At 44.6% G+C, this 102053-nt stretch overlaps 1 protein-coding gene across 4 annotated transcripts; it reads right to left on the reverse strand.

Moving 5' to 3' along the window:
* Positions 1-35758: 35758 nt before the first annotated feature.
* On the reverse strand, positions 35759-101480 carry FOXE3 (forkhead box E3). 4 transcript variants are annotated; one of them, XM_056530141.1, is made up of 3 exons: positions 101065-101076; positions 53983-54092; positions 35759-37163 (listed from the first exon to the last, which is right to left on the reverse strand). In XM_056530141.1, the coding sequence occupies exon 3, from the start codon at positions 37159-37161 to the stop codon at positions 35959-35961; it is 1203 nt and encodes a 400-aa protein (XP_056386116.1). In that variant the 5' UTR covers positions 37162-37163; positions 53983-54092; positions 101065-101076; the 3' UTR covers positions 35759-35958. The 4 variants fall into 4 exon arrangements, 3 of the variants coding, with proteins under 3 accessions (XP_056386116.1, XP_056386115.1, XP_056386117.1); XM_056530140.1 differs by lacking the exon at positions 101065-101076 and adding an exon at positions 64819-64844; XM_056530142.1 differs by lacking the exons at positions 53983-54092; positions 101065-101076 and adding an exon at positions 42508-42645.
* Positions 101481-102053: the final 573 nt, after the last annotated feature.

Here is a 102053-nt window from a genome sequence, read left to right on the forward strand (position 1 = left end):
AGCGCTGTCTATTTTCTATTTTAGCAACATGAGAAGGAGAACCCAAACCCAGGGAGATAGGGAACATGATAACCCAATGTCCACCACCAAAAAACCCCTACAATGTGCATCATTGTGGACCGTGAAGCAATGAAAGAAGGTGTTCTGATCTGATGAATCAATCTTCTTTTACATGTGGATGGCCAACTGTGGTGGCATCATTACCTGGAAAAGAGATGGCACCGGGATGGGCTATTGGAGAAGACACTATGGTGGAGGTATTGTGACGCTCCGGCCAATGTCCTACTGGGAAACCTTGGGTCCTGGCATCATGTGGTTGGTTCTTTGACATTTACTACCTATCTACACATTGTACAGATAAAATCCTACCATTCATGCCAGCGGGATTCCCTAATTTCCTACCACAGTACCTAGTTCCCCTTCTATATTGACTTTCCCTAATGACAGTGGACTTCAGCAGGATAATGCCCCACCGGCCACACGGCAAAAGGTGTTGAGAAATGGTTTGAGGAACATGACCAAGAGATCAAGGTGTTGACGTGGTCTCCAAATTCCTAAGCAGGGCCGGTCTTGCCTATAGGCAAAATAGGCAGCTGCCTTGGGCACTCTCTTTATGGGTGCGCTGCTCTTTTTTAGAGTGTGTCACCCCAGTAGTAGGTCATTACATGAGGAGGAGGTTTGTTATAGTGTGCCACCCCAGTACTAAGGTGGGGCGTGTGAAAGGGCAGAGCCAATGGGCGGGGTCAAGGGGAGGCAAAATTAGCTTTCGACTAGGGTGGCAAAAATCCTTGCACCAGCCCGGTTCATAAGATCTCAGTCCAATTGAGCATCTGTGGGATATTCTGGAGAAGTGTTTCCCCAACCAGTGTGGCTGTAGCAAAACTAAAACTCCAACCATGCTGGAAGTTGTAGTTTTGCAACAACAGTAGTCACTGAAACACTATTCTGGAGTCTAATCCATGATGGGCCCATCTCACAATTTACAGGACGTAGAGGGTCTACTGGTAAGATCTTGGTGCCAGATACCTCAGGACACGTTCAGAGGTCTTGCAGAGTCCAGGCCTCCACAGCACACTCCATTCACTACCACTGGGCTACATGGGCTAGGCAATATTAGGAAGCCCCATAGAGAATAAGTGGGGTAGGGCATGGACACTGCTATTTCAATCACTTGGACAATGGATTACCGATATCGTCATTTATCATCAGACCCCTACAGTCCAGACAGTTATTCTCTTATATACTTCACCAAAGATTGACATAATACGATTGTAACACTCACGTTTCAGTAAACCAGAACACTGATGATAGTAGATCCGCTGGACCTGTGTGGTAGATGACTCGGACCGTACCAGGGAGCGGAGTCTAGGGTGCCGCTGGTTTTCACCAGAGCCCGCCGCAAGGCTGGATGGACTTACTGCGGCAGGCATAACGTAACAATGATACTATGGTAATAGAGACAGCCACAATGCCCCCCACACACCTACCCACACATGCACACCTACCATATGCCATTCCAAATACAGACGTCTTCTTATGTGCTTGGGGACTCCTTGGAGACTAGAGCGATCTGCAACTTTTACTCCAGCACCGCCCATTGTAAGTAACGATAATTACTGAACACGTATAAGGCAAGCTGCTCGTTTCTTATTGATCATCGCTCATAATGCAAGAAAATTGTTGTAAAACTATATTGCAGTAATGTTTGCAGAGCACAAAGATCTTATAATAAACATTATATAGGGAAGGTTACATATGTGTGCCTGGCAAAGGGAGTTCCTGTAAGGACCACTCAGTTATAGAGCAGCAAATAGCGCCACCTACAGGTGCAGGTTGGAATTGATGGGAGTAACGGCAAAAAAGTTAGATAGATAGATGATATATTAGATAGTCATGAATTTGATTAATAGACGACAGATATATATGAATTAGATAGGTAGATTTACAGAAATGAGATAGATAGATAGATAGATAGAAAGCCACAAAAAGGTCCGACAGCACTCCAAAATTGTGTAAGCAAACGTGCTTTATTAACCCATGTTCTAGTGGATGAGGTGAATGAATGTTAGGGTCCCATCCGATATGAGGCCACCTCTGCGTGGTGGATGGGGGGACACGTTTTGATCAAAAAAGTGCACTAAGTGTACTTTTGTTGACCATGTGTGCTGCTGCCATTTTCTTTTTTTTTTACATGTTTTGTACTTGCCACAACAGCGTGCACCCGTTTATTGGGTTTAGGGGCTGGCTACATTTTTTTTTTTTTTTCATGTTCTAGTGGATGCTTCCACTAGTGGAGGCATCCACTAGAACAGTGGTATTCAACCTGCGGACCTCCAGATGTTGCAAAACTACAATTACCAGCATGCCCGGACAGCCGTTGGCTGTCCGGGCATACTGGTAATTGTAGTTTTGCAACATCTGGAGGTCCGCAGGTTGGAGACCACTGCACTAGAACATGGGTTAATAAAGCACATTTGCTTACACAATGTTGGAGTGCTGTTGGACCTTTTTGTGGCTTTGGATCTACTTTTCAGTCTGCGACTGGGGCTAAGTTTATGGTCCGTTTGCACCCTGCATTTTGACTATTGCATTGGTTGTGCTGCTTCTACCATTGCTGCTAGATAGATAGATTGATATAGATAAACAGTTAGATAGGAAGATAGATATCCAGTTCAAAGAAGCAGCACTACCAAGGTGCATAGTTGTTGTTGCCCGCAAGCAAAACAGTCTTCGTCCCGGACTTTTTCAAAATATATAAAGGAAAATGTTTGCAGCACTCAGGCAAGATTATGGTGAAAAAAGTGTAGCTGTATTCCATCCAAATAAGCAACGTCTCTGCTGACTCACTCCATTATCTAGCATGCACCCATCAACTGCATTAGATAGATAGATAGACAAATATGAGATAGATAGATACAGTGGGGCTAAAAAGTATTTAGTCAGCCACCAATTGTGTAAGTTCTCCCACTTAAAAAAGATGAGAGAGGCCTGTAATTTTCATCATATGTATATACCTCAACTATGACAGACATAATGAGAAAAAAAATCCATAAAATCACATTGTCTGATTTTTAAAGAATTTATTTGCAAATTATGGTGGAAAATAAGTATTTGGTCCAAGATTTCTGTCTCTCACAGACCTGTAACTTCTTCTTTAAGATTCTCCTCTGTCCTCCACTCGTTACCTGTATTAATGGCTCCTGTTTAAACTTGTTATCAGTATAAAAGACACCTGTCCACAACCTCAAACAGTCACACTCCAAACTCCACTATGGCCAAGACCAAAGAGCTGTCAAAGGACACCAGAAACAAAATTGTAGGCCAGGCTGGGAAGACTGAATCTGCAATAAACAATCAGATTGGTGTGAGAGCAATTATTAGAAAATGGAAGACATACAAGACCACTGATAATCTCCCTTGATCTGGGGCTTCACGGAAGATCTCATCTTGTGGTGCTAAATGTTCACAAGAACGGTGAGCAAAAATCCCAGAACCACACAGGAAGACCTAGTGAATGACCTGCAGAGAGCTGGGACCAAAGTAACAAAGGCTACCATCAGTAACACTACACCGCCAGGGACTCAAATCATCCAGTGCCAGACGTGTCCCTCTGCTTAAGCCAGTACATGTCTGGGCCCGTCTGAAGTTTGCTAGAGAGCATTTGGATGATCCAGAAGACGATTGGGAGAATGTCATATGGTCAGATGAAACCAAAGTAGAATTTTTTGTTAAAAACTTGTCATGTTTGGAGGAGAAAGAATGCTGAGTTGAAGCCAAAGAACACCATACGTACTGTGAAGCATGGGGGTGGAAACATCATGCTTTGGGGCTACGGACCAGGACGACTGATCCGTGTAAATGAAAGAATGAATGGGGCCATTTATTGTGAGATTTTGAGTGAAAACCTCCTTCCATCAGCAAGGGCATTGAAGATGAAATGTGGCTGGGTCTTTCAGCATGACAGTGATCCAAAACACACTGCCCGGGCCAACGAAGGAGTGGCTTCGTAAGAAGCATTTCAAGGTCCTGGAGTGGCATAGCCATCAACCCCATAGAAAACCTTTGGAGGGAGTTGAAAGTCCGTGTTTCCCAGCGACAGCCCCAAAACATCACTGCTCTAGAGGAAATCTGCATGGAGGAATGGGCCAAAATACTAGCAACAGTGTGTGAAAACCTCGTGAAGACTTACAGAAAACGTTTGACCTCTGTCACTGCCACTGCCACTGGTATATAACAAAGTATTCAGATGAACTTTTGTTATTGACCAAATACTTATTTTCCACCATAATTTGCTTAAAAAAAATCTTAAAAAATCAGGCATGTGATTTTATGGATTTTTTTCTTATTATGTCTCTCATAGTTGAGGTATACCTATGATGAAAATTACAGGCCTCCCTCATCTTTTCAAGTGGGAGAACTTGTACAATTGGTGGCTGACTAAATCCTTTTTTGCCCCCTGTATATAGATAGATTGATATTTAGATATGAGATAGGTAAATAGATAGGTAGATAAATTTGATAGAAAGACAGACAGATAGACAGGTATATGACTCAACAAAGAGAAAAAAAAAAACTTGAAAAAATTGTATTCGGGTGCACACAGGTAGGCAAGCCTTGGTCAACACAGTGTCATTAAAGGAGTACTCTGGCAAAACTAACTGGCTGCTCCAAAGGAAGCGCATGCTGCAGCTGGTACATGCTCTATTCCTATGCGAGCGCTGAAAAGACCTGAGTACAGTTCTTGGGCATCATCCGCGCTCCTGTAGGAATGAATGGAGCGTGTGCCGTCTACTGGTATACGAATGTGCTCCTGATTGAGAGCGCCAGGGTCCCATCCCCATGATCACCGGGGGCACCAGCGGTCGGACCTCATGGGATCAGCTACTTATCCCCTATCCTGTGGATAGCGGATCCGTTTTTTCCGTTGGAGATCTCCTTTAATGCGGAGAGCAAGGGCGCCGGACAGGAGATTGCGGGGGGGTCCCAGCAGTCGAACCCCCACTATCTGACACTTATCCCCTATCCTGAAGATAGGTGATAAGTTTGTTTTATACTGGATAAATCCATTAACCTGCAAAGAGATTAGCTACAGAGAATGTAATGTGTATCCAGAAATAGGCTATGTATATAATTAATATGATAGAGGACCTCATATGTGCTATTCTAGGGTATAGTATCTGTATGTAGATAGATAGAAACATTTAGAAGATGAGCAGCATATCCATAATCCAGACAACTCCAGTGATAGCTGTATGCAGATTCTGAAGTTTTTTCTGCTGGACTCCCAATAGCGAATCAAATGGTGTTTATTCCATCAAAAAAGTCTAGGTTGGACTATCAAGTCCCTACTCATGTTCCTCATTTTTTGTTTTGTGTTTTTCCACAATCTGTTTAGCATAGTATATTACACAAAAATATTCGCTACTAAAAAGTGATTTGTCTACTTGTTCCTCACTACTCCTACTACGTGTTTCACTTATAAAAATCGGCCATACGGTAGTGATCTCACCATATTTCTGGAATGACAGCTATTGTACTGTAGTAACGTATTCATCTCTACTCAGTCGTCCGTCACTGATTTACCCCTTTGTGTCCAAAAATCGGTTCTTGTTATTAGAATGCACAAAATGGATGTTAGTATCAAGAGAGTTAAAGGGGAACTCAACTGCTCAGCGTTTGGAACAAACTGTTCCGAACGCTGGAACCGGCAACGAGGAGCTTGTGACGTCATAGCCCCGCCCCCTCAATGCAAGTCTATGGGAGGGGGTGTGACGGCTGTCAAGCCCCCTCCCATAGACTTGCATTGAGGGGGTGGGGCGTGAAATCATGAGGGAGCGGGGCTATGATGGCACAAGGTCCCGGCACCATTTCCAGCATTCGAAACAGTTTGTTCCAAATGCAGAGCAGTGGAGTACCCCTTTAAGAAACATATGAAATTCACCAATTGTTTTTTGGTACTGGTCGAAACTAGGAAAATGTAGTCTATGTATCGTCACCACCCCAGCACATGGCTAAACTGGTGGAATGCAAAGATCTTTTATGTCCGCATTAACCATGATTACATATGTGGGTGCAACGCTCACTCCCATTGTAGTACTACGAGACTGCAATGTAAAATGTGTTGTCAAACATGAAAAAGGTAAGGCTAATCTCCAATACAGATAGGACAAAATGTGACTTTTCTTTAGCACAACCAGAATGATACAAAGTTTATCTCACTACTTCCAAGGAAAGCTTTAGATTATTCTGCTTGTGAAAAGAAAGGTAAAATTTTGTCCTCTCTCTATTGGAGACTAACTTTACCTGTAATTATTTCATGTTTGATGACACATTTCCATGCAGACTTGTGGTACAGCAATGGGTACGAACGTTGTGCCCACATACACAAACATGGTGATCGGAGACATGAAGGAGTCTGTCTACACATCCCACCAATTCAGCCTTGTACTGGGGTGGTGGCGATACATAAACAACATCTTCCTGGTCTGGACCAGAACTGAAAAACAACTGATGGATTTTCACATTTCTTTACGCTCTTGATACTAAGGCATTGTTCACACTACGATTTGTGCCTCCGAGATACAAATATGTCAAGAAAATATTAAAATGAAATGCCGATATGTCTGTGCTTAGACAGGCACGGGCCCTATTTAGTCATATTCATGTTTTGGCTCAAACTGAAAAACGTGGCTTGCAGCAATTTTCAGTCCGAGACAAACCTCGGATCCTTTGGGAAAAAGGTCCAAACGTTACTCGCCAGTTATGCTGGGCCAAAGAATTGAACAAGGCCTGTGCCCAGACACATTGGATTTTCATTTTGACACTTTCCCAACACATCCATGCCACAAATTGTAGTGTGAACTTAGGCCTTCAACCAATTCCCTCTTGCACATTCTAGAGACAGGGAACAATTTTTGGACACCAAGGTGAAAATCAGTGAAGGACAAATGAGTACAGATCAATACCATAAAGAAATGGACAGTAACACTTTACTACACTACAATAGCTTTCACTCCAAAAATACGGTGAGATCACTGCTATACAGCCAATTTTTGAGAGAGAAACCCATAGTAGGTAGTGAGGAACAAATAGATAAATTACTCGTGGTGACTATCCTACACAGAGTGTGGAAAAACACAAAGCAAAACATGAGTAGGAACCTGTTAGAATGGTGCAGACACAAAGCAAAAATGACAGACTGGTATTTTTTTCCACATTTTAATGATCCATCCAATAAGGCGACCATCGTAATTAATAACAACTGACACAATATCTATAAGAGTTTTCCTAATATCTCAGAATATAAACAGCCGCCCTTGATGTTATATAGATGGTTACCAAATTCAAAGGACTAATTGTTTTAAACAGACATTTCTTTAGGACTTTCTGCACAATGGTGTTACTTTGGGACAATAACTAAGTGATCATATCCATGTATGGCATGTAAAAAACGCTCTCTTATACAACAATGGACAATATTTCATGTGCAATTCCCATGTGATAGATGCCCTTCGATGTCCTGACCAGCTCCTTTATGTAGGAGAAACCCGGTGGGACATGAAGACAAGGTTAAATAGCCATAGATAAATCAATAGATATAAGATAGATAAATATGAGATAGATATAAGATAGATAGATAGATAGAAGATATGTAGATATAAGATAGATAGATAGATAAAAGATAGATATGAGATAGATATGAGATAGATAGATAGATATAAGATAGATAGATAGATAAAAGATAGATATGAGATAGATAGATAGATATAAGATAGATAGATAGATATAAGATATATAGATAGATAGATATAAGATAGATAGATAGATAAAATATAGATATGAGATAGATAGATAAAAGATAGAAAGATATGAGATAGATAGATATGAGATAGATAGATAAAATATAGAAAGATATGAGATAGATAGATATGAGATAGATATGAAATAGATAGATAGATATTAGATAGATAGATAAAAGATAGATAGGTAGATATGAGATAGATAGATATGTGATAGATAGATAAAAGATAGATAGATAGATATGAGATAGATAGATAGACCTGAGATAGATAGATAGATAGATAGATATGAGATTGAAGATAGATAGATATATATATACATATGAGATAGATAGAAGATAGATAGATATACATACATATGAGATAGATAGAAGATAGATAGATATAAGATAGATATAATAGTATAAGTATTAGTATATTAATATATATCTATCAGGTTTTTAATTGCAAATAATTATGTATTCTCCCTCCATGATCTGTTTTTGGCTTTGTATTCTAGAATTGCAATTAAAAAGCTGAGGGTGAACTCACCCTTTGTAATATATATTAGATATTCACTAGGAATATGAAAGGTAATTCATGTAAAGCTCAATCTTTGTTTGACTGGCTCTTGAATAAAAAAAAAAAATTAAGTTCATTTTTCTATGCACTATATTGAAAAAATATATCATGTTCTACATGAAGACAATTATTTAGAGTTTTTCAGGTGGACTTGAAGTTTTTTGTCTTATTAATTATATTTTATATAATTATTATATTTTAAATTTTTTTTTTTTTTTTTAGAATACAAACCAATACAATACATTTTTTTTTTTATCTAAAGCCGAGGAACGTGCTCTCGATTCACCCAAAGTGCAAGAAAAAGTGCAAACGTGTTACACTAAAAAAACGTGCACAAAGGATGCGGTCTATCGCAAGCCCTTCTCCGATAGGAGAGAGGCCCCCCAACAAACCTTACCCTTCGCCTCCGGACCAAAAGGTACCTGCGAGGTTCCAGGTTCGATGTCCCTTTTCGCCGAAGCTACTAGGGGACCACAAATGCTCCCGGCATCCCCCTTGGCGTTAGCCAAGGTATCTACCCGCAGAGCCGATTACGGTAGGTACCCTGCCAAAGCAGGAGTACCCGGGGTGTTTGCAGGGAGGTGCGGAACCTAATGGCCACACACACCTCCCCTAGACCGCCAGGAGGGACACCCAGAAGGGCTACCGCATCCTGACAAAAGACCAAAAACCAATACAATACATGTGACTAGTAACATGCTCCCCCTGTGCCCAATAAACTGTCCAATCTTGAATGGAGGACCAACAATCCCAACAGCACTACCTGTCTGCCAGAGACTGGGATTCTTAACTCATTTCTAGAGCACATAGATTATCAGTAATAATGCTCCTTATGGTTATGTTTATACTCCAAAACCAAGACTATAAATCTGTGACATTTTGTTCCTCAATGACATCATCTATAACCAGTAACACTTAATACTGTAGTCACAATTATGCAATTATTTAACAGATATGATTATTGAATAAGGCAAAGTACCACAGTTGACCACTATGTGGCGCTGTTGCCATCAATGACTCTTCAACATCTAAACTGATGCTCTGATGACAGCTGCAATCCTGACACCTACTGGGGATAATGGTGAATTACAGAACAGATATTTGTCAGAATCATTTACTAACAAAGGGAACAGTACAGTGAAAAGAAAGAACTCTGCTTTATTCTTCCACTAGTATTCTCTACTCTGTCAAGCACATATTACCTATTAGTGGTTAATGGCCTTTTGTATGAGGGGAATAGCTGTCAATTACATGAAAACGAGAAAAATGTATAAACATGAACCTTCTATTATTATTTATATATTTATTTATTTATTTTTAAGTTTTTTTTTAATTTTATTTCTTTACTGTGTTAAAACCACTGCCTGGATAGGAATAATTGGTTATTGTAGTGTTATATTATGCTTTATTGTGTCATATTCACATTAAAAGGATAGAAAATAATTTTGAACAAAGATAATAATAATATTTATTTAAAAAGAACAGAATCTGGGTTTCAGGCTGCCAACTCCAGAGTCACCGCTGGCAATGAGCCACGATTGCATTTACCTTATGTCTAATAGAATGCAAATCATCAAAGCAGAGTCTATACAGAGTCAGCAGAGAATGCTGGGAAATTTTACCTTGAAAGCCTGCAGCCTTTTAAATGCAGCTCAAGAGTATAGTACATGATATAATTCAGGATCAGTACAGGATAAGTAATGTAATGTATGTACACAGTGACCCCACCAGCAGAATAGTGAGTACAGCTCTGGAGTATAATACAGGATATAACTCAGGATCAGTACAGGATAAGTAATGTAATGTATGTACACAGTGACCCCACCAGCAGAATAGTGAGTACAGCTCTGGAGTATAATACAGGATATAACTCAGGATCAGTACAGGATAAGTAATGTAATGTATGTACACAGTGACCTCACCAGCAGAATAGTGAGTCCAGCTCTGGAGTAAGGTTGGGTGTGTCTGTGCTCCTGTGACTTCCAGCAAACTTCCAGAGAAGCAGACTTTTCTTCTGCCCCTCCCCAGGTGTGTGGCAGACTCCTGGGTAGGGGTCTCTGCTATGGAGCCCCGGGAATCCAGGACTTCATTTTGCGCTCCCCGTTCTAGGCCGGAGGGGTGTGTGCGCGAACATGCAACGGCCAGTAGCCAGGATGGGGTCAGAAGATCGACCAGGGCCCACAGCAATGTGGGGCCCCCATCCCCAGCTGGGAGCTGCAAAGCTTCTAGCAAAAGTTCATCCAGGCCAAGAAGCTCATCCAGGCAGAGGAATGGAGTAAAGGCGTCTACATCAGTTTCCCCAGAACCCCAGCAATGGGGGGTAAAGGGGCCAAGGGAATCCCTGGCAATATTCACATCCAGAATGCAGGCCAAGATGGCTCAATATGAGGAGCTTGGGAAGCAGCTCAGAGGAATAAGAGCGGATTTAAAATTTGCCCGCTACCAAGTGGATCAGTCATCCAGGGCCAAGAAGGCAGCATTTGCCGCTAAGGTAAAAACATTAAAGAAAAAAGTGGAGGAGATTGTGCGGATGAGGTCTGACATTGTGGAAGGTGCCGGCATTTTCCGTGAGAAATTTGTCCATGGTGCTCGTTTCTCTGGTATGCCGGTCTCTAGAGATGATGATGATGATTGCCAGAGTGAGGAGGAGGAGATGGAGGAAGGTGAAGGAGGTGAGGAGAGCAATGTGAGTGAGGGGGATATGGATACTAATTCTGTGCGTGACACCACTGCTACCCCTGACCCCCCACTTACCCTGAGTGAAGACCGTGTGAACCCGGCTCAGGTGGCCTTACCTACCTCCAGTGAGGATGATGATGATAATGATGATGGCAGTGACTGCAGTCAAGGCAGCGGCTTGGCGGATGGGGGTCTCCTGCGGGCGATTGTAATGCAGGAGTCCCCCACCCGTCTGGAAAACTTCTCTTTTGGAGAGGATTTAGGCCCAGAGGAGGAGAGGAAGAATAAAAAAGCGAAGGGCAGGAAGAGGAAGAAAACGCAAGGACAAGTTAAGTTTGTCTTTTCTTCTTTCCAGCAGTCTGAGTCAGCTGAGAAGCCGATTCAGGATGCTGGGTCCCCCAACCTGCCAGACCCTGTTTCTGTAGTGGAGCGGGGCCAGCATGGGGGATACAGTAGTGCACCCAAAATGGCCGCGGGTGCGATAGAAAAAAAAGGGCACCCTCCTGTGAGGGGGGAGGGTGCCCAGGCACCAGAAAATGGTGGCAGATTCCCTTGTTCGGGGGGCGGTACAGGTCCTGGCACTGCAGGGCACTCCCCTGTGAGGGGGGGGAGTGTTCGGGCACCGGACCTTGTTGGTTCAGGGGGCGGTCCCCTGGGTGATGCAGTCGGTACCGATCCTGGCACTGTGAAGGAGGAGGTTCCCTGCGCGTCAGCCGCAGTAGGCGGGGCGGGAGTGCGTCCGGAGGGACAGCTCCCGTCAAAATCGGCGGCGTGCGATGGGGCGGGGCCACCTATGATGGGGGCGGAGTCTGTGTCTGTGCCCAAAGACACTGGACAGAAGAGCCGTGCAGCTCCAATCATTAAGCCAGCAACCCTTGTACCTGGAGTAATAGACCCAGCCAGCCCGGCCTGTAACACATCAAGGGAGAGTGTACGCAAGAGTGAAAGTGAGAGCAAAAATGTGAATAAAAATGGTAATGTGCAGGATGTGAGTTATGGCAGTGTGCATGGGAGGAGTTGTAGTAGCAGTATGGATGAAGGGAGCGGAGTGCAAGAGAGGGGTGCAAGCGGGATGCAAGAGAGGGGTGCAAGCGGGGTGCAAGAGATGGGTGCAAGTGGGGTGCAAGAGAGGGGTGTTTGTGAAATACAGGTGAGGAGTGGTAGTGGTATGCAAAAGAGAGGTGTTATGGCTGAGGCTTACATTGGGAACAAGGGTCCTGGTTTGGGGTCTGGTTCTGGTTCGACTGCCCCCCCCGGTAGTGGCTGCTTCTCCCAGAAGCTATGCCAGCGTCACTGCCGGGGGATCAGGGGGATCTCCATCTCCATCTGGCTCTGGGGGTCAATTGCAACAGCGCCTCCTGGAGGCTCTACGTAGGGGAGACAGGTCAATCCATGTAGAGGGGAGGGGTGAGGTTGACCTGTCTTTTTGGATAGAAAGACATGGCTTAGGCGCCAGGGGAGGACACAGACAACAGAGGGCCCCTGTGCAAAGAATGTGCCTGGGCCCCCCCCCCCCCAAAAAAAAGTAATATGCCATAAAATTGCACTGCAACTCACATTAATCTGCATTAGATAGGCAGCAGTTCCCCCACATTAGGTAGCATAGATTCCCCACATTAGGTAGCATATATTCCCCACATTAGGTAGCATTGCATAGTTTCCCCACATTAGGTAACATAGCATAATTTCCCCACATTAGGTAGCGTAGCATATATTCCCCACATTAGGTAGCGCAGCATATATTCCCCACATTAGGTAGCGTAGCATAGATTCCCTACATTAGGTAGCGTAGCCCCACATTAGGTAGCGTAGCATAGCATATATTCCCCACATTAGGTAGCATGGCATAGATTCCCCACATTAGGTAGCGTAGCATATATTCCCCACATTAGGTAGTGTAGCAAAGATTCCCCACATTAGGTAGCATAGCATATATTCCCCACATTAGGTAGCATAGATTCCCCACATTAGGTAGCATAGCATATATTCCCCACATTAGGTAGCATAGATTCCCCACATTAGGTAGCATAGCATATATTCCCCACATTAGGTAGCATAGATTCCCCACATAAGGTAGCGTAGCATAACCCCAACAAACAAACACACACACACACACTCTCACTCACCCACACACTCTTACCTGGCCTGCACTACTTACATTTGCCCATGGGGACTTCCTGGCAGAGGTGCGCGCTATAAGTGACATCATCGCACGCTCTGCGCTGGACGTCAGCGTCCAGGTGCTTGCGATGACGTCACTCACTGCACGCACCTCAGCCAGGAAGTCCCCATGGGCAGATGTAAGTAGCAGTTTAGTGACTGGGCAAGACTGGTTTCCCTGTCATATGTGCACTGGCAGGGCTGCCATCAGAAATTTCGGGGCCCCTTACACAACTCAAGGCCTGAGACCCCCACCGATCACCTCGGTTGAAGTGGTTCTCCAGCTGTTGGAAAGCTAAAACTCCCATCATGTCTGGAGAGCATCAGGCAATGGGAGTTGTAGTTTTGTAACAGCTGAAGAGACACAGATTGGACACAGTTTTACCCATCATCACTGCAGAACTTACAAGTGACTACAGCTCTGATGGGACAGTCATAAGAACACACAATGATGTCAGTGACCTGAGTGACGTCTTCTTTTCTTCTTCATCTCGTCCAGAGACCAGGTCTTCCCCCAGCTCCATCTTCTCTGCAGAGTCTGACATGCAGACATCATTGGCTCCTCACTGTCAGCAGATCCTCATCCTCTGCATGAAGACAATAATCATTATAACCTTGCCAGAAAGTGTAACCTAAATAAAATACTGCCCCACACTGTACCCTGAATATAATACTGCTATACACTGTACCCACTAAATATAATCCTGCCACACACTGTACCCTGAATATAATCCTGCCACACACTGTACCATGAATAGCATACTGCCATACACTGTACCCACTAAATATAATACTGCTATTCACTGTACCCACTAAATATAATACTGCCCCACACAGTACCCTAAATAAAATACTGTCACACACTGTACCCTAAATAAAATACTGCCCCACACTGTACCCTAAATATAATATTGCCAGACACTGTAACCTGAATACAATACTGCTGTACACTGTACCCACTAAATATAATACTGCTATACACTGTAACCTGAATATAATACTGCCACACACTGTACTCCGAATATAATACTGCCACACATTGTACCCACTAAATATAATATTGCCACACACTGTACCCTGAATATAATACTGCTATACACTGTACCCTGAATATAATAATACTATACACTGTACCCTGAATATAATACTGCTACACACTGTGCCCACTAAATATAATCCTGCCACACACCGTACCCTGAATATAATAATGCTATACACTGTAACCTGAGTATAATACTGCTATACACTGTACCCACTAAATATAATCCTGCCACACACTGTACCCTGAATATAATACTGCTATACACTGTACCCACTAAATATAATCCTGCCACACACTATACCCACTAAATATAATACCTCTTATCCTCTGTGTCCTCATCATTCCTCATCACCCCCATAACCCCTGCCAAACCTCTCCTCAACACTACTATAACCACCCCCGCACCTCTCCTCATCATTACTATAACCCCCCCACACCTCTCCTCATCACTACTATAACCCCCCCCAGGCACCTCTCATCACTACTATAACCCCCCCCCCACACCTCTCCTCATCACTACTATAACCCCCGCACCTCTCCTCATCACTACTATAACCCCCCCACACACCTCTCCTCATCACTACTATAACCCCCCCACACACACCTCTCCTCATCACTACTATAACCCCCCCCCCCGCACCTCTCCTCATCACTATTATAACCCCCGCACCTCTCCTCATCACTATTATAATGCCCCCTGCATATCTCACCACCCCCATAACAACCCCCTGCACCTCTCTTCACCCCCATAACACCCTCCTGCACCTCTTATCACCCCCATAACCCCCCCTGCACCTCTCATCACCCCATAACACCCCCCCCCCTCATCACCCCCATAACACCCCCTGCATCTCTCATCACTCCCATAACACCCCCTGCATCTCTCATCACCCCCATAACCCCCCCTGCATCTCGCATCACCCCCATAACCCCCCTGCACCTCTCATCACCCCCATAACCTCCCCATGCACCTTTCATCCCCCCATAACACCCCCTGCACCTCTCATCCCCCCCATAACACCCCCCTGCACCTCTCATTACCCCCATAACCCCCCCTGCATCTCTCATCACCCCCATAACCCCCCTGCACCTCTCATCACCCCCATAACCTCCCCATGCACCTTTCATCCCCCCATAACACCCCCTGCACCTCTCATCCCCCCCATAACACCCCCCTGCACCTCTCATTACCCCCATAACCCCCCTGCATCTCTCATCACCCCCATAACCCCCCTGCACCTCTCATCACCCCCATAACCTCCCCATGCACCTTTCATCCCCCCCATAACACCCCCTGCACCTCTCATCCCCCCCCCATAACACCCCCCTGCACCTCTCATTACCCCCATAACACCCCCTGCACCTCTCATTACCCCCATAACCCCCTGCACCTCTCATCACCCCCATAACCTCCCCATGCACCTTTCATCCCCCCATAACACCCCCTGCACCTCTCATCCCCCCATAACACCCCCTGCACCTCTCATTACCCCCATAACCCCCCCCTCTCATCACCCCTATAACACCCCAAGCACCAGTTCCCCTGCACCTCTCATCACCATTGTAGTCTGCAAACAACATAGCCCCCATCCAACCCCCCCCCCCACACACACACACACACCCCGTTCACTTACTCTGCCGGGGTTCGGTGCAGCTGCTGCTCCTGTCAGAGTGTCACTGCACGGGGAGGATCCGTCGGGAGGCTGCTGGACTGGAGATCGCGCCGGGACAGGTCAGGTGACTGGAGTAGACGTGCGTGCCTGCGCGGGGCACGTCGACTCCCATCAGCCCCTGGCCTGTCCGGCCCTGCCGTACTTCTTAAGGGGCCCGCGCCCTAGAAAGAGCGGGCCTCATAGTCCTGCGGGCCCCCCAGACTATGAGGCCCGGTCATAGTTCTGACGGGTACCCAGCCAGGAGTCAGTGAGTGACAGTCGCAGTCACTCACTGACTAGCCGGAAAAAAAAAAGTACAGGGACGTCCGGGCCTCCCTGAAGCTCCGGGCCCCATACAAGTGTATGGGTTTACCCCCTGATGGCGGCCCTGTGCACTGGGTCCGATGGTAGGACCGGCCCAGCGTGTGAGGGCGGGCCGGGCCCCCTCCCACGCTGGGCCCCTGTGCAGCTGAACCGGCTGCACAGGCGATATGTCCGCCCCTGTTAGGCGCCTTCCGAGAACAAAACGGGGAGGTGGTCTGGTCCCTCCCAACATCCGGGCAGGAAAGTGGCCGTAGGAATGTGGTCCGTTTGGTGTGGAGGGGCGAAGATGCGTGTCCGCCTCGGGGTAAGGTGGTTGAGCTCCTCCTCCAGATGGAATTCAGGGCAAGTGACATCTTTGCCCTGATCCACCCCTATGGTACTTCCGAGTTTGACATCAGCTTCGTTCGACCGGAGGGTTTGGAACTTTTCTGGTCGAACTATGAGGTGGTGAAAAGCGAGCCTGGCTGGCGGGATTTCGCCGTAAAGGCGATATCCCGTCAGAATCTGGCCAAGAAAGTGACTGTATTGACACGTAACGACTCACTATCTTGCTATGACATCATGACCTGGCTCAGCAGATATGGTGATGTGACGGACATGCCGAAAAAGAACTATGACGAACATGGGATCTGGTCTGGGGCCTGGACGTTTTCCGTCAAACTTAAGCGTTCGGGGAGCACTGTTGCCCACATCCCATCAGCTGCTTTTCTTGGGAGAGACAGAATCCAAATTTTCTACCAGGGGCAGCCCAAGGTCTGTCACAGGTGTGGCAGCCCCACTCACTTTAGCGCAGCCTGTACCGTGCAGGTCTGTGCTCTGTGTGGTGGGGTAGGTCATCTTGCCGCATCCTGTAGGCAGATCAGGTGTCATCTGTGTGGTGTCTTAGGACACCCTTTCAGCCGTTGTCCTAGCGCCTTTGCCCGTGCGACGGTCACCTTGGCTGGGGAGAGCAGTAATGTTGCCTCAGCTGGGGAGGGCACGAGCGCGGGAGAAGGTGCAACAGGGTCAGTGAAGAGGAAAAGTCCCGCCAAGCTGAGTCGGGAGGCTAATCGGAGAAGGAGCAGGGAACTGGAGAGTTCCCATGTGGCAGGGGTAGCTTCTGGCCCTGCTCCAGAGGTTAGTCCTGAAACTGCTGAGGCCCTGGGGGAGAATGTGCTGGATGAGGAAATGGGGAGAATCTGTAAAGAAGAGGGCAGCAAGGCCGATCTTTCCGATTCCTCCCACTATGAAAGTGTGGATGAGGAAGATGAAGAGAGGCCAAAAAAAAAGGGCAGTAAAGGGAGAAAGAAGAGGTCGGAGCCCTCTAGTCCTCGTCCTATGGACCAGGTCCCAAGCGGAAGCTTACCTGCCCCCCCTCTGATTGATCTGTCTAACCGGTACTCTGTCCTTGATGACATCTCCTCCCCCTCCATGGAGGGGGGGGGTCGAGGATGGGGTGCCTGAAGTGGGGGAGCCTCCGGGGGGAACTGGGCCCTGTCCTGATGGGGCAATTTCCTCAGGGGATGGGGCCAAACCGGAGCCAGGTGGAAATGGGGATTCAAAAATGGACCAATCAGAATCCAAAAAACGGTCCAAAGAGAAAGAAGCCTCCTCATCTGGGGATGAGGGGGTGAAGAAAAAACAGAGATAATGGGGGTTAGGGCCATCTAACTCAATCACCCATGATGGCGGCACTCACCCCATTGACGCTGGCATCTATTAACTGTGCCAGCATAAAGTCTGATACGGCGAGATTCGCAGCCTTTGATTTTCTCGGCCGTGTTGATGCCGACATTTTCTTTTTACAGGAGACCAGGTTGTTAGATCTAGCCTCCCTGGTAAAAGCCAGGAGAGAGTGGAGGCGCGGCCCCTCCCACTGGTCTCTTGCGGCTGAGCCGTATAGTGGGGTGGCGGTCCTTTTTACCGCTCCTGTTGAATGCAGACGGGTTATTGAGTTAGAAATGGGGAGGTGCCTGATCTTAGATGTCCTCATGAAGGGGCAAGAGCTTCGGCTTATTAACATCTACGCCCCACAAACAAAGTGGGGACGAAAAGATCTCTTTATGAGGATTAAGCCCTTTCTTTTTACAAGCCGACAGGTGATCTTTGGAGGAGATTTCAATACTGTCACGAGATCCCAAGATAGGAGAGGCTCCAATGATCGGTTGGCTTATGATAGCATTGCCCTCAATAGTATAGTTAGGGAAGCTCGCCTAGAGGATGCCCACATCCGGAGCCCCTCAGGCCACGCGGGTTTCACCTATCATCGAGGTAGCTGCAGGTCTAGAATAGACAGGTTTTATTTAAAGGAGGAAGCCGTCTCTTCCGCAGTGTCCGTGGTTGAGGTGGAGTTCTCCGATCACTGTATGATTTCTTTTTCCTTGAATGTTTCAGAGACCCCCCGGATGGGTAAAGGTTATTGGAAGCTGAATTCGTCCCTCCTGGAGGAAGCGGAGATAAGACAGTCCTTTGAGGATTTTCTTCAGAGTCAGGTACCTTTACTGGACCTATGTAGTAGTAAGTCAGAGTGGTGGGAGATATTCAAGAAGCGGGTTGCGGGGTTCTTCCGCCAGCTCTCGAGCCTCAGGTCCCTGAACAGGTATCGCCTGTATCAGGGTCTGAGGAGGAAACTCGAGCTTCTCGTCTCGACTGGAGGTAGCCGTGAGGATATCTCCGGAGTGAAGTCCTTGCTGATGAGGTGTCAGTACGATAGGCACGCATCTTTGGTTTTTGAGAGGGATTTCGGGAAGTACCGCTCGCCCGACCCTTACAGAAACTGTAAGATGTCAGTGAGTAGTAAAGTGGTCTCAGGACTGATTGATAGTACGGGATCTCTGAATCGGTCCAGATCAGGGATTTTGGAGGTCGTCAGATCCTTCTACTCACACCTCTTGGGAAGGAAGGATCTAGATCGAGACAGGATGTCGGCTTTCCTGGCTGAAACCATTCCTGAGCCAGGGGTAGACCCCTCTCTTGATGTTTTGGCAGAAGAAATCAGGGAAGAGGAAGTGAGACTGGCGATCGAGGGGCTCGCCCCTAAGAAGTCGCCAGGTCCGGATGGCTTAACATCCGAGTGGTACAGGACCTTTAAGGAGTCTTTAGCTCCCCTCTTGACTGAGGTATCCAATGAGTGTCTCTCCTCGGGCACTCTGCCAAAGTCAATGAGGAGGTCAGCCCTGATTCTTCTCTCAAAGGGTAAAGATCCCAGCCGTATTGAGAATTGGAGACCCATAGCTCTTCTCAATGCGGACAGGAAACTTCTGGCCAAGATACTGTTTAATCGGCTGGTGAAGTTTGCACCCCGGCTCCTTTCGGGGGCCCAGCACTGCTCTGTTCCAGGCCGAAGCACCTTAAGTGCTGTCCTAAGTGTCAGGGAGGCAGTGGAGCGGAGTAGTGCAGGTCTCTGGAAGGGGTACTTGCTGTCCCTGGATCAGGCCAAAGCATTTGATCGGGTGAACCACGAGTACCTCTGGTCCGTCCTCCTGAGATATGGCTTACCGAGTACTTTTGTTAATTGGCTCAAGATCTTGTATGCAGGGGCAGAGAGTTTCCCACTGGTGAACGGTTGGTCTGGCCGCTCTTTTGAGGTGGGGTCCGGAGTCCGTCAGGGTTGTCCCTTGAGCCCGCTTTTATACGTGTTCGCAATCGATCCCTTCATCCGGAAGGTAGATTGTGGGCCGTTGGCGGGAGTCGGGATGAGTCTGGCGGAGCTGGATGTCGCCCAGAGAGTGGTGGCGTACGCTGATGATGTCACCATCTTCGTGTCCTCGAGAGAGGAGGTCGATGTGGTGATGTCGGAAGTGGACCGCTACTCAGAGGCATCCGGGTCTAAGATCAACCAGGATAAGTGTGAAAGTCTCTGGCTGGGAGGGGGAGATCCCACGTTTGATCTCCCGGACACCCTTCCAGGGCCCCAAGAGTCAGCAAAACTTCTGGGCATCACATTCGGCCAGGATGATTATCCCACCAAAAACTTGGATGGTAAGCTCCAGGATGCCACTCAGAAGGTGAATCAGTGGAAGGGTTGGTCTATGACCCTCAGGGAAAGGGTACACCTGATCAAATCGTACCTGCTTCCCTTGTTTATCTATCTGGGCAGTGTATGTATCTTGCCAGAGGCTTACTATACTAGGATCTACAGCCTGTTTTTCCATCTGTTATGGGGGAACAGGATGAACCTAGTCAAGAGGGAGGTTACGTACCGCACGAGGAGACTAGGGGGTTTATCTATGGTAAACCCCGTGGTGTTCTTAACGAACACCTTCTTGAAAGCCAACATCTCAAACCTCTGGTCAGAGAGGGCTCCTCCGTGGGTACTCTCCTGCAGGGAATGGTTTCGGCCTTTCTTCCAGGAATGGGAGACAGGAGGGCAAGTGAAGGACCTCCGTACGCCCCATGGATATCTTCCGGCTTACGCTACCCCGACTCTGAAGGCGATACGTCGGTGGGGTCTGGGAGTGTGGGAGATCAGGACCCAGTCAAGGCAGTTCCTTGACAAACGGGTTCTGTTGACCCACTTCCAGAAGCCTCTGGCGCTCAGGGACTGCCCAGGTCGGGATCTGAGGGTGGGGTTGTATCTTTTAAACATGAAAAGGATCCCCCAGAAGTTTTGGGACTTGGCCTGGCGCTGCTTTCAGGGGAAGCTATATGTGAGGGACAATTTGAAGTGTAGGAGATCTGATGACCGGGGGTGTCCCCGAGAAGAGTGCGGGGACATGCTGGAAAGCATGGACCATTTCCTGCTTCATTGTCCCTTTAATATAGGGGTCTACAACCGGGTGGGCGCTTCCATCGGCTGGAGTCAACTTGCCGGCCTTACCTATCCGGAATGGGCTTATGGGGCATTCAGGACCCTGGGTGGCCGTGATCGGGGCACTTTATTCTTAGTCAGTTTAGTGGTTAGGTACTACACGTGGAATGCACGGTGTTTAGTGTCTACACAGCGGAAAGTCCTCTCCGAGGTGGAGGTCTGTAGGAACATCACCGGTGACCTTGGGAAGATCAGGTCTTTGGAGTATGGCAGTCTTGGTACCAGTAGGGCTTCTCTCCTATGGAGAGGGTTTTGTTTTGATGTGCCCTAGGTACTAGACCTTTTGGGTAGAGTACCCTGGTTTTGGTTAGGGACAGTGATGTAGGGATAGGGTTAAGGTGATAGTAGGGTCAGTTTATTTTTAGGGATAATGGTAGGGTGAGAGGTAGGGTGCAGTTAGGGAAAGAATGTAAATATTTTGTATTTATCAGGATTGCCATCCTTCTTCCTGGTGGTGGGCTAATGCATGTGCACCATAGCTTTTTGTTTTGTTTTCAGATGCTAAAGTTATGTAGGGCTTACAGGCACCGAACTTGGGCCTAAAGTGGGTTGTATTGTTTGTTTTTGTATATTATAAAGCTGGTTATGGTAAAGTTGGTTGGGAGGAGTTCTAGGTTGGGAGGGTGTTTTTGTGGGTGGTGGTGGTTGTTTGTTTTGGTGGACCTGGAATGGGTCAGTTATGGACTGGACATTGAGGACTATGGACTCTATGGACTCTGACCCATGTACAGGAGGGTGGGTGGTGCGGGTGAAGGGACAGTTTAGAGTAGGTTGTTTTCTGTATATTTATAGGTGTATATAGGTTATATGTATATAGTATGTATATAGTATATATAGTAAATATTATAATTTTGTTTGTTTTATATTTTGGTTTGTGTATTATATAGTGTTTATAGTAGTGATAGATGGCAGTCGAACCATTTTTTTATTTTATTTTTTTTATTTTTTTTTTTTTTTTTTTTTTTTTTATCTGTTGTGGACTTTTTTGGGTTGTTTTATGTTTGCAATATATATAATATTTATAAAAAAAAAAAAATTTTTTTTTTTTTTTTTTTTTTTGTTAAAGCTAAATATGCAATTTTATTTTTGGTTTTTGCACATTAGGTATGCATGCATGTGAGTGTGTTTGGTTATGTTTGGTGTAGTATTAGTATTTTTAGGAAAAGCTGGGCTGGCCGTTTAGGCAGGATTTTTGTTCTTGAAAAGTATGGGTTTATGTTATTTCATTTTGTTGTTTTCCATTATGGCAAAGTTGTGCTGGTTCTGTGTTTGTTATGATTTATATTTTTCTAATAAAAGATTTACAGGATATAACTCAGGATCAGTACAGGATAAGTAATGTAATGTATGTACACAGTGACTGCACCAGCAGAATAGTGAGTACATCTCTGGTGTCTGATCACTAGAGTGAGGTCTTCTTATTCTTGTGCAGTTCATTTGATACCATCTGCCTTCCAGGCTGCGCTCTTGTCGCCCAAAGGTAAAGGTGTGTGTCCTGGTATGAGTGAGGAGAGAAGAATCCTAATTCCTGCCTCCTTAATCAGGTCCAGAGAGAGGGGGGGGGGGGGGGGGGGGGGCAGGGGGTGCCAGCGACCAGCTGCAGAATGACTGCCATCAGGAAGCACTTCAGAGTTCTCAGGTTGAGGCGTTCTGTTAGGAGGTGCAGTAATGCAGCTCCAGCACACCCCGAACTGTGGCAACAAAGAGTAGCGGCAAGGCTGCTCCAGCATGCTATGGAACTAGTGCAACAAGTTCTGGAGGTATAGGTACTATGTAAACAAGTCCTAACATGGACAGTGACACTCCTCCTGGACTAAGGCTGAATGCCAATGGAGGCGTGGAGAAGGACTGGGGAATGCTTAGGGCCCGGGAGCCATCAGGAATTTTGGGGTCCTATACAGCTGAGGTTCCTGCAAACCCCCCCCCCCCCCCCACACACACACACACACACACTACACCCTGTTCTAAATGTGGTGACCCAGTACAGAATAAGGTGTTCTTCTGTACTCCTGACCATCCTGTGTGGCAGATGCTGCTTCAATGTCCGTCTTGGGCCCACTCTCCTCCGGACTCTATGTTTCACAGTATAATGCAATGTTATACAATGGTTAAGTTATTGGTATTTTCTATGTACTTGTCACTTTAAACCTGTTTTCATGGACATTGTTGTTAGGGGAGTATGCAGAGGTGAATCATGTGACTTATCTGCCCAATGGGAATGCTTAAAACCTGCTCCATATATAGTGTAACCAGAGTTCAGTTCTGCAGTGTCTAGCTGAGGTATAGTTGAGAGAAGTCTGAGGAGTCTGTGAGGTGATTCTGAAGGAGGCCTGAGGCCTAGTCAAGCAACCATGAATCTAATACCAGTTAAACTCCTGCACCTGGGTGAAAGTCAAAACCTGGCGGTAAGCACTAAAGTCCGAGGATCAATTCAAGTCAAGTTAGTCAAGTCCAAGTAACTACAGTCCAGTGTGGGTTGCATACAGCAAGCCAGTTACAGTATTATACCACTACAAGTCCCAGCAAGCCGATAAGCTTTCCAAAGTTCACCCTGCATCTCCTTCATGCTAATCTGAGCTGTAACGGATTGTACCATCTTTCCGACCTCAGTAAAGCCAGTTATCCGTAACCTTGCATTGGAAGCTTGTCTACCTCGAGTGGTGTATAGGTCAACCATTCCCTGGCATCACGAAAAGGTTAATTCACACATAACCCTCACCCAACACCACACAAATTATGCAAATTAGTTTGAATTTGATTGCAAGATGTCAGAATAGCCTCCCTGAGATGCTGTTTGGATGTAAACTGCCTCCCAGTCTCATACATCTTTTGCTTGAGGATGCTCCAAAGGTTCTCAATAGGATTGAGATCAGGGGAGGATGGAGGCCACTCCATGACTTTCTCTCCTTTTATCCCCATAGCAGCCATTGATGCAGAGGTATTCTGTGCAGCATGAGATGGTGCATTGTCATGCATGAAAATAATTTTAATACAGAAAGCATAGTTTTTTCTTCTGTACCCGGGAAGAAAGTGGTCAGTAAGAAACTCCATATACTTTGCAGAGGTCATCTTTACAGCATCGGTGACCTTAAAGGGGCCGACCAGTTCTCTTACCACGATTCCGGCCCAAAACATGACTCCACCACCGCCTTGCTGACGTTGCAGCCTTGTTGGAACAGGGTGGCCGTCCACCAACCATCCACTACTTCATCCATCGGGATCATCCAGGGTTACACGACACTCATTAATGAACAGGACTGTTTGAAGACTAGTCTTCATGTATTTTTCTGCCCATTGCAGCTGTTTCTGCTTGTGAGCATTGGTTAGTGGTGGCCGAATAGAAGGTTTATGCACAGTTGCAAGACTCTGGAGGACTCCTCACCTTGATGTCCATGGGACTCCAGAGGCACCGGCAGCTTCAAATATCTGTTTTCTGCTATGTAATGGTATTTTAGAAGCTGCTTTCTTGATTCGATGCTTGGATCTGGCAGAAATCTTCCTCAATTTGCCTTTATCTGCACAAACCTGTCTGTGCTCTGAATCAGCCACAAATCTCTTAATAATGCGATGATCACACTTAAGTTTTCGTGAAACATCTAATGTTTTCATGCCTCGTCCAAGGCATTGAACTATTTCACTCTTTTCGGCAGCAGAGAGATCCCTTTTCTTCCCCATATTGCTTGAAATGGTGTCTGCTTAATAATGTGGAACACCCACCTTTAGTAGTTTTTCCTTATATTGGTCTCACCTGGAAATCTAATTATCACAGGTGTCCGAGATTGTTTTCAGTGATCAAAAGAGCCTGAGACACAATGTATCCATGAGTTAAACTGAAAAACAAAATATTTAATCTTTGTGACACTTAAATATCATTTGCATAATATATACTGTATATATAATTTGGAACAGGGTGTATTTAAGAATCTTAATTCTTCCAGTACTTATCAGCTGCTGTATGCTCCAGAGAATGTTGTGTAGTTCTTTCCAGCCTGACCACAGTGCTCTCTGCTGACACCTCTTTGGAGTTGTTTTTCTTTTCTTTACAAAAACGTTGCGTCTGTTTTCGTTCTAAAATTGGAATTTGTGGGAGTGTTGATTGTTCGGGTTTCATTTTGTAAAATGTAGCCAAATTGGAAAAATGTTGGTACGCGAAAACTATGTGCATGACAATTGGGTCGCAAATGTCGACGCTAAACTGTTGGGATGGGAATAGTGAATCTGGGCCAACGTGTCAGTTTGGATATATCAGCGTTTCCCAAGCAGGGTGACGCCAGCTGTTGCAAAACTACAACTCCCAGCATGCCTGGACAGCCAACAGCTGGCTGGGCATGCTGGGAGTTGTAGTTTTGCAGCAGCTGGAGCCACTCTGGTTGGGAAACAATGGGATATGGGATTGTACCCAATTCCTATTTTCATTAAAACCTGTCATTACAGCAAATAGACAAGGTGCAAGAGATGGGAATCCCAGCCTTTAGGGGGCGACATCTTCCCATAAATTATCCCTGGGAGGCTGTGTATTTTAGGGATTAACACTAATGTCACAATTGTCTTCTTGGAGATAAGGGAATTATCTCCGGGCTGTAGGCTTAGATAATAATCTGTATTAGATACAAGAAGTACCGTATTTTTCGCCCTATAGGACGCACCGGCGTATAAGACGCACCCTATTTTTAGGTGCAAAATCTAAAAAATTTAAGATTTTGAACCCAATAGTGGTCTTCAACCTGCGGAACTCCAGATGTTGCAAAACTACAACTCCCAGCATGCCCGGACAGCCGTTGGCTGTCCGGGCATGCTGGGAGTTGTAGTTTTGCAACATCTGGAGGTCCGCAGATTGAAGACCACTGGTATAGGAGATAATACTCACGTGTCCCCGCCGCTTCGGACCAGTCACCGCTGCCCTGGATGTCGCTCCATCGCTGTCGCCGTGTCCCCGTCACTCTGCTGCCGGCCTGCTGCTGAATGTCTCTGCTGCCGGCTGGGTATCCTCGCTCTCCGTCGCCGCCATCACGTCGTTACGCACGCCGACGCACGTACGCGACGACGTGATGACGAGGAAGGAGAGCGCCGGCCATACCGGGGATCCCTGAACAGAGAAGACACCGAGGAGGCAGGTAAGGTCCCTCCCGGTGTCCTGTAAGCACTAACCCGGCTATTCAGTCGGGCTGTTCGGGACCGCCGCGGTGAAATTGCGGCAGTCCCGAACAGCCCGACTGAACAGCCTGGGTTAGTGTCACTTTCCCTTCAGACGCGGCGGTCCGCTTTGATCGCCGTGTCTGAAGGGTTAATACAGGGCATCACCGTGATCGGTGATGTCCTGTATTAGCCGCGGGTCCCGGCCGTTGATGGCTGCAGGGACCGCCGCGATAGGGGTGCATTCGCCGTATAAGACGCACCGACTTTTCCCCCCCAGTTTTGCGGAAGAAAAAGTGCGTCTTATACGGCGAAAAATACGGTAGATATACATAGTATATAGGGGAGATTTATCGAAACCAGTGCAGAGGAAAAGTTGACCAGTTGCCCATAGCAACCAATCAGATTGTTTCTTTCATTTTCAAAAGGGTCTCTCATAAAATGAAAGAAACGATCTGATTGGTTTCTATGGGAAACTGGTCAAGTTTCCCCTCATACAGGTTTTGATAAATCTCCCCCATACGTGTGCAGCCGTGTCCGCACAACATGGCTGACAACTGTCCGTAAAGTCACAGGGGGAATTTATCAAGCATGTTACACGTCTTTTGGTGTGTAAAAAGAAAGGCACAAATTTGGCGCATGGCTGGTTTTGCAACGTTTTGTGAGACTTTTTATCCTGAAGGGATTTTTATTTTTTTTGCCAAACAATTTTGCGCTTTGGCTTTACAGCGGTTGTGAATTGATCATGTGCGACTTTTAAAAATTAGGCGCACGTACATATAACTTGAGCCTGGTAAATTTGTTTTAAAAACGTGTGTATCTGAACACACAGGGGGAGATTTTTTAAACTTTCACAGGGGAAAAGCCGACCATCAGATCGCTGGTTTTATTTTTAACCACTTAAGGACGCAGGACTTACCTGTACGACCTTGTCCCTCTCCCCTACTATGAGGGGGGCTCAGGATCTGAGCTCACGTCATAGGGGGGTGGTGGACCCGTGGCTACTGCTGGACATCACCGATCATGGCGATGTCTGGCATTAACCCCCTTAGATGCTGCAGAGTTGATTTCTGCATTTAAAATGTTGAAAGAAACATCCCGGCAGCTCAGTGGAGCAGATCGGGACCACCACAGTGATGATGCGGTGTCCCGATCAGCTGAGGGGACAGCGGGAGAGCCCTTACTGCCTACCTGCTTTCCAATCGTTGCTCTGATGCTCCAGGAAACCTCAGCAGGCTGGAGCAATCGAGCACTGATAACATTGATCAATGCTATGCCATGGCATAGCATTGTTCAGTTTATGCAATCAGAAGATTGCATGTAATAGTCCCCTATGGGGACTAAAAAATAGTGTAAAAAAAGTTAATAGATTTAACCCCTTCCCTAATAAAAGTTTGAATCACCCCTTTTTACCATTTAAAAAATAAATAAATATGTAAACAAAATAAACATAAACATATGGGGTATCGCTGCCTGTGTAAATGTCCGAACTGTAAAAATGTAATGTTAATTAAACCGCGCGGTCAATGACGTATACGTAAAAAAAATACCAAAGCCCAGAATTGCATATTTTGCATATGGTCACTTTGTGTACCCTAAATTTTTTTTATAAAAAGCAATGAAAAAGTCCCATCCAAACAAAAATGCTACAGATAAAAAGAGCTCTCACTCCTCCTCGTATATGGAAAAATAAAAAGTTATAGGCGTGGGAAGAGGACATTTTTAAACATGCAAATTTTTATACAGAATGCAAAACATTTTTAAAAGAAGTAAAACAAAAAACAAACCTATATAAGTTGGGTATCATTTTATTCACATGGAGCTACAGAATAAAGATAAGGTGTCATTTTTAAGCCCCCCAAAATTACAAAATGGCGTTTTGTTTTGTTTTTGTTTTTCAATTTTGCCCCACAAAAATGTTTTTCTATTTTTATTTCGCCGTAGATTTTGTGTTGAAATTATTTATGTCATTACAAAGTAAAATTAGGTGCAAAAAAAATAAAATAAAACCTCAAATGAGTGTGTAGGTGGAAAATTTAAAGTGTTATGGTTTTAAGAAGGTGAGGTGGAAAAAAATAAAAATGAAAAACCCGATGTCCTAAAGAAAGCTCTGAAAAATTTAAGAAGTGATCTGATTGGTTGCTATGGGCACAGGTTTTGATAAATTTTCCCCTATATTGATGAATCTCCCCCATAGTGTCTTACCTATAGGATGGGGCCAATTATTCTGCCTGTAAGGAAAAGAACATTTTATCACCAGCTTTAAAGTATTTTTATGGTGTAGAAAAGTAGCAAAATGGTCCCTGCTGTGCAACGTTTTCCGAAAGTGATTTTGACTAAAGCGACTTTGGTACAAACTTTTGGCTTTTCACTTTGCAATGGTTGCGGATTTATGACGTTTTCACATAAAGGGAGATTTATCAAAACCTGTCCAGAGGAAAAGTTGCCCAGTTGCCCATAACAACCAATCAGATCACTTCTTCCATTTTTAACAAGTCCTCTGCAAAATGAAAGAAGCGATCTGATTGGTTGCTATGGGCAACTGGGCAACTTTTCCTCTGCACAAATTTTGATAAATCTTCCCCATAGTCCTCACATAAACGACCAACATACACCGGCCCAGACCTGGCTTACAAACTGGCATTTTAAAAAGTCCTAAATTTTTTTGCGCAATGGGTTAAAAAGTCACAGAGGGAGAACCTTACAAAGTGATGTACTGAAGTGTTTTTTTGTTTTTTTTAAACGTGTACCAGCGTCATAGTAATCACATGCCATGCAACCATTTAATTAATTTGGCGCACGAACACATTACTACCACACAAAATAAATGTGAATCATTAATCTACACCAACAATGCGGAATTACACTCCATATTGTGGTTATTGTACTGGGTGGACTGAGGGTGGGCATAATGGTCATGGGTCCCTTATAGGGACAGGTCACCCAAGCGGCTGGTCACATGTAGCCAATGGTCAGACAATTACACTGGCACATTGGCTGCCATGTTTCGGTTGCATGTGTGGCCTCACCCCTAAAGGGTTACTCCGGTGGAAAGCAATTTTTTTCAAATCAACTGGTGCCAGAAAGTTATACAGATTTATACAGATTATTTCTATTAAAAAACCTCAATCCTTCCAGTATTTATCAGCTGAGAGGAAGTTGTGTAGTTCTTTCCAGTCTGACCACAGTGCGCTCTAATTCCGCCCCTGTCCATGTCAGGAACTGTCCAGAGTAGGAGAAAATCCCCATAGAAAACTTCTCCTGCTCTGGACAATTCCTGACACGGACAGAGGTGGCAGCAGAGAGCACTGTGGTCAGACTGGGAAGAAATACACAACTCCCTCTGTAGTATACAGCAGCTGATAAGTACTATTTTTAAATAGAAGTAATTTACAATTCTGTATAACTTTCTGGCATCAGGTGATTTGAAAACACTTCCCCCCCACCCCCCTCTGGAGTACCCCTTTAATGGATCAGTATTTTTCTTGCATTTTTCATGTCACTTGAATGGAGCTGAACTACAAATCTAAATAAACTGGGTACTGAAGTAAAGGAGTTGGGCACTGCTACCTGGTAGTGGAAGGGATGAGGGACTGACAGAGCAGCTGCTGCTTACCTCTTGGAGAATCAATGGGATCATGCAGGTGACCCTCAAAGTGTCCGCCCTAATATTAGAGGAATAGATGTTGAATAGAAAGACATGAAGCTCCTGGGACCTCATCTATCTATACTAAGGCCCCTTCTCTTCCATGCACCATTTATAATACCAGAGTCTTATTATTTGGCAAAAGGGTGAATGGACCCTCCATAGGCACCAGGGTGTAACTGCTACCTACCTAATTAGATAAGATCTCTTCTATAAACAGAGTAAGGGTGGGTTCACACTACGTTTTCTCCCATATGGGAGCGCATACGGCAGGGGAGAGCTAAAACCTCGCGCTCCCGTATGCCTTCGTATGCGCTCCCGTATGTCATTCATTTCAATGAGCCGGCCGGAGTGAAACGTTCGGTCCGGTCGGCTCATTTTTGCGCCGTATGCGCTTTTACAACCGGACCTAAAACTGTGGTCAACCACGGTTTTAGGTCCGGTTGTAAAAGCGCATACGGCGCAAAAATGAGCCGACCGGACCGAACGTTTCACTCCGGTTGGCTCATTGAAATGAATGACATACGGGAGCGCATACGGTGACACACGGGAGCGCGAGCTTTTAGCTCCCCCCTGCCGTATGCGCTCCCGTATGGGAGAAAACGTAGTGTAAACCCAGCCTGAGGGTATGTGGACAGTCCTTAGACCAGTCTTTTCCAACCAGTGTGCCTCCAGCTGTTGCAAAACTACAACTCCCAGCATGCCCGGACAGCCTCTATAACTATTAGATAGATAGATAGATATGAGATAGATTTAAGATATAGTGTTGCTCGCGAATATGCGCAATACGAATTTTATTCGCGCATATCGCATATTCGCGAATATTCGCGAATATTCGCGAATATAGTACTATTTATTCGTAATTACGAATATTATTTGTTATTTTTTCCACAGTACACATCACAGTGATCACCCCTCTCTGCTTCCAGCTTGTGTGGTGTAAAGAAGCCTCTAATACTGCTGTGTGAGACTGGCGTGCGAATTTTGATCTATGTTAATTTTCGCACATACGAATTTCCGGTAATTTTTCGCATGTGCGATTTTTGTTTCAGCTAATTATGTGTTATGCTAATTTTCGCATATTCGAATATTGATGTATGTCGATTTTTTGTATTTGCGAATATTCGTTTATACGAAATTTTCATTATGTTAATTATTGCATGCAAATTTCCACATATGCGAATTTGGGTTTATGTAATATTCGCGATTGGCAAATTTTCGTATATGCGAATATTGGGCTGTGCAGTATTCACGTGTTTATTTGAGCATATGCGCATTTTATACATGGTTTCGTATTCCGCTAATTTTCGCATATGCGAATATTGATGTATGTCGATTTTCCTGATTATGGTATGCTACTTTTCGCATATACGAATTTTGGGTTATGTAATATTCGCGGTTGGCAAATATTCGCATATGCGCATAGTACCTATGTAATATTCGAGTTTGTTTATTTTCGCATTTTTATCCATGAAATTTTCGTATCTTGCTAATTTTCGCATATGCGAGATATTGGTGCATGGCGATTTTCTTGCGGTATGCTGATTTTCGCATATGCGAATTTTAACGTATGCGAAAATAAAACGCGAATATTACGAATGTGCGAATTTAGCGAATATATGACGGATATTCGAATAGGGCCTATGCCGCTCAACACTAATAAGATCGATATGAGATACATAGATAGATAGATAGTAGTGTTGAGCGGCATAGGCATATGCGCAAATTAACATAAACCAAAATTCGCATATGCAAAAATTAGCAATTACGCACGCCAGTCTCACACAACCTTCTTTACACCACACAAGCTGGAAGCAGAGAGGAATGATCACTGTGATGTTTACTGTGAAAAAATAATAATTAAAAAAAAAATTAAAAAAATATTCGTAATTACGAATAAATAGTGCTATATTCGTGAATATTCGCGAATATGCGATATTCGCGAATAAAACTTGTATTGCGAATATTCGCGAGCAACACTAATAGATAGATAGATAAAAAAAAAAGTCCAAAAAGCAGCACAACCACAGCAGATATATACAGTCTATTCGGTGCAAGCCGTCATCTGGTTCCTGGTCAGGGTCACCATGTTACATCCAAATAGCAAATGACCGCAGCACACACAGGTAAACTTCAGAATAGGTGAGTATTTATTGCATCTTCACAGAAAAATCGGTGCAACGTTTCGGCAGTCTTGCTGGAAAAAGGCAGTGAGAGACTGCTGAAACGTTGCACCGGGTTTTGCTGTGAAGATGCAATAAATACTCACCTATTCTGAAGTTTACCTGTGTGTGCTGCGGTCATTAGCTTTTTAGATAGATAGATAGATAGATAAAAAATCCAAATAGAAGCAGCACATCAAGCAATAGTAAATATAGATAGATTCGGGGTGCTCGCATAGTTGGAGCCTGGGTCCACCGGTTCCTTAATCCAAATACCAAAAATAGGATGCAGCACACCACAAATTGCAATCAGGAGTGTTGGTTTATTCCATAATGTGCAGAGGACTCTGCACGTTATGGAATAAACCAACACTCCTGATTGCAATTTGTGGTGTGCTGCATCCTATTTTTGGTATTTGGATAGATAGATATAAAATAGATAGATATGAGATAGATAGACAGATATGAGATAGATAGATAGATAGATAGATATGTGACAGATAGATATGAGATAGATAGATAGATATGAGATAGATAGATAGATAGATAGATATGTGATAGATAGATAGATAGATATGAGAGAGATAGATAGATAGATATGTGATAGATAGATATGAGAGAGATAGATAGATAGATAGATATGAGATAGATAGATATGAGATAGATAGATATATAGATAGATAGGAGATGATAGATAGATATGAGATAGATAGATATGAGATAGATAGATATGAGAGAGATAGATATGAGAGAGATAGATAGATAGATAGATATGAGATAGATAGATATGAGATAGATAGATAGATATGAGATAGATAGATAGATAGATAGATATGAGATAGATAGATAAATAAATAAATAAATAGATGATAGATAGATAAATAAATAAATAAATAGATGATAGATAGATAGATCCTTTCTACATTTCCTCTTTACATCACCTACTCTTAGTCTTGTTTTATGAATCTTTCCTGTGTGAGATGAGTATGAGCTCGGTAGGATTTTTCTCTGGCATTACTCTGATATGTTAGTCTTTATGATATATTGCTTCACCAGGTCTGTGATTGAGAATTCATAAAAACATTTTTTCTATCCAGCAACAGATCAGACAGAATAGCAAAACAGAATAATACCCTCATATCTAATCCTGTTTTACGGAAGTCATTGACTACTACTATGGAAGAAATGGAAGATATACAGACAAAACAAAGAGGCGCAGAAGGTATAAGGCCGAATAACACATCAGAGAAGCCCAAATCTCATAATATTACAACCGGCTTTTAATATAAATCTATCTATATCTCAAATCTATCTATATCTCAAATCTATCTATCTATCTCATATTTATCTATCTATCTCATATCTATCACATATCTATCTCATATTTATCTATCTATCTATCTCATATCTATCACATATCTATCTCATATTTATCTATCTCATATTTATCTGTCTATCTCATATCTATCTATCTAGATGCAAAAATGAATTGCAACACTCATGTCCAGGTGAAAATTTGATTATTTTATTCCATCCAAGGTGCATCGTTTCGGTCGCCACATGCGACCATTTTCAAGCCTTCGGCTGTCTGGGCATGCTGGGAGTTGTAGTTTTGCCAGAGCTGGAGACACATTATTTGGATAAGCTGGAGACACACTATTTGGATAAGCTGGAGACACATTATTTGGATAAGCAGGAGACACTGATCTATCTAAAACCCATCATGATATATAACTCTTAATAATATGACTGTCTCCCTACCAGGAGGAGCTAAAAACATTGATATTTAAATATGACTATTGATTTATTGAACAGGTCAATATTGCCAGGTATTTCCTGATGTAGCCATTTTTACATTTTAAATCTGTATATGAAAAAAATACTGTATAAATATATATATATAGTATTTCTTTATATACAGATTTAAATGTAAAAATGGCTACATCAGGAAATACCTGACAATATCGACCTGTTCAATAAATCAATAGTAATATTTAAATATCAATGTTTTTAGCTCCTCCTGGTAGGGAGACAGTCATATTATTAAGAGTTATATATCATGATGGGTTTTAGATAGATCAGTGTCTCCAGCTCTGGCAAAACTACAACTCCCAGCATGCCCAGACAGCAAAAGGCATGCTGGGAGTTGTAGTTTTGCCACAGCTGGTGGCACCCTGGTTGGGAAACACTGGTCTATCTAAACGAATACATTGGCCTAGATTAACTATTTCCTTCCCAACATTTCAATGTTGACATTTGCAACACAACTTTGGTGCACAAGATTTTAGCAATGGCAACAACACAAAAAAGAAACAGGAACAACCAACCACCCCAGAAGTTGCACTTTTAGACCTAAAACAGCCATATCTATCTAGGTAGGTAGCAGTCGCACCCAGGCCCAGGTCCATTCACCCTTTTGCCAAATAAGAAGACATTGGTATTATAAATGGTGCATGGAAGAGAAGGGGCCTTAGTAAAGATAGATGAGGTCCCAGGAGCTTCATGTCTTTCTATTTAACATCTATTCATCTAATATTAGGGCGGACACTTTGAGGGTCACCTGCATGATCACATTGATTCCCCCCCCCCCCCCCCCAAAAAAAAAACAACAGCACAAAAGATGCCATACTTGCTGCATCCAAGAAAAATTTAGAAACCTTTTTGTGGTGTAGAGTCACATGATGAAAGAACCACATGACTTGTAATAAGAAAAGCGCAGGGGATAAAATATAAAAAAAAATAGATAGATTGATATAAGATGGATAATAGGTAGATATGAGATAGATAGATAGATAGATAGATAGATAGATAGATAGATATGAGATAGATAGATATGAGATAGATAGATAGATAGATATGAGATAGATAGATAGATAGATAAATATATATGAGATAGATAGATAAATAGATAGATATGAGATAGATAGATAAATAGATATGAGATAGATAGATATATAGATAAATAGATAGATATGAGATAGATAGATAAATAGATATGAGATAGATAGATAAATAGATAGATATGACAGATAGATAGATAGATAGATAGATAGATAGATATGAGATAGATAGATAAATAGATATGAGATAGATAGATAGATAGATAAATAGATAGATATGAGATAGATATGAGATAGATAGATAGATAGATAAATAATTATGAGATAGATAGATAGATAGATAAATAGATAGATATGAGATTGATAGATAGATAGATATGAGATAGATAGATAATAGATACATATGAGATAGATAGATATATGATAGATAGATAGATAGATAGATAGATATGAGATAGATAGATAGATATAGATATGAGATAGATAGATAGATATGAGATAGATAGATAGATATGAGATAGATAGATAAATAGATATGAGATAGATAAATAGATAGATATGAGATTGATAGATAGATAGATAATAGATACATATGAGATAGATAGATATATGATAGATAGATAGATATGAGATAGATAGATATAGATATGAGATAGATAGATATGAGATAGATAGATATGAGATAGATAGATAATAGATACATATGAGATAGATAGATATATGATAGATAGATATGAGATAGATAGATAGATATAGATATGAGATAGATAGATAGATATGAGATAGATAGATAGATATGAGATAGATAGATATATGATAGATAGATAGATAGATAGATATGAGATAGATAGATAGATAGATAGATGTGAGATAGATATAGATAGGAGCTATATAGATAAATAGTAACTAGCTAAATACAAATATCCAGTGTATAGACATATAATCCATCATACATATATACTTCACCTGACGACAAGGTTTATTTCTCTGCTACAAAGAAATGTATTGAAAACAAAGTATAAGACTTAATAATAAACAATAAGTAACATATGACATATTCAGTGCATTATATTTCATATCTGACATCACCTGGAATAGAAGGATCAGTCATAAAGTTCTGGAATGTCTGAAGTCAAATAAAAAGGTCATAAAATATCGACGATGAATAATACTACATGTATCTCTCAAGCCCAGAAGAAAAGTTGGGTTGTCTCATGTAGGAATTGTTATTATACTGACAAACTCCATTCATCTGTGGGGCCGGTAATGTCAGCAGTTGTTCTGTGTGTCCTATACAGGCTGCAGGCCTCATAGAAAGTCTATTGGATGCGCCATAGATCTGGGAGTTATTGGGAGAATAGCTGGTCTGGGGCACAGAGATATGAGGAGGTGGAGATGAGGAGTAGGAATAGGTCAGGTTGGAAGACATTGGATTATTAGATCTGTTCATTAGTGACCCTACACCGGTGGGGCTGACAGATTGAGTCTGGAAACAGGAGAGGTCCCCCACAGAGCAGCTGTTGCCCATGTTCTCAAGGTCCCCATTCAGCCCAATGGAGTGATGGTTGAGTTCTGACCCTGGAGATGGTTGCATCATGGACTGTTGGTTGATCAAGCTGTCTATGCTGAACATCCTGTGCTGACCTTGGGCAGGTCCACCAGGGGCTTGGTAGTGATGTACCATGGCTGGGTGGTGGTGATGTGAAGTTGGGTGTATCTGGTGGTTGTAACCAGATCCCACACTGGAGTAGAGGCTGTTGGGAAAGGATGGTCTTCCAGTAGGAGTTGGGGTAAAGGCACTGCTGTTCTGCATGTATCCGGGGTAAGTAGTGATATCTGTCCTCTTGAACCTCTTCCTCCTCCTTAAGAAGCTTCCATTGTCAAACATGTCCTCTGCTGCCGGGTCCAGGGTCCAGTAGTTGCCCTTCCCTGGGTGGCCAGGTTCCCTGGGGATCTTCACAAAGCAGTCATTGAGAGTCAAGTTGTGCCTGATGGAGTTTTGCCATTTCTTTGAGTTTTCTCTGTAGAAGGGGAACCTTTCCATGATGAACTTGTAGATACCCCCCAGGGTGAGCTTCCTCTCTGGAGAGTTGGCTATGGCCATTGCTATCAGAGCTATATAGCTGTAGGGAGGTTTCCCCCTTTGGACTGGACGTTTTCTTCTCCTTCCACCTGAAGTCTGGATATGCTCCTCATGTTGTCCAGGATTGGTCTCCTCTGAGGGGCTACAGCTGCCCTTGGGCTCACACTTGATGGAAACTCCTTCCTTGGCCCTGACTGAGCCTGGTGACTCCATGGACAGGTTGGGGGAGCTCCCCATAGGGCTGGAAGCCTCATTGGGGGATTGCTGAGAGTCCACAGTCATGGTGCACATGCCTGAGTAGTAGGAGAAATTTGCCAAATTCATAAACAAAACCTTCTCAGATTCCCCTCAGTAAATGTCATCTGGGTTCTCTCCAGACAGACCAGGTGCTGCTCTGCCTCCTCCAACCTGTCTTATATATCACACAGCAAAAAGCCTGGCGCCTCCCAATCCCCAACCCCATGTCATAGCCATTCATACAGTGCCCACCCCTAATGGTCCTAGATAGCCTTTAACCCTATGCAGATTAGCCTCAGTCCTGGGACTGCACCCTGCCACTTAGCATTAGCTTCTACTATTAAACTGCTGTCTCTCCCTTTGGAGGAACTACAAATGCCTGCATGCCCTCTGCGCAAGGTATGCCAAATAAATACTAGATACAGCTGGTGTGCCAGGAGTCAGATGCACAGGGGGGCACAAGAACCGGCAGGTGAACTGGCACAACTATAGTAAGTAAGGGCACCACAACTATAGTAAGTAAGGGCACCACAACTATAGTAAGTAAGGGCACCACAACTATAGTAAGTAAGGGCACCGCACATTGTCTGCCATATAGAACTTATAATAGTAATGAAGCTGAGACAGTGATCCCAGGATACAGGTGGGGGATCCCCCGGAGATCGGGTAATCTGCTCATCTGTTCGATTATTACATCGACGGCCGATGAAAAAAACAATAAAAACACTGAAATGGGATAAATAATAAGGAAATAGATATTGTATTGTAGAAAAGCACAATGCCTCCAGAAGATCACATTCTCTACATTAAAGTTTGCTCCATATGTAATCTTATATAATATAATATTGTTAATATTTATATTTGAATTGCTTTATAATATTTAATACATATTAAAATGTATAGCGAATACATAAATAATATATATATATATATATATATATATACTGTATATAACTAGTAGTTTAATAAGTATTATTTATTTATTTATAATGATACTATTTTTATGTTTTTATAGTAAACCCTATAAATAGGAATAGATAGATAGATGGACAGATGGATAGATAGATAAAAATACAATACATAGGTATGAGATAGATACATAATATATAAATAAATAAATAGCAGCTAATTAGATAATAGATATTATATAGATAATAGATAGATAGATAAATAGATATTATATAGATAATAGATAGATATGAGATAGATAGATATTAGATAGATAATAGATAGATAGTTAGATAGATAGATAGATATGGGATAGATAGATAGATAATAGATATATATTAGATAGATAGATAGATATGAGATAGATAGATAGATAGATATTGGATAGATAGATAACAGATAGATAGTTAGATAAATAGATATGACATAGATAGATAATAGATAGATATTAGATAGATAGATAATAGATAGATAGTTAGTTAGATATATAAGAGATAGATAGATAATAGATAGATAGAGATAGATAGATATTATATAGATAATAGATAGATAGAGATAGATAGATATATATATGAGATAGATAGATATATAATATATATATATATATATATATATATATGAGATAGATAATAGATAGATAGATAATAGATAGATAACAGATAGATAGAGATAGATATATATGAGATAGATAGATAGATAATAGATAGATATATATGAGATAGATAGATAGATAATAGATATATATATATATGAGATAGATAGATAATAGATAGATAGAGATAGATAGAGCTATATGAGATAGATAGATAGATAATAGATATATATTAGATAGATAGATAGATGATAGATAATAGATATATATTAGATAGATAGATAGATAATAGATAGATAGATGATAGATAATAGATATAAATTAGATAGATAGATAGATAGATAGAAGCTTGTATCTTGGGAAGAGATCTAGTGGATTAGGCGGATGAGGTCCTGGATTACTGTACTTGTGAATAGCTCCTGTACAGGGAATGTTAATGGGTATCTCTGGTATTTAGGGTATTATTTCTATGGTGGTGAATGGAGACTTAGTCCTAGACCTGAGTAATCGCTTCTCTTATCAGATGGATATTTGTAGCCTCCATTGGTGTCCTGGGAAAATAATTCTATTGTATATTATGTATAGAATACTGTAACCCCTTGGAAGTGAATAGTGATCTGTCCAATAAACACTGTGGACATTTACAGTAATACTGAAGAACTGTCATCCAGGACATTGGGTTGTATGGGAGATCTCCTTTGACATAGGGTTATATCTATATTCCCATGGGCATTTTTCACTGAAAAACAGATGAAAATTTTGGGTAAAAGTTTGTAAAATATATTGCACAATTCATAGGTCCATGTTAGTGACCATTAGTCCTGTATTTGACCATTAGATGTTAATACTGATTGAAAAAAAATGTGTGAAAACAGCAAAATATAAGGTAGAAGATTTGCTGGGGGCTCTAAAAAATGAGAGGAACAATCTGATTGGTTATGGGGGACTATTCCACTTTGGCTTTGTATTAGTTTTGATACATCTTTCCTGTATATTATTGTTATGTACTGTTTACTATGTAACAATAAAGCACATTTGAAAAACTTGTATGCTTTGGTTGATACATTTTTATACTGTAAACTGGAGCAGTATTACAGCAGTGGTCTTCAACCTGCAGACCTCCAGATGTTGCAAAACTACAACTCCCAGCATGCCCGGACAGCCGTTGGCTGTCCGGGCATGCTGGGAGTTGTAGTTTTGCAACATCTGGAGGTCCGCAGGTTGAAGACCACTGTATTACAGGATGGCCTGGGGTTATGTATGTATGTGTATATACTATGTAAATATAGTAGAGTTAAATTGTGTCAACTAAAAATATAGTAGAGTTAAATTAACCCTAACCAATCCCCTTATGAGGATGGGATATGAGGTCAGGATATGAGGTCGGGATATAAGGACAGGACATGAGGACAAGATATGAGGAATGGATACTCCTCTCCCACAAGGTTTAAATGGGGTATTTTTTATTTGACTATACTACAGGGGCTGTAAAGTTAGTGTAGTTCATAATATAGTGTCTCTACCTGTGTGTGATGGTGGTCTCCCAATTCTTCTGTGAATATCGCCCCAATATTTATTTTTAACAGCATACAAAATTACTCAGGTCTCGGGATTTCCCAGGTTGCAGTGCACCGAGACCTATCATCACTAGTCAGGTGATCAGAGGGAGCCTACTATCCTGCTTCAATTTTGCAACAGCTGTAGGCCCCCTGGTTAGAAAACACTGTGTTTCAATGGGTGGGGTGGCTGATGTGTGAAAGGGAGGAAAGTGACCTCATAGTTACAAGCATGGAACTATGGGATGTGTAGTTTAGAGAACAAAATCCAACAGGAAATACCCAGTTCTGGCAGGTATGTACTAAAATCACCTTATGGTGGATAACCCCTTTAAGTAGGAAGACCAGAAAATGCTGTCTACTCTGCTAGTGTATGTATAAATGTATATATATATATATATATATATATATATATGTAAATAAAAGTAAAAATATAAGAAAACATGTGTGACCTATCTAGTGAAATGTGGTTATCTGAGGATAAAATAAAATTTCTGCCTTCTTTAAAGATGTCCGGTGCGGACTATTCTTATTCCGTCCTGCCCGGGCTGCAAAAAAAAAAAGAGAAAACAAACTTTCACTTACCTTCCTACGTTCCCCCGGAGCTCCGCAACAGCTGATCGGTTGGCCGGGCTTTCTACTTCCTACTTCCCTTAGCCTGGGACGTCACGCGGCGCTTCAGCCTATCGCCGTCCGAGGTGGGACATTGCTGCGGCCCGTGATAGGCTGAAGCACCGTGTGACATACCGGGCTAAAGGAAGTAGGAAGCAGACAGCCCGGTCGATCGATCAGCTGTTGCGGAGCTCTGGGGGAATGTAGGAAGGTAAGTGAAAGTTTGTTTTCTCTTTTTTTGCAACCCGGGCCGGATGGAATAGGAATAGTCCGTACCAGACATCTCCTTTAAAGGAAAACTGTCAGCTTTCTCCCCCCCCCCCCCCCCACTAACTAGTGGTACTGGCTAGTAGTGCGGGGGATGCTGATCAGTTTGATCCTTACCGTGGCCGGATCTGCCGCGCCGTTCGCTGGTTATCGTCTATTTTCAGTATATTTAAATGAGGTGTTAACTGGCACTCTGACGTCAGTGCCACCGGCCGCAGCGCTGCCCAGCTCATCAATATTCTCCCTCTTCTCCCCGCTCTGTAATGAAAAGAGAGGGGAGGAATATTGATGAGCTGGGCAGCGCTGCGGCAGGCAGCACTGACGTCAGAGTGCCAGTTAGCACCTCATTTGAATATACAGAAAATAGACGATTAGGGCCGAACGGCACGGCAGATCCAGCCACGGCAAGGATCAAACTGATCAGTACCGCTGGTTAGTGCAGGGGAGAAAGCTGACAGTTTTCCTTTAAAAGCATCATCCCTCCAGGTTGTGTCTGGTATTGTAACTCAGCTCCGTTTAAGGGGTTGTCCCACCATTAGAACATTTTCCCTACCCACAATACAGGGGAAAACTATCTAATCACAGGAGGTTTGACCTATAGGACCCCCACCTGTTGCAGAATAGAGCGGTAGTGTGCACGGTGCTACCAGAGACAGCCAAGCCCTATACTCGGCTATCTCCGGCAGCTGCCATAGAGAATGAATGGAGCGTTGGGTGGGCTTCCATGTCTTCTACTTCATTCTGATAGGAGACTTGAGACCTTGTTCGTGTCGCCCATAGGAATAACTGAATGAATCTGAAGGACAGAACTGACTGAAGAAGCAGAAGGATATAAATGGCGCATCCATATAATAGGAACATTTACGTACAGACAACACTTTCTATCGCCTACTCATCCATTGGGTCCATGAAATAGTTTACCGGAAATGTCTTGTTCTGGGTCACTGAGTTATTGGTTTGTACATGAGCAGACGTGACACATGGACAGACGTGACACATGGACAGACGTGACTTATTCCCCCTATATCCCCCTCCTCAGGAAGTGCGCAGCTCAGGTGATGGGTTAAGGGTCACGGCTACATCTGACCTGACATTGCTTGAAGCTTTCTGCTGTTTCCATAAATGACTTACACAGGATTTACACACACCAGTAAACAAGGACATAACGACAGTGGTCCCTCAACATACGATGGTAATCCGTTCCAAACGGAACATCGTTTGCTGAAACCATCGTATGTTGAGGGATCCGTGCAATGTAAAGTATAGGACTGTGGTCTACAACCTGCGGACCTCCAGATGTTGCAAAACTACAACACCCAGCATGCCCGGACAGCCAACGGCTGTCCGGGCATGCTGGGAGTTGTAGTTTTGCAACATCTGGAGGTCCGCAGGTTGAAGACCACTGGTATTGGAGGTTATACTCACCTGTCCCCGCCGCTCCGGACCGTCACCGCTCGTCACCGCTGCCCTGGATGTCGCCTTCCATCGCTGTCGCCGCGTTCCCGTGATGTCCCTGCCGCCCTGGAACGTCTCTGCTTCCCCGGCATCCTCGCTCTCCGTCGCCGCCATCATGTCGTTAAGCACGCCGCTCCTATTGGATGACGAGATGGTGTGTGCAGCGACGTGTTGACGACGATGGAGAGCACCGACGATGCAGAGGATCCCAAAGAGGACGCGCCGGAGCCCCGAGGACAGGTAAGTGATCGTCAGTGGACCACACGGGGCACCGTAAACGACTATCTGGTGGCAGCTGAAGTAGTCAGTGCTGCCGGATAGCCGTTTATGCGATGGCCCCGACATACAAAAGCATCGTATGTTGAAATGATCGTATGTCGGGGCCATCGTAGGTCGGGGGGGTCACTGTATAGGCATTCCATAAGATGCACTTACAACTGTGCTCTTCCCTTGCTCTAAGGGCAGTGACCTGACACTTTTTGCACTATGATCTAACCCCTGAAAAATCATTACACTTTCACTGTATTGCAGTGTTTCCCAACCAGCGTGCCTCCAGCTGTTGCAAAAGTACAACGCCCAGCATGCCCAGACAGCCAACAGTGAAGGGGATGCAGCAGAACAAGAGCATTGTTTTCCCCCTTCACTCTCATAGTCGGTGGGGATACCAGAAATTGGGAATCCCCCTTAAAGGACATGTCCAGTGCTCACTTTTCTTATTGTATCCATTCCGAGCTGCAAAAGAAAAAAAGAAAATAAGCTTTCTCTTACCTGCCTACGCTCCCCCGGTGCTCCGGTACAGGAGTTCGATCCCCGGGCTGTATTCTTCTTACTTCCTGTTAGGCTGGGTTCACACTACGGTTTGTAACTACGGTTCCCGTATACGGCTGGGAGGAGGGGGGGCGGGGCTTAATCGCGGCGCCCACACTCAGCCGTATAGGGGAACCGTATTTAATGTATGTCTATGAGCCAACCGGAGTGAACCGCAGCCTCCGGTCGGCTGCTTTTTTGGCCGTATGCGGTTTCCCGACCGCAGGCAAAAACGTGGTCGACCGCGTTTTTGCCTGCGGTCGGGAAACCGCACACGGCCGAAAAAGCAGCCGACCGGAGGCTGCGGTTCACTCCGGTCGGCTCCTAGACATACATTAACTACAGTTCCCGAATACGGCTGAGTGCGGGCGCCGCGATTAAGCCCCGCCCCCCCTCCTCCCAGCCGTATGCGGGAACCGTAATTACAAACCATAGTGTGAACCCAGCCTTAGCCCGGCACGTCACACGGAGCTTCAGCCTATCACTGGCCAAGGTGGGACATTTTTGCAGCCTGGAACAGATACAATAAGAAAAGTGAGCACCGGACATGTCCTTTAAAGGGGTATTCCAGGTATTTGTTTTTTTATTTGACTATGCTACAGGGGCTGTAAAGTTAGTGTAGTTCATAATATAGTGTCTGTACCTGTGTGTGACGGTGGTCACGCAATTCTTATGTGATTTTTGCCCCAATATTTATTTTTAACAGCATACAAAATGACTCAGGTCTCTGGATTTCCCAGGTTGCTGTGCGTCGAGACCTGACATCACTAGTCAGTTGGGCAAAGGGAGCCTATCCTGCTTCAATGAGTGGTGTAACAGAGAGTTAATTTTGCAACAGCTGTAGACACCCTGATCAGAAAACACTGATCCTTTGAGCTTATTTGTGCTGCAATGGGTGGGGTGGCTGATGTGTGGGAGGGACGAATGTAACTTCACACTAGCATGGAACTATGGGATGTGTAGTTTAAAGGGGTACTCCGCTGCCTTGCTTCCGGAGCTCCGCTCCCCAGCGTACGGAAGTTTACTGTTCCGAATGCTGTGTGCGAGCTTCCGTGTTCAGAGCCGCCCCTCATGATGTCACGCCCGCCCCCTCGTGACGTCACGCCCGCCCCCTTAACGAAAGTCTATGGGATGGGGGCGGGAAGGACAACTCTTGGATAATGGGGGTCCCTGCAGTCATATCCCATCAATCGGACACTCACCCCCTATACTACATGGGTAAAACCTTTTTAATACTGTCCCATAGTGGCAGACCCTGCAGCTGCTATGGGGCCCTTCTGCTGGTTGGTCCCCTAATCCTTAATCTATTGGTAAGAAACTGTACAGAACTCCTCTCTCCAGAAGGTGCACTTCTGTGCGGTCCTAGCGTCTGGATTGTCCGATGCGAAGCCGTTTTCAGTCAGAAGATTGTACATGTCCATTCTTCTGACGGAATCCACGAGTAAAATCCCATTAAAGTCGACGGGACTTAATTTTTTCCTGTCGAAATGAGTTCGGAGCACAACTGACGCAGAATGGATGCAGAATTTTTGCGCTACATTTTTTTAACGGAGAATTGAGAGGTTGATGGTTGTAGTACTGATCCTCCTCCAGATTTCTTCTTCAAATTCCACACCAATTCCTCATCAAGCAGAAGATGGCAGATTTGCTTAATTTTTGAACCAATATAATTCCACGTCAGTTCCTCAGTGTGAACATACCCTAAGGGCCCATTCACACTACGAATTTTCCTCTCCGGAATTCCGCTTGGAAAATACGGTGCAGCAGCCTCCCATTGTTGTCAATGGGAATCTGCTGCACCATTCACACTAGGGAATTCCCTGGTAGACTTTCCGACATGGAAATTCCGGACCCCAGATGAAAGAATGAACATGTCCATTATAGCTTTCCTGTAGGGCATAGTTTTCCAACCAGGGTGCCTCCAAAGGCTGTCCGGGCATGCTGAGAGTTGTAGTTTTGCAACAGCTGAAGGCACCCGTGTCGGGAAACACTGCTGTAGGACATGAGGCCAGTGTATGATGACCACAGACCTCACCATTGAACCAGGGACGGTTCTGCCTATAGGCAAAGTAGGCAGCAGCCTAGAGCCTTTTTACTTTTAGGGTGCGTTCACACACTCTTTGTTTTTGTGGGTTTTCCGCTGCGTATTTGAAAGGGGGCGGGCTCTTCTCGGCTATCCGCAGCAGATTTTCCACGGAGGAATTTACGCTGCGGAAAATCCGCTGCAAGCCCCATTGAAGTCAGTAGGGACTGCGTCGGATTTTCCGCACCGTAAATTCCACCGCGGATAATCTGCTATGAACAGCCGAGAAGAGCCCGCCCCTTTCAAATACGCAGCGGAAAACTCGCAAAAACAAAGAGCGTGTGAACGCACCCTTAGGCTGGGTTTACACTGTGGAATTTCTGGGCAGAATTTTTCAGCCGGAGATCGAGCCGGCGGCACTACACTACGGATTTTCCTCTCCGGAATTCCGCTTGGAAAATGCGGTGTAGCAGCCTCCCCTTGTTTTCATTGGGGTTCTGTTGCACCATTCACACTAGGGAATTCCCTGGCAGACTTTCCGACATGGAAATTCCGGACTCCAGACATGTCCGTTATTGCTTTCCTGTAGGGCATTATTTTCCAACCAGGGTGCCTCCAGCTGTTCCAAAACTAAAACTCCGGCTGTCCGGGCATGCTGGTAGTTGTAGTTTTGCAACAGCTGGAGGTACCCTGGTTGGGAAACACTGCTCCAGGCAGAAAATCCGCTGCAAGCCCCATTGAAGTCAGTAGGGACTGCGGCGGATTTTCCGCACCGCAAATTCCACCGTGAATAACTGCTATGAACAGCCGAGAAGATCCCGCCCCTTTCCAATACGCAGCGGAAAACCCGCAAAAACAAAGAGCGTGTGAACGCACCCTTAGGCTGGGTTCACAATGTGGAATTTCTGGGCAGAATTTTTCTGCCGGAGATCGAGCCGGCGGCACTACACTATGGATTTTCCTCTCCGGAATTCCGCTTGGAAAATGCGGTGTAGCAGCCTCCCATTGTTTTCATTGGGGTTCTGCTGCACCATTTACACCCATTGGGAAACACTGCTCCAGGGAACCACATCAGCACAATAATTGAGGGAGGGTATTGACCAATGTGTCATGGAAAGCAAAGGGGAAATATACACCAGACCCTTCTGTCCTGGGGGGCAAAATCAGACGCCTTTATAATAGGCCTACGTGATTTTTGCAATGGGGCCCCTTTTACCTATATGGGCCACTGACTGCAGATCTGTCATTCTTATGGATTCGATGCTCTCCCAGGTGACCCTACTCATCTCCATTGCTCAATACTTTCACCCCTGTCCAAAATACTTGCTGTCAAAAGCCGTGAGCCTCATACAGTCAGGCGGGCGAACAGACAACAGGCGGCAGCCGACTCCCCCCGAGCACTTACCATATCATTGTGATAGTTTGTAACAAGTTAGTTCTTTTGTGTCCTGTTTATTTGCACATTTTTTTTCTTTTTGGTAATGTGTGCGCTGCCGGCAAGTTAGTGCTAATAACCTGTAAGGAGGATAAGTGTTTGTTGCCCGGGGCTTTCGCGCGCTGTCTCTGGCCATTTCCATGGTATTCTATCAGATGGACACTAATCTCCCCTATTAGCTGAACAACCCCTGGAAACAATGACTTGTGAATCCGTCATTAAGGAGCATCACGTCTGACACCTTCAGCCAGCCCAGGGAAGACTCCTGAGGTTAACCCTGTGGGTGCTGTAGACCCATGAAGGGTAGGGTCACATGTGTCCTATACTGCTGCATATTCGCCGCTGCAGATTTTCCTACCTATTGAAGTCAATGTGCGCAGCTGATTTTGCTACCCATTGATTTCAATGGGTAGGAAAAATAAGCATCAGCAAAATACGGTACGTGTGACCCTACCCTAAGGCTGGGTTCACACTGTGGAATCTCTGCCGGAGATCGAGCCGGTGGCACTACATTGCCATCCCCAATGCGGACTACATTGCCATCCCCAATGCATTTGTGAGCAGATCTCCCAAAAGATCCACTCGGATATGCATTGCCGTCTATGGGGATGGCAATGCAGTCAGCGCGGGCCTAGTGCCGCCGGCTCGATCTCCAGCAGAAATTCTGCCCAGAGATTCCACAGTGTGAACCCAGCCTAAAAGTACAAAAAATGAATAAATAAATAAGATTAAATTCGGCTTGTGGGGGGTTCAATGCAGCGCTGGTGCAAGGATTTTTGCCACCCTAGGCGAAAGCTAATTTTGCCGCCTCTTGACCCTGTCCATTGGATCCTTTGACACCCCCAACCTTACTACTGGGGTGACACACTGTAACAAACCTCCTCCTCATGTAATCTCCTTACTACTGGGGTGACACACTGTAACAAACCTCTACCTCATGTAATCTCTTTACTACTGGGGTGACACACTGTAACAAACCTCCTCCTCATGTAATCTCCTTACTACTGGGGTGACACACTGTAACAAACCTCCTCCTCATATAATCACCTTACTACTGGGGTGACACACTGTAACAAACCTCTACCTCATGTAATCTCCTTACTACTGGGGTGACACACTGTAACAAACTTCTACCTCATGTAATCTCTTTACTACTGGGGTGACACACTGTAACAAACCTCCTCCTCATGTAATCTCCTTACTACTGGGGTGACACACTGTAAAAAAAACTCCTCCTCATGTAATCTCCTTACTACTGGGGTGACACACTGTAACAAACCTCCTCCTCATGTAATCTCCTTACTACTGGGGTGACACACTGTAACAAACCTCCTCCTCATATAATCACCTTACTATTGGGGTGACACACTGTAACAAACCTCCTCCTCAAGTAATCACCTTACTATAGGGGTGACACACTGTAACAAACCCCCTCCTCATATAATCACCTTACTAGTGGGGTGACACACTGTAACAAACCTCTACCTCATGTAATCTCCTTACTACTGGGGTGACACACTGTAACAAACTTCTACCTCATGTAATCTCTTTACTACTGGGGTGACACACTGTAACAAACCTCCTCCTCATGTAATCTCCTTACTACTGGGGTGACACACTGTAAAAAAAACTCCTCCGCATGTAATCTCCTTACTACTGGGGTGACACACTGTAACAAACTTCTACCTCATGTAATCTCTTTACTACTGGGGTGACACACTGTAAGAAACCTCCTCCTCATGTAATCTCCTTACTACTGGGGTGACACACTGTAAGAAACCTCCTCCTCATGTAATCTCCTTACTACTGGAGTGACACACTGTAACAAACCTCCTCCTCATGTAATCTCCTTACTACTGGGGGGACATACTGTAACAAACCACCTCTTCATGTAATCTCCTTACTACTGAGGTCACACACTGTAACAAGCCCCCTTCTCATGTAATCTCTTTACTACTGGGGTGACACACTGTAACAAACCCCCTTCTCCTGTAATCTCCTTACTACTGGGGTGACACACTGTAACAAACCCCCTTCTCATGTAATCTCCTTACTACTAGGGTGATACACTGTAACAAACCCCCTCCTCATGTAATCTCCTTACTACTGGGGTGACACACTGTAACAAACCTCTATCTCATGTAATCTCTTTACTACTGGGGTGACACACTGTAACAAACCTCCTCCTCATGTAATCTCCTTACTACTGGGGTGACACACTGTAACAAACCTCCTCCTCATATAATCACCTTACTACTGGGGTGAGACACACTGTAACAAACCTCCTCTTCAAGTAATCACCTTACTATAGGGGTGACACACTGTAACAAACCCCCTCCTCATATAATCACCTTACTAGTGGGGTGACACACTGTAACAAACCTCTACCTCATGTAATCTCCTTACTACTGGGGTGACACACTGTAACAAACTTCTACCTCATGTAATCTCTTTACTACTGGGGTGACACACTGTAACAAACCTCCTCCTCATGTAATCTCCTTACTACTGGGGTGACACACTGTAAAAAAACTCCTCCTCATGTAATCTCCTTACTACTGGGGTGACACACTGTAACAAACTTCTACCTCATGTAATCTCTTTACTACTGGGGTGACACACTGTAACAAACCTCCTCCTCATGTAATCTCCTTACTACTGGGGTGACACACTGTAAGAAACCTCCTCCTCATGTAATCTCCTTACTACTGGAGTGACACACTGTAACAAACCTCCTCCTCATGTAATCTCCTTACTACTGGGGGGACATACTGTAACAAACCACCTCTTCATGTAATCTCCTTACTACTGAGGTCACACACTGTAACAAGCCTCCTCCTCATGTAATCTCCTTACTACTGGGGTGACACACTGTAACAAACCCCCTTCTCCTGTAATCTCCTTACTACTGGGGTGACACACTGTAACAAACCCCCTTCTCATGTAATCTCCTTACTACTAGGGTGACACACTGTAACAAACCCCCTCCTCATGTAATCTCCTTAGTACTAGGGTGATACACTAACAAATCTCGTTCTCATATAATCACCTACTACTGGAGTGCTTCAAATGCTGGCACAAGCACCACACTTGATCTCAGGCTGTGTGCAGTATTACAACTCCTCTACTTTCACTTCCATGGTACCAAGCTGCAATTCCGCACACAAACTGAGGTCATGAGTGGCGCTGTTTCCTAGAGAAAGCAGCTATGGTTTTCTAATTCTGCATAACATACCGTATACAAATTGAGACTCCAAAAGATCAAATGATTGAGAAGAAAAGTCCACTTCACTATCCGGCACTCCCGAATGCTGATAAGGAAGGTCTTTATTCGACCTATAGCATGCTGCTATATCGTATACAATAAATACCTAAATAAAGACCTTCCTTATCAGCATTCGTAAATGCCGGGATTCCTTTTAAAGGGGTACTCCGGTGGAAAACTTTTTTTTCTTTTTAAATCAACTGGTGCCAGAAAGTTCAACAGATTTGTATATGACTTCTATTAAAAAATCGTAATCCTTCCAGTACTTATCAGCTGCTGTATGCTCCACAGGAAGTTCTTTTCTCTTTGAATACCCTTTCTGCCTGACCACAGTGCTCTCTGCTGACACCATTGTCCATTTTAGGAACTGTCCAGAGCAGGAAAGGTTTGCTATGGGGATTTGCTCCTACTCTGGACAGTTCCTGAGACAGACAGAGGTGTCAGCAGAGAGCACTGTGATCAGACAGAAAAGAAATTTAAAAAAGAAAAGAACTTCCTGTGAAGCATACAGCAGCTGATGAGTACTGGAAGGATTAAGATTTTTAAATTGAAGTGATTTACAAATCTGGATAACTTTCTGCCACCAGTTGATTTAAAAAAAAAAAGATTTTCACTGGAGTACCCCTAAATTAAATCTCTCGGGTGGTCATTTTTTTTGGGAGGTTTCACTGTTCCTTGAACTCAGTGATAACAATAAACAGTAAGGGGGTTGATGAGGGAAACCAGAATTCTATAATTTAGCTGTAAGAGAAATGGAGCTCTAACCACTATATAAAGAAAAGCATCAGCGCTGAATATTGGGCCTAAAAGTGACAAGGTGACAAAGGATTAGAGGGATTAAAGGGCAATTCCAGTCAGGAATGGTTTTACTATGAATGGCACAGTAGACAATCCTATGGTAAGTGGTAAAGGAATGTGAAAAACTGGTTTAACTAAATTCACGTATTTCACACCTATCATGTTTCAAGATAAGCCCCAGATTTCTTATACTGATATTTCTCATATACTCACCATTGCTCCCATTCCATGGCAAGCACCAAACATGACTCAGTCTTATAGTTTTTGGCTGTCCGGGCACGCTGGGATTTGTAGTGTTGCAACAGCTGGAGGCACCTTGGTCGGTAAACACTGCATTAGACAATTGGCCAGGCCACTATAATCATCAGCTGCGACCAACCTTTTACCAATGTACATGGGGGCCTTTATATGGGCACTATCATTAAACCTAAATTTTGCAATTGCTCTCCTTATGGTACATAAAAAATCTTTCTAATGACCTTTGTTTAAAAAAAAAATGTTTTCTATGCCACTAGGTGTCTCCACTAGGTGTCCCGACCTATACTATACACTGACCTATACTATATACTACTATATAGTCCAACATGCTGTGAGGTGTAGTTTTGCAACAGCTGGAGGCACCCCTGGTTGGAAAACACTGACCTATACTAAATACTACTATATAGTCTAACATGCTGGGAGTTGTAGTTTTGCAACAGCTGGAGGCACCCCGGGTTGGGAAACACTGACCTATACTAAATACTACTATATAGTCCAACATGCTGGGAGTTGTAGTTCTGCAACAGCTGAACAGGCCTCAAGCTGTGTAATGGGCCCCCGAAATTTCTGATGGCAGCCCAGACCACTAGTAACATCAGTAGCCTATACATATCTCTATTGTAGTATAGTATCAGATATAGCTTTATAAGTATGATCAGCAGCCTTAGGGGTGAAACTATTCCAAAATATTTTCCGCTGCCCACAACACAGGTAGTTCTGCCCATGTGGTCTCCTACAGATCAGGTTTCCAGATGCGGCCTCTGTGTACTGTACTGTATGTTCTTATGTAGTGAATGTGCGCGTCTACCGAAGGCCAAGACAAATCTCAGCCAAGTCCAGGAGCCGGCTCCAAAGGTTAGGGGCCAGGAATGGTCCTCTGTAGCTCCAGGTCCGCCCAATGGCCACAGATCTGGAAATCTGGCTTTACTTGGCGACGTAAATATGTGAAAATTTGTTCAGAAAACAAGCGCCGATCAGCCTCACATTGGGCCGTGTAAAGAGGAACTTAGTTATATCCATAGTCTTACAAGCAACTTAAAAATTGTAGGTTAGATGGGGTAGGGGCCAACACTTTCCATACAGCCCAAGGCCCATAATATCCTTAATCCACCCCTGAATAGAAGTGATGACTTTCCGGACCCCCACCCCCCCCCCCACCCTTCTCAGAAAGCGTAACTTGAATCTTTTAGGTAAACATGCTAAATCTGTAACAGCCCTGATATCTTTTTATAGGGTAGAGGGCAGTTTGGGGTCCTGTCAAGAACAAGGGTTGCCACCTTTCCTGTAAAAAAATACAGGCCATGCTAATTTGCATAATTAATGCGTGACATCACAGGATATGCACATGAGGGGGAAATTTGGTCCAATTCTGACCCCTATAACTTTTTTATTTCTTCTTATAGGCCCTGTATGAGGCTCATTTTTTGCGCCCCGATCTGTAGTTTTTAACAGGACCATTTTTGTTTTGATGTGAATTTTTGATCGCTTTTTTTAATTAAATTCGGGAGTTAGTTACTAACTACAACTCCCAGCATGCCCTGATACAGCCTGTGGCTCAGCAGCTGCCCCAAACGAAAACTACAACTCACAGCATGTTGGACCATATAGTAGTATATAGCATAGGTCAGTGTTTCCCAACCAGGGGTGTCTCCAGCTGTTGCAAAACTACAATTCCCAGCATGTTGGACTATATAGTAGTATATAGTGTTGGTCATTGTTTCACAACCAGGGGTGTCTCCAGCTGTTGCAAAACTACAACTCCCAGCATGTTGGACTATATAGTTGTATATAGTATAGGTCAGTGTTTCCCAGCCAGGGGTGTCTCCAGCTGTTGCAAAACTACAACCCCCAGCATGTTGGACTATATAGTAGTATATAGTATAGGTCAGTGTTTCCCAACCAGGGGTGTCTCCAGCTGTTGCAAAACTACAACTCCCAGCATGTTGGACTATATAGTAGTATATAGTATAGGTCAGTGTTTCCCAACCAGGGGTGTCTCCAGCTGTTGCAAAACTACAACTCCCAGCATGTTGGACTGTATATTAGGATATACTATAGGTCAGTGTTTCCCAACCAGGGGTGTCTCCAGCTGTTGCAAAACTACAACTCCCAGCATGTTGGACTATATAGTAGTATATAGTATAGGTCAGTGTTTCCCAACCAGGGGTGTCTCCAGCTGTTGCAAAACTACAACTCCCAGCATGTTGGACTGTATAGTAGTATATACTATAGGTCAGTGTTTCCCAACCAGGTGTGTCTCCAGCTGTTGCAAAACTACAACTCCCAGCATGTTGGACTATATAGTAGTATATAGTATAGGTCAGTGTTTTCCAACCAGGTGTGTCTCCAGCTGTTGCAAAACTACAACTCCCAGCATGTTGGACTATATAGTTGTATATACTATAGGTCAGTGTTTCCCAACCAGGGGTGTCTCCAGCTGTTGCAAAACTACAACTCCCAGCATGCCCGGACAGCCAACGGCTGTCCGGGCATGCTGGGAGTTGTAGTTTTGCAGCAGCTGGAGGCCCTCTGGTTAGGAAACACTGGTATAAGTTATGGTGCAACATTGCAGGAGTTGGAGGATTGGTTGGATGAATAGTGGCCATTGCATTGCCGGTACTTTTAATATAAAAATACCGGCAGGGTGGCCAAAATACCGTCTGTGTTGGTAAAATACTACTGCACAACCTGGTTAGAAGACACTACATGTAGAATTCTGCTCTGACTTTATTCTCACCTTTTCTCTTCTGTACAAAAGCAAAAATAGTTATTGAAGAATTTTAGATCTTTTCTTTTTCCCGATTGTAACAGGTATCTACGTAATAGACTCGTATCTACATGTCAATCTATAGAGGAGACCTGTTCCGTCTGTTCCGTCTGTTCCGTCTGTTCCGTCTGCTCCGTCTCCCGATCCCGCTGGGTGTTGTTGTGTTTGTCAGTCGACTGCAGCACATTTTTTGGGTCAAGATCTAAAGAAGAAAGATAAACACAATTTTTCTGTCTCCTGTTATTTACTGTGCGGTCGAGATGTCAAAATATTATGTAACGCCAGTTGCTTGAGATTTACCTATGATGTCCATGAGGAGATCACACACTCACTGGCCACTTTATTAGGTACACCTTGCTGTCACCAGGTTGGACCCCCTTTTGCCTTTATTCTTCCTGACATACTTTCTACAAGGTGCTGGAAACGTTCCTCAGGCTGCGTCCAGATGTTTGGTGAAAGTCAATAGAGATTTATAAAACACCAAACCTACTTGGTGTTTTTTCCTTTGGTGTTTTTTAATTCAGTGTTTTTCTGCAGTTTTGGGCTCCATGGCAGCTATGTGAGTTGTAGACTGGGGCTACCTACCTACATACCTATCTACCTGGCTACTTAACTACCTATCTGGCTACCTACATAACTGACTATCTACCTGGCTACCTACATACCTGACTACCTGACTACCTAGCTACCTACATACACATCTATCTACCTGGCTATCTAACTACCTAACTTGCTACCTACCTGACTATGTATCACTTCATACCTCTTTACACTCCGTGAGATGGGCGCCCTGCATCTGACCAACAAAGTGGTATCATGAAGGCAGTAAAAGACTGCTATGGGGTTAAAATTGGCCACACACGTGTAAAAAATCAGAAAAAAATGTGAAAATGTTACAAAAAGCAGTGGCAGTTTGTGTGCCATTTTTACTGCTTTTTTTTTTTTTTTGGGGGGGGGGGGGGGGGGGGGGGGGGGTAAAACAACTTGTATGGAAACCTAGCCTCATAGATTTTGGTCATCACACAGTTCCTTATATGGGTATGATGACATCACACAGTTTCTCCATATAGACATGATGACATCACACAGTTTCTCCATATGGACATGATGACATCACACAGTTCTTCCATATGGACATGATGACATCACACAGTTCCTCTATATGGACATGATGACATCACACAGTTCCTCCATATGGACATGATGACATCACACAGTTCCTCCATATGAACATGATGACATCACACAGTTCCTCCATATGAACATGATGACATCACACAATCCCTCCATATGAACATGATGACATCACACAGTTCCTCCATATGGACATGATGACATCACACACTGTTTTTTGGAAGAAATCAGCCCTGTTTTTTTAATCCTTGACAAAAACACCCCCATGTGGGTAATCTTGGGGATAAATGAATGAATATCCAAAACAATAGGATAGTGGTCTCCAACTGTGGCCCTTCAGATGTTGCAAAACTACAACTCCCAGCATGACCGGACAGCCGTTAGCTGTCCGGGCATGCTGGGAGTTGTAGTTTTGCATCATCTGGAGGGCCTCAGTTTGGGGACTACTGCAATAAAATGTTGGATAATTGTGTATTCTACACAAATATTTGTTCATAGCCATAGCTCTCCCCCTCAATGTCCATCCATGCCAGTGGTGGAATATGTTAGTGCTATTTAGGCAATGGTCATGTGATCACCAGTCTGACTCTCCAAATCTTCCAGTGCTTAATGGTCAAAGCAGGATGTCAGTTCTGGGTCAGCTGACTACCTGTGAACTGCAGGATGACATCATCACCTACCAGATCCCTCCCAGCAGCTCATAGTTCCCTTCCCTCTCAGCTACATCTGCTATCTCTATGGGATGAGGATATATAGTAGTTATCAACCTCCCTTCGAGCTCTATGTGTATACTGCTGTTATCTCTATAGAATCAGGATATAGAGCAGTTATACATCTCCCCTCTAGCTCTAACTGTATACTGCTGCTGCTAACTCTATGGGATTAGGATATATAGTAGTTATACACTTCCCCCAGCTCTATTTGTATACTGTTGCTGGTATCTCAATGGCATCAGGATATATAGTAGTTATATCCCTCCCCCATCTCTATCTGTATACTGCTACTTCTTTCTCTTTTGGATTATTTTATATAGTAGTTATACACCTCCTGTCCAGCTCTATCTGTATACTTCTGCTGCTATCTCTATGATATCAGGATATATAGTAGTTATACACCTCACCTCCAGCTCTATCTGTATACTGCTACTGCTATATATATATATGTATATATGTGTGTGTGTGTAATCAAGATATATAGTAAATATACACCTCTCCTGAGGCTGTTTTCACACTTTGCGTTTCTTGCTGCTTTGTCATTTTTTCTACAATTTGGGGAAATTGCTGTAAAAACTGTTAAAATGAAGTAGACGTGTGAAAAATCCAGCGAATATTGAACATGTGAACCCAACCTAAATACTTTTAAATCTTCATCAAACACCTCAATTTATCCCCATGGCAATATTTCTATTAAAAAAAACACAAACTTTGAGTAACAAAATGCATCAAAACTGCACAGTGTGAACAGACAGCAACCCACTAAGGCTAGAGTTACATATATCTGGCGTCCGGCTCTGGCAAAACTGGGTAAAAATTGCCACAACTGATGCCATAAGTGCATCAGTTGGCATCAGTTGTGCATCATCCAGGATTCATTGTTTGTGATCGCCGGACAGGGAAACGCAGCAAGATGTGTTCACCTGTCTGTGCCGGTTCGGCAAGTCCAATCATTCGGCATCTAAACTGAGGCACCAGATGATTGTGAACTGTCCCATTCAAATGAATGGGATCAGTTCTGGTTTCATTTTCCGTCTGGTGCACTTTCTTCAGCGCTGGAGGGAAGAAAAGAAAACCTGAAGATGCATATATGTAAAGGAGGCCTTAAAATGGTACTCCGGCCCCAAGATATCTTATCCCCTATACAAAGGATAGGGGATAAGATGTCTGAGATGTCTGATCGCGGGGGTCCCGCCGCTGGGGACCCCCCGCAATCTAGCATGCAGCACCCACCTGTAAGAACTGCTGGAAGTCCTGGAGGCTCTCAGTGTTATGCCTCCCAACCATGGGGACAGAGTATCGTGACCTCACACCCCGCCCCCTCAATGCAAGTCTATGGGAGGGGGCGTGACGCAACATCACACGGGGGCGGAGTTGTGCCGTCACGATACTCCGTCCCCATGGTCGGGAGGCATAACACTCTCGTCTCCAGCGCTTCCTGCAGTGCTTACAGGTGGGTTCTGCATGCTAGATTGCGGGGGTCCCCAGCGGCGGGACCCCCGCGATCAGACATCTTATCCCCTATCCTTTGGATGTCTTGGGGCCAGAGTACCCCTTTAAGAATCTAATGAGTTCACCTGACTGTGAGATGAACAGATGCAGTGATCAAACGCCCATGCCAAAGCCAGAGGACTCACGGGAAATGTAGACTGTAGACATCATTGTGCATTTGTAAACCAAAATGGAGCCTATCCCATGCCTGCCACATCAGCAAAAAGAGGTAAGCAAAAAGCATACACAATAATCTCTACATTATTCTCGAAGAAGAGCCTATGCTGCACAATAGCAGCAAAAAAATATATAGAAAAAAATATATAGAAAAAAAAAGATACCCGGTGTGCTTCTAGACCCCAAGCATTGACACAAGGCAACAACTAAGGCTGAGCAGTCTTCACGTCAGATGTTAACAGACTTGGACATGTGTGGGAGTCCTATCTATAGGGGAAATCTAGTTTTAGATGCCCCGGCTATGAACAGGTCATCCTTAACCCTCTGAACATCCCAGGCAGAAAAAAAAAAAAAGAGAGAGAGAGAGAGAAAATGAAAGGAGCCCGAGGGTAAATGTTCGGGGCCTAATCCTTTCTGCCATTCTGAATATTCATGGAACATTGTCATAACACATCAGGCTGTTTGGTAGGACAAAAGATCTGTCGGCACCCCTCCTCATTCCTCTGATGGGGCAGGAGACAAATGCTGAGTAAACACTTGGAAAGAATTCACTGGGCCCATTCTCACAGCGATGAGAAAGACCCGAGTCTTTCTTACAGGCCCAGAACTGCTCAGCCCATTAAAGTACGCCCCATGTCCCGTGAAAGAGGGGCCTACCCATGATGAAAACATGGATTATCTCATTTCACTTTCCTTGTATCAAACAACCGCGGACATTCTGAGTGCACTTGGTCTGACACGCAATTACAAAAACAGGGACATTTAGGGAACATGGCAATTGTTCCTGAAATTTTACAGATGACCTTGTTCTACTGGGAAAAAACATTTCATTTTGGCATTTGGCCTCTTTATCTTTTGCTTTCAAAGGGCTGTGTTCACAGGGTTATTGTAGAGCGTTCTGGTTACTCTGATGCCCTCTGATCTCTGTCTGTTCGACTGAGGCTTCAATATGGGATAAGTAACAGAATGCTATTTTGCAATTATAACTATATGTGGTGGCCCAGTACGGGAGGTGTTACCCCGTACCCTTGCTGCACTGTCAGGCAGCCTCCTCCAGTTTCCCCAGGGCCCCATGCATCTGTCACCCCATGTAAATATGTTTATTATGTATTATGCTGCATAATGTATGAAGAAAGCGTTGTCACTTTAAGTCTGTTTAACATGTGATTTTTCATGTGATTGTTACCCAGGAGGTATCAGTGATCAGGTGACCCAAGGGTGGCCTATGGGCTCCCTGCTAGTCTCCCCCATATAAGCCCTGGGAGGAGTCTCTTCAGTCTCTTTGAGCTCTTAGCTCTCTTGTTGCTGAGGTCCAGTGCAGTCAAGGCAAGCCTAAATGTGACATGGTCCTGTACTACCCTTAGGGCCTGTCAGGTTGAGCCCCTCAGTGACCCTGCAAGGTCTCCCCCTGTTGGTTTGATAAAGTGCAAATATCACTTTAATGCCTAGACAGGATCCCTATGTATGGGTAGTATCAAGGACCTGTGGGAGGTCTCAAGGACCTGTGTAAGTCTGTCACTAGAGATGTCGCGGACATAACATTTTCTGTTCACGAATGGCGAACGCGAATTTACGCAAGAGACGGTGTTTTGAGCTCTCAAACGTCTGTTGACAGAATCACCCATCTTGGCATATCCAAACTACAGTCAGCCTTTCAGGCTGTATACTGATGCCAGTTTTGAACGTCTGGGAGCTGTCCTGTCCCAAGTCCAGGAAGGGCAAGAGCGAGTAATTGCCTATGCCAGTCGTAAACTGCAAGGAGCAGAGAAGAACGATGCAAATTACAGCTCATTCAATCTGGAACTTCTTGCAGAATATATGAACATAAGCTGAAATGTCTGTGGCGACAGAAGAAGCGGCTGTTTGTGCACAAAGGACTGTTGTACCGAAATTCTTTGGATCCGGTCTCTGGTGATCGACTCCATCAGATTCTGGTTCCCCGAAGAGATGCAGTGATGGTCCTCAACGCATACCATGAGCAGTCGGGACACTTTGGAGTCCACAAGACGGAAGCTACTGGATTCTATTGGATCGGAATGCGGAGCGACATTGAGAAATGGTGCAGTGAATGTGCTGTCTGTAACATCACCAAGAATGTGCGCAAGGACACAAGAGCACCCCTCCATTCCATCCAGAGTGAAAGGCCCAACCAGTTGGATGCGCTAGGCCATGTCAAGTTGTCTCCTACCCGGCCCGGGTACTCTTATGCTCTCACCATGGTGGATCACTACTCTAAATGGGTTGTTGTTGTCCCCGTCAAAGATCTCACAGCCAAGACAGCGGCCCAGATGTTCTACTCCAATTTGGTGCAAACCCTTGGGTGTCCAGAGTCTCCCAACTCTTCCAAGAGCTGTGTCAATTCAATGCCTGCAAGAACCTCTGGACTACTACTTATCACCCTCAGGGGAAAGGGCTCTGTGAGCGCATCAATCAAGTCTTTATTCACATGTTGCGAGCAGCCTATTGGAGATCTATAATAACACAGTCCACTGTTCTACAGGGTAAATCCCTTTCTACTTGATGATGGGGAAACATGGGCAGCTGCCTAAAGACCGAACATTCGGGCTCCAAGCCCTGTTCAACAACTCTCCGCAAGCCTCCCTGAAATGGGTCTCTGACCACCAGAGAAGAATCCAAGAGGCCAAAGAAATTGTCAGCAAGAAGAATGGCGAGGCCCAGCAGAGACAACAGGAAGACTAAAATCGTCATGCTTCTGCCAAACCACTTCAATTGGGCGATAAAGTCTGGCTGCGGAAGTTTCCAAGGACCCACAAGTTAGATTCTATCTGGGAGACAGAACCGGACACGGTGAAGGCCGTACAGTATCCGGAATCTGATGTATACGAAGTACAAAAGCCTGGGTACGAGCCGCAAGTTTTTCACCGAAACCAAATCAAGTTATGTCTGAAAGAAGATCTATCAGTGCTCCCAGCACAACCTCCTCCAGCTGTCAGACCTGAGGGAGAGTACGTTCCAGGCGAGGGAATCCACCCATCCATGAATTTCCCCATGTTTTCTCCAAGCCAGCCTGCGATCTTCTGTGTCTCACCAGCACCGTTGGTGGTTCAACCTACTCTAGTCTCTACACCAGTCCCAGTCTTGTCACTATTGGCTCCGGTCTATACACCAGTATCTAGAGAACAAACTCTGTTTCCAGCCTCTTCAGCGCATATGCCAGCGACTCTGGGCCCTACCAGTCCTGAACTAATACCAGCTCCTGAGTTCGCTGAGGACAAACCAGCTGCGGCCTCAGAAGTTCCAAGAGCTCCAGAAGACGCAAGCGTTCCAGATTCCCCCAAGGTGGTGTTGCGTATATCCCAAAGGTCTACTCAAGGACAGTTACCCGCTAGATATTGGGAAAAAAATAATACCTAATACCCATATAAAATTGTCAGTATCACACATAGTCCAATTAATTCAGTCAGTCTATATATTGTGTATATAACCTAGTCAAAATGAATAGCTAGGACTGTATTTAACAAGTAAATTTTCAGTCCATATTGTTGAAATGTCTATGTATCTAACATTTTCCTGTCCCTGTGTACAGTGTGCTCTCCTGGCCAGAGGGTTCCCCTGCAACTTAAGTAAAGCACGTAGAGTGACAGAAATGCTGTATATAGAGGTAACAAGAGTATGTTGTTTAAAATACGTATGGAGTTTTGGGGAGAAGTGTTTAGTACCGAAGGGCCCCAGTAGCTAAGGCATTGGGTAGATAGCCTCCAGCAGCCCAATCTGCAAATAATGTGTTTCAGTGTCTAAAGTGTAAAGCAGCGATTCCCAACCGGGGTGCCCCAGAACACTGGGGTGCCGCGGGCTCTGGTGGGGAAAACGTTTTTATTTTTTTAATTTCCCTCCTGGTGGAAGCGTCAACGTCATGCGCTGAACTCTTCCGCCAGAGAGGATCCTGCATCAGGAAGCCGGGCGGGGAAGCGTCCATGTCACTGCAGCGACTGCGCTTCCCCGGCATCCCGCGTACCTTACAGTGCACAGGTGAGGGGTTGTGGAGCGGGGATTTTTGATGAAAACGGCACAAGGAAAGGGGATTGAATTGTAAGCAGGAGCAGGGACAGAAGCAGGGAGGGGGTTTGAATGAAAGCAGGGGCAGAAGCAGGGGGGGGGGGGGTTTGAATGAAAGCAGGGGGGGTTGAATGAAAGTAGGGGGGTTTGAATGAAAGCAGGAGCAGAAGTGGGGGGGTTGAATGAAAGCAGGGGCAGAAGCAAAGGGGGGTGTTTAATTAAAGCAGGGGCAAAAGCAGGAGGGGATGAATGAAAAAAGGGTCAGAAGCAGGGGCAAAAGCAGGTGGGTTGAATGAAAGCGGTGCAGAAGCAGGGGGGTTTGAATGAAAGCAGGGGCAGAAGCAGGGGGGGTTTGAATGAAAGCAGGGGGTGGTTGAATGAAAGTAGGGGGGTTTGAATGAAAGCAGTGGCAGAAGCGGGGGGGGGGTTAAATGAAAGCAGGGGCAGAAGCAAAGGGGGGTGTTTAACTAAAGCAGGGGCAAAAGCAGGAGGGGATGAATGAAAAAAGGGTCAGAAGCAGGGGCAGAAGCAGGGGGGTTGAATGAAAGCAGGGGCAGAAGCAGGGGGGTTGAATGAAAGCAGGGGCAGAAGCAGGGGGTGAATGGAAGCAGGGGCAGGAGTAGTGGGGTGAATGGAAGCAGGGGCAGGAGTAGTGGGGTGAATGAAAGCAGGAGCGGTGGGGTAAATGGAAGCAGGAGTGGTGGGGTAATGGAAGCAGGAGCGGTGGGGTAAATGGAAGCAGGAGCGGTGGGGTAAATGGAAGCAGGAGCGGTGGGGTGAGTGGAAGCAGGGGCAGGAGCGGTGGGGTGAATGGAAGCAGGGGCAGGAGAGGTGATGGCCTTGCATCACACCCCGATACCACATATTGATTTAATTGTAAATTAATAGTAAAATAATTAATAGTAAAATAATTAATTAATTCAGATATATAGATATGACAGAAAAAACCACAATGCTCCCAGAAATGACTTAAAAATGACAAAAGTAATAACAATAATAAAAATAAATACTGAAAACCAACTGATGAAAATCAGACATGGCTTTTAAATCATTGTTCAACAGAATGTTGTACATCTTGGCAAAACATTAACCTTTCTAATATACTTCATAAAAATGATTTATCTCCTTTTTTTTATATGAATCATGGCTTGTGTAAAAGCCAACTAGGGGTCCCCATACCATCTAGAAAATAATCATGTCTGTCTGTCTGCAGCATCATTTTTGTCCCAGTTGAACAACAGGCATGTCCAGGAAGTGAGGGGGAGACTAGCACTCCTCTGTGCTCACTCCTGTCCTAACAGAGAGCAGGGGTTTACAGAGCAGCCTGCAGTGAATGGATGAAGAGACCCAGCACAGCACAGCAGACTCAGGGAGAAAGTAAATGCATGATGAGTGAGGGTGGGCTCAGTGCATGCCCAGGACATGCCCCTTCCTGAGCAGTGGATGTCAGAATGAGTGGGCAGCAGAACAGAGGGATTTGTGAGGCAAATACAGAAGTTAGACACATAAAAAGGATCTGCATGACCAAGTGAGTAAGATGTAAAAGCATTATTTTTTTTTTATGTGATATGAAGGGTACGCTTTAAATTTCTTCATTAGTGGACTGTGCACTGGACCAAAGATCTATTAATCGCTTGGTGCCAGATCTGGGCTGTAAGGAGGATGAGGAAGATATCTGAAATGTAAAAAATACATTAAAATAGGGGTTATACCCTTTAAAGGAAAACTGTCAGCTTTCTCCCCCCGCACTAACCAGCAGTACTGGCTGGAAGTGCGGGGGATGCTTATCAGTTTGATGCCTACCGCGCCCGGATCCGCCACGCTGTTTGGCCCTAATCTTCTATTTTTGGCATATGCTAATGAGGTGCTAACTGGCACCAGCGGGGCTAACTGGCACTCTGACATCAGTACCGCCACCCGCCCAGCTCATCAATATTCCTCCATTACAGAGCGGGGAGAAGAGAGAGAGGCGGAGGGAGGGGAAGGAATACTGATGAGCTGGGCGGCGCTGCGGCCGGCGGCACTGACGTCAGAAAGCCAGATAGCCCGGCCGGTGCCTGTTAGCACCTCATTCGCATATACCGGAAATAGAAGATGAAGGCCGAACGGCGCGGCGGAGCCAGGCCCGGTAAGCATCAAACTGATCAGCTTCCCCCACACTACCAGCCAGTACCTCTGGTTAGTGTGGGGGGAGAAAGCTGACAGTTTTCCTTTATTACCCCCTGGTCATCAGAGGTACTCATTGGGGGAGATTTATCAAAACTTTTTCAGAGGAAATATTGCCCAGTTGCCCATAGCAACCAATCAGATCAGACAAGGCCTCTTCAAAATGAAAGAAGCGATCTGATTGGTTGCTATGGGCAACGGGGCAACTTTTCCTCTGCAAAGGTTTTGATAAATCTCCCCCATCATCTCTATAGATATGGCCCACTGTTTGTTAGGTTAGTCTAAAAAATGGTCTGAGTGGGTTAAACTGACCCATCTTCTTCATCCTTTAAAAAAGCAGCAAGTAGCTATACCCAGCGTCCAGAATAAACCCCTGTCAGGTGTATCACAGAGTAAACAAGGGGCTCACAATCCTTTAAAGCTCTATTAAAAAGCTGCCAGTCACCGCACAGGCTCTAAGAGGTTAAATTTGGAGATGGCAGTCATTTGACGTGTCCCTTTAAGTCAACCGTCTCTGGTTTCCAACACTAAAGACTCCAGCGCATGAACCTACACCAGTGTTTCCCAACCAGAGTGACTCCAGCTGTTGCAAAACTACAACTCCCAGCATGCCCAGACAGCCGAAGGCTGTCTGGGCATGCTGGGAGTTGTAGTTTTGCAACAGCTGGAGGCACCCTGGTTGGGAAACTCTGACCTACAAATTATTGCTTTAGGCTAGGATTCCACTGAAGTTTTGTCCTTGTGGTTTTTAAAGGGGTACTCCGCTGGAAAAATGTTTTGTTTAAATCAACTGGTGCCAGAAAGTTAAACAGATTTGTAAATTACTTCTATTTAAAAAATCTTAATCCTTCCAGTACTTATAAGCTGCTATATTGCTCCACAGGAAGTTCTTTTCTTTTTGAATTTCCTTTCTGTCTGACCACAGTGCTCTCTGCTTACACACCTCTGTCCATGTCAGGAACTGTATAGAGCAGGAGCAAATCCCCATAGCAAACCTGCTTCGGACAGTTCCTAAAAATGGACAAAGGTGTCAGCAGAGAGCACTGTGGTCAGACAGAAAAGACATTCAAAAAGAAAAGAACTTCCTGTGGAGCAATATAGCAGCTGATAAGTACTGGAAGGATTAAAGAGTAGCTCCCACCATCTCATTATTGTTTTATTCTGTCTCTACCTATAGGAAATCTACCCCTAACCCCCTCCCTGCCTTTAATTTTTTTTGGGGGGACTTACATAGTCTTCATCTTCATCTCTTCTTTCTTGCTGTGCTGTCTTGTCCCGGAAGCCAGCTTCAGTGACGTCGCGCCTGCTGGACGCCCTTCCGCCCTCACTTCATCTACCATGTTTCTCCGAAAATAAGACCGGGTCTTATATTAATTTTAGTCACAAAAAACACACTAGGGCTTATTTTCAGGGTAGGGCTTATTTATTCATGGGGGGGCTGCAGGAGTGGGGAGGATGGGGGGCTGTAGCAGTGTGGAGGATGGGGGGTTGTGGGAGTGTGGAGGATGGGGGGCTGTGGTAGTGTGGAGGATGGGGGGTTGTGGGAGTGGGGAGGATGGGGGGCTGTGGGAGTGTGGAGGATGGGGGGCTGTGGGAGTGTGGAAGATGGGGGCTGTGGGAGTGGGGAGGATGGGGGGCTGTGGGAGTGTGGAGGATGGGGGGCTGTGGGAGTGTGGAGGATGGGGGCTGTGGGAGTGGGGAGGATGGGGGGCTGTGGGAGTGGAAGATGGGGGCTGTGGGAGTGGGGGGGATGGGGGGCTGTGGGAGTGTGGAGGATGGGGGGCTGTGGGAGGATGGGGGGCTGTAGCAGTGTGGAGGATGGGGGGTTGTGGGAGTGTGGAGGATGGGGGGCTGTGGGAGTGTGGAGGATGGGGGGCTGTGGGAGTGTGGAGGATGGGGGGCTGTGGGAGTGTGGAGGATGGGGGTTGTGGGAGTGGGGAGGATGGGGGGCTGTGGGAGTGTGGAGGATGGGGGGCTGTGGGAGTGTGGAGGATGGGGGGCTGTGGGAGTGGGGAGGATGGGGGGCTGTGGGAGTGGGGAGGATGGGGGGCTGTGGGAGTGTGGAGGATGGGGGGCTGTGGGAGTGTGGAGGATGGGGGCTGTGGGAGTGGGGAGGATGGGGGGCTGAGGGAGTGTGGAAGATGGGGGCTGTGGGAGTGGGGAGGATGGGGGGCTGTGGGAGTGTGGAGGATGGGGGGCTGTGGGAGTGTGGAAGATGGGGGCTGTGGGAGTGGGGAGGATGGGGGGCTGGGGGAGGATGGGGGGCTGTAGCAGTGTGGAGGATGGGGGGTTGTGGGAGTGTGGAGGATGGGGGGCTGTGGGAGTGTGGAGGATGGGGGGCTGTGGGAGTGTGGAGGATGGGGGGCTGTGGGAGTGTGGAGGATGGGGGTTGTGGGAGTGGGGAGGATGGGGGGCTGTGGGAGTGTGGAGGATGGGGGGCTGTGGGAGTGTGGAGGATGGGGGGCTGTGGGAGTGGGGAGGATGGGGGGCTGTGGGAGTGGGGAGGATGGGGGGCTGTGGGAGTGTGGAGGATGGGGGGCTGTGGGAGTGTGGAGGATGGGGGCTGTGGGAGTGGGGAGGATGGGGGGCTGAGGGAGTGTGGAAGATGGGGGCTGTGGGAGTGGGGAGGATGGGGGGCTGTGGGAGTGTGGAGGATGGGGGGCTGTGGGAGTGTGGAAGATGGGGGCTGTGGGAGTGGGGAGGATGGGGGGCTGGGGGAGGATGGGGGGCTGTAGCAGTGTGGAGGATGGGGGGTTGTGGGAGTGTGGAGGATGGGGGGCTGTGGGAGTGTGGAGGATGGGGGGCTGTGGGAGTGTGGAGGATGGGGGGCTGTGGGAGTGTGGAGGATGGGGGTTGTGGGAGTGGGGAGGATGGGGGGCTGTGGGAGTGTGGAGGATGGGGGGCTGTGGGAGTGTGGAGGATGGGGGGCTGTGGGAGTGGGGAGGATGGGGGGCTGTGGGAGTGGGGAGGATGGGGGGCTGTGGGAGTGTGGAGGATGGGGGGCTGTGGGAGTGTGGAGGATGGGGGCTGTGGGAGTGGGGAGGATGGGGGGCTGAGGGAGTGTGGAAGATGGGGGCTGTGGGAGTGGGGAGGATGGGGGGCTGTGGGAGTGTGGAGGATGGGGGGCTGTGGGAGTGTGGAAGATGGGGGCTGTGGGAGTGGGGAGGATGGGGGGCTGGGGGAGGATGGGGGGCTGTAGCAGTGTGGAGGATGGGGGGTTGTGGGAGTGTGGAGGATGGGGGGCTGTGGGAGTGTGGAGGATGGGGGGCTGTGGGAGTGTGGAGGATGGGGGGCTGTGGGAGTGTGGAGGATGGCAGTGGCGTTGCTAGGGTTGGTGTCACCCGGTGCGGTAGAAAATGGTGTCACCCCCAGATGACCCCCCCACACATTAGTAATTTTTTTAGCCTGTTGTGATGGACGCCAGTGGAGTAGCACGTCTCAGAAACTTATTTCCAGTATAATAATTAAATATACCAATTGCCAAGTATAGTGAAATGCTAGAGAAGTTTTTACCATTTAAAACTACGGCTCCCAGTATGACCTAAGCAGTAATAAGGTTCTGCTGGGAGTTGTAGTTTCACACATCATAACTGCATGGCTGTGAATACATGTGACGTCTTCTTTATAGTCTTTCTTTATATAATTCAGCTGGTACATACCACCAGGTCCAGCTAAATCTTCTCTCTGCAGAAGTTGATGCCCAGACGGCTCCTCACTATGTCAATTCTGATCCTCTATATGAAAACAATAATTATTATAACCATGCCAGACAGTATGCCCATGAATATAATACTAACACGCAGTGCATCCTCTAAATATAATACTGCCACACACTGCACTCTCTGAATATAATACTGCCACACACTGCACTCTCTGAATATAATACTGCCACACACTGCGCTCTCCGAATATAACACTGCCACACACTATAACCTCTGAACATAATACTACCACATACTGCACTCTCCGAATATAACACTGCCACACACTGCACTCTCTGAATATAATACTGCCACACACTGCACTCTCTGAATATAATACTGCAACACACTGTGCTCTCCGAATATAACACTGCCACACACTGTACCCTCTGAACATAATACTACCACATACTGCACTCTCCGAATATAACACTGCCACACACTGTACCCTCTGAACATAATACTACCACATACTGCGCTCTCCGAATATAATACTGCCACACACTGTACCCTCTGAACATAATACTGCCACACACTGCACTGTCTGAATATAACACTGCCACACACTGTACCCTCTGAACATAATACTACCACATACTGCGCTCTCCGAATATAATACTGCCACACACTGTACCCTCTGAACATAATACTACCACACACTGCACTCTCTGAATATAATACTGCCACACACTGCACATTCTGAATATAATACTGCCACACACTGCACATTCTGAATATAATACTGCCACACACTGCACTCTCTGAATATAACACTGCCACACACTGTGCTCCCTGAACATAATACTGCCACACACTGCGCTCCCTGAATATAACACTGCCACACACTGCGCTCTCTGAATATAATACTGCCACACACTGCGCTCCCTGAATATAACACTGCCACACACTGCGCTCTCTGAATATAATACTGCCACACACTGCGCTCCCTGAATATAACACTGCCACACACTGCGCTCTCTGAATATAATACTGCCACACACTGTGCTCTCCTGAATATAGTACTGCCACACACTGTGCTCTCCTGAATATAGTACTTCCACACTGTGCCCTCTAAATATAATACTGCGCCATTTGAATATACTACCACACACTGCGCCCTTTGTATATTACCTTGTTTTTCAGTGCAGATTTTATGATGCCACTGTGCCCCAGAATTAATGGTGCCACTGTGCCCCAGAATTGATTATGCCAATGTGCCCCCGAATAAATGATTCCGGTGATGGCAGACTCAGCTATGTGAGAGGTCCGGGGGCGGGAGTGTTTGGTGGATGTTGGTGGCTGGTGAATGGAGCTGAGGGGGGGGGGGGGGGCGTCATGGTGTCACCCCATCAGCCTGGTGTCACCTGGTACGGCCTGCACCCCAGCTGCTATGCTACAGCATACACCCGCCACTGCACCCCGAACATCATACATTTCATACATTAAAAAAAAGAAAAAAACACCCACTCCATCACCCCATCCCACCTCACTCCATCACACCCCCATTCCACTCCATCACACCCCACTCCATTAACCCCCATGCATCACCCCTACACTCCACTCCATCACTCCCCCCCCCCCACCAACCCACCTCACTCCACTACATCATCACTCCCCCCTGCAGAGTGGGGGTTTAGCTCAGCACAAGCCCCCCAGCACCAAGAGCCCCCCCCTCCAGTTCCTAGAGCCCCCCCCTCCAGTTTCTAGAGCCCCCAAAAAAACCTAGAGCCTGAGCCCCTAAGGAGCAGCTTACCAGGGCCTGTTGCTTGCTGACTTCCAGAAAACTCCGCCCACCTCCCGCTGACGTACCGTCACAGGGCACTACAATCACATGATGGGTGAAAGCTGAGGACCGGGGGTGAGTGGAGAAGCGCCGCTGCATTGCCGTGGAATGAGATTTGCCATAGAATGAGATGGTCCGCCTCCATCACATCCCACGGCAATGCACCGCCCGACAGATGAGGAACGGGGGGGTGCCAGTGAACCGGACAGCTGAGGATGGGGGGGGGTGCTAGTGAGTGAGAAGCGCCGGACATATAAGGAAGTGGGGTGTAAGCAGTTCCGGCGCCAGACAGATGAGTTAGGTGAGCTACGGACATGGTGTCACCCCATCAGGCTGGTGTCACCCGGTGCGGGGCGCACCCCCCGCACCCCGGTCCCTACGCCACTGGAGGATGGGGGGCTGTGGGAGTGTGGAAGATGGGGGCTGTGGGAGTGGGGAGGATGGGGGGCTGTGGGAGTGTGGAGGATGGGGGGCTGTGGGAGTGTGGAGGATGGGGGCTGTGGGAGTGGGGAGGATGGGGGGCTGTGGGAGTGTGGAAGATAGGGGCTGTGGGAGTGGGGAGGATGGGGGGGGCTGTGGGAGTATGGAAGATGGGCGCTGTGGGAGTGGGGAGAATGGGGGGCTGGGGGAGGATGGGGGGCTGTAGCAGTGTGGAGGATGGGGGGCTGTGGGAATGTGGAGGATGGGGGGCTGTGGGGGTGTGGAGGATGGGGGCTGTGGGAGGATGCCGCACCCCCCATCTTCCACACTGCTATAGCCCCTCATCCTCCCACAGCCCCCATCCTCCACACTGCTATACAGCCCCCCATCCTCCCACAGCCCCCATTCTCCACACTGCTATACAGGCCCCCATCCTTCCACAGCCCCCATCCTGCACACTCCCACAGCCCCCCCCATCCTCCACACTGCTACATTACTGGCGGCCGCGGTCCGGATCTGGACCACAGTCCACCAGTTGAGTACCCCTGGCCCTAGGTCTTATTTTCGGGGTAGGGCTTATATTGCAGCCCACCCCGGAAATCCAGCTAGGGCTTATTTTCGGGGTAGGATGTATTTTCGGGGAAACAACCGTCGGGAGCACGCATAGATGATCAGCGAATCGCAGGGCAGGCTGCTCCGGGGTCTCCTCCTCCCTGTTTAGCAGTACATGTGCTACCCAGGGAGGAGGAGTATAGGAGTAGCTTGCATAGCAATAGACACCTGCCGAGACCCGATGTAGAGAAGAAAACTGAGTCTTGAAGCACTTTCTCAGCTGTTTGGGACACAGAACGCTTCAAGACACTGTTTTCTTCACTACTCCAGCTTGTAAACTTGCAGTGGAGCTTCAACACGGCACTGATAACTAGTGTGCGAGCGCTGTCTCCACTGCAGTTTACATGCCGGGGGCGGGGATGGAAGGGCTGTGCGCGAATCTAATCAGCCAATGCGTTTAATGCGCACGCTCCCGCCTGTCTGATTGACAGGCAGGGAGCGAGTGCAGCCTAAATGAATTAGGACCGATTGTCCGGCCGGCATCAGTCCGAATTCAGGCGTGACGTCACACCAGACTGTAAATTTCACCCTAATAATAAAAAAATTAATTATGAAAATATATTAGAGATATGTTGTAGTACATAAGTACTACAACATATCAAAAAAAAAAGTTGGTGACAGTGACAATTTAAGAGTTTTTAATAGAAGTAATTTACAAATCTGTTTAACTTTCTGGCACCAGTTGATTAAAAAAAATGTGTTCCAGGGGAGTACCCCTTTAAGGTTAAAAAAAATGCCAGAAAAAACGCAAGAACTACTGCCACTGAATTTCCTGCGTTTTGACGTTTATTCTGGCTTTTTTGTACCTTTGTGTGGAAATTGCATTTTTGGCCAGTTTCCCTGCGGGCGTTTTTTGGAATTTTGTTGGGTTCCAAAAAAAAAAAAAAATAGAACCCAATTACATGGCCCCTTTATCCATTTTTTATATTGCCGGCCACATTTTTGTGTCCCTGCCCGCTGACATAAATTGGTCCCTGATTGAAAAAATTTCGTTATAAAAATATAAATTTAGTTCCCTACAATGTTTTCAATCCCTAATGTATCTTTTTTTTTTTTTTTTTTTTTTATGGTAACCTATGAAATTGAATTAAAAAGAGCTAACTCCATGCCTTTTTGTATCGCTAAAGTAAAAAAAAAAAAAGAAATAAAAACCGCCCGCAAAAACGCCAATATTAAAACCCACATGGCTTTTTTTTTCACTCCTATAGACTTCAATGTGAGAAAAACAACAAGATTTTCTCAAAAAACCGCCAAAGTCTCGAGGTAGTTTTTGAAAGACTTCCAGGGAGCCCAAAATAGCTGAAAAACCAAAAGGATTACAAATAAAAACGCCAAACTGAAAAACACGAAGTTGATTTGGCATTTTTCAGTTCCCTATTAACGTGCAGCTAACATCTGGCCGCTGCGTTTTTTTTCACAGAAAAAATGCCGTGCGGCAGAATGGGTGTTTTTTTGGGGGCGTTTTTGGGTGAAAAATCTTGCAGGAATTTCAGCCTTAGGGTACGTTCACACGAGCGGATTTTCACAGCGTATTTCGCTGCAGATTCGCCTCTGAAGGACCCTCTGTATTCTGTCTTCACATGGGCCTGCTCGTAGCGGCAATACGTGCGATGTGCGAGTCACCGCGCACATGCGCACTATACTAGCACATCGCGGCAGCTCTCGGCCTGGCTCATTGAGCAGGGGGAGGGGCCACGACGTGTGCGAGTACACAGCGCATGCGCGGCGACCCGCACATCGTTTCAGTGTGTCTGCACGTAGCGGCGTATTGACGAGCAGGCACATGTGAAGGCAGAATACAGAGGTCCTTCAGCGGTGGATCCGCTTGTGTGAACGTACCCTTACACTGACTCCGAGTTATAACAAGGCAACCACAGATTGCTGTGTGTACATGAGGAGCAGCACTATTTCTGGTGATTATATAACTTATATTTGCTATTTGTCTGCTCTGCAGGCTCCATCTGTAATTTGCAGTTCTCTCAGAGCTGGGGAACGGAGCTCCCCTTCTCCCCCTCCATAGACTTGTATTGCTTGTCTTGCAGAGACAGGACAAAGCTAAACTAATTTTCAGAGAAGATTTAAGCAGCAGGAAGGAGGAGGGGGATTTTGATACCAGGAGAAAAAAGCATTTTTGCCTAATAAGATTATATTGCTTGGTGTTTATATTCGCTTTTTCTAATATCTAGGCAAAGTTTGGTAAAATGACAGCTTTTGTCCCCTTATCTTCACAAAACAGCAGCCTGATTAAGTATATTCAATAGAATGATCTGAGGCAATAGTATAGCGCCCCCATGTGGTTGACCCCTAATAATATAGCTGGAATTTTCTTTACCCAGGGCAAAGGTTCAGCTTGCTGCTCTAGTTATGTATCTTAATAATCTGGCCATGGTGTAGAGACATGTTTGTGCCCCCTTTTGGCAATGAGTGCATTGCCCATCAGCCTCCCCCCAGTTGACATACTCCCCGGTGCCCTATTCTAGAACTGCAGTGACATCTCTTTTGCTCTTTGATAGGATAGGATTATCTTGAGTAGCATATGGTTGACTTAGGCTGACCATACTCTTTAGATTAGTATTTCCCAACTAGGGTGCCTCCAGCTGTGTAAGAACTACAACTCCCAGCATGCCTGAACAGCCAAGAGTTCTAGTTTTGCAACATCTGGAGGCACTCTGGTTTGGATACACTGCATTTGATGTGACAGCTGAACTTGCCGGTTTTGGCGGGTGGTGGCCAAAGATCTAATGTGTATTATGGTGCCTCCTGATAAGATAAGAATTGGATATGTTATAATAAAGGGGTACTCTGCCCCTAGACATCTTATCCCCTATCCAAAGAATAGGGGATAAGATGTCTGATCGAGGGGGTCCAGATGCTGGGGACCCCCACAATCTCCCTGAGGTACCCGGCTTTATTTTAGAGCGTCAGGTGCAACGCCGGAGGCTTGTGACGTCACGGTCATGCCCCCTCAATGCAAGTCTATGGGAGGGGGCGTGACAGCCGTCACGCTCCCTCCCATAGACTTGCATTGAGGGGGCGTGACCGTGACGTCACAAGCGGAGCGTGGCCATGATGTCACGAGCCTCCACCCTGCATCGCCAGTTATCCGGCACAGAGCGAAGTTTGCTCCGTGCACCGGATGTCTGGGGTGCCGCAGTCGAAATCGCAGGGGTCCCCAGCGTCGGGACCCCCTGTGATCAGACATCTTATCTAGAGGCGGAGTAACCCTTTTAAACTGACCAACCCTCGGGAAGATCACCTGCCGCCAGAGGACTTTTCTTCATTCAGAACACATGCATGCTTAGTTGAGCTAAGTGGACATATGTGTAGGGGGGGTCATTCGCCAGCAGCTATTTTATATCTATTGTGACACCAATAGAATTACATTCTTTTACCTCCAGGTACTATATATGCCCAGTATCTGGAGGTAAAATAATGTAATAAATCATAACAATGAATCATTCATTGGTTCATTGCACTCATGTAGTAGTTCTCATATAGCATATTGTGGATATATACAGCGGGTGAAGCAGGGGCCAAGTCCTAGGAACGTGTGGGAACTGAGTTCCTGCACTGTTTCCACAGCAGGAACACAATTCCCATTAGCAAAAACCCTGCAGGACCAGCCCTTTAGTTGAAATCATGGGTGAATTCACACTTTTTTTTCCAGGACTTGACCCCTGGGGTGAAGTAAGTATTGAACACATCACCATTTCTCACTCCATATATTTCCAAATCGGCCAATGACATGAATATTTCACCAGATGTTGGTAACAACCCAAGTAATCCATACATAGAAACTAAAACAAATAGGATCAGATATCAGGCTATGGGTAAAAATGTGAAATGACTCAGAGAAAAAGTATTAAACACACAAATAATGGGAGGTGCAAAAAGTCATGGAAAGCCAAGACAACAGATTAAATCTATCAGTAAATAAACAGCAATCCAGACCCTTGTCGGTGCAAATTAATATCAGCTGGTTCAGTCCCAACTGATGGCTACAAAAAGGTCTCATTGCCGAGGAGTCACACAAGACACATGTCATGGTGGGTAAAAGCAAAGAGCTGTCTCAGGAGCTTCACAATTTAATTGTTGGAAAACATAACAATGGTGTTGGCTACAGGCGCATTTCTAAGCTTCTGAATGTTCCAGGGAGCACTGTTTGGGCCATAATACGGAATTGGAAAAACGATCATTTCACCATAAATTAGTCTTGACGAGGTGCTCGTCACAAGAGGAGAGAGAAGAATAATCAGAAGAGTTGTCCAAGAGCCAAGGACACTTGTGGAGAACCTAAAAAAGACCTGGAATTAGCAGCAACTGTTGTATCATAGAAACAGTATTTAGTGAGAAAAATGGGGACATGTTAAAGGGGTACTCGGGTGGACAAAAAAAAAAAAAAAAAAAAATATATATATATATATATATATATATATATATTTTTTTTTTATTCAACTGGTGCCAGAAAGTTAAACAGATTTGAAAATTACTTCTATTAAAAAAAACTTCATCCTTCTAGCACTTATCAGCTGCTGAATACTACATAGGAAATTATTTTCTACTTATTTCACTCGCTGTATAATGTACAATTATTTATATTTATATATTATGTAAAATTATTTATATATAATGTACAATTATTTATATTTATATATAATGTACAATTATTTATATTTATATGTAATGTACAATTATTTATATTTATATATAATGTACAATTATTTATATATATATTATGTAAAATTATGTATATATAATGTACAATTATTCATATTTCTATATAATGTACAATTATTTATAATTATATATAATGTACAATTATTTATATTTATATGTAATGTACAATTATCTATATTTCTATATAATGTACAATTATTTATATTTATATATAATGTACAATTATTTATATTTATATACAGTGACCCCCCCCCAACCTACGATGGCCCCGACATACGATCATTTCAATATACGATGCTTTTGTATGTCGGGGCCATCGCAGAAACGGCAATCCGGCAGCCCTGACTGCTTCAGCTGCCACCGGATAGCCGTTTACGGTGCCCCGTGTGGTCCGCTGATGATCACTTACCTGTCCTCGGGGCTCCGGCGCGTCCTCTTCGGGATCCCCTGCATCGTCGGCGCTCTCCATCGTCGTCATCACGTCGCTGCGCACGCCGTCCCGTCATCCAATAGGAGCGGCGTGCGTAGCGACGTGATGGCGGTGACGGAGAGCGAGGATGCCGGGGAAGCAGAGGCCTTGCCGCAGCGTCGGGGACACCCCGGGGACGCGGCGACAGCGATGGAAGGCGACATCCAGGGCAGCGGTGACGAGTGGTGACGGTTCGGAGCAGCGGGGACACGTGAGAATAACCTCCAATACCACTGGTCTTCAACCTGCGGACCTCCAGATGTTGCAAAACTACAACTCCCAGCATGCCCGGACAGCCAACGGCTGTCCGGGCATGCTGGGTGTTGTAGTTTTGCAACATCTGGAGGTCCGCAGGTTGTAGACCACTGTCCTATACTTTACATTGCACGGATCCCTCAACATGCGATGGTTTCAACAAACGATGGTCCATTTGGAACGGATTACCATCGTATGTTGAGGGACCACTGTATAATGTACAATTATTTATATTTATATATAATGTACAATTATTTATATTTATATATAATGTACAATTATTTATATTTATATATAATGTACAATTATTTATATTGATATATAATGTACAATTATTTATATTTATATATAATGTACAATTATTTATATTTATATATAATGTACAATTATTTATATTTATATATAATGTACAATTATTTATATTGATATATAATGTACAATTATTTATATTGATATATAATGTACAATTATTTATATTTATATATAATGTACAATTATTTATATTGATATATAATGTACAATTATTTATATTTATATATAATGTACAATTATTTATATTTATATATAATGTACAATTATTTATATTTATATATAATGTACAATTATTTATATTTATATATAATGTACAATTATTTATATTTATATATTATGTACAATTATTTATATTTATATATAATGTACAATTATTTATATTTATATATAATGTACAATTATTTATATTTATATATAATGTACAATTATTTATATTTATATATAATGTACAATTATTTATATTTATATATAATGTACAATTATTTATATTTATATATAATGTACAATTATTTATATTTATATATAATGTACAATTATCTATATTTATATATAATGTACAATTATTTATATTTATATATAATGTACAATTATCTATATTTATATATAATGTACAATTATCTATATTTATATATAATGTACAATTATCTATATTTATATATAATGTACAATTATTTATATTTATATATAATGTACAATTATTTATATTTATATATAATGTTAAATTATTTATATTTATATATAATGTACAATTATTTATATTTATATATAATGTACAATTATTTATATTTATATATAATGTACAATTATTTATATTTATATAGTATGTAAAATTATTTATATTTATATATAATGTACAATTATTTATATTTATATATAATGTTAAATTATTTATATTTATATATAATGTACAATTATTTATATTTATATATAATGTACAATTATTTATATTTATATATAATGTACAATTATTTATATTTATATAGTATGTAAAATTATTTATATTTATATATAATGTACAATTATTTATATTTATATGTAATGTAGAATTATTTATATTTATATATTATGTAAAATTATTTATATTTATATATAATGTCAAATTATTTATATTTATATATAATGTACAATTATTTATATTTATATATAATGTACAATTATTTATATTTATATATAATGTACAATTCAGCCTCATGGTATTGGTACCACACAGATGGATATAGGACGGCAGTATAGCGAGCGGGCGCAGTGGGCGACAGGCGGCTACTGTATCTCTTTTCCATGTCTGGCTGCAGGCGATCTCTGTCAGTCTGGTTTCCCAACATCCATATTCATTTCATATGACTGAAACTGTGGAATGCCTGACGGCCCCCGAATCATCACCTTCTGATCCTTCCCAGACTGAGGTGACCCGTTCAAGGACTGCTAGTGCTTAGTCAGTGCGGTTCCCATGCTGACCATGCAGGACAGGACTCATTTGCCCAATTGTGTTGTCTTTGCGCTATTTTGTGAATAACGTAAGACTGGGGGGAAAAAAAGACACCCGTGACTCAGGGGGTAACCGGACCGCAGTCTCCATCATTGCTCCTGGAAAACCCCCGTCCATTTCCTGATAATTCACACAAATTACACAAGTTCATATTAGAAAAAACATTTTGTTCAAGATTTTGTTTTTTGTTTTTGTGTTTTTTTTCCCCTCCTAGAAACATTACCATATTTGTATATGGAACGAATACAGATAGTTAGGCCTATCTATAGCCAAAAAGTCTTCAAGGCTAGAAAAATCAAAGGATCAAACGATGTGAAGTGCCCTAAAACATAACTTGTGGTGGGTAATTAAATTAAAATACACCAAAAAAAAAAAGTGGAATCCCAGCGAACAGGGACCACATTCCCCGTGGAATAAACCGTGGGATAATGTACAGTTTGTAGGTGTAGAATTTATCACCACCTCACATAGATTCACTGAATAAATACAATTCTTCTAAACGGGTTTCACTTGCTGTGGTTACCACTGATTTCTTCAGGGGACAATTGGTCAGTTAGTGTTAATGTACTGTAAATGTGGAGTAGAGTGCCGCACAAATTCATAGGTAGGGTTTTAAGGGGTAATCTGCCAATAAACATATTATCCCCGTATCCAAAGGATTGGGGATAAAATGTCTGATCGTGGGGGTCCAGCCGTGGGGTCCCCCTGGCGATCTCTGATGCGGCACCCCCGTCATCCGGGTTCATGAGCAACACAGGATCACAGTGCTTCCCGGTAGTGAGGAGCTACAAACTACGGACTCCAGGAACCACCCAGGGGCAGGAGTGGTTAAAGGGGTATTCTGCTGCTCAGCGTGTTGAACAAACTGTTCCGAACGCTGTAGCCGGCCTCGGGAGCTTGTGACGTCATAGCCCCGCCCAATCATGATGTCATGCCCCGCCCCCTCAATGCAAGTCTATGGGAGGGGGCGTGGTGACTGCCACGCCCCCCTCCCATAGACCTGCATTGATGGGGCATGACGTCATGAGGGGGCGGGGCTATGACATCACAAGCTCCTGGCATCGGCTCCTGCATTCGGAACAGTTTGTACCACTTTAACAATCTTACTTCCAGAGCCACAAACACAATGTATATAGGTCAGTGTTTCCGCTGTTGCAACAGCTGGAGGCACCCTGCTTGGGAAACACTGATATAGGTAACATAAAAGCTGAATCTTCTAAAGAGGCAGAAACACAAGGGAAGATGTAACTGCTGAAATAATCTGCAGACACAAGAGACATTGGGGTGGGGGGGGGGGGGGGGAATAGTCATCATTTAGCGCCACTTTTTTGCTTTAGCTGTGCCACACTTGCTTAAAATGTGCCACACACTATTAGCACCACATGGACACGGGTGCCAACTGCAACACGATTCAGGTCAAGGACCACAATGTATATAATTCACAGATGAACAGCGGCAACTCCAGTATGGTGAAAAAAAGGGGCAACGTTTCGGCTCGCTCACCAACCATTCTCAAGCCTTGGCATTATTTATCTATTATTTGTTATATATATATTATTATTTTATTATTTCTATTTATAATACATCATACATATTTATTAGACATCATCAATTATCGATCTATCTAATATATATATATATCATACTGGAAGCAGGCACGGCAGCACTCACCAAGGTAGTGATAAGTAGTGGCTTTTATTATCACCAAAGAAATATACAACAGCGACGTTTCGGTTTGCTCTAGTCTCCAAGCATTTATCAAGCCTTTATCAAGCTTGGAGAGAAAGCCGAAACGTCGCTGTTGTACATTTCTTTGGTGATAATAAAAGCCACTACTTATCACTACCTTGGTGAGTGCTGCCGTGCCTGCTTCCAGTATATCAAAGAGGGACCTGTGACCATGGTCTAACTACAGCCTGCACCCACCTACAGCTTTAAGTGTGCCGCTCTACCTGCTTTGTTGTATATCATATCTATCTCCTATCTGCTTATCTATCTATTATCTATCTATTTCTTTCTATCTCTCCTATCTATTTATCTATCTATCTATCTCATATCTATCTCATATCTATCTCATATCTATCTATCTCATATCTATCTATCTATCTATCTCATATCTATCTCATATCTATCTATCTATCTCATATTATCTATCTATCTCATATCTATCTATCTCATATCTATCTATCTATCTCTCTCATATCTATCTCATATCTATCTATCTCATATCTATCTATCTATCTCATATCTATCTATCTCATATATATCTCATATCTATCTATCTATCTATCTATCTCATATCTATCTATTATCTATCAATCTATATCTATCTATCTATCTCATATCTATCTATCTCATATCTATCTATCTATCTATCTATCTCATATCTATCTATCTCATATCTATCCATATCTATCTATCTATCTATCTATCCATATCTATCTATCTATCTATCTATCTATCTATCTCATATCTATTTATCTATCCATATCTATCTATCTATCTATCTATCTCATATCTATCTATTATCTATCATCAATCTATCTATCTATCCATATCTAGCTATCTATCTCATATCTATTTATCTATCTATCCATATCTATCTATCTCATATCTATCTATTATCTATCTATCATCAATCTATCCATATCTATCTATCCATATCTATCTATCTCATATCTATTTATCTATCTATCTATCCATATCTATCTATCTATCTCATATCTATCTATCTCATATCTATTTATCTATCTATCCATATCTGTCTATCTCATATCTATCTATCTATCTCATATCTATCTATCTATCTCATATCTCTCTATCTCTCATATCTATCTATCCATATCTACCTATCTATCTATCTATCTATCTCATATCTATCTATCTCATATCTATCTATCTCATATCTATATATCTATCTCATATCTATCTATCTCATATCTATATATCTATCTCATATCTATCTATCTCATATCTATCTCTCTATCTCATATCTATCTATTATCTATCTATCATCAATCTATCTATCTACTTGTCCGTGTCTCTCTCCATTACATTATCTACCTGTACTTGTCATCGGAATGTCGATCATCTTAAAATACATTTCGATTTTGGTAAGAAGACACAAAGCCCCGGCATTCCTTTCTTATCCTCCAGATCTGTTGTCATCCCGAGTGTTTACATGGCAGATTAACCTCACAAAGTATTTCTCTATTTTAAGCAATTTTAAATGAAAGTCTCTTACTCTGACGACTCCGAGTTTTTTTGTCTGACTTAAAACAACATGACCCTCTCCCATCTTTGTGAGGAATCCTGAGGTCTGACAGCTGCAGCTCCATTTTTACATTGTGTGAAAGCTTCTCATACCAGTCTAACCACTCCGCACGGAGATTCACCTGCGCCCCATACAACTTCTGGATGAGCCCCTGTGACCTCCTCATACCCCGCCGCCTCTATGTAGAATTAAGTAGGGGGGTGGCAGAAACCTTTCCAGAGAGACTGTATCGGGTATTGGCCAAAGGGTCGTGGAACTGGTGTAAAAAGGGAAACAAATAGTGTTGGGCGCGAATATTCGCATTTCAAATTTTTATCGCAAATATCGCAAATTCGCGAATATTACGAATATATTCGCTATATATTCTAAATTGTGAATATTCGATTTTTCCGCATATTCCTTCTTTTCACTTGTGGGCCAATTAGAATGATGTAAATACACTTGTCAGAGGTTATCAACAACATCCCCACCCCCTCACTGTTTTCTTCCTCGAATACGTGAAAATGCGAATATAACGAATACGCGAAATTCACGAATATAGGATGAATATTCGTCTATATATTCGCGAAATATCGCAAATTCGAATATGGGCAATGCCGCTCATCACTAGAAACAAACACCAGCTCTATAAGCCGGAAATAACAGGTCCCATAAGGGGGTCCTATTTGGTCATTGCAGTGGGACCAGGTCTCATCTAGTATATAGCGTAAAATAAGTTTAAACCACTAAAGCAGTGGTCTCCAAACTGTGGACCTCCAGATGTTGCAAAACTACAACTCCCAGCATACCCGGACAGCCAACGGCTGTCCGGGCATGCTGGGAGTTGTAGTTTTGCAACATCTGAAGGTCCACAGTTTGGAGACCACTTTGTTAGTGGTTTAAACTTATTTTACGCTATATACTAGATGAGACCTGGTCCCTGGAGTAAGCGTAGTAGGCACCTGCCTAGGAGTTGTAGTCTTTTCTTAACATCTTCAAGGGGTATTCCATGAAAAAACTTTTTTTTTTTTAAATATATAAATCAACTGGCTCCAGAAAGTCAAACAGATTTGTAAATTACTATAAAAAAAAATCTTAATCCTTTTAGTACTTATGAGCTGCTGAAGTTGAGTTGTTCTTTTCTGTCTAACTGCTCTCTGATGACACCTGTCTCGGGAACTGTCCAGAGTAGAAGCAAATCCCCATAGCAAACCTCTTCTACTTTGTCCAGTTCCCAAGACAAGCAGAGATGTCAGCAGAGAGCACTGTTGCCAGAAGGAAAAGAACAACTCAACTTCAGCAGCTGATAATTATTGGAATGATTAAGATTTATTAACAGAAGTAAATTACAAATCTGTTTAACTTTCTGGAGCCAGTTGATATATATAGAAAAAAAAAAGTTTTTCCTGGAAAACCCCTTTAAGGTCCACAGTTTGTAGAACAGTGTTCTATTGTTGTGAATTTTAATTCAGTCACTCTCGTGATGGGTAAGCGTAGTAGGCATCTGCCTAGGAGTTACAGGTTGGAACATCTGGGGGTCCACAGTTTGGAGACGACTGTCCTATGTTTTTGGGTTTTCATTCATTTATTCTTGCGAGGGGTAAGCGTTGTAGGCATCTGCCTAGGAGCTGTAGTTTTGAACATCTGGAGGTCCACAATTTGGAGACTACTGTCCTATTGTTTGGGATTTTCATTCATTTTTGCAATCAGCATAGTAGACATCTGCCTAGGAATTGTAGTTTTTTTTTTTTTTTACATCTGGGGGTCCACAGAATGGAAACCACTGTCCTATTGTTTTTTTATTTTCATTCATTCATTCATTCATTCTTGCAAGGGGTAAGCGTAGTAGGCATCTGCCTAGGAGTTGGAGTTTTGAATTTCTGGAGGACCACAGAGTGGAGACCACTGTAAGCGAGGGGTAAGCATTAGAGATGAGCGAACTTACAGTAAATTCGATTCGTCACGAACTTCTCGGCTCGGCAGTTGATGACTTTTCCTGCATAAATTAGTTCAGCTTTCAGGTGCTCCCGTGGGCTGGAAAAGGTGGATACAGTCCTAGGAGACTCTTTTCCAGCCCACCGGAGCACCTGAAAGCTGAACTAATTTATGCAGGAAAAGTCATCAACTGCCAAGCCGAGAAGTTCGTGACGAATCGAATTTACTGTAAGTTCGCTCATCTCTAGTAAGCATAGTAGGCAGAGAGGGGGGACTTATTAATGTACCTGGGGGGTGGAGCGGAGGGAGGGGTTAGAATAGTTTACAGGGATAGGCTTCTTAGGAAGAAAAAACATACACCATTGAATTGCACTCTGACTAATGCCAGAAGTCTGACCAATAAAACTGATGACCTGGAGTGGTTGATGTCTGAGGAGGATTATGACATAGTGGGTATAACAGAGACTTGGTTGGACGATAGCTGTGACTGGGCTGTCAACATACAGGGTTATAGTCTATTCAGGAAGGATCGGACAAAACGGAAAGGGGGAGGAGTTTGTCTTTATGTGAAGGCCGCACTGCGGGAGGATATATGGGAGGGAAACGATAACGTGGAGTCATTATGGGTAGAAATATGTGGAGATAAAAATGGAAAAATTCTGATAGGGGTTTGTTATAAGCCACAAAACATAATGGAAGAGGCAGAAGATCAATTACTGAGGCAAATAAACAAGGCAGCAAATCAGAATGCGGTGATAATAATGGGGGACTTTATCCTGATATAAACTGGGAGACTGAGACCTGTGAATCTCATAAAGGAAACAGGTTCTGACTATAACTAAAGACAATTATCTGTCCTAAATGGTGCCGGGCCCGACCAGAGGGGGCGCCCTACTGGACTTAATATTAAAGGGGTACTCCGCCCCTGGCATCTTAACCCCTATCCAAAGGATAGGGGATAAGATGTTAGATCGCCACGGTCCCGCTGCTGGGGACCCCGGGGACCGCCGCTGCGGCACCCCTCCATCATTACTGCACAGAGCGAGTTTGCTCTGTGCGTAATGACGGGCGATACAGGGGCCGGAGCAGCGTTACGTCATGGCTCCGCCCCTCATGACATCACGGCCCGTCCCCTTAATGCAAGTCTATGGCAGGGGGCGTGACGACCGCCATGCCCCCTCCCATAGACTTGTATTGACAGGGGCGGGCCGTGACATCACGAGGGGCGGAGCCATGACATCACGATGCTCCTGCCCCTGTATTGCCCGTCATTACGTGCAGAGCGATCTCGCCCTGCGCAGTAATGATAGCGGGGTGCTGCAGCAGAAATCCCTGGGGTCCCCAGCAGCGGGACCGCTGCGATCTAACATCTTATCTCCTATCCTTTGGATAGGGGATAAGATGTCTAGGGGCGGAGTACCCCTTTAACCAACATACCTGTTAGTTTAACCTCCATTGCATGTAAGTTTTTGAGGGTTTTCTAAGAGATGCTATTTTGGAATATCTTGATAAAAATAAATGTATGACCCCATATCAGAATGGCTTTATGAGGGATCGGTCCTGTCAAACTAACCTGATCAGCTTTTATGAGGAGGTGAGCTCCAGACTGGACCAGGGGCAATCGCTGGATGTCGTATATCTGGATTTTTCCAAAGCATTTGATATGGTGCCACATAAAAGGTTGGTGCATAAAATGAGAAGGATTGGGGCTGGGGGAAAATGTGTGTAAGTGGTTAAGTAACTGGCTCAGTGATAGGAAACAGAGGGTGGTTATTAATGGTGCTTATTCTGATTAGGTGACTGTTACTAGTGGGGACCACAGGGGTCAGTCTTGGGTCCTGTCCTATTTAATATATTTATTAATGACCTTGCAGAGGGGTTGAATAGTAAAGTAACAATCTTTGCAGATGATACTAAACTCTGTAAAGCGGTAAACACAATAGAGGACAGTGCACTGTGTATAGTAGATAACACTATAGAGGACAGTGCACTGTTACAACTGGATCTGGATAGGTTGGAGGTTTGGGCTGGGAAGTGGCAGATGATGTTCAACACTGATAAATGTAAGGTAATGCACAGAGGAAAAATCTGGGCTGGGATTATGTATTAAATGGGAGAACACTTGGGACGACTGATATGGAAAAGGACTTGGGAGTCTTAGTTAACAGTAAACTTAGCTGTAGTGACCAGTGTCAGGCAGCTGCTGCCAAGGCAAATAAAATCATGGGGTGTATCAATAGGGGCATAGATGCCCACGACAAGGAAATAATTCTACCGCTGTACAAATCACTAGTCAGATCACACATAGAATACTGTGTACAGTACTAGTCAGACCACACATAGAATACTGTGTACAGTACTGGTCAGACCACACATAGAATACTGTGTACAGTACTGGTCAGACCACACATAGAATACTGTGTACAGTACTGGGCACCAGTGTACAAGAAAGATATAGTGGAGCTGGAGAGGGTTCAAAGACGGGCAACCAGAGTAATACGGGGAATGGGAGGACTACAGTACCCAGAAGGATTATCAGAATTAGGGTTATTTAGTTTAGAAAAAAGAAGGCTTAGGGGAGACCTAATTACTATGTATAAATATATCAGGGGACAGTACAGAGATCTCTCCCATGATCTATTTATACCCAGGACTGTATCTATAACAAGGGGGCATCCTCTACATCTAGAGGAAAGAAGGTTTCTACACCAGCACAGACAAGGGTTCTTTACTGTAAGAGCAGTGAGACTGTGGAATTCTCTGCCTGAGGAGGTGGTCATGGGTAACTCTGTAAAAGAATTTAAAAGCGGTCTGGATGCATTTTTGTAGAATAATAACATTACAGGTTATGTATACTAGATTTATAGGGACAGAACGTTGATCCAGGGATTTATTCTGATGCCATATTTGGAGTCGGGAAGGAATTTTTACCTCTAGTATGAGGGTTTTTTGCCTTCCTCTAGATCAACTCAGTAGGGACTCATTAGGGTTATAGGTTGATCTTGATGGACTCTGGTCTTTTTTCCAACTTATGAACTATGTTACTATGTAGGCATTTGCCTAGGAGTTGTAGTTTTGAACATCTGGTGGTCCACAGTTTGGAAACCACTGTCCTATTAGTTTAGATTTTCAACCATTCTCGCGAAGGATACGTGTAGTAGGCATCTGCCAGGGATTTGTAGTTTTTTTTGAACATCTGAAGGTCCACAGTTTGGAGACCACTGTCCTATGGTTTTGGGTTTTCATCATTCATTCTTGCGAGGGGTAAGCGTAGTAGGCTTCCGCCTAGGAGCTGTAGTTCAGAACATCTGGAGGTCCACAATTTGGAGACTACTGTCCTATTGTTTGGGATTTTCATTCATTCTTGTAAGGGGTAAGCATAGTAGGCATCTGCCTAGGAGTTGAAGGTGTTGTTTTTTGTTTTTTTAACATCTGGAGTAGAGATGAGCGAACTTACAGTAAATTCGATTCGTCAGGAAAAGTCATCAACTGCCGAGCCGAGAAGTTCGTGACGAATCAAATTTACTGTAAGTTCGCTCATCTCTAATCTGAAGGTCCACAGTTTGGAGACCACTGTATAATTGTTTTTAATTTTCATTTATTCATTCTTGCAAGGGGTAAGCGTAGTAGGCCTCTGCCTAGGAGTTGCAGTTTTGAATATCTGGAGGACCACATTTTGGAGACCACTGTCTTATTGTTTTAACCCCTTAAGGACCGGAGGTTTTTCCGTTTTTGCATTTTCGTTTTTTGCTCCTTGCCTTTAAAAAAATCATAACTCTTTCAAATTTACACCTAAAAATCCATATGATGGCTTATTTTTTGCGCCACCAATTCTACTTTGTAATGACGTCAGTCATTTTGCCCAAAAATCTATGGTGAAGCGGGAAAAAAAATCATTGTGCGACAAAATTGAAAAAAAAACGCTGTTTTGTAACTTTTGGGGGCTTCCGTTTCTACGTAGTAAATTTTTCGGTAAAAATGACACCTGATATGTATTCTGTAGGTCCATACGATTAAAATGATACCCTACTTATATAGGTTTGATTTTGTCGGACTTCTGGAAAAAATCATAACTACATGCAGGAAAATTAATACGTTTAAAATTGTCATCTTCTGACCCCTATAACTTTTTTATTTTTCCGTGTATGGGGCGGTATGAGGGCTCATTTTTTGCGCCGTGATCTGAAGTTTTTAACGGTACCATTTTTGCATTGATAGGACTTATTGATCACTTTTTATTCATTTTTAAATGATATAAAAAGTGACCAAAAATGCACTATTTTGGACTTTGGAATTTTTTTGCGCGCACGCCATTGACCGAGCGGTTTAATTAATGAAATATTTTTATAATTCGGACATTTCCACACGCGGTGATACCATATATGTTTATTTTTATTTACACTGTGTTTTTTTTTTATTGGAAAAGGGGGGTGATTCAAACTTTTAATAGGGGAGGAGTTAAATGATCTTTATTCACTTTTTTTTTTCACTTTTTTTTTGCAGTGTTATAGGTCCCATAGGGACCTATAACACTGCACACACTGATCATTGTTATCCCATAGGGACCTATAACACTGCACACACTGATCTTCTATGTTGATCACTGGTTTCTCATAAGAAACCAGTGATCAACGATTCTGCCGCATGACTGCTCAGGCCTGGATCTCAGGCACTGAGCAGTCATTCGGCGATCGGACAGCGAGGAGGCAGGAAGGGGCCCTCCCGCTGTGCTGTCAGCTGTTCGGGATGCCGCGATTAGCCGCGGCTATCCCGAACAGCTCGACTGAGCTAGTCGGGAACTTTTACTTTCACTTTTAGCCGCGCGGCTCAGCTCTGAGCGCGCGGCTAAAGGGTTAATAGCGCGCGGCGCCGCGATCGGCGCTGCGCGCTATTAGAGGCGGGTCCCGGCTTCACTATGACGCCGGGCCCACCATGATATGACGCGGGGTTACTGTGTAACCCCGCGTTATATCAGAAGAGCAGGACCAAGGACGTACCGGTACGTCCTTGGTCCTTAAGGGGTTAAATTTTCATTTATTCATTCTCGTGAGGGGTAAGAGTAGTAGGCCACTGCCTAGGAGTTGTAGTTTTAAACATCTGGAGGTCCACAGTATGGAGACCACTGTCCTATTGTTTTGGATATTCATTCAGTCCATCTCCTAAAGCAGTGGTCTTCAACCTGCGGACCTCCAGATGTTGCAAAACTACAACTCCCAGCATGTCCGGACAGCCAACGGCTGTCCGGGCATGCTGGGAGTTGTAGTTTTGCAACATCTGGAGGTCCGCAGGTTGAAGACCACTGTCCTAAAGGGTAAGCCTAGTAGGCATCTGCCATGGAGTTGTAGTTTTGTACATCTGGAGGTCCACAGTTTGGAGACCACTGCAGTAAAGCATGGCAGCAATCGATAAATCTTGGTAAAGACCAAACCCTGTGGGTTCTCCAAGGACAAGCTGTAAAATACAAGCTGTAAAATTTTTGAACATCTGGAGGTCCACAGTTTGGAGACCACTGTATTATTGTTTTTAATTTTCATTTATTCATTCTTGCAAGGGGTAAGCGTAGTAGGCCTCTGCCTAGGAGTTGCAGTTTTGAATATCTGGAGGACCACATTTTGGAGACCACTGTCTTATTGTTTTAAATTTTCATTTATTCATTCTCGTGAGGGGTAAGAGTAGTAGGCCACTGCCTAGGAGTTGTAGTTTTAAACATCTGGAGGTCCACAGTATGGAGACCACTGTCCTATTGTTTTGGATATTCATTCAGTCCATCTCCTAAAGCAGTGGTCTTCAACCTGCGGACCTCCAGATGTTGCAAAACTACAACTCCCAGCATGCCCGGACAGCCAACGGCTGTCCGGGCATGCTGGGAGTTGTAGTTTTGCAACATCTGGAGGTCCGCAGGTTGAAGACCACTGTCCTAAAGGGTAAGCGTAGTAGGCATCTGCCATGGAATTGTAGTTTTGTACATCTGGAGGTCCACAGTTTGGAGACCACTGCAGTAAAGCATGGCAGCAATCGATAAATCTTGGTAAAGACCAAACCCTGTGGGTTCTCCAAGGACAAGCTGTAAAATACCTGATAATTCCAGGTGGAAGGAATGGTTGCAAGGACGTACAATGTACAAAGAACATCAAATATATAAAGACTCAGATGCAACAGTCTGTTAATCCTAAATACCATCGCAGGTCTCTTGAAACCAGACGGCGTTCAATAATTTCTCTGTTTTACGCACTTCGCTGACACGGCCTCAGAGGCAGCTCCGGAGTAATTGCTCAGTAACAAGAGCCTCATTGATTCGGTAACATTTCACAGCGAGCGAGGAGCAAGCCCAAGGAAAGCTCTTATACGACGTGCAAATGACCTCACACTGAGATCTCTTTTTAATATTGTCCTTAGACAGCGCATTCAAACTGCATATTCAGACCAATACAATATTGAGGGACGTGATGACAGATTCCTGTTTAGCTCGGGTTGGAGACGGAACGTGATTTCGGTTCCAAACAAATCCACCCTGTCTCTAAGGTTACGCGTTCATAATGTGTTCTTAAAGGTCACAGAGCAGCACGAGTTCCTAGATAACAAAGAATGAAAAAGTTATAAGAAGGTCAAGTCCTGGAATTGAGGTACAGGTTCACTTTAAGAATGGCAGTCTGGTTGTGTAGTCTGGAGCTTCCCCTATAACAGCAGTCTGGTTGTGTAGTCTGGAGCTCCCCCTATAACAGCAGTTTGGTTGTGTAGTCTGGAGCTCCCCCTATAACAGCAGTCTGGTTGTGTAGTCTGGAGCTTCCCCTATAACAGCAGTCTGGTTGTGTAGTCTGGAGCTCCCCCTATAACAGCAGTCTGGATGTGTAGTCTGGAGCTCCCCCTATAACAGCAGTCTGGATGTGTAGTCTGGAGCTCCCCCTATAACAGCAGTCTGGTTGTGTAGTCTGGAGCGCACCCTATAATAGCAGTCAGGCTGTGTAGTCTAGAGCACTCCCTAACAGCAGTCTGGTTGTGTAGTCTGGAGCTTCCCCTATAACAACAGTCTGGTTGTGTAGTCTGGAGCTCCCCCTATAACAGCAGTCAGGTTGTGTAGTCTGGAGCTCCCCTATAACAGCAGTCTGGTTGTGTAGTCTGGAGCTCCCCCTATAACAGCAGTCTGGTTGTGTAGTCTGGAGCTCCCCCTATAACAGCAGTCTGGATGTGTAGTCTGGAGCTCCCCCTATAACAGCAGTCTGGTTGTGTAGTCTGGAGCTCCCCCTATAACAGCAGTCTGGTTGTGTAGTCTGGAGCTCCCCCTATAACAGCAGTCTGGTTGTGTAGTCTGGAGCTTCCCCTATAACACCAGTCTGGATGTGTAGTCTGGAGCTCCCCCTATAACAGCAGTCTGGTTGTGTAGTCTGGAGCGCACCCTATAATAGCAGTCAGGCTGTGTAGTCTAGAGCACTCCCTAACAGCAGTCTGGTTGTGTAGTCTGGAGCTTCCCCTATAACAGTCTGGTTGTGTAGTCTGGAGCTCCCCCTATAACAGCAGTCTGGTTGTGTAGTCTGGAGCTCCCCCTATAACAGCAGTCTGGTTGTGTAGTCTGGAGCTCCCCCTATAACAGCAGTCTGGTTGTGTAGTCTGGAGCTCCCCCTATAACAGCAGTCTGGTTGTGTAGTCTGGAGCTCCCCTATAACAGCAGTCTGGATGTGTAGTCTGGAGCTCCCCCTATAACAGCAGTCTGGTTGTGTAGTCTGGAGCGCACCCTATAATAGCAGTCAGGCTGTGTAGTCTAGAGCACTCCCTAACAGCAGTCTGGTTGTGTAGTCTGGAGCTCCCCCTATAACAGCAGTCTGGTTGTGTAGTCTGGAGCTTCCCCTATAACAGCAGTCTGGATGTGCAGTCTTAAGCACCCTCAATAACAGCAGTTCAGTTTAGTTGTGTAGTCTGGAGCTTCCCCTATAACAGCAGTAAGGCTGTGTAGTCTAGAGCGCCCTCTAACAGAAGTCTGGTGGTGTAGTGTGTAGCCCCAGAACTAGGGAGATTATCAGTGGTCCTGTGTGTTCCATTATCTAATAATTGCTCCCAAAGTTGATTTCTTCACACCAAGCTGCTTGCCTATTGCAGATTCAGTCTTCTCAACCTGGTGCAGGTCTACAGTTTTGTTTCTGGTGTCCTTGGACAGCTCTTTGGTCTTTGCCATAGTGGAGTTTGGTGTGTGACTGTTTGAGGTTGTGGATAGGTGTCTTTTATACTGATAACAAGCTCAAACAGGAGCCATTAATACAGGTAAGAAGTGGAGGACAGAGGAGACTCTTACAGAAGTTGTTACAGGTCTGTGAGAGACAGAAATCTTGCTTGTTTGTAGCATTTGCAACATAATTGCAAATAAATTCTTTAAAAATCAGACAATGTGATTTTATGGATTTTTTCTCATTCTGTCTCTCATAGTTGAGGTATACCTATGATGAAAATTACAGGACTCTCATCTTTTTAAGTGTGAGAACTTGCACAATTGGTGGCTGACTAAATACTTTTTTGCACCACTGTATATGGGCCCATACTGTAATTACACAGGTAGTCTTTGGGCTGTATGGAGGCCCCCAGAGGCGTAACTATAGTAACTATAGAAGTAGCAGTCACACCGGGGCACCTCTTGCCCATAAGGAAACACCAGTATTATAAATGGCACAGGGTAGACATGGGGTCCTGTTACAAATTTTGTATTGTGATACAGAAGCTAGAAGTTAAACCTCTGGAGGCACCATAAAAGGACATACCAAGTGCGTAACACGGGCATCATGCCTTTGGTTTTAAGAATAAACAGATTGTTGAGTCTGTATTTGGGTGTTTATTATGTAACCGGCCTCCAGCCCTGCGAAGTTGTTCCAAGTTCTTAGTGTTTTTCCTTAGAAACATTTTCCTCGCTGCATTTTCAAACCGTAGTGGTCGTGACGGCATGGCCACACCCCCTCCAGTCATGTCTATGGGAGGGGGCATGTCATCCGACACGCCCCCTCCCATAAACATGAATGGAGGGGGGGGGTGATGTGAGTTCACAAGGGGGCGTGGTCAAGACGTTACGATCACGGCTTCCGACTCCAATCATTCTGAACTAAATTTTCAGGACGCTGGAGCACCGGAGTACCCCTTTAAGTCCAGCATCTGTCTACCGGGAAATTTTGGAGCACTTCATGCTTCCTGTCCATTAAGTTGCATTACTGAAATACAATGGATTATTACACAATATTCTAATTTTTTGAGTTTCCCCTGTAGTCATGCCCCTGCCGTCACGGTTGAACAGGAATTGGACTGGTTGGATTTTTCCCATGGCGAAGCATCTCCAGCCACTCATCACTTTCCTTCATAGAAGTTGCACATATGAGGTTTAGGGTACGTTCACACTGTGGAATTTCGTGTGCGGAATTCCGCTCAGTGAACATTACCATCTGCGTGAATGGGTCTTCCGCGAGACCCGGTCCCACTGGGGAACTTCAGCGGCGAAATTGTTCCGCACAAAGGAAGAACATGTTCATTCTTTGCGCAGAAGTCCGCGAGCACTGCATAGCAGTCAATGGTGATGGCGCAGTGCCGCGCGGTCCTACCGCGGACATTCCGCAGTGTGAGCATACCCTTAGTCAAGCAAAACAAGTATGTTAAAGGGGTACTGCGGTGGAAAACATTTTTTATTTATTTTTGTCAATTACTTCTATTAAAAAAAATCTTTACCCTTCCAGTACTTTTTAGCAGCTGTATGTTACAGAGGAAATTATTATTATTTTTTTATTTCTTTTTTTTGTCTTGTCCACAGTGCTCTCTGCTGACACCTGATGCCCGAATCAGGAACTGTCCAGAGCAGGAGAAAATCCCCATAGCAAACCTATGCTGCTCTGGACAGTTCCTGACACGGACAGAGGTGTCAGCAGAGAGCACTGTGGACAAGACAAAAAAAAAAGAAATTCAAAAAGAAAAAAATTTACTCTGTAGCATACAGCTGCTAAAAAGTACTGGAAGAGTAAAGATTTTTTTTAATAGAAGTAATTTACAAATCTGTTTAACTTTCTGGCACCAGTTGATTTAAAAAAGATAAGTAAAACAAGTGTGTGGTTCAGTGGTTGTCCATCAACTTGTTTCTATGACCATCTTTAGGATACGGTGGATTTCATGAAGAATATATCAAACCATTGACGTGGTGTCTCTCATCGAAATTCTCCAGGAGGATTGACAGGCCTGGCTGGCAGGTCTCCAGGACAGCTGACTGACAGCAGGTAAAACGCTCTGAGATTGGAGAAGCCCCCATTCTTTTGTAAGCCGCATACTGGAGACTTACTAAGAGGCTGCAAAGTTTACCCAGCTCCTGACTGTTTAACGAAAGGATTTAGGCTTTATCAGAGGCCGGGGAACAATAGGTAAACCACTTCCATTAGTGGCCTCTTCCATTAGGCTGGTCCTGTTCGGTCTCACAATACACAGGTCTGTTTAACCTCTTGTTGCCTGAGCGCTAAAAAGACATGTATGCAGAGGTGGGACAAGATCTTACAATGGATTCCCCCAAACCCCTCAGTCTGAAGTTCAACACCATAGTTCTCAATTGGACGTATAGGGTGAGATTTATCAAAACCTGTCCAGAGGAAAAGTTTCCCAGTTGCCCATAGCAACCAATCAGATCGCTTCTTTCATTTTTAACAAGGCCTCTGCAAAATGAAAGAAGCGATCTGATTGGTTGCTATTGGAAACTGGACTTTCCCTTTGAACAGGTTTTAATAAATCACCCCCTTATTTATTTGCCCTCTTGTACCCACTCTTCCTACCTCTTATTTTCCCATTCCCCACCTCCATGCCCGGTGTAGAGGCCCAGTCCTCCATGTAGGGTTCAGTGTCCACCCTGCAATACATCTGGCTGATCCTTGAACTCCAACATCCCTCACATACTGTATTTTACCACAAATTGATAATTAAAGGGGTACTCTGCCCCTAGACATCTTATTCCCTATCCAAAGGATTGGGGATAAGATGTCTGATCGCGGTGCACCCCCCAATCTCAGCTGCAATCTATTGGTTAAACTTCGCAATAAGTGTTTAATTTCCCTGCAGCGCCACCACAGGGAAAGTGAAGCATTACACAAAGTTCGAATCAATGAATCATCTGTGTAAAGGTTTGTTCACACTACGGAATCTGCATGCGGAGATACTAATCTTGCATTGGAGTGAATGGGTCTTCTGCTGACCCATTCACGCTGCGGTATTCTCTGCATTGAAATTCACACACCGAAAGAATGATCACGTTCATTTTTTTTGTGTGGCAGAATTACAAGCGGACACCATTGCCGCCAATGGGGACGGTTCACCATTCGGCAGCGGCTGCTAAGACACAATCTCTGACCCGGAATATATCCGGGCAGAGATTCCGCAGTGTGAACGTACACTAATGCAGGACAGAACAGGTCCTCCAGAAAGAGACTTTCTTTGGTGTCACCTTGTATGGAATTGGCCGAACTATTAAAATGTAACATTACTGAACCCACATGCTGAATGGCAAAATTAAGAAAAAAAAATTTGTAACATCATATACCAGAAAAACTGAATAAAAACCAATAAAAAGTAAAACACGCCTGTGCATCTACTACAGATTACAGTGCCATAAATGAGCCCTCACACAGCTTTTCTGGTCCCCCAACTATTACTCTTATTCCTTTAAGGGGTACTCTGGTGGGAAAAAAAAATGTTTAAATCAACTGGTGCCAGATTTGTAAATTACTTCTATTTAAAAATCTTTATCCTTCCAGTACTTATCAGCTGCTGCATACTACAGAGGAAGTTATGTAGTTCTTTCCAGCCTGACCACAGTGCTCTCTGCTGACACCTCTGTCCATGTCAGGAACTGTCCAGAGTAGGTGCAAATCCCCATAGCAAACACATGCTGCTCTGGACAGTTCCTGGACAGAGGTGTCAGCAGAGAGCACTGTGGACAGACTGGAAAGAACTACACAACTTCCTCTGGAGCATACAGCAGCTGATAAGTACTGGAAGGATTAAGATTTTTAAATAGAAGTAATTTAAAAATCTGTTTAGCTTTGTGGCACCAGTTGATTTAAAAATAACCCTTTAACATACAGAAAATTCCCTCATCCAGGAGACCTCTATTTTGCACTATGATGACTTCTATAGCCAGATTAGCAATCCTGCGTATTTTAGGGATTAATACCAGCCCTCTATATGAAAAAAACTATTCCATTAGGAAACATCACTTATTCCTCCTTTAAATCTAGAACATTGTTTCCCAAGCAGGGTGTCTCCAGCTGTTGCAAAACTACAACTCCCAGCATGCCCGGACAGCCGTTGGCTGTCCGGGCATGCTGGAAGTTATAGTTTTGCAACAGCTGGAGGCACCCTGCTTGGGAAACACTGATCTAGAATGTCGCACATACTATACTTACCTTTATTATCCTAACATACTCTTATATTATTGTATTTGTTTCAGATATTGTGCCTTTTATATATTTGTATGAATTACTTACCTTCGTCGAGTAAATATATAGATATATCTTATGTGTCGTTGTGTTTGTTTTATGTTTGTTGTATCCGGTGGAAAACATTTTTATTTTTTTTTAAATCAACTGGTGCCAGAAAATTAAACAGATTTGTCAATTATGGACAAAGTGTATAACCAATCCTCAAGGATTCTACCCCGAAAGGTACATAATGATATTTGAATATTTTTGATATGTTATTCAAATATCATTATGTACCTTTTGGGGTAGAATCCTTGAGGATTGGTTATACACTTTGTCCATTATTTTTCATAATTCCGGCTGTTGGGTTTCGGCTTATAACCAATTATATCCTCGGATTGTGTTTTGCGAGTTGCACACATTTCTAGATTTGTCAATTACTTCTAGTACTTGAATTTATTTTCTGTTTGACCACAGTGCTCTCTGCTGACACCTCTGTCCATGTCAGGAACTGTCCAGAGTAGAAGCAAATCCCCATAGCAAACCTATGCTGCTCAGGACAGTTCCTGACATGGACAGAGGTGTCAGCAGAGAGCACTGTGGTCAAACAGAAAAGAAATTCAAAAAAGAAAAGAATTTCCTCTGTATTATACAGCAGTTGATAAGTACTGGAAGGATTAAGATTTTTAAATACAAGTAATTTACAAATCTGTTTAAAGAAGATATCCAGTGTTGAGAAACGTATCCCCTATCCTAAGGATAGGGGACAAGTTTCAGATCGCGGGGGGTCCGACCGCTGGGGCCCCCTGCGATCTCCTGCACGGGGCCCTGGCAGACCACGGGAAGGGGGCGTGTTGACCACCGCTTAGAAGCGGCGACTGACACGCCCCCTCAATACAACTCTATGGCAGAGCCGGAGCGCTGCCTTCGGCAATCTCTGGCTTTGCCATAGCAATGTATTGAGGGGGCGTGTCAGCTGCCGCTTCATGTGGTGGTCGACACCCGCTATCTGGCCAGCGAGCCGGGGCCCCGTACAGCGGTCGGACCTCCCGCGATCTGAAACTTATCCCCTATCCTTAGGATAGGTGATACGTTTTTCAGCACTGGACTACCCCTTTAACTTTCTGGCACCAGAGTATCCCTTTAAAGGGGTACTCCGCCCCTAGACATCTTATCCCCTATCCAAAGGATAGGGGATAAGATGTCAGATCGCCGCGGTGCCGCTGCTGGGGAGCCCCGGGATCCCCGCTGCGGCACTGCGCTATCATTACAGCACAGAGCGAGTTTGCTCTGTGCGTAATGACGGGCGATACAGGGGACGGAGCCGCGTGACGTCATGGCTCCGCCCCTCGTGACATCACGGCCCGTCCCCTTAATGCAAGTCTATGGCAGGGGGCGTGACGACCGCCGCGCCCCCTCCCATAGACTTGTATTGAAAGGGGCGGGCCGTGATGTCACGAGGGGCGGAGCCGTGACGTAACGATGCTCCGTCCCCTGTATCGCCCTTCATTACGTGCAGAGCGAACTTGCTCTGTGCTGTAATGATAGCGCAGTGCCGCAGCGGCGATCCCGGGGGTCCCCAGCAGCGGCACCGCGGCGATCTGACATCTTATCCCCTATCCTTTGGATAGGGGATAAGATGTCTAGGGGCGGAGTACCCTCTCCCCTCTCCCCAGCGTCTGGAACATTGAGTTCCTGAACGCTGTGTGCGGGTTTCCGTGTTCACGCCCCGCCCCCTCGTTACGTCACACCCCGTCATGTGACTTCACAAACCGCCCCCTCAATGCAAGTCTATGGGAAGGGGGCGCGACGGCCGTCGCACCCCCTTCCCATAGACTTGCATTGAGGGGGCAGGCCGTGACGTCACGAGGGGGTGGGGCTCAACACGGAAGCCCGCACACAGCGTCCAGGAACTCAATGTTCCGGTGTGAGGTGGAATTTTGTGGACGCTTGGGAACGGAATACCCCTTTAAGGAGGGTAGTTGACATGTAGATATGTCATTAATGTTTCCGGTAACACTGCAGTCACCTACTGCCTATTGTGGAGCGAGGGCGGCTCAGTGAGGCCACATCTCCATCTGCAGGATTGTTTAGGAAGGAGATAGAAAATCTGATACGTCTGCAGGTCTGGTTCTCCGTGCGGCCGTCCTCCAAAACATTCAACAACCAAAAAACCCCAAAATTGCTGCCGGGTTTGGCACTTTTGCTAAAGACAAGTGAAGATCATGAAATCCCAGCACAGGGGAAAAACAAACAGCCATTAACATTTATTATAAATTATATATATATATATATATATATATATATATATATATATATAACAGACATGAAAAAAAAGTAAAAAAGAAATTTCAATCACAATAAAACCCTAGAATCTGGTTACACGAGGAAAGCGCTGCCCACTAACTACAGTATTCCTTCCTTTCAGTTTGCTTTGGATGAAATCCCATAACTGAGTATATACCCAAAGAACAAGGCCTCCATTATAGATTTTAAGAGCTTAACAGAAAAACCCCGAGCACGAAACCAAAAGGAAAAGCCTTGTGAGGTGAAAGGGTTCTGCTGTTTTTAACCAGTTCCTAGCCGTGAAGTATCCCTTTAGGAACCAGTAGAAAAAAAAACTGTTGTCTTAAAGGGGTACTCCCACCCTAGAGATCTTATCCCCTATCCTTTGGGGACCCGCGCAGTATTGCATGCGGCACCCACCTGTTTTTTGTCCGGAAGTGCTGGAGGGTCTGAGTCACGACTAGAGATGAGCGAACTTACAGTAAATTCGATTCGTCACGAACTTCTCGACTCGGCAGTTGATGACTTTTCCTGCATAAATTAGTTCAGCTTTCAGGTGCTCCCGTGGGCTGGAAAAGGTGGATACAGTCCTAGGATACTCTTTCCTAGGACTGTATCCACCTTTTCCAGCCCACCGGAGCACTGGAAAGCTGAACTAATTGATGCAGGAAAAGTCAGCAACCGCCGAGCTGAGAAGTTCGTGACGAATCGAATTTACTGTAAGTTCGCTCATCTCTAGTCGCGACTACGGAAACAGATGTTCGTGACGTCAGGACTCTGCCCCCGTGTGACGTCACGCCCGTCCCCTCAATGCAAGTCTATGCACGCCCCCTCCCATAGACTTGCATTGAGGGGACGGGCGTGACTGCACATGGGGGCGGAGTCCTGACATCCAGCGCTTCCGGACAAATAAACAGGTGGGTGCCGCATGCAATACTGCGGGGGTCCCCAGCAGCGGGACCCCCGAGATCAGACATCTTATCCCCTATCCTTTGGATCCCCAAGTATCTCTCTCCGTTTCTCCCCCGCCGTCTTTTTTCAGGTCTGGGCGTGATCAGGGTGTCGCGCTGCCGGTCAGCCTATTGCCAGCTGAGGTAGGACATCGCTGTGGGTGGTGATTTACTGACCAGCAGCGCGACCAGGAAGAAGATGGAGGCGGAGGAACGGAGTAAGATACCGGGGGAGCGGAGGCAGGTAAGTCCTCTTTATTGTCCTATTTGCATGCAGCCCGGGCATTTTAGAAAAAATTTCTATGTGAGACATCTCCTTAAAGGAGATATCCAGTGGTGAAAACGTACCCCCTATCCTAACGATAGGGGATAAGTTTCAGATCGCAGGGGGTCCGACCGCTGGAGACCCCCACAATCTCCCGTACGGGGCCCGAGCAGCCCGCAGGAAGGGGGCGTGTTGACCACCGCACGAAGCCGCGGCTGACACGCCCCCTCAATACAACTCTATGGCAGAGCCAGAGCGCTGCCTTCGGCAATCTCAGGCTCTGCCATAGAGCTGTATTGAGGGGGCAAGCCGGGGCCCCATACAGAGAGATCACGGGGGGGCCCCAGTGGTTGGACCCTCCGGGATCGGAAACTTATCCCCTATCCTTAGGATAGGGGATAAGTTTTTCACCACTGGACTACTCCTTTAAAGGGCCTTATATATAGTGTGCTAAAATACAACCATGTAGCAGAATACAGCTACAATTATTTGCTATTTTGTGTTGTATTTAGCGGTTTTGTCTCCTAACAATGGGTGACACTCCCTTCTGGGGAATGTTATGGCTTGGCATATAATCCACAGTCATGTTCCACTTCTCATAGGTGGCAATGAGGAGCAAGTTTTTTTCTTTCCTCTGGAGGAGAGCTACTTTACGTACTTTTTTCCCATGGAGCATTGAATGGATTTTAAGACTTCATACCATAGTTTAGTAGCCTCCCCAAGGAGAATAAAAACCAGACCTGTTTTCCTTATCAGCTTTAAAGTGGTTGTCATGCGAAAATTTAGTTTTTTTTAAAAACATGGCCAGGCAACGTGAAAGGACCGAGCATCCACGTCATGGTCTTCAGTGTTGGTTTTTATCAAAATGTATATGCCCGCTAGCGACCTGATTGGAATGGGTCCCTAACTTAAAATAATGCGGTGCTAGATGGTGACCACTGCCATGACACCACTGCCCATAGGGGGATCGACCCAGTGGCCGAGCAGCCCCAATACATCAGGGACAGTCCGGAAGTTGAGGAGGAAGATAATTTAAAGGGGTACTCCGCCCCTAGACATGACATAGATGTCAGATCGCAGGGATCCCGTCGCTGGGGACCCCCAGGATCTACCATGCAGCACCCACCTTTAGCAGCTTCTGGAACCGCTGGAGGTCCATCTCGACCACGAGGACGGAGCATAGTGATGTCACGGCTCCGCCCCTGTGTGACAGCTGGCACGTCCTCTCCCATAGGCTTGCATTGAGGGGGCGGAGCCGTAACATCACTATGCTCCGTCCCCGGCGGGACCCCCGCGATAAGGCATCTTATCCCCTACGGGACCCTCGCGATAAGGCATCTTATTCCCTATCCTTTGGATAGGGGAGATGTCTAAGCGCCAGAGTGCCCCTTTAAACCCCTTTCCTTCCTCCTCTCCCTTGCGTGTCTGTCTTTCAATAAAGCTTCGGGCCTATGATCTCCCCTCCCTACACAATTTTCCCAACCTCCTTCCTTGATCGTGGGCCCCAGTGCTTTGTTGGTTGATATTGTACATACTATTGTTTAAAAAAATAAAGTTTTTAATGTATGCAGGAGTGTTAGCGTAGCATGAGGTATAGTGTAGGGAACCTGTGCTGTATATTTTGCTGTCATGCTATGTAAAGTGAATATATTACTTATGGTATATGTGATTGACGACTGATTACAAATAAAGTTATTTGAGGTGACACTCCCACCACCATGCTTGACTAGGCAGGACACATTTGTTTTTGTACTCCTCACCTGCTTGTCACCACGTAAACCAAATAAATGTATCTTTATCTCATCGGACCACAGGACATGGTTCCAGTAATCCATGTCCTTAGTCTGCTTGTCTTCAGCAAACTATTTGCAGGTTTTCTTGTGCATCATCTTTACACAACAGCCACACAAACCAATTTGACGAGTATGGTCTGAGCGCTGACAGGCTGACCCTCAACCCCTTCAACCTTTGCAGCAACGCTGGCAGCACTCATCCATCTATTTCCCAAAGACAACTTCTAGATTTGATGCTAAGCACGTGCACTCACCTTCTTTGGTCGACCAAGATGGGGCCAGTTCTGAATGGAACCTGTCCTATGAAATTGCGGTATGATCTTGACCATCGTACTCAGTAGAGATGAGCGAACTTACAGTAAATTCGATTAGTCACGAACTTCTCGGCTCGGCAGTTGATGACTTATCCTGCGTCAAATTAGTTCAGCCTTCAGGTGCTCCGGTGGGCTGGAAAAGGTGGATACAGTCCTAGGAAAGAGTCTCCTAGGACTGTATCCACCTTTTCCAGCCCACCGGAGCACCTGAAAGCTGAACTAATTTATGCAGGAAAAGTCATCAACTGCCGAGCCGAGAAGTTTGTGACGAATCAAATTTACTGTAAATTCGCTCATCTCTAGTACTCAGCTCAGCTTCAGGGTCCTGGCAATCTTCTTAAACATAGGCCATCTTTATGTACAGCAACAATCATTATTTTAGATTTTTTTTTTAAGATAATTAGAATTATTTGCCATGAAGTGCCATGTTAAACACCTACTCCTCATTCACACGTGAGATCTTGTAACACTATCTAGTCACATGACGCTGGGAAGGGAAAATGACTAATTGGACTAAATTTGGACATTTCCCCTTCGGGGTGTACTCACTTTTGTTGCTAAGGTTTAAACATTCATTGCTGTAGGAAAAAGATATAAAAATATTTACAAGAATGAGGGGGTGGACTCATTTATGGAGATACTGTACAACTGCTCTATGAAAGTAGTAGGTGCAAAAAAAAAAATATAAAAACACAAACAAAAAAAAAATCTTATCTTTAGGGAGACTCTCATAACAAATTGGACTTGGAAAAAGTAAACAATCCCTAAGGCCCGTTTTGACGCTGCCGTCGTGCCCCATCGGAGAACGTCTGTCAGGCACTTTTTGCATTAACGTACGTTCTTTTTGACGAGGCACAACAGGAAACAATGGGTCCCGACAGATCCCATTTACTGTTATGGGGTCCGCCGGGCGCCTTTGTTTTTTCGCCGGGACTAGTAGGAGGAAAAAACGTTGCATTATGTATTTTTTCTCCCGGCTTCCCCGACCGACGTCCCACTGCGTGAAAGAAGCCTTAAAGGGGTACTCCGCTTCTCAGCATTTGGAACAAACTGTTCCGAACGCTGGAGCTGACAGCTTGTGACGTCATAGCCCCGTCCCCTCAATGCAAGTCTATGGGAGGGGGCATGACGGCTGTCACGCCCTCTCCATAGACTTGCATTGATGGGGCGGGGCGGGGCTTCATAAGGGGGCAGGGCTATGACGTCACGAGCTCCCGTAGCCGGCTCCAGCGTTTGGAACAGTTTGTACCCCGGAGTACCCCTTTAAAATCGGTCATATGAAGCAGTAGGCGCCCTCAATGCTTTAAATATTTGTACATAACTTCTCAGAACCCATAAGAAACATATTAATCCTATTAAATTTATTGATAAAACATATCTCATCCTACTCATATCACCATCACAATAGTCTAGACATGAACATTACTGATTCTTCAATAGTTCCCCAGAACGCGAGACATTCAAACCCAACACATATATTACACAAAAAGGACAATTTTTATACATTCAAAAATCATTGACATTGATCCTGAGGTCGG

The sequence above is a fragment of the Hyla sarda genome, chromosome 7, assembly GCF_029499605.1.
Source record: "Hyla sarda isolate aHylSar1 chromosome 7, aHylSar1.hap1, whole genome shotgun sequence".
Taxonomy (NCBI): domain Eukaryota; kingdom Metazoa; phylum Chordata; class Amphibia; order Anura; family Hylidae; genus Hyla; species Hyla sarda.

Bases quoted from the DNA above. Each gene is read 5' to 3' on its own strand.
- FOXE3 (XM_056530141.1), bottom strand. From the start codon at position 37,161: ATGTGCACCATGACTGTGGACTCTCAGCAATCCCCCAATGAGGCTTCC.